General features: G+C 36.4%; 5 protein-coding genes and 3 long non-coding RNA genes across 8 annotated transcripts; 4 read left to right on the top strand and 4 right to left on the bottom strand.

The window, feature by feature from the left end:
• Positions 1 to 9,666: 9,666 nt before the first annotated feature.
• Positions 9,667 to 10,402, bottom strand: LOC144359954 (uncharacterized). Its single transcript, XR_014931291.1, has 2 exons — positions 10,351 to 10,402; positions 9,667 to 9,856 (listed from the first exon to the last, which is right to left on the bottom strand). It is a non-coding gene; the product is annotated as an uncharacterized LOC144359954 (long non-coding RNA).
• Positions 10,403 to 45,157: 34,755 nt separating this feature from the next.
• On the top strand, positions 45,158 to 49,475 carry LOC144351343 (uncharacterized). The gene is made up of 2 exons (XR_013420429.1): positions 45,158 to 45,245; positions 49,239 to 49,475. It is a non-coding gene; the product is annotated as an uncharacterized LOC144351343 (long non-coding RNA).
• Positions 49,476 to 75,869: 26,394 nt separating this feature from the next.
• LOC102808483 (cell adhesion molecule 2-like) lies at positions 75,870 to 78,047 on the top strand. The gene has a single exon (XM_006824491.3). It carries the CDS (start codon positions 75,891 to 75,893, stop codon positions 76,770 to 76,772), a length of 882 nt encoding a protein of 293 aa, XP_006824554.1. The 5' UTR covers positions 75,870 to 75,890; the 3' UTR covers positions 76,773 to 78,047.
• Positions 78,048 to 78,812: 765 nt separating this feature from the next.
• On the top strand, positions 78,813 to 83,690 carry LOC102808595 (uncharacterized). The gene is made up of 2 exons (XM_006824492.3): positions 78,813 to 79,043; positions 82,170 to 83,690. The coding sequence occupies exons 1-2, from the start codon at positions 78,813 to 78,815 to the stop codon at positions 83,688 to 83,690; spliced, it is 1,752 nt and encodes a 583-aa protein (XP_006824555.1).
• A 4,279-nt stretch (positions 83,691 to 87,969) lies between these two features.
• LOC102802085 (G kinase-anchoring protein 1-A-like) lies at positions 87,970 to 109,967 on the bottom strand. The gene is made up of 9 exons (XM_085506693.1): positions 109,747 to 109,967; positions 101,344 to 101,493; positions 100,852 to 100,929; positions 94,290 to 94,445; positions 93,624 to 93,734; positions 91,691 to 91,792; positions 91,258 to 91,321; positions 90,676 to 90,746; positions 87,970 to 88,564 (listed from the first exon to the last, which is right to left on the bottom strand). The coding sequence occupies exons 1-9, from the start codon at positions 109,921 to 109,923 to the stop codon at positions 88,448 to 88,450; spliced, it is 1,026 nt and encodes a 341-aa protein (XP_085362819.1). The 5' UTR covers positions 109,924 to 109,967; the 3' UTR covers positions 87,970 to 88,447.
• Positions 109,968 to 110,481: 514 nt separating this feature from the next.
• On the top strand, positions 110,482 to 115,606 carry LOC100370830 (potassium/sodium hyperpolarization-activated cyclic nucleotide-gated channel 2-like). The gene is made up of 7 exons (XM_078005480.1): positions 110,482 to 110,894; positions 111,415 to 111,841; positions 112,058 to 112,207; positions 113,188 to 113,406; positions 113,662 to 113,808; positions 114,266 to 114,515; positions 115,087 to 115,606. The coding sequence occupies exons 1-7, from the start codon at positions 110,482 to 110,484 to the stop codon at positions 115,530 to 115,532; spliced, it is 2,052 nt and encodes a 683-aa protein (XP_077861606.1). The 3' UTR covers positions 115,533 to 115,606.
• Positions 115,607 to 118,389: 2,783 nt separating this feature from the next.
• Positions 118,390 to 143,426, bottom strand: LOC100370982 (neuroplastin-like). Its single transcript, XM_085506878.1, has 6 exons — positions 143,247 to 143,426; positions 133,698 to 133,997; positions 120,235 to 120,531; positions 119,694 to 120,005; positions 118,794 to 118,923; positions 118,390 to 118,555 (listed from the first exon to the last, which is right to left on the bottom strand). Exons 1-6 carry the CDS (start codon positions 143,341 to 143,343, stop codon positions 118,489 to 118,491), a joined length of 1,203 nt encoding a protein of 400 aa, XP_085363004.1. The 5' UTR covers positions 143,344 to 143,426; the 3' UTR covers positions 118,390 to 118,488.
• LOC146734940 (uncharacterized) lies at positions 127,061 to 128,343 on the bottom strand. Its single transcript, XR_014931290.1, has 2 exons — positions 128,002 to 128,343; positions 127,061 to 127,507 (listed from the first exon to the last, which is right to left on the bottom strand). It is a non-coding gene; the product is annotated as an uncharacterized LOC146734940 (long non-coding RNA).
• Positions 143,427 to 144,179: the final 753 nt, after the last annotated feature.

The following is a 144,179-nucleotide window of genomic DNA, read 5'->3' as shown; positions in this document are numbered from 1 at the left end:
CAATCAGCCTTTATAAATTGAATTGTCCAATAAATACATGTGCATATGTGTGACATGATGTATATATGAAGTTTGAACATGACCATTTGTTGAAACTAAATTGTCATCAGTTGGCCATTTTCAATCTCATCTGAGGAACAAAATGATGTGTATCAATGTCCCATACTTGTACCAGGCTTGAACAAAACATCCATACATAACAAAAAACTGGTTCTGGATTGGCAGAAATACTTGATTTTAAGAATTTTCAACATTAAATGGTCGTTGGCCATCTTGAATCTGATCATACAAACATGGGACCCATGGGCACTGACGTCCTTTGGACTTCAAAGTTGTATTGTCAGGATAATTTGAAGTGTTTGACATGTTAATTATTAAATGTTTATTGTTACAGTAATAAATGCAACAGCATTCAAAGGTATCTGAGATTTCTTGAGTATAACAAATCTAATCTAGCAGTTCCATAAATTTGATTGTGATTCAGTTTGCAGCATCTTAAGGTGTCGTATTGTGTTCACACGGCACATTCCATTGTGCAAGAGCCGGTGTGACAATGGCGTTTAGGATCTGGTTTAAAACTGTAACCATCTTCCCAACCTCGAAACATTATCCAAATTACATTTTCCCTTCACAGCGAGTCGTCATTGATTTCAACGGCACTTTTTACAGTGAAGAAACAAACATGTTCATAAAAATACAAACATTTTATTACAATACGATTTACATACCATTTGAATTTACGGTACAAAAATGGGTAGGGTCTGTAGGATAACGGTTGAAGGCAAGATCGTACGCAAACTCTCCATACAAAGCTATTTCCGCCATGGTTTCATCATAATTTGACCTGAACAACTTTCTTTGACCTACAGGTCACGTCTTTCGTTAACCAATAAAAATGCTGTGTCATACAGTCGAAGTTTTCAGATTATTGCGAGGTGAAATACTGATTTCGACAAAAAACAATCATTTATGACGTTTTTCCCTAAAAGCTGTTGATTCGCAATTTTGGAAAGGTAAACTGAGGGTGATGGAAGTATTCACAACTTTCACGGTCGCCAACAAGTCAAGTCGAAGAATAGTTTGCTCGTTCACGATAGTCTCAATAGACAAGATCATTCAGAAAATGAAAACGATGATCAGTGACCATGTTTTACGACTTGACGATAACATTTTTGCCGTTACTACTACTACTCTAAAGAAATATGGATTATTTCAGTATTGCAACATCGGCGTTCATCCCTAGTAAATAACAGAATAGAAAACGTGCGAACTATGTACGTTCGCCCGCCGTGCACTCTGAAATTAATGCGAGTTTTCTCGTAAAAGCTGGAACCAAACTACCGTACCAATCATGATTTTTATGCAATGAAATACACTTTTTACATGCATATTTTAATAAATGTCAGCGACTCTCGGTAAAAAACACCCTGGGCCTATACTGGGGGATGCCCTCAACTCGTTAAATGTCCAAAAACAGAGGGGTGGGCTTATAATCGGGGAGGGGCTTATACTCGGGGAACTACGGTAAATAACTTGCAAAATTTATTTTCTATATTCTTGATATGTATTAATACTGAAAGTTTTTGTTGTTCTGAATGTTTTGTTTTGTTATTGTTATTTTTGGACTTTACTCAAGTTTTCATTGGTACGTTCCAAATAAAAAAATTCTATCTAACAAGCCATGCATGGCACAGTCCCAGTTAGTTATCAAATTTAAGATAAGGATATAATACAATAATAATAATAATATAATATATAATAATAATTTATTCCAATGTCAGGGCCTCCGCCCAACACACCAATCATTATCAGTGTTCTCCACGCATTCATTTTAGTAGGGCGGGACGCCGTTGTAAAATCATACGCCGCCAGGCTAAATATTGCACTGCCAGGGTAAAATTCGTCAGCGCCATGATAAAATGACCAAATATAATCACGCAAAAGTATAAATTCGAAGTGTTTTAATACATTAGTGAGAGGTCACATTTTACGTGAACAAAAACATGCACTAAGAAGGAAAAGCAAGCCGGAGTCGAAACAGGGTGTATCATGGACATGGTACAACATACGCTGCGATAATTGAGTAATCGACATCATTTTGGGGCACTTTGCGAAACTTCCTACACAGCAATGCTGACATCAAGTGTGTGTTGACCAAAGTTTGACCCCCAAGTCACACGCTGAACTGGCGCGTTACCTTAGCAACCTTTCATGGTCCGCTCGTCCATCTAGTAAAATTACCAGCAGTATATCCGGCAGTACTGTAATAACACAACTTGTATGTTTTGGCTTTGAATATTTCAACATCATTTACTTAGTGTGCTGCTTTTCTAATAACACAAACATGTTTTAACTCACAAATACCATAAACGCAATGAGTTAACTGAAAGGCAAAGTCGTTTTATGAAGAAAAAAAACAAAAACACCACGTCAATGCAGGATTATGTGGGCAAGGTTAGATTTATAGAACGTACATGATCGCAACTTTATTTAAGTGTAATAAACATAAGTGAAATGTATAGATGAGTCATTAAACTTCGAAAGTTATGACGTTTACTCTTGGAATTGGTGATAAATACATGCATAATATCATAAAATGACAGAAAAGAAATGTCAGCGTCACTTCTCGTCTGACAGGGCACGGCACGTCTGTTTGGTTTGCGAAAGACTTCTTTTATTTAACACAAATCAAAGGTGTTATTGTCAAACTGAATTGGTATATCTAAGAAACAAATGATTACCGAACTTGTACAAAAATCGAAGTACAATTTGTACGACTTTACATTAGTCAGTATTTTACCGAATCGCGTGTGAACTAAATGCACACAAGCAAAAAATGATACTTTGTATGTCATACTGTATCATTCTAAATAACTATGTTGCAATGTGACTGCGTCATTTTTTTGTATAATCAAAATGACATTGGACATTAAAAAAATTACATAGTTTTATTTTTTTATTAAAAATGTAAAACGTTCGCCCAAATTCAAATACTATAGTCTACAGACAAAGCTATCGAAGTTAATGAGCTGCTTGCGTTAATATAAAGCTAACCTGCGTTAACGAGGTATTGGCACAGTCCTAACGCAATCTTAATATGGCGTTAACGTAAGTCAACTCGTTAGGTAAGCAATAGTCGGGGCAATTAATTTGTTTTTGTAGTTTAAATATCGATTTTTGCCATGAAAAATTGCCTTGAGGTTGCCGAGATTTACGCCAGGGAAACGTCCCAGATTGCATCTGAAGGCATCTAAATTTCAATACTTTTTCCGGGGCAGGCCCTCCGGACCCTCCCTCGCGGCTACACACCTTCGGCACTTGCATTTGGCAGGCTTTTCCCGCCAGGCTAAATTTTCAACCAGTGGAGAACACTGATTATAATATAAAAATTAAAACAAATATGTACATCACTGTTCGTTCATAATTGACAGAAAGTTGTCACGGATTTTTAAAGAGTTATGCACATATAATGAAAGTTTATATTGTGTTTCCGGGTTTAATGATTTTAATAGACCAACACATTTTTTGTTGGTTGGATAGACTCTGAAACGACGAGGAATCCAGTCAGCTCTACAATGCTCATACAATGGACAAAATAGAATAACATAGTTGAACTCTGGTGACCTTGCCCTTTGTTATATAAAATAATTCATTTATCATAGTTTGTTTCAATATAAATATGCATTGTCATAATTAATTTTGAATACAAACAAGTTTTGAGGTTGAAACAACAGTGGGGAATCAGTCTACCGAATGTCCATAAAAGATGTAAATATCTTACAAAAACATTGGTGCCTTATTTGTTTAATTATTTTAAGGGACATAATTTCCAGCTTTATTCAAAGTAATTCAGATTTTTTAGTATAAAAACAAATACCTCATCACAGAAAAAAAGTGCTGCATTTAGACGTGAATAGATTCATAAAACATACAAGATAACAGAAAATCTTAGCAGGCTTTTGTCCAAGTATTTTGTACAGGTGTCTGTCAAAAATTAATGATTCACTGAGACAAATATGAACTGCTTTATTATATTCATTTTGACTACTGTATTATTTGAAAAGTCAAAAAACGTCCTCTATGAAAAACTATCATGTTGCAAGCTCTGCTTTGTATGCAAATCAACTTAAATAGTTAGTTGGTGTCCAGTGGAGGGAGAAATCAACAGTACTGTTGCCTCCTGAGAATCTACATCTTCAAACACTGCAATCTTCGAAGTGCGTTTTTATTAAACTAGTATTATAAAAGCTCTATCATTCTGTTCTAATAGCTGAATCAAATTCCTGTGAATTTTCATTTGTCGAATGAACTGTCAAATACAGAATACATATTTTTGTGTACAATTTTGTTTTCAAAATGAGAATGCAATGTTTTGCTTTTTATGGGTTTTTTTGATTTGATAACTTTGGACTAAACAGATTTTCTATTAGCTTCAGATCTTGATCAAAGTTTGGCACCCAATTCACAGGAGTGCTTATTTTGTTTTTCTGACATCTTGTTTTCTGTAAAGATTTTATTGGTAGGTTTGCAAATGTGTATCAGACTGTGCAATCTCTCCATGAGTTGGTTTTAAAACCCAGTATGGGATTCTGAGATACATTACCAAGGATATTATTACAAGATAAATCATTTGCTTCATTGAACACATACAACAATGCATATTTCCACTGAGATCAGTGACCTTTGAATGTGTATCACCAGTGGTGACTAGTCAGTCAAGTAGAAACAATAAAAATATTTTATCAGATTTTCTCATTTTTTGCATGTTATTTTCATATCGGACATCTGTCGTTCATACTCAGGGAAGACTTTATACTAATGAATAAGGTGACCAAGTTTGGAATAGAATTAGTAAAGTTATTGTGCACACAATAACAATTATTAACAACAACGACAACGCCGTACAGAAAATTTTCCCTTAATATACCTTTCCCTTCCATCTTTGATGATACGGGCAAGGTAAAAATGGCCACCAGTTGGCCATTTTAAATACATCTATATGTCTATAACATGATGTAAAACGAATATATAAAATTTGAACATAAGCAGTCAAAGCAAAATATGGCGACTGTTTTTCTCGCTTGAACTTCAAAGCATCATGGGATATGGGCATGCGCATCACGGTTTAATAGTTTTTTTTACCTAACTATGCAGTTACCAAACTATGTCAAAAGGCCTGTTAGAGTAGAATCACAATACAGAACAGTGGGTGGAAGTATAAACGCAGATATTTTATCATATTTTTATGAATATAATTAATTTATTTATTTATTTATTTTGATACTTGGAAGTACAACTGGAATGTACCATTCACATAATATGACCATGGTTCATTATAGTCATATATTTCAAGGCAATGATGAGCACCTAATTATGTTTAACAGCATCTCAGTTATACATTATGAGCTGAACTACAAAGTCTTAATCAAAGAAAACTTAGAAAGAACTCCCGTATGCTGAGAGTATTAGAGACACAGAAAAAATTAATTCAAAATTACTTGTATTTGAGATATTGATGGAAAAGCTGAAAAATAATTATGCAATCCGAAAATTAAAATGTACAGATTTGAGTGTGAAACTAATAAGGTCTGCGCAATGTCACATCTATGTACCAAGTTTCATTTAAATGTGATCAGAACCAAAAAAATATGAATCATTATGCTAATTAGAGAATTAATATGAACAGATTTCAATCCAAAACTGATCATATTTGTACATTGTCCTAGAGCATATATGTACAAAGTTTCAATGAAATGTGATGATTAGTACCTGAGATATCAGTGTGAAAGTTGAATATTGATTAATTATGCAAATTAGGTGATTAATATGCATAAATATATACCAACAACTAATTGGCTTTCAGCATAGTTTAGATTCATTGAAATGTGATGATTAGTGAAAAAGCTGAAAATTAAATTATTATGTAAATTAGGTAATTAATATGCACAATTTTTGACCCAAAAACTAATCAGGTCTCTGCATAGTTCTGGAGGACCTATGTACACAGTTTCATTGAAATGTGATGATTAGTACTTGAGATATATGTGAAAATTTGAAAATTAACTAATAATGCAAATTAGGTGATTAATATGTACTGATATTACCTTAAAAACAATCAGGTCTGTGCAGTGTCCTATGACATCTATGTACCAAGTTTCATTGAAATGTGATGATTAGTACCTGAGATATCAGTGTGAAAGTTGAAAATTGATTAATTATGCAAATTAGGTGATTAATATGCATAAATATATACCAACAACTAATTGGCTTTCAGCATAGTTTAGATTCATTTAAACGTGATGATTAGTGAAAAAGGTGAAAATTAAATTATTATGTAAATTAGGTAATTAATATGCACAATTATTGACCCCAAAACTAATCAGGTCTCTGCATAGTTCTAGAGGACCCATGTACAAAGTTTCATTGAAATGTGACGATTAGTACTTGAGATATATGTGAAAATTCGAAAATTAACTAATAATGCAAATTAGATGATTAATATGTACTGATATTACCAACAACTGATTGGCTTTCAGCATAGTTTAGATTCATTTAAACGTGATGATTAGTGAAAAAGGTGAAAATTAAATTATTATGTAAATTAGGTAATTAATATGCACAATTATTGACCCCAAAAACAATCAGGTCTGTGCAGTGTCCTATGACATCTATGTACCAAGTTTCATTGAAATGTGATAAGTAGTTGAGTATCAGTGGCAAAGCCGAAAATTTACTAATCATTATGCAAATTAGGTAATTAAATTGCACAGATTTTCACCCAAAACTAAAACCTGGCATTAGTTCAGATCATCTATGAACCAAGTTTCATCAAAATCCAATGAGTGGTTCTTTAGATATCAGTGGAACAGTCATGGAAAAGCTAAAAATTAGCTAATTATCATGCAAATTAGGTAATTATTATGCACAGATTTTCACCAAAAACTAATCAAGTCTGCGCATAAGTTCAGAGCATCTATGCACCTCGTTTCATCAAAATTCAATGAGTGGTTCTTTAGATATCTACCAAAACCTAATCAAATTTATGCATTGGCCCAGAGCATCTACCATAATCCTTCTATCAAATTGACTGCTCTATTAATTGGACCACCTAATTTTGTCTGCAAAAATATTTTTTGTTTTTCCTCTTCTAGTCCGGCCACTCACAGGAAATGGGGCATTCAAATTGCTATCATCCCAGCAAATGTTTCTTGCAATGAATAACAATAAAAAAAGTTTACTATGTTTGTCTTCCTGTGCATTAATCTCTTATTTCACCCCTCTTTTACCCACAAAGAAACAATGAAGTCTTCCAGACAGGGCGTTGACTGTGTGAGCTTGGATAAACCCAAGTGCGTCTCTGTGGGGTCAAACTGGTGTCATATGCTAATCACTTTCACTGTTACGTGCAGCATGATTTATGATTACCAACAAAAACAAAATTAATGTAAATGAACTAGTAACCACAATTTTCCTACCACTGGGCCTATAGTAATTTGATAGCGGCACACTAACATCTTTTAAACAATCATGTAACATAATCAATCATTCAGCTTGTCTGTTGAAAGGCATTTAGTGTTTACTGCAAATTTGCTAATGAGGAGATAAGTGGAGAGGCGTTTATTTTAAACATGCTAATGGAAGATAAAGCGTAGACGCGTTTGAACTCAGACAGTGCATCTTTGGAAGTCAAACTTGTCTGTCTAATGTACGTACCAAGTACCATACACGACTGAGACCCCGTTCCTCAATGAGATTATGGTCAAAACATATGATTGAGCAACCCTAACTCAATAAATAAAAATATATGAATACTTATATATACATAAGTGATTTGTGGTCAATTAAAGCAGTTTGACAGGCAATTTATGGAATATGCTGCCAGCCAGTAATGACAGACAACTTGTGGAATATGCTGCCAGCCAGTAATGACAGACAACTTGTGGAATATGCTGCCAGCCAGTAATGACAGACAACTTGTGGAATATGCTGCCAGCCAGAAATGAGACAACTTGTGGAATATGCTGCCAGCCAGTAATGACAGACAACTTGTGGAATATGCTGCCAGCCAGTAATGACAGACAACTTATAGAATATATTCTGTCAGACACTATTGACAGTCAACTTGTGGAATATTCTGCCAGTCACTATTGATAGACAACTTATGGAATATTCTGCCAGCCACTAATGACAGACAACTTATAGAATATGCTGCCAGACACTATTGATAGACAACTTATGGAATATGCTGCCAGCCACTAATGAAAGACAACTTATGGAATATGCTGCCAGCCACTATTGACAGACAACTTGTGGAATATGCTGCCAGCCAGTAATGACAGACAACTTGTGGAATATGCTGCCAGCCACTAATGATAGACAACTTATGGAATATGCTGCCAGCCACTAATGAAAGACAACTTATGGAATATGCTGCCAGCCACTATTGACAGACAACTTGTGGAATATGCTGCCAGCCAGTAATGACAGACAACTTGTGGAATATGCTGCCAGCCACTAATGATAGACAACTTATGGAATATGCTGCCAGCCACTAATGAAAGACAACTTATATATATATGCTGCCAGCCACTAATGAAAGACAACTTATGGAATATGCTGCCAGCCAGTAATGACAGACAACTTGTGGAATATGCTGCCAGCCACTAATGAAAGACAACTTATGGAATATGCTGCCAGCCACTATTGACAGACAACTTGTGGAATATGCTGCCAGCCAGTAATGACAGACAACTTGTGGAATATGCTGCCAGCCACTAATGATAGACAACTTATGGAATATGCTGCCAGCCACTAATGAAAGACAACTTATGGAATATGCTGCCAGCCACTAATGAAAGACAACTTATGGAATATGCTGCCAGCCACTAATGAAAGACAACTTATGGAATATGCTGCCAGCCAGTAATGACAGACAACTTGTGGAATATGCTGCCAGCCACTAATGAAAGACAACTTATGGAATATGCTGCCAGCCAGTAATGACAGACAACTTATGGAATATGCTGCCAGCCAGTAATGACAGACAACTTGTGGAATATGCTGCCAGCCAGTAATGACAGACAACTTGTGGAATATGCTGCCAGCCAGTAATGACAGACAACTTATAGAAGTCACTTATTGGTCACTGAACCAATGTATTACACCATTGATATTTTAAAAACAGTTGAGCCCAAAAAACAACCGATTTACACTGAAACTTCTATAAGCACACAAATTCAGTCGAGAGACACTCATGAAACCAGAATGTAAAAAAACTGTGAGGAATTGTATTTCAAAAACATATTCATAGTGTATATAATTACAGAATACTGAAAATATTGTGGTTCTTTTAACAGTTCGTATATCAATCTGATTAAAATCTGATGTAGTGTACGGGCTTTAATTATTTTGGCCAGAAACTTATTTTAATTTTATTTTTTATTATATTTGTTATTAATGCCTTTTTATTTTATTATTTTACTTTGATTTTGATTTTTTTTAATTCCGCCCTACCTACATCTGATCCGACGCCTATATAAGTCCTGTTCAAATCTCGCGTAAGTAACAGCCAATCACAGCCCCCCTTTTATACAGGCTGTCAGTTGCTTACTTTTCAGTGTATACGGGCAAGCTTTCTGACTGTACATTATATTTTGCCCACTTGAATAAACCATTAATAGAAAATTGCTAGTATATTTTTATTTACAGAAGAAATTTTACAATTTTTGTCATTACATTGAATATTTTTTTCACTTCCAACAAATGTGTACACTTCCAGATACATCTTCGCCAGCCAAGGTTCGTTCATTCAGTCAGTCATCGCTTCAATTTTACATCAAACACTGAGCATAATTATCTAGAATGGAAGCAAAAAAATGAGTAAATCGTAATGATTAGAACACTGTTAACAGCTATAGTAAACAATGCAAACTGATTTTAAATTGTATAACAGTTACCGGCCCACGGAATCGATGCAGAAAATTGGAGCAAAAAATATTTCTTGATCAATTGCGATGTGTTCCAAATAAAAAATATTTTATTCCAGTCCAAATCAGCTCAATTACTTTAATAAAGAGTTATTGTATAATGTACAAAATGTTGATACAATTTGATGAATATTTACAGCTACGGCTTCAATACCGTAGACGATTTTGGCCCGATCGTCAACAAAACATCACCCGTCTCCAGGGCAAGCGACTGGAAAAAGACACCGGTGTTCTGTCGAACCGGTGGAAACAAAATCGTCACTCCCAGAATAACTACGCAAAATAACGATCTAAACTCGAAGCATTTGAGCCACAATATTAACATAAAAATGACTTTCGTTGCATTTGACAATAATAAACTTACCGAAAAGCCGTGTTATTCTCGATCGCTAATTATAACGTCAGTATAATCCGCCATTTTATTTGAGTGTGTTTGCCACCTGACTCTGCCCGGTGACATCATCATGTGCGCTATAGAAGGAGGTCTGTGATTCGTTAACTAAAATCGCCGATAGTGGGTCTCGTTGAAATCTCGTTACGTAGGCATTGGATCAGATGTATGTAGGGCGGAATTAAAAAAAAACACGAAATCAAAATCAAAGTAAAATGATAATAAAATAAAAAGGCATTAATAACAAAAGTAATAAAAAATAAAATTAAAATAAGTTTATAGCCAAAATAATTAAAGCCTGTACACTACATCAGATTTTAATCAGATTGTTCGTATATATACATGACCATACTACTGCTCTGTGAAAAATTTGAGACAACCAGAATACAAGTAAGCGAATGAATGAGTAATAAGCTTTGCAACTACGTTTTAACAAAAATATTAGCCAAAGATAGAGGTGAACGCAATGCATGTGCACTGTCAATGTAAGCACTATCATTTAATTTTAATAATAATAATTTTTGGTAGATCAACTTCTCATGAAAAAAATTTTCATCAACTCTTATCAAAGCAGCTAAACAACAAAAATCAAGTCAAAATGGTTCAGTGTTTTTCAAGAAGAAGTCATCTACATCCAGGCACAGGACGAAGTGCCATCCCTAAATCTCAGTGGACCTTCAGTCTGTTGAGCTGAGAAATGATACTGTGGTGTTCATATTGTAAACCAACACAATTGCAATCGCTGAAATATCCCATTTTTTTTTTCATTCTAAAAGAATCAATTCCAAATGTGTCAAATGTGTTCCATCAGTATGATTGAATCATCCAACCCATGTCTGCTGAAGGCAAAATGCAGTTGGGAAAAACCGATCAAATGTCACCGTGCAATCGAATAATAAAATTACCCAACAGAGCACTTACTGTTCTTTTTCAACTGTTAAGCTATTTGCACATGTACGTCAATTTGCATGTTCTTACGTCTCTCTATTCTCTGCCATTGGTCTCACGCAAGAGTACATATCCAATGGGAAGATTAACAACAATGTTTTTTGAAAGCTTTTAAATTCAGTACCTCCATTAAAGCTTGTAGCTGTTTTCACTAACCTATTAAAATGAATTGTGAAAAACTATAAAATCAAATTGTTATGTATATTAACCTTTTCATCACCAGACTTTCTCGCCCAAATTTTTCTGCACTTGATTCTTATATTCTCCTACATTTCTGGAAATGAACCCGAATTTTGGAACCAAAAGACAAAATTTGAGTCAATTTTCAGTTTTTAAATTTGCCCATTGTTGTCCCAATCTTCTGAAGCAAAGTGCAGAATATAAACATGACTATTTTTGTGATAAAAAGGTTAAAGACATAATCAATGTCTAACATGCCCTATTCTACTGATAACAAATTATTTTATCCTTGGACCACCCATAAACTAACAATCACAAATATCTCCCCTCAATAACAAATAGGAGACTCCTGATATTCTTATTGTCTTTGATATCTTATATGTGTACAGTAATTTATATAGCAAGCATTATATAACCACAGAATAATAAACACCATAAACACCATAAAATATCTAAACTCATAGTTGCTGTCGACATAGGAAGTAAAGTAAGCAAATAACACCGAATAAACGGCAAGGTAAAGACTATGTCTAATTATAGTAAATACGTACTGCGTGCGTGACTCGAACCGGCGCTCGCGTACGGCACCTAATCGCCTAGCTTCACGCCACTACACGTCTTCCCCTCGGCCACCGGGCATCCCCAAAAAAGGATGCTTAATAACCGAGCTTATTACGTGCAGAGAACGTGAAACCCGTCCACGCGATACGCGCCACACAGCATGGCCAGAATGCGGCAAAGGCCTTCAGATCTGGCTGTAGTAGGATGGTGAAAGTAACGGTACAGCATTTTAACAGTGAATAAGTACTGAGAAATAATTTTTAAACTCATAGTTGCTGTCGACATAGGAAGTAAAGTAAGCAAATAACACCGAATAAACGGCAAGGTAAAGACTATGTCTAATTATAGTAAATACGTACTGCGTGCGTGACTCGAACCGGCGCTCGCGTACGGCACCTAATCGCCTAGCTTCACGCCACTACACGTCTTCCCCTCGGCCACCGGGCATCCCCAAAAAAGGATGCTTAATAACCGAGCTTATTACGTGCAGAGAACGTGAAACCCGTCCACGCGATACGCGCCACACAGCATGGCCCTATTAATTCGCGCACCCATTTTATTTTCGAACGCTAATTTTTAAATGTATCCTTTTAATTCGCGGCGTTCAAAAACATGTTTAAAATTGTATCCTATTAATTCACGGGCCAGAATAAAGTGGATAACTCAGAATATATTGCATGAAGACATTAAAAATGTACTTTTAGTTTTCATGTTATCAGTACTTGGTGTAGCCGCAATCGCAGACAATCTCCGTCATCACAGCCTTTCAGTTAGCAAGCAGTTTAGACTCGGTCAAGATTTGACCTGAAAAAAATCATTCCCGACGACACTACAGATGTTGGGCAAGAGAATTACTTAGTCGATAAATAACCATCGGTCAGCACATCGATTACGAATTTCCGTGATGGAAAGCTTAGTACAGGGCTTTTCGTCGCTGGTCCACAGGGTTGCATCGACCATATGTCCGCCATTTTGGAAAGTGATTTTATTCTATGACATCATTTAAGTGGTGCATAAATTGACGTCTTTGATTGGTCGGGCGATTGACCTAGTGTCACATTTTCATTATAGATGAAAGTGCTTGACAAAAAAAAACAATCATGTAAACAATGAACACATGGCTACAAAAATGCAATCAACGGGGCAGAAGACCACCTTATCCGAAGCAACACTGAAATAGCAGAAATCATTGCCGATCTACTTTTAGACGACCATGACGAAGATGGTGATTGGTTTGACAGCTTCACTGCCGACAACTGTGTCTGCCTAGAAAAATTTCAAGTGTAACATGGTGCGTGGTCCTTGACGCAGTGCGTGTCCTGTGCCCGACTATACGCCATGAATGTCACTAGCCTCAGAGGCACAAAAACAACGTCCTGTAATCGTGTTCATTGGAAAACAAAACAAATCACTAATAAATATATGAAAACAGCTCTATTTTGAATCGATCTAAAAGTACTCTTTTAATTTGCGCACCAAAAACCAATAATTTCCGTTTTTACGCTATTAATTCGCGCCTTCGAAAAAATTATTATATTTACTACCGCGAATTCATCAAGTTTTTACGGTACTGGTAATGTGGGACCAAGTGCCGGAGTGATTTTCTTATATCATGTCAAGCAAATGTTACAAATGAATTCAACTGAAATCAGCAGATTTAATGCTACATTGCGTTTGCTGGAAACTAATCATGTTGATTAGGAAATTGGTTAGAGTCAAGCGACCTGTTTGCTACTCTCCTCATTACCATTTCAATGATTGTGTGGACTTTGACACAGTGCCGGCAGACCGGAAAGTGTGCACGGCCTTTGCATTGTGCAAACATAAGTGTTAATTGGCTGCATTCTTTCCATTCTTTCTTTTACGCAACAAACCGCAAACATGCATTCGAACCCTGACTAATTAAACAGATTATAATAGATGTGTATTTTATATCTGCAGCCCGCACAGGTTCACGTGCACAGGCGGCGACGAATAAATGAACATACATCTGTTGCACGTACTGTCAAACACGCTAGTTTTGAATTTTATTATTATTAGTCATAGTTTTATTATTATTAAAGTTATTAGTATTAGTACAAATTTTAACACATTACATTAATACTTTTATACTTTATATTATTATATTATATATTAACATAATATTTTCTCTTTCTTTATTATTTCATTATTATTATTATACTTTGTTATACTTTTATTGCTACTGTACTGATAGAAATACTGTACATTTTGCACAGATAAATAAGCCACAGGTTGTAAACAACGGGGACATCACTTTTGATTCAATGCTTGAGCAGCATTATGCTGAAAATGGTAATTGTGGAGATTTGAATGATTGGATCACTAATGATGAAATTATCAAAGCAGTGAAATCACTGAAAAATGGGAAAGCTACTGGTCCAGACGGAATTCCTGCCGAATTTTTTAAATGTTCTGTAAATCATTTATTACCACTTATGAGTGAATTATTTAACAATGTTTTTGAAACGGGGAAATTTCCTGAAGGATGGTCACGTGGAGTAATTATTCCACTTTTGAAAAAAGGTTCAAAATCTGATCCCAATAACTATAGGGGAATCACATTATTGGATGTCTTCGGGAAAATATTCTGTAGCATACTAAACAACAGACTTTATGAATGGGCAGAGGATACTGGGGCCATCTCTGGAGTGCAGGCAGGATTTCGTAAAGGTTTTTGTACTGTCGACAACATATTGGTCTTGTATGCAATCGTTCAAAATTATCTTAAAAAAAAGAGAGGAAAATTTTACTGTATATTTGTTGATTTTGCCAGAGCTTTTGACTCTGTTGACCATAGCCGACTTTTTATCAAATTACACAATATTGGTATATCGGGTAAAATGTTAACCATTGTCAAGTCAATGTACAGTGATGTCAAATCGTGCATCAGACTTGATGGTGGGATTTCTGATTACTTTCCTTGTACTATTGGTGTTAGACAGGGCAGTGTATTGAGTCCTGTTCTTTTTTCTTTGTTTATAGATGAATTATATAATATGATTGGGAATGTGGGATACAGGGGGTTCAGCTAACGCAAGAAATGTTTGATTTATTTGCTTTATTGTATGCCGATGATGTAGTCATATTTGCTGATTCAATTGTGGGATTGCAGCGGCTGATTAATATTTTAGAACGCTTTTGTATTAAATGGAAAATAACTGTAAATAAAAAGAAAACTAAAATTGTAGTGTTTCGGAAAGGTGGCCATAACTCAACTAAAGAAAGATGGTTTATGAATGATGAACCAATTGAAACTGTAAATTCCTACAAATATCTTGGGTTATTGCTGTCATGTAGAAACAGCTGGTCTAAAGCTGTTGCAAATTTGGCCGCACAAGCACGCAAAACAATGTTTTCTTTATTTAGTTTTGAGTATAAAGTTGGTATACTTAATTATGATGTTTATTTCAGACTATTCGATGCTTTAATTTTACCAATTCTTTTGTACGGGGCAGAAATTTGGGGGTTTAAGCAATATATTCAGGCTGAAAGAGTACAGTTGAAATTTTGTAAACATTTTCTTGGGGTTGGTGACAAAACATGTACTGAAGCCGTACTTGGGGAATGTGGGCAGTTACCTATTTTTGTAAACTCCTTGTTAAAATGTATAAAATACTGGTTACGAATCACAGAACTTCCTGAAGGGAGGGTTGTAAAGCATGCTTACAGACTAATGTATAAAATAGATGAAAATGGAAGGACATCATGGGCCACTGAAATTAAAAATATACTTCATATGTACGGCTTTGGTATGGTTTGGATATCCCAGGGCGTGGGGGATGTAAACCTGTTCTTGGTACAGTTCAAGCAGCGGGTAATTGATATTCATAGGCAGGATTGGTACAGTGAAATATGTTGCACTGCCAAACTAAGGTCATATTGTAATTTTAAAACCATGCTTGAACCAGAAAGATATCTTTTTGTAGTCACAGAGGCTAAACACAGACATGCTCTAGCACGTATTCGCTGTTCTAGTCATAGATTGCGCATTGAAGAGGGGCGCTATACAGGGTTGGAAATTGATGAAAGAATATGCGAGTTTTGTTTATCTAATGTAGAGGACGAATACCATTTTGTTCTTATTTGCCCATTATTTCACTCTATGCGAAAACAGTTAATTCCTGAGTATTTTTGGCATCTTCCCAATCCAGAAAAATATTACAGTCTAATGCGCTCAAAATCAGGAAAGGTACTACGTAATCTTGGTAAATTTCTACATAAAGCATTCAACCTTAGAAGGGAGTTTTCGTTACTATCGGTATAATAATTTTGTTATATATATATATATATATATATGTATTTTACAATTTCTGTACATTCTCCAGTGCTTGTGTATTCTTTTGTTTTTTTGTTATGTATAGTCATATGGGCCTGTGGCCCAAAAGACAATAAACAATTTAGATTTAGAAATACTGTACATTGTATTTCTAAAGATGCAATAAATATTATTATTATTATAACATGGTGTTAAATCATGAAAAATTTCCTGCAAAAGACAAAAAATAAGTTGTGAACAAGATAGTCATACAAGATAGTCTTTTTTTTTACCAGGGCCGGATCGTCTAGAAATCATCCCTCGGTACCTACGCGTTTACAATTATCCGTTTTTACTAGTCGTTTTTTTTTTTTAAGACATTTCAGTTTCAGATTATTTTGTTATGGTTGTTCTGTATAACTATATCGTCATTTCAACCGATTTCGGTTGGGAAACTACTTATTTTTAACTTGCGCACTACCTCTGTTGCGCGATCGGACTAATTTGTGTATGAAGGTACGCAGGGCTGTAATGGGGGACATCAACCGAACGCGTCCCCGTACACACAGCACTGTACGCAGGGCTACGAACTAAGTATGAACGATTACAAACTACCATTATTATAACTACACAAAACCTTATTTAATATTAAAACATATTTAATATTACAAACATGGACCATATGTTGGATATACTGTGACAGCTGATAAAAAACAGACAATCATTACATCCCTTGAGAGCAATCTAAAATCAATGTTCAAAAATCATTTTAAAGAGACACTATATAATGATAACAAAGATAAAAATCGCAAAAATAAATTAAGAACTTATAGAATGATAAAACATAATTTCGATTTTGAAAAATATCTGGAAGATGTTAAAAACCCATCGCACAGATCTGCTCTAACTAAGCTAAGGATCAGTGCGCACACATTGCAGATTGAGGCAGGAAGATACATCAACCAAACAGTAGAAGAGAGAAAATGCCACTACTGTCAGGAAAAACAAATAGAAGATGAAAGCCATTTTCTATTAAAATGTTCTCTTTATGCTGATTTAAGAAACAAGTTCCTCCATACCACAAAGGTCATTACAACAATTGACAAATCTGATATTGAAAACACTGTAGACATTCTAAAAACAAAAGATAAACAATCACTAATTCATTTGGCAAAATATATCTTTGAGCGCTTCAATTTAAGAAATGACACTCATAAACAAAAAATACAAGCTGCTCTATAATTAATATAACTTATTAAAATACCTTTTCTGTTTTGTTTTTTTCTAACCATTTCTTGTTTTTATTTGATTTTATTATGTTTTCACTTTGTCTTCATTTGTATTTTTCGTCTTGCCATTCTATATGTATTTGAAACTTAATTGTATTTTAAAAATCCAGATCCTGAACAGGATATGATTTCAATAAAGGCATTACTTACACAAATAGATGGCCAGGCCCCCGAGACAATTAGCTCATAATAACAACGATATCTACGGCATTTTTATATTGCCTCTATAGTGAATACACAAAGTTAATGTTCTGCAAATTAACACTTGCCTGTATGTTGAGATGCATTACAAGCTTGAGACTGGATGCAGTAATGTTTGTCTTGATCGGAGGCTGCCATTTTGAAATCTCCCGGGAAAATATTTACGCCTAGTGATCAGTCCATGAAAATGTAGTCCTTTAATATCGGAATTGGCATTTACGTCCACAAAGCATAGTAAAACATTGTAATTTTACCGTATTTAGATCAACCAACTACTTTATGAAGTATTTAAACACTTTTGAATCATTCTCCAGGTCGATCAATGTAGCACATACGGTGACCACTTTCCCGGATGTCGAAGATACGGCGGCGTTTCGCATGCGCACGCATGTCGTTTTGGGTTGTAACGTGAACTTGCACTCGTGATATTGTGTTTTTGAGTGTACCAATCGACGTAACAAAAATTAAATTCCCTTCTGTCGTCTATCAGCAAACTGACATGTTTGTATTTTCCGCCATGACAAAGCAGGAGTATTTTTGCACCCCAGTTGTGCTACTTCCGGGAAAGTGGTCTATGGGTATGTCACCGTCTGTGATCGACCTGGAGAATGATTCAAAAGTGTTCAAATACTTCATAAAGTACTAGTAGTTGGTTGATTAGATCAACCAACTACTAAATATGGTAAAGTTACAATGTTTTACTGTGCTTTGTACTTTCCCTGGGGAAAGTGGTCTATGTAGTTATCACGGCCTGTTGTTACCGCAGGAGGGCGCATGACCCTCGTGCAATGCAGGATGACGGATGACGTCTTGGTTCCTTGGGAAGTATCAGCTGGCTGGTAACAGGACGCTCACGGAGGATGCCGACCTGAAGCCAATGGGATGGGCCTTGTATCTGAACACCTTGGGCCATCATTTTCAGCAAAAACTATTCTCGTAAGACAGAGAGGTCTTAGCAATTTACTTTCAACATATATTCCCTAATGTTACTTTAAACTGGAAATCATTTGTATTGCCGAGAAGCTGAGGTCGGCACTACATGCTATAATAATGGTGCTTAATGGAAAGCTTACAAATGTGGAATTCTCCCGGATTCATAGGCTTCAATACTCGTTCACTTAAGGGGTACTTAAAATTGACCGGAGAAACTCTCTTTCCCAGAGTTCCTTGCGTTAGAGAAGTCTAGTTTGGTGCGGACTGTTCGAGGCAGACTGTTGAGTAATTACAAATCGGCTGACAAATACATAAATAATGTCAGAAGAACGACTTTCTTCTCCTTTCGTGGATGTATCCGAGCGGGAAAGAATCAGGAGAGCTGGAAGACTGCTTTCTATCGCCCAAAATTTGATTAATAATCAGAGCGAAGAATCTGATGCGCTATGCCAGTGCCATTGCCATTGACAACGATGCCCAATCCCAATCAAGAGCTGCAAACCCTTTTCTCGATTCCACGAAGTAGCAAAAGACAACAATCATGACCTGCTTTTGGTAAAAGAAAAATGGCCAAACGATTTTTTGTAAAGAAGAAGTTCCCGTTCATGTGACATGGACGCACAAGTTTTGCTGTATATGAGAAAGACGAGCTGAGATTAGCTGGACTGGGAATAACAAATTTGCAGTTCAAAAGGGATGGTGACTTCAATTATCTGAAAGATGTTTTAATGCAATCATTTCCGAAATTGAAAGAACTCGGAGCTCGACGACTGGGAAGATTTTAAACTTAATTCCAGTTCCATCAAGTGGATATACAGTCACCTATTTGCGAGATGAATCTTTTCTAAGGCAGGCTGTGGCGTACATAAAGCCTCTGCAAAAGAACCTTGAAACAAGCCGGTGTCCAGTGGAAGTAAGTTACTATATTAATATAAAATGTTTATGTGCAGAAATTGCAGATATGTTTCCCAATAACTTGATTAAATTGTTAACTTTGTCCTAACAAACATACTTCGAAAATATACAAAAGTACATTTTCATAAATCAAATTTTATCAATCCAAATTGATGTTAAAATCTAGAAATGGTATTGTGTATGGAGTCCGGTCAAACTCTGGTGGCAGCCATGTTTGTTTTTATTATTAGAAGACGCTTATGTGTGTAATCATCCCATATTTGGATTTCACATTTTCTAATATGGTAGGATGAAAATACCCAGTAAAATCCCGCAAAATTACGGCACGCTGTAACGTATGGCATTACGGTGACAGATGTATAATAATTAATATTAATGTTATAGTTCAACACTATCAGTGACACATTTTGTGTATGTTGGCAGCCACACTGCTGTACCCACAGTCAGCTGGCGCAAACGTGATAATAAAATAAATACGATATTTACTATATGGGGGCCGGGGTATATGAAACTGAAATTGTCATCTAAGCGTTAGGCCGTCGCTGATTGGCTGCTGAGCTGGAATGCCAATTTTTAGTTTTAAATACCCCCAGGAAAGTGTTCTAGGTTCTTCGCGTAATTAGGTTTTCGTATGCAAGGGATTTTTCCACACAAAAACGACAAATTAGGCTGAATTTTGTGAAAGATTGGTATTTTTGTCCTGATTTGTAGGAATCTGAAAAACGCGTTTCACAACTTGTCTCTTATTTAGTTTTATGCGTCATTCAAGATGGCGGCCCCCATATAGTAAATATCATATTTATTTAATTATCACGTGTGCGCCAGCTGACTGTGGCTGTACCCTGTAAAAGCATGGTGTAAATTTGGTTGAGCTGTTGAGCCAATCACAATTTAATGTTTGAATTTTAATGAAAGCAGGTGATCTTTATTTACAAAGTTTATAAGCAAAGCCCCAGTTTTGTGCCTTTGACTATATGTTTGGTGTCCGAACCAAATTTTCAGAGGTTAAGGAATGTTGTCTATTTTTACTGCACAACTAATTGAAAATGACAATATGTGTATGTGGACTTAATATTTTTAAATTCTGCCTTTGTGTAACATGTACTGCCCTCAAAGTTGCTACTATTTTGGTATGGTCACTAACTGTTTTTACTCAGGGTATCATATTGTTTAATAACATATGTTGTAAACCTAGCTAGCTGTTCAGGTGAATGAACTTATAAATAGTAGTAAAAGAGTATAAATATATTGTTAATTATAATGCTAAAGTATGTAGTGAATAAAATTAATGTGTCTGCCAACTTGAAAATGGTAAGGCGCTGCTTGCCAACCCTTCACACATGTACATGTACATGTACTTAAATTGTTCATACATGTAGTTCGTCATTTCAGTATCTCTCGTTGTATTCTCATGTATTTCACTAAGGGAACTGCTCGATGATACAGGCTGCTCATGTCAAATTCAGAATTTGATAAGGTCATACATTCACCATGTTCATACAAAACTTGAATTAAATAAAGCACTCCTCTAATGAACAAGTTTCACCAGACCAGCATATAATTGGAACCTTTTCTGTATAAAATTGATAAATTTTCTCCGATAGATAGATTACTTGAAACTAAAACATCTATTCTTATAATCATGAGTACATGTATTTGTGTGGGTTGTATAAATATTTCTGATTGAAGAGTTAAGGTGACGCGGGAAGTGACAAACTTGCACCCCTTTATAATAATGGTATAGTCTGTCATATTGAAATCTGGCACTAAAGTTAAAAAGTCATACAGCTGAACTGTTGGTTGGTTTGCAATGTATGTTTACGAAACATTATGGCTCTTAGTGTAAATTATTCCAGTCAGGTACCAAAACTCTGTCTTGGGAGGAAGATGTCAGTAACAAAACTATTAAGGATGCAGTAGAGTTATCATGCTCTAAAAAGTAAAAATTGTTTTCATGAGGAAAAGTTTTTTGAAGCATAGCAAATTATATATTTTCTTGAAGCCCTTGTTCCCGGCTTTTTGAAAAAAATGATCTGAGGACGCACAACTCATTTGAATGACCTCTATGGCGTCAGATTTCTTCTGCCTGAAAACGCCAAAAAACTAAACATTTGTCACGTTGCGCTAATTTGGGACATTAGAAGCATCAGATGGACTGATTTTTACAACAAAACACATAACATGGAGTCACTTAGTAGCCTTGCAGTATTAAAATCTAAAACTATAAAGTTTTGGGCCCATATTCGTCATCCAAAAAGAAGCAAGTTGTTACAGTACACAACGGCCCCGCATAACGTTGAACAGTTAGAGAGATAAATGACGTCATCTCATTATATATTCAAATCGTATTTATTTGCGAAGCGTAGTCTGTAAAACAAACACTTGCCTAGTAATCGGAAAAAGAAGTCGACATGCCTAAACGCCTAAACGCCAACCTCTAGTGCTAGTTAACTCAACAACCTCTGATATTATGTCTTGTTCTAGCTGACACTCGGCTTCCACCGTAACTTCAGAAACAGCGTTCTTGTACAGACCCTTGTGGATGGGTGGCCCAGTGGCATATAAGACCATAGGCGCTCGGAACGTTTCCTGGATAATAAAAAATGACCTAAAGTGGGATCGGCATAGTTAGTCAGTCGCCGGTAAATGCGCATGCACAGTTCCAAACATATACGCATGCTCGGGCCTCTGCTTCAAAATATCCGCGTAGATGGGTTGATTCATATTGCTCGGGTGTTTCGATTTTCACAGAATTTAACCCGTTTTAGTTTGAATAAAGGTAATATAAGTCGATCGATAGTTTTTACCGATATCATGCTTGAGTTATGTGAAGCGGATCGAAATATAATTTGAAAAATCGTGTTATTTTCGGGAAGTTTCAATGTCATGGTGTCAACGCTTTCCTACCTTGTGTTAATATATGAGTAGTAGGGGAATTTACCGGCAACTGACTAACTATGCCGATCCCACTTTAGATCATTTTTTATTATCCAGGAAACGTTCCGAGCGCCTGTGTATAAAACACCAAACCTCGCCGACCTCTCCCAACTGCTCGCCCGTACAATACAAATTTTCGGTTGATATTAAATTATCTGCCCGACTTTTTGGAAGATGAAAATTGATCATGTTTTGTTGATGAAGTTTTTACCCTCTTTGTTTGAATACTCAAACGCGAAGTGTGAACCCCATTGTTCTGTCGGTAGGTAAGGGATTGGTCAGTTACTTCAGCCTAGAGGGGGGGGGGGGGGTCCGGCAGATTCCATTTTGCCAGCTGTAAATCTCAGTTGACCCACCCCTATCAAAAAAAAAACCACAGGTACCATACTTTTTTTGTGCCCAGGGGTTTATTAAGAGCAGGCCCCTGGCCATGTGGCCGCCTACAAGCCCAAAATCGGCCGTCAACGGTGTCTACTTTCTGCCCCGACTGCCAATGCTAGTCTCGTTGCCGCAAGCCTTCTTATTTATTTGTTGGCTTGTTACAGGGTGATGGCCTGCTATTAAATACATTTGTGAAACCCCTGTGTGCCTTGTATGTATACTTTCGATGTAATTTATAAGAGTATATTACCGTATTTACCCGGGTAAGAGCCCATGCCGGAGTTAACCTGGGGGGGATTCGTTCTTCTTGTCAAAAAAATAATGTAATAAAAATAACAAAAACCTATTTTTTGTTCGTTGTAGTAATAGTTGACTTTTTTGCAGTCTGTTGTGATTTCAAGAATTCTTGAAAAATAAATGTCAATTGCGTAAAATGAGGAGTAAGCGAGCGAAATGGCTGCGACAGCAAAGTGGGTAATTTTGTAGGCTGCCTTCAGGGCAGCGCATTCACCACTTTTTACGCAATTTACATTTATTTTTCAGGATTTTTGATCAGAATCATAACAGTCAGCAAGTCAACAAAAATGTATATTAAAGCAGAAACGGTAGTTCTCTTTTTGAAATATGTCGTGGCTTAAAAAAGGGTTGTTTCATTAGAGTTTCCTTCGAAACCATTCAAGCAAATCTGACAGTATATGGAGAGTCGAGAAGCATGTGTCGCGCAAGTTCAGCTTTAGCATCATTGACAATGAAACCAATGCCGCAATATTGTAGCAAACCATGTACCTGGGAGAGTGGTTGAAGTGGTCACACAGTTTTAGCTTCATAAAATATTTGGTAGCAGCTTGCGAATCCATAACTGGGGCCAGCAATTTTGCAATGTCACGCCGAAGACTGCCAAATTTTTTACCATCTTTCATCACAGCTATTGCATTTCTGTCATGAGAATTATTCTTCTGTTCTGGAGAAAACAATTCTTCCTATTTTAAGCCCACCAGTCAAATCGCAGGAATTTGGTGAATGATAACTTTGACCATGATTGATGAGCGTCTAGTCTGATAAGAAAGCAATGTTAACTTGACCTCTATGATGAAACACTAGTAGTGGTGTATTATTCTTAGCCAATCAGTAAAGCAGATGCTTAAAGGTCAAAGATGATTGACAGACTGTAAACAAAAGCACCGTGTGCCATTTTTCTTTGCGTGCGTGCGTCTGTGCGTGAGTCCGGACCTGTATCTTAGAAATGCCTGGACCAATCACAATCAAACTTCACACATACATCATACATGATATCATACATATGCATGTCAATTTCAAGATGGCCGAATGACGGCCATTTTTGTACTAAAAATCATCAAAAATCAAGCATTTCCCCGGCTGTTTACAGATGGATTTTGTTCAAACCTTGTATATACGTTGGACATTATAGGACCTTGATGAACATCATTTTGTTTTACGATCTGATTCAAGATGGCCGAATGGCGGCCATTTTTGTGCTTAAAAATCAAGCATTTCTCGGCTGTTTACAGATGGATTTTGTTCAAACTTGATATATACATTAGACATTATGCGACCTTGATGCAAATAATTTTGTTTTTCAGATAACATTCAAAATGGCCGACTGGCGGCCATTTTGTTTTAATGAATGGGCTTCTAGACCCATATTCCCAACTTGTTTTGACTGATTATGTTCAAATTTTAAATATTCATTATACATCATGTAATAGATAGACAGATATATTGGTTTGACGATCCTATTCAAAATGGCCGAATGGTTGTCATTTTTGTGCTAAAAAATCATCAAATATCAAGCATTTCTGGATGGATTTCGTTCAAACTTGGTACATACATTAGACATTACGGGTTCCTGATGCACGTCATTTTATTTTTCAGATCAAATTCAAAATGGCTGTCCGGTAGCCATTTTATTTTAATGAATGGGTTTCCAGACCCATATGTCTGACTTCTTTTGACTGATTATGTTCAAATTTTTAATATTCATTATACATCATGTCACAGATATACGGATATATTGGTTTGACGATCCTTTTCAAAGTGGCCTAATGGTGGCTATTTTTGTGCTAAAGAACTTGTTTTATTTTTTAGATCGGATTCTGAATGGCTGACTCGTGGCCATTTTGTTTTAATGAATGGGCTTTTAGAGCCATATCTCTGACATGCTTTGACTGACTATGTTCAAATTTCATATATTCATTATACATACATGTATATTCATAATGGCAATATGTCTCAATACTCGTTTGACAATCAGATACAAAAGTCAATCATTTAAATGTTAAACAATCATCATATTTCTGACATGGTTATATTCCAGCTATATTACTATAAACAAAACTTTATGTCTTAAATTTGATAACTAACGGGGACTGTGCCATGCATGGCTTGTTACTATGTAAATTATTATTGATCTTGTATAACTGTTGATCCGGTATTTGTCAAAACTGGAAATAATTTTATGCAGTTTAACCCCTGACATTTTAGTTCATTTTGGGTTCACGCTATTGGGCGTGTTTGTCAGCGGGAAAATCCTAATTAAATTTTTATTATTTCTGGGTTTTTTTGTCACATTACGGTATAAGCAATAAAATGTAGTTAGATTTTTATTATTTCTCGAGAGTGATTTTTAACTGCCTTATTTGTTAGGAATTGTTTATCTTCAATTTAGTGGACACACATTGAAAATGAATGGAGATAGCAATATAACCGATGATGTCATAGTGGTTGGACACGCATCGAAGTGAAGTCAATTGATAATGAGCATATCTAACAATAGAATTTCCCTACTGTTCTTCGAGTAACCATGATTTACAACTGAACCAATGGGGGCTCTCATGTCATAACTTGTTTGTCCTTCAATTTCTTGCTGTTTGTTTAATGATGTATATTTTTATTAATTTCAGTTCACTGCTAAAGTTGATGTTTTATTAGGCGTTTTCCATGGCTCAAAATCTGAAGCTGAAATTTAGAGATCTTTAATATTTTGCAATGGTAATGCTAAAATGGCCTTTGAGATGTTGTCTAATGATGATGAACAACAGTATTCTCGTGAGTTTTTGCCTCTCAAATTATTTGACTTTGGTCTGTATGTGCATGCAGCAGTATATTCAAAATACACAATCAAATAGTGTGGACAATTCAGGAAAAAGATGTTGCCAATGTAGCAGATACTTTGTGTGGACTTGTATTAAAGAGAATTTTTCACTTGCCACCTCAAAAATTTAGTACCCAGTCATTTACTGGGCTGATATAAAAACATTAGATGCAAAGTATTATTGTAAGACTCGAAAAATTCTATAAATAATAGACCAGTGAATCTGTCTGAATCTAGTACTGTGGGTTGGCCTTTCGTATGGGTCAGTCTGCGCATAAAGAGTTCCCATAGTAATGTACAGAAGTTATGTCATGTCCATACTATCAATTCTGTTAAGTTAAATGCATGAATACTTCAATATTAAATATTGGGTCCTTTTTTAATTTGATTCAGTTGCTACCAATTTGTGAAATTCCATTGCAAATTAATAATGCAATTGGGTGATAAATGCTCAAAATATTCTTCAACACAATATTTCACAAATTAATTTTTCATATAATTCAGTGTTCTCCCCAGGCCAAAACAGCATCACGGCCCGCGACGCTGTCATTTACCCTTGCGACACAAGTATAAGCGAGGTGTTAAAGTTTTGTCCACTAAAAATACACCAGTCAACAGCATGAATAATATAAATTTCACCGTCTTATCGACTATGGTATCATATCGCCATATGTCATCTCAAGAAAACCAACGCTCGATGCTGTCATTTTTTTCATCAAGTCCTATTCAAGAAAAACAAAAATCACCATGTACTAACAACGAAAACGTGCCCCCAGCAAGACCAGTAAAAGATTCAAAGAGAAGGAAGACTGGAATTGATATTACATGGCTTGAAAGTTATGACTGGTTGCGTCAAACTCCAGACGGAAAAGGTAAATAATGTTAGTGTTAGATGCGTATGTGACTTGGAACGATCTCGCCACATGAAAACATGGCCATGTGACCCATCAATTCAACCTTCAAGCACGATGAAACTCTTGTTTGCAATTTGATTGTCGATTTTTTCTGTTTTTTTATGTATATATACGTGATTATCTATATTCTTTAAAAACATTTGTTATTTTTTGCATTTCTGGAAATTAAAAAAGTCAATGTGTCGAGTCACTGCGGGCCGCCATGATATTTAGGATGTTGACATTTCACCGTGGTTCGTGGATTAGAAGATTCCGCACTGAGACTTGTTTCATTTAGAGTTGTGTTTGTATTTTTTAGGATTGTTGTGTTTCCTTTGTGGAAAACATGATGGGGATGGATGTTTGGACTAAAACGCCATGCACTACGTTGGAAAAGTACAATTTAGAAAGATTGGCATTCACTGGATCTTTGAGGTGTATGTACTGGATCTGTAAAAACGAAATCGCACATACAACGAAATTCAAGAACCTGGTTGAACTAGTTCAATCACTTGGATGAACATACTTCGAGCATTTGAACAAGGTTGCTACCCGATTGAAAGAAAGGAATCCAATTCTGATGGGTATTCACTGCGTTGCACATAGACTGAATTTGGCTGCAGCCCAAGGAATGGATGGAATTAAGTATCTGAAGCGACTATCAAATATTCTACAGCAGTTATACTGCTTTTACCAAAATTCAACAGTGTGAATGTCTGGATTGAAAGAAATAGAGGTAAGTGAATAATTACAACAAGTGTCTTTGAATTATTAAGTTAGTAATATCATAGTTTATAGTGTACATCTGTATAAAGTGAAGTCTGTTGTACATGCATGGGAATTTTTTTTACCTTGCCCGTACCATCAAAGATGGAAGGGAAAGGTATATTAAGGGAAAAATTTCTGTCCGGCGTTGTCGTCGTCGTCGTTGTCGTTAATAATGTTATTGTGTGCACAATAACTTTACTAATTCTATTCCAAACTTTATCAAACTTGGTCACCTTATTCATCAGTATAAAGTCTTCCCTGGGTATGAAGAACAGATGTCCTGTATGAAAATATCACGCAAAAATTGAGAAAATCTGATAAAATATTTTCTACTTGACTGATCACTGGTGATACACATTCAAAGGTCACTGATCCCAGTGTGAATGTGCATTGCTGTATGTGTTCAATGAAGCAAATCATTTATCTTGTAATAATACCCTTGGTAATGTATATATATGCTAGACTAGATTTCAATGCAAACTCATGGAGTTGTTGCACAGTCTGATACAGATTTGCAAACCTACCAATAAAATCTTAACAGAAAACAAGATGTCAGATAATCAATATAAGCACTCCTATGAAGTGGGTGCCAAACTTTTGGTCAAGATCTGAAGCCGATAGAAAATTATGTCTGTTTAGTCTCATCCACATTTTGAGAGGAAAATTATACTCAAAAATATGTATTCTGTATTTGTTGAAGTATATAAATTTTGAGAATCAAAATTCGCAGCAATTTGCCTCAGCTATTAGGATGTAATTTTATAATACTAATTTGAAAACACACTTCAAAGAAATAAAGTGTTAAGGGATATTCCCACTTTGTACTTAATTAGAATACAAAAGACAGAAAATAAAATAAAAGTATTTATAGTAGTGATTTCCATCTCAATACATCAAATCAGTAATAATTAAACATCAGTTGTACTTCTGTATTATTATTATTTCAGATAATTAATTCAGATATTTTAGTATAAAAACAAATGCCTCAACTCAGAAAAAAGTGCTGCATTTAGACATGTATTGAATTGTACAACATGCAAGATAACAGAAAATCTTAGTTGGATTTTGTACAGGTATCTCTGTTAAAAACTAATGATTTATTGAGACAAATATGAACTGTCTCATTATATTCATTGTACCATGACAGTATTATTTGAAAAGTAAAAAGCGCCCTCTCAGGGTAACTATCATGTTGCAAGCTCTGCTTTGTATGCAAATCAACTTCAGCCTTGAAGTATGTACCATGTTTCAAAAATAGTTAGTTGGTGTCCAGAGAGAGAAGTCAACAGCACTGTTACCTCCTGAGTATTTATATCTTTGCAGTGTATATTCTGTGTATTTTCAGAATACTATTACTTAACAGTGTCTGAGCCTTCAGTCAGCTCATAGTCAGAGATATATATGACATACAAGTATTATCCATTTTTTCAGTCTATTAATTTTACTGTATTGTAACCTTGTTGGTTATGTTTCTCAAGATTGTTTACTGCTTATAATCTTCAGTCAGTTCAGAATAAATTTATTCAGGTTAAATCAAATCAGTAATAATTGAACATCAATTGTACTTTTGTGTTAATATTATTCAAAGTAATTCAGATATTTTAGTTTAAAAACTAGTTTAGTATAAAAACAAAAGCCTCGTCTCAAAAAAAGAAGTGCTGCGTTAAGACGTGAACAGAATCGTAAAAACATGCAAGATAAAAGGAAAAAGAAATCTAAATTAGATGAATCATATAATGATTTTAGTGTCAATGAAGAAATCAAAAGTCATGGAAAAAATTATCTGAATACAGACTTAGTTGCATTTTTACCTTGCCCGTACCATCAAAGATGGAAGGGAAAGGTATATTAAGGGAAAAAATTTGTCCGGCGTTGTCGTCGTCATCGTCGTTGTTGTTGTCGTCGTCGTCGTCGTTAATAATTGTTATTGTGTGCATAATAACTTTACTAATTCTATTCCAAACTTTATCAAACTTGGTCACCTTATTCATCAGTATAAAGTCTTCCCTGAGTTTGAAAAACAGATGTCCTGTATGAAAATATCATGCAAAAATTGAGAAAATCTGATAAAATATTTTGACTGTTTCTACTTGACTGATCACTAGTGATACACATCAAAGTTCACTGATGCAACTGCTCATGGGTTAGCCACATTTCTCAAAGTATATAACTTCATTGCATCCATCCATATGCTGAGTGATATTCTGCCTCACCTTACAAGATTATCTTTGGTATTCCAGGTATGCTCATAAATTATTAATGATTACTAATACACTTTTACATTCAAGTATGATATTGCACCAACTTTATTTTTCTGACAACTATTTTATTTGCAGACGACAGATGTGAACTTTTTATTGAACCAGTATTACACAGTACTATAATGGCTATCAATCACCTGAAACATGCAACAACTTGAAGCAAGGTTTACTAATGACTTATCAATACACAGTATCAATGTTACACAACACTTAAAAGAATCATTTAAGAACCAGGTACATTGTATGCCACTTATGTTTTATTAATATTATGCAATTATTAAACTAAATGTTTTATATGTCTAGTGCTATAATAAATACATAATGATGTTTTTAGAGATTTATGACAAGTACATTGATAACATCACCACCAATTTGAAAGAAAGATTTCCTGAGGTGGAGCTTCTTCAAGCATTCAGTGTATTTGATCCCAGCACTTTGGATGAGGCGGATGGCACTATGGATGACACAGTGCAGCAACAGCAACTTCAGGTATGGAATGGGATATATCCTGACTTCCATAATTGCATTAAGTTTATGTGCCAGTATAAGCTTCATCAAAACATCTCCACTGACTTGTACAATATTTACTATTTTTACGAGACACTATGTGAACACGATAAAGGGATTATATCAAATACAGATGATGTAATGAGTGAGTGGGATGTTTTAAAGCAACAGATGCTTGGCATGAAAGATGACAAACATATTGATGTTGTAAAGAAGATAGTGAGATTATATCAGGTTGTATATCCAAACCTATATAAGCTGGCATGTATTGCCCTTATCTTGCCAATGAGCACTAAAGGTGAGTTTTTTAGTCCCCGTTCGGACGCAGTCCGAAAACGGGGACTTATGTTTTGCCCTGTGTGCGTTCGTCTGTCCGTGCGTCCTTGCGTCCGTGATCACCTGTATCTCGAACATGCATGGACCGATTAAGTTCAAACTTCACTCATACATCACACATTATATGGGACATATGCACATGCATTTTTTTCATGATCCGATTAACGATAGCCGAATAGCGGCCATTTTAAGGCCGAAAATGCATCAAAATCGCACATTTTCACCATTCCAGACCCGGATCTCAGTTATGCATGGACGGATTTTGTTCAAATTTGGTACATACATTAAACATAATAGGACCTTGATGCACGTCTTTTTTTTTTGGATCGGGTTCGAAATGGCCGACTGGCGGCCATTTTGTTTTAAAGAATTCAGTTCTGGATCTGTATCTGAGACATGCTTGGATTGATCGAGTTCAAACTTCACACACACAAGGTACATCATGTCACAAATATATATGTGCATTTGTTTCATGATCTCATTAACGATAGCCAAATGGCGGCCGCTTTAAGGCCGAAAATGCATTGAAATCGCACATTTTCACCATTCCGGACCCGGATCTCAGTTATGCATGGACGGATTTCATTCAAATTTGGTACATACATTAAACATAATAGGACCTTGATGCACGTCATTTTTTTTCGGATCAAGTTCGAAATAGCCGACTGGCGGCCATTTTGTTTTAAAGAATTCAGTTCTGGATCCGTATCCGAGACATGTCTGGATTGATCAAGTTCAAACTTCACACACACAAGGTACATCATGTCACAAATATTTATGTGCATTTGTTTCATGATCTCATTAACGATAGCCAAATGGGGGCCGCTTTAAGGCCGAAAATGCATTGCAATCGCACATTTTCACCATTCTGGACCCGTATCTCAGTTATGCATGGATGGATTTTGTTCAAATTTAGTACATACATTAAACATAATAGGACCTTGATGCACGTCTTTTTTTTTCGGATCAAGTTCGAAATGGCCGACTGGCGGCCATTTTGTTAAAGAATTCAGTTCTGGATTCGTATCCAAGACATGTCTGGATTGATCAAGTTCAAACTTCACACACACATGGTACATCATGTCACAAATAGATATGTGCATTTGTTTCATGATCTGCTTAACAATAGCGGAATGATGGCCATTTTAAGGCCGAAAATGCATCAAAATCACGTATTTTCACAATTCCAGAACCGGATCTCAGTCATGCATGGATGGATTTTGTTCAGATTTTGCACAATGTGTTGTACATATGCAGGTGCATTTCGGTCATGATCTGCTTTGAATGTATATGTCACTCAAATATGAACGGAACGGCGACGTGTCATTGACAATGACTTGTTACATTTGTTTTGTCATCACTGAATATTATTCATCATCTCACAACTATTCTCCATTTTTTATTCTATGTGACTATTACAAAACATTTGTAATTGTATGTTAACGCACTGAAATGTGCACTCTTTGTCTCCCACTCCTTTGACCTTTATCAGTCAGCTAGCTAACTTCCACCCTTGATTATGTAACTCGTATTTACTTTATAGATCATTCCCCAGTTTATGCTATTTTAGTTAGTATCCCACGAACCATCATGTGTTTACATTTTGCCATCTTAGCCAATCACGTTAGTGCATCCACGGCGTCCCTTAGTCTTGGCTACTCTCATCGCATCATTCAGTTCCTGCTTTCATACAGTGAGCATCGTTCAAGTTTCCTCCCACCCTCCCATCATTACAGTTTGCTTCAACATTTTGTATTTTGTTTTTTCCTCTGTGCTTATTTCATGTTTTGGTTATTTATCAAGAAATACAGCTGGGGGGGGGGGGATTGTCACACAGGGAATCCATACTCTGTTTGGGCAACACATCGCACTTGCCCCGAGATGAGTTGAAAGTTACAATTCGCGGCAGGACATAGGCCTCAATGACGCCTACACACAGAATACCCTTAGGTTGGCGCCCTCACTCAAGTACCACGTCGTCCTTGCCATGATGTTGGTCAAAGGCGACCAATATCATGGAATAGACGGCTAAGACGCTTGTACGCTGAGGCTCTCGATCCCCCTACTTTTTCTCGCATATCAGTCTCTTGTGTCATTTCTAGTGCATTAAACAAAATTAATATTTTACTTAGTAATACCCTTTTATTTTTTTCCTTCAGATTGTGAGAGAGGTTTCTCTGCATTGAATAGAATCAAGACTACACTTAGAAATAGGCTGAATGAAACCACATTGAAGCATCTTGTATTTATAGCACTAGAGGGACCACCAGCTACTATGTTTGATTTTGATAAGGCAGCAGATTCATTTAAACTAATAAAGAATAACTTGTATATAATGTATAATATGAATTAAGTGTACTTAAAATAAAATTGAAAAACAAGAATCATACGTCTTGCATTGTGTTAACATTTTGGAAGTGTGAGCAATTTATGTAAATTAGTATGCTAATTAATATGTTAATTTATGCAAATTATCCTGCAACTCGGCCACAAATCCTGGAGAGAACACTGATATTCTTCACTAAAAATAATATTTTTCATTTGACAAGCTATTTTTAGCTTGAGTCACAGAACACAGTCTGGAATGGAGTCTCATGGAGTTGGTTCCGTTCGTCAACCCGTCTGTGTGTCTGTGTCATATGACTGTCATGTCCTGATTTCAAGAAATTTTTTGGACAACTTGTGTAGCCTTGTGTGCAGTGACTCTGCCTTTCTGGGGGGATTTGTGCACATTTAGGAGATTTTGGTCAAAATAGACTGAAAATACTTTATTCTTCAATTTGTAGATTTCATTCAAACTTGGAATATAGATTTATATGACACATCAAAATACAGTTATGTACTTTAAACACATTTGTTGGTTTTAGGGGTTAAATGCTTGTTCTAGTTGATTCAAACACTATGTACATGAATGGGTGCCCTGACATATAGATGTCTGTTTGTCTATTAAAAATTTATATAATCAACTTCTTGCTTGAAACATTACCTCTAATTTTCTATGAGACACTTTGGCTGGATCTCTCTCACATTACCTCTAATTTTCTATGAGACACTTTGGCTGCATCTCTCTCACATTACCTCTAATTTTGTATGAGACACTTTGGCTGGATCTCTCTCACATTACCTCTAATTTTGTATGAGACACTTTGGCTGGATCTCTCTCACATTACCTCTAATTTTGTATGAGACACTTTGGCTGGATCTCTCTCACATTACCTCTAATTTTCTATGAGACACTTTGGCTGCATCTCTCTCACATTACCTCTAATTTTGTATGAGACACTTTGGCTGGATCTCTCTCACATTACCTCTAATTTTGTATGAGACACTTTGGCTGGATCTCTCTCACATTACCTCTAATTTTGTATGAGACACTTTGGCTGGATCTCTCTCACATTACCTCTAATTTTGTATGAGACACTTTGGCTGGATCTCTCTCACATTACCTCTAATTTTGTATGAGACACTTTGGCTGCATCTCTCTCACATTACCTCTAATTTTGTATGAGACACTTTGGCTGGATCTCTCTCACATTACCTCTAATTTTGTATGAGACACTTTGGCTGGATCTCTCTCACATTACCTCTAATTTTGTATGAGACACTTTGGCTGGATCTCTCTCACATTACCTCTAATTTTGTATGAGACACTTTGGCTGGATCTCTCTCACATTACCTCTAATTTTGTATGAGACACTTTGGCTGGATCTCTCTCACATTACCTCTAATTTTGTATGAGACACTTTGGCTGGATCTCTCTCACATTACCTCTAATTTTGTATGAGACACTTTGGCTGCATCTCTCTCACATTACCTCTAATTTTGTATGAGACACTTTGGCTGCATCTCTCTCACATTACCTCTAATTTTGTATGAGACACTTTGGCTGGATCTCTCTCACATTACCTCTAATTTTGTATGAGACACTTTGGCTGGATCTCTCTCACATTACCTCTAATTTTGTATGAGACACTTTGGCTGGATCTCTCTCACATTACCTCTAATTTTGTATGAGACACTTTGGCTGCATCTCTCTCACATTACCTCTAATTTTGTATGAGACACTTTGGCTGGATCTCTCTCACATTACCTCTAATTTTGTATGAGACACTTTGGCTGGATCTCTCTCACATTACCTCTAATTTTGTATGAGACACTTTGGCTGCATCTCTCTCACATTACCTCTAATTTTGTATGAGACACTTTGGCTGGATCTCTCTCACATTACCTCTAATTTTGTATGAGACACTTTGGCTGGATCTCTCTCACATTACCTCTAATTTTGTATGAGACACTTTGGCTGCATCTCTCTCACATTACCTCTAATTTTGTATGAGACACTTTGGCTGCATCTCTCTCACATTACCTCTAATTTTGTATGAGACACTTTGGCTGGATCTCTCTCACATTACCTCTAATTTTGTATGAGACACTTTGGCTGGATCTCTCTCACATTACCTCTAATTTTGTATGAGACACTTTGGCTGGATCTCTCTCACATTACCTCTAATTTTGTATGAGACACTTTGGCTGCATCTCTCTCACATTACCTCTAATTTTGTATGAGACACTTTGGCTGGATCTCTCTCACATTACCTCTAATTTTGTATGAGACACTTTGGCTGGATCTCTCTCACATTACCTCTAATTTTGTATGAGACACTTTGGCTGGATCTCTCTCACATTACCTCTAATTTTGTATGAGACACTTTGGCTGGATCTCTCTCACATTACCTCTAATTTTGTATGAGACACTTTGGCTGGATCTCTCTCACATTACCTCTAATTTTGTATGAGACACTTTGGCTGCATCTCTCTCACATTACCTCTAATTTTGTATGAGACACTTTGGCTGCATCTCTCTCACATTACCTCTAATTTTGTATGAGACACTTTGGCTGCATCTCTCTCACATTACCTCTAATTTTGTATGAGACACTTTGGCTGGATCTCTCTCACATTACCTCTAATTTTGTATGAGACACTTTGGCTGGATCTCTCTCACATTACCTCTAATTTTGTATGAGACACTTTGGCTGCATCTCTCTCACATTACCTCTAATTTTGTATGAGACACTTTGGCTGCATCTCTCTCACATTACCTCTAATTTTGTATGAGACACTTTGGCTGGATCTCTCTCACATTACCTCTAATTTTGTATGAGACACTTTGGCTGGATCTCTCTCACATTACCTCTAATTTTGTATGAGACACTTTGGCTGCATCTCTCTCACATTACCTCTAATTTTGTATGAGACACTTTGGCTGGATCTCTCTCACATTACCTCTAATTTTGTATGAGACACTTTGGCTGGATCTCTCTCACATTACCTCTAATTTTGTATGAGACACTTTGGCTGCATCTCTCTCACATTACCTCTAATTTTGTATGAGACACTTTGGCTGCATCTCTCTCACATTACCTCTAATTTTGTATGAGACACTTTGGCTGGATCTCTCTCACATTACCTCTAATTTTGTATGAGACACTTTGGCTGGATCTCTCTCACATTACCTCTAATTTTGTATGAGACACTTTGGCTGGATCTCTCTCACATTACCTCTAATTTTCTATGAGACACTTTGGCTGGATCTCTCTCACATTACCTCTAATTTTGTATGAGACACTTTGGCTGGATCTCTCTCACATTACCTCTAATTTTCTATGAGACACTTTGGCTGGATCTCTCTCACATTACCTCTAATTTTCTATGAGACACTTTGGCTGGATCTCTCTCACATTACCTCTAATTTTCTATGAGACACTTTGGCTGGATCTCTCTCACATTACCTCTAATTTTCTATGAGACACTTTGGCTGCATCTCTCTCACATTACCTCTAATTTTGTATGAGACACTTTGGCTGGATCTCTCTCACATTACCTCTAATTTTGTATGAGACACTTTGGCTGGATCTCTCTCACATTACCTCTAATTTTGTATGAGACACTTTGGCTGGATCTCTCTCACATTACCTCTAATTTTCTATGAGACACTTTGGCTGGATCTCTCTCACATTACCTCTAATTTTCTATGAGACACTTTGGCTGGATCTCTCTCACATTACCTCTAATTTTCTATGAGACACTTTGGCTGGATCTCTCTCACATTACCTCTAATTTTCTATGAGACACTTTGGCTGCATCTCTCTCACATTACCTCTAATTTTCTATGAGACACTTTGGCTGGATCTCTCTCACATTACCTCTAATTTTCTATGAGACACTTTGGCTGGATCTCTCTCACATTACCTCTAATTTTGTATGAGACACTTTGGCTGCATCTCTCTCACATTACCTCTAATTTTGTATGAGACACTTTGGCTGCATCTCTCTCACATTACCTCTAATTTTCTATGAGACACTTTGGCTGGATCTCTCTCACATTACCTCTAATTTTGTATGAGACACTTTGGCTGCATCTCTCTCACATTACCTCTAATTTTCTATGAGACACTTTGGCTGGATCTCTCTCACATTACCTCTAATTTTCTATGAGACACTTTGGCTGGATCTCTCTCACATTACCTCTAATTTTCTATGAGACACTTTGGCTGGATCTCTCTCACATTACCTCTAATTTTCTATGAGACACTTTGGCTGCATCTCTCTCACATTACCTCTAATTTTCTATGAGACACTTTGGCTGGATCTCTCTCACATTACCTCTAATTTTCTATGAGACACTTTGGCTGCATCTCTCTCACATTACCTCTAATTTTCTATGAGACACTTTGGCTGGATCTCTCTCACATTACCTCTAATTTTCTATGAGACACTTTGGCTGGATCTCTCTCACATTACCTCTAATTTTGTATGAGACACTTTGGCTGCATCTCTCTCACATTACCTCTAATTTTGTATGAGACACTTTGGCTGGATCTCTCTCACATTACCTCTAATTTTCTATGAGACACTTTGGCTGGATCTCTCTCACATTACCTCTAATTTTCTATGAGACACTTTGGCTGCATCTCTCTCACATTACCTCTAATTTTCTATGAGACACTTTGGCTGGATCTCTCTCACATTACCTCTAATTTTCTATGAGACACTTTGGCTGGATCTCTCTCACATTACCTCTAATTTTGTATGAGACACTTTGGCTGCATCTCTCTCACATTACCTCTAATTTTGTATGAGACACTTTGGCTGCATCTCTCTCACATTACCTCTAATTTTCTATGAGACACTTTGGCTGGATCTCTCTCACATTACCTCTAATTTTGTATGAGACACTTTGGCTGCATCTCTCTCACATTACCTCTAATTTTGTATGAGACACTTTGGCTGGATCTCTCTCACATTACCTCTAATTTTCTATGAGACACTTTGGCTGCATCTCTCTCACATTACCTCTAATTTTCTATGAGACACTTTGGCTGGATCTCTCTCACATTACCTCTAATTTTGTATGAGACACTTTGGCTGCATCTCTCTCACATTACCTCTAATTTTGTATGAGACACTTTGGCTGGATCTCTCTCACATTACCTCTAATTTTCTATGAGACACTTTGGCTGGATCTCTCTCACATTACCTCTAATTTTGTATGAGACACTTTGGCTGGATCTCTCTCACATTACCTCTAATTTTCTATGAGACACTTTGGCTGGATCTCTCTCACATTACCTCTAATTTTCTATGAGACACTTTGGCTGGATCTCTCTCACATTACCTCTAATTTTGTATGAGACACTTTGGCTGCATCTCTCTCACATTACCTCTAATTTTGTATGAGACACTTTGGCTGGATCTCTCTCACATTACCTCTAATTTTCTATGAGACACTTTGGCTGGATCTCTCTCACATTACCTCTAATTTTCTATGAGACACTTTGGCTGGATCTCTCTCACATTACCTCTAATTTTCTATGAGACACTTTGGCTGGATCTCTCTCACATTACCTCTAATTTTCTATGAGACACTTTGGCTGCATCTCTCTCACATTACCTCTAATTTTCTATGAGACACTTTGGCTGGATCTCTCTCACATTACCTCTAATTTTCTATGAGACACTTTGGCTGGATCTCTCTCACATTACCTCTAATTTTGTATGAGACACTTTGGCTGCATCTCTCTCACATTACCTCTAATTTTGTATGAGACACTTTGGCTGGATCTCTCTCACATTACCTCTAATTTTGTATGAGACACTTTGGCTGGATCTCTCTCACATTACCTCTAATTTTGTATGAGACACTTTGGCTGGATCTCTCTCACATTACCTCTAATTTTGTATGAGACACTTTGGCTGCATCTCTCTCACATTACCTCTAATTTTGTATGAGACACTTTGGCTGCATCTCTCTCACATTACCTCTAATTTTGTATGAGACACTTTGGCTGCATCTCTCTCACATTACCTCTAATTTTGTATGAGACACTTTGGCTGCATCTCTCTCACATTACCTCTAATTTTGTATGAGACACTTTGGCTGCATCTCTCTCACATTACCTCTAATTTTGTATGAGACACTTTGGCTGCATCTCTCTCACATTACCTCTAATTTTCTATGAGACACTTTGGCTGGATCTCTCTCACATTACCTCTAATTTTGTATGAGACACTTTGGCTGGATCTCTCTCACATTACCTCTAATTTTGTATGAGACACTTTGGCTGCATCTCTCTCACATTACCTCTAATTTTGTATGAGACACTTTGGCTGCATCTCTCTCACATTACCTCTAATTTTGTATGAGACACTTTGGCTGCATCTCTCTCACATTACCTCTAATTTTGTATGAGACACTTTGGCTGCATCTCTCTCACATTACCTCTAATTTTCTATGAGACACTTTGGCTGGATCTCTCTCACATTACCTCTAATTTTCTATGAGACACTTTGGCTGCATCTCTCTCACATTACCTCTAATTTTCTATGAGACACTTTGGCTGGATCTCTCTCACATTACCTCTAATTTTCTATGAGACACTTTGGCTGCATCTCTCTCACATTACCTCTAATTTTCTATGAGACACTTTGGCTGGATCTCTCTCACATTACCTCTAATTTTCTATGAGACACTTTGGCTGCATCTCTCTCACATTACCTCTAATTTTCTATGAGACACTTTGGCTGGATCTCTCTCACATTACCTCTAATTTTCTATGAGACACTTTGGCTGGATCTCTCTCACATTACCTCTAATTTTGTATGAGACACTTTGGCTGCATCTCTCTCACATTACCTCTAATTTTGTATGAGACACTTTGGCTGGATCTCTCTCACATTACCTCTAATTTTCTATGAGACACTTTGGCTGGATCTCTCTCACATTACCTCTAATTTTGTATGAGACACTTTGGCTGGATCTCTCTCACATTACCTCTAATTTTGTATGAGACACTTTGGCTGGATCTCTCTCACATTACCTCTAATTTTCTATGAGACACTTTGGCTGGATCTCTCTCACATTACCTCTAATTTTGTATGAGACACTTTGGCTGGATCTCTCTCACATTACCTCTAATTTTCTATGAGACACTTTGGCTGGATCTCTCTCACATTACCTCTAATTTTGTATGAGACACTTTGGCTGGATCTCTCTCACATTACCTCTAATTTTCTATGAGACACTTTGGCTGGATCTCTCTCACATTACCTCTAATTTTGTATGAGACACTTTGGCTGCATCTCTCTCACATTACCTCTAATTTTCTATGAGACACTTTGGCTGGATCTCTCTCACATTACCTCTAATTTTGTATGAGACACTTTGGCTGGATCTCTCTCACATTACCTCTAATTTTCTATGAGACACTTTGGCTGGATCTCTCTCACATTACCTCTAATTTTGTATGAGACACTTTGGCTGGATCTCTCTCACATTACCTCTAATTTTCTATGAGACACTTTGGCTGGATCTCTCTCACATTACCTCTAATTTTGTATGAGACACTTTGGCTGCATCTCTCTCACATTACCTCTAATTTTGTATGAGACACTTTGGCTGCATCTCTCTCACATTACCTCTAATTTTGTATGAGACACTTTGGCTGGATCTCTCTCACATTACCTCTAATTTTGTATGAGACACTTTGGCTGCATCTCTCTCACATTACCTCTAATTTTGTATGAGACACTTTGGCTGGATCTCTCTCACATTACCTCTAATTTTGTATGAGACACTTTGGCTGCATCTCTCTCACATTACCTCTAATTTTGTATGAGACACTTTGGCTGGATCTCTCTCACATTACCTCTAATTTTGTATGAGACACTTTGGCTGCATCTCTCTCACATTACCTCTAATTTTCTATGAGACACTTTGGCTGGATCTCTCTCACATTACCTCTAATTTTGTATGAGACACTTTGGCTGGATCTCTCTCACATTACCTCTAATTTTGTATGAGACACTTTGGCTGGATCTCTCTCACATTACCTCTAATTTTCTATGAGACACTTTGGCTGGATCTCTCTCACATTACCTCTAATTTTGTATGAGACACTTTGGCTGCATCTCTCTCACATTACCTCTAATTTTGTATGAGACACTTTGGCTGCATCTCTCTCACATTACCTCTAATTTTGTATGAGACACTTTGGCTGGATCTCTCTCACATTACCTCTAATTTTGTATGAGACACTTTGGCTGCATCTCTCTCACATTACCTCTAATTTTGTATGAGACACTTTGGCTGGATCTCTCTCACATTACCTCTAATTTTGTATGAGACACTTTGGCTGGATCTCTCTCACATTACCTCTAATTTTCTATGAGACACTTTGGCTGGATCTCTCTCACATTACCTCTAATTTTGTATGAGACACTTTGGCTGGATCTCTCTCACATTACCTCTAATTTTGTATGAGACACTTTGGCTGGATCTCTCTCACATTACCTCTAATTTTGTATGAGACACTTTGGCTGGATCTCTCTCACATTACCTCTAATTTTGTATGAGACACTTTGGCTGCATCTCTCTCACATTACCTCTAATTTTGTATGAGACACTTTGGCTGGATCTCTCTCACATTACCTCTAATTTTCTATGAGACACTTTGGCTGCATCTCTCTCACATTACCTCTAATTTTCTATGAGACACTTTGGCTGGATCTCTCTCACATTACCTCTAATTTTCTATGAGACACTTTGGCTGGATCTCTCTCACATTACCTCTAATTTTCTATGAGACACTTTGGCTGGATCTCTCTCACATTACCTCTAATTTTCTATGAGACACTTTGGCTGGATCTCTCTCACATTACCTCTAATTTTCTATGAGACACTTTGGCTGGATCTCTCTCACATTACCTCTAATTTTCTATGAGACACTTTGGCTGGATCTCTCTCACATTACCTCTAATTTTCTATGAGACACTTTGGCTGGATCTCTCTCACATTACCTCTAATTTTCTATGAGACACTTTGGCTGGATCTCTCTCACATTACCTCTAATTTTGTATGAGACACTTTGGCTGGATCTCTCTCACATTACCTCTAATTTTCTATGAGACACTTTGGCTGGATCTCTCTCACATTACCTCTAATTTTCTATGAGACACTTTGGCTGGATCTCTCTCACATTACCTCTAATTTTCTATGAGACACTTTGGCTGGATCTCTCTCACATTACCTCTAATTTTCTATGAGACACTTTGGCTGGATCTCTCTCACATTACCTCTAATTTTCTATGAGACACTTTGGCTGGATCTCTCTCACATTACCTCTAATTTTCTATGAGACACTTTGGCTGGATCTCTCTCACATTACCTCTAATTTTGTATGAGACACTTTGGCTGGATCTCTCTCACATTACCTCTAATTTTGTATGAGACACTTTGGCTGGATCTCTCTCACATTACCTCTAATTTTCTATGAGACACTTTGGCTGGATCTCTCTCACATTACCTCTAATTTTGTATGAGACACTTTGGCTGGATCTCTCTCACATTACCTCTAATTTTGTATGAGACACTTTGGCTGGATCTCTCTCACATTACCTCTAATTTTCTATGAGACACTTTGGCTGCATCTCTCTCACATTACCTCTAATTTTGTATGAGACACTTTGGCTGGATCTCTCTCACATTACCTCTAATTTTCTATGAGACACTTTGGCTGGATCTCTCTCACATTACCTCTAATTTTCTATGAGACACTTTGGCTGGATCTCTCTCACATTACCTCTAATTTTCTATGAGACACTTTGGCTGGATCTCTCTCACATTACCTCTAATTTTCTATGAGACACTTTGGCTGGATCTCTCTCACATTACCTCTAATTTTCTATGAGACACTTTGGCTGGATCTCTCTCACATTACCTCTAATTTTCTATGAGACACTTTGGCTGGATCTCTCTCACATTACCTCTAATTTTCTATGAGACACTTTGGCTGGATCTCTCTCACATTACCTCTAATTTTCTATGAGACACTTTGGCTGGATCTCTCTCACATTACCTCTAATTTTGTATGAGACACTTTGGCTGGATCTCTCTCACATTACCTCTAATTTTCTATGAGACACTTTGGCTGGATCTCTCTCACATTACCTCTAATTTTCTATGAGACACTTTGGCTGGATCTCTCTCACATTACCTCTAATTTTCTATGAGACACTTTGGCTGGATCTCTCTCACATTACCTCTAATTTTCTATGAGACACTTTGGCTGGATCTCTCTCACATTACCTCTAATTTTCTATGAGACACTTTGGCTGGATCTCTCTCACATTACCTCTAATTTTGTATGAGACACTTTGGCTGCATCTCTCTCACATTACCTCTAATTTTCTATGAGACACTTTGGCTGGATCTCTCTCACATTACCTCTAATTTTCTATGAGACACTTTGGCTGGATCTCTCTCACATTACCTCTAATTTTCTATGAGACACTTTGGCTGGATCTCTCTCACATTACCTCTAATTTTGTATGAGACACTTTGGCTGCATCTCTCTCACATTACCTCTAATTTTCTATGAGACACTTTGGCTGGATCTCTCTCACATTCATTCATTTATAACTCTAAAGCTTTATAATTTGATTGGTTATAAATTAAAGAATAAAAAAAATAGGAAAGTGTCATCGTTACATACCTTGTCCAAAACTTCATGCAGCCCTCTCACATTTTAAAGTTACCTGATTTTTAGCATTTTTGTCTGCAAATCTGCCATTGCAGAAGCTAATCTTGTATGGTCCTTTCATATGCATACCATGATGGAGTATGTGTTGTCATGTCAATGACTTGTTCTATGCCTGAAATTGCATGGCATATTGGTGGTACATTTTTTATCTCAATGCTGATTATTCAATATTACAATTTGCAGCTTTGTCAGCATCTACAGATCCTGGTCATATGGCACCATCAGTATGTTCCAGGCCTACAGCCACCACCACCACAACCAGTTGTGTCAATACAGACTTTCATGGATAACAAGCTCCATCAACAAGTTGTATGTCTGTTGCCAGCACTAGTAACGCAAGCATTCAAAGTCAGACTGCATCAACTATTGGTAATGTGACTGATCTTTCCAAATTGAATGATACTTCAAAAGAAATGGAAATTCAGAAAAAACTGCGTTTCTTCAGAGAGCAGATAAACTTTAATGATGCCAGACCACTGAGACTATATTTGGATCGTACTCATTTGCTGCAGAGTAACATTTCATTCTTTAAACGCAAAAATATTTCCATACTAAGACCAATGTATGTGGTATTTGAGGAGGAAGAAGGCATTGATTCTGGAGGACCATTACGAGAAAATTTTTCTCTATTGTTTGAAGAGTTTGTGTCTGCTAAATTAGATTTATTCATAAAAACAGCCTCAGGATATTTGCTACCAACCAACAGCAAAAGAAATATTTATGGTGGATTGTACGAGATAGTGGGCATGGCTATTGCTACTGCTGCAATGAATGATGTTCCAATTGTACTTCCATTATACCCAGCTATCATTTTTAAAATATTTGATGAAGACCCCAGTGTTATTATGCAGCATCTCTGTTTAACAGATGTACCTGACACCTATGCAAGAATGTTTATAAAGAAGGTAAAAAAATGTCAACATTTAATAGTAAACCTGGCTCCCTACTGGAAACAGGCAGAGATGTATAATTGATGTTCATTTTTTGTTTAAGCAGAAATTACTGACTGACAGCCAAAAATTTATTACATTCAAACACACTCATTATTTCTGAATTGGCTCAACATTGAATAAAGATTGAATTGACAATGCCAAAAAGTAACCTAATTTTATTTGAAATTCAGCTACTATTGCATTATGTGTTTTTCTATTTGTTTATTTCAGATGTTAGAGTGTACAACAGATGAGAGCTTAACCGAGTTGCTGAATGACGAATCTGAACCTACACACTAATTGATTTGTGTGGTTGGGATAATACCACTTTAATCACAGTAAGTTTCATAGTTATACTTTTGCTGATAATATGAAGTTATTACTGCAAAGTATGCATTTGAAATGCGTTTGTTCATTTTGTGATCACATCTTCAGTTCTCTGATTGAAATGTGCATTGCTTTACAGTGGAGCTTGTTTGATGATTCAAACAAATATGCTCAGCCCATTACAGTACATTGCCAGCAACAACTGATAGCATATGAGCACTATTTAGCAAAATGTTCACCTACATAACTGTATCACTGCTAGTGATCCTGGCACTCTTCTGTGTGATATTCATGGAAGCTCAACACATTTTTAGTCCCCTTCAGACGATGTTCGAAAATGGAGACTTGTGGATTGATCTGATTCATTCGGTTGTATCCAGCAGTATCTTGCATGTGATTCGTTAAGTTCACACATTTTCACAATTCCAGAACCAAATCTCTGTCATGTCTGGATGAATTTGGTTTAAAGGTTGTACATACAGTAAACACAATGGGAGCTTGAGCACACAATTTTTTTAGCTCCGCTTTCGACTTTGTTGAGCGGAGCTTATCATATGAGTGATTGTCCGTCGTCCGTGTCAATGTTTTACTTTTTCGACTTCTTCTTGAAAACTACAAGCCTGAATGCTTCGATACTTGGTGTATATGTATCTTGGGTAGACCTCTCTCAGTTTTGTTCATTTCATGATCATATCTTCAATTCTCTAATTTTGATGAATATTTTTGTCATTTTTGGTAAAATGTGATATTTTTGACTTCTTGTTAAAAACCGCAAGTCCAATTGCTTTGATACTACATACAGTACAGTTCTCGCGGAAGCTTTGGCTTTTGTGGCATCATTGTCGCACACGCATGGCTTTATTGTCGCCTCCGCATCGCATCATTGTGGCATCAGCTTCGCGTCATTGAAAATTGAAGCTGTGTTCGCCGCTCTTATTTTGTGGCATCATCGTGGCCTCAGCTTCGCAGTCTCATGGCATCAACATGACATCAGCTTCAAAGTATTGTGACATGAGTTTGACCTCATTATTTTCACATGGAAAGGCAGTAGAGAAAAACACATGTACAGAAGTTCGATATGTAATCGATTTGAAATTCAAAGCGGTAAGGGGAATAAAATATGACCAAGAGTAAAATGACATTTTAAAAAGATATCTTGTTTAATTATTTAATGTTGCGAGTATTGGGTACCAAAAACTATGTGAAGTACATTGCAATCTGCAAGGTGACGTGTGTCATATTGACTGCAAGGAAAAACGGGATAAATTTAAATCACACGATGCAATCGTCGTTCGGAAACAACACAATATGCTATACGAAATGAAACTGTTCTTGTTATAAAATACAAAGTTCCAAAACAAATGCGTACATTTCCAACTATGATTGGATGGTTGTGGTGGCGTCGGTCTGGTAAAATTTTACATCCAATTTTCAAAATTAAGTCACGATCAGTGACCTGAGCTCGATCTTTACGTACTTTAAAAGTATTCTCACAAAAAAATATTTTCGAATAAAACGAGCCACAGGCCTGGTAAAAAATCGAATAACACTTGACGTGCAGAAATAATTTATTGGGCTTCAGAAAAAAAGTGTTCATTTAGTTGTAGCCGTAAATATTTGGTGACCAGTCGATGAACAATTTGAAACTCATTATACACAATACTGAATATCATCGACCCCAATCTGGTTTACCTTATTTCCCAACTTGCAAAACTGATTTGTATCTCAGTCCACTTTTTCTTTTTTTCTTTTTTTTGAACTGAGGTCAATCTGGTTTACCTTATTTCCCAACTTGCAAAACTGATTTGTATCTCAGTCCACTTTTTCTTTTTTTCTTTTTTTGAACTGAGGTCAAAACCCAGCCGTTTGTCAAAATACACCGATGTTTTTCAGTGAATGATTGTGAAGCCTGTCACAGCACAGTGAATCGACGCCGGAGATTGGACAGTACGACGACCCTTCAATTAGCATCAAATATGCTTTGTTATAACATCATTGATTTGCTGAAAGTCACAGAACCATATTTGTCCGTATTATCAACGGGACTTTGCGAGAGAACCACACCCACATTTTCAACCATTTTTAGCGCGGAAGTTGCCAACAAATGTTGAAAAACTCGTGAATTTTATAGATTTGAATAAAATAAAGCTAGCGATTGGTAAGACTGGTTAATAATATATCCCCGATGCTCTTCGAATTTTTTTAATTTTATTTCAAGGCGAGAAATGGATAATTGAAGTTCCATCGATTTCAAGGCGACTGTTTCACTGCGACAACTCTACGCTGTGTTGTAGTTTCACGAAGTATAAAAAATATATATAATAAATAGTACATGTTTAATTATTTGGTTTTACAGCCCGCAAATTACGGAACATGATCCCCATGAATTATGATAAATAAATGTTGATTGTGTTGAATAATGGACGTCGGGACCGTTTGGAGAAACCAACGGGGATCGATATTCCAAACAAATTACTGGGACACGGTCGGTAGACATTTCAAACAAATGAAATTATTAACGAAAGACGAGATTTTTCCAGATATTTACGAACATACTGTCACAACAAATATATGCAAAATTGACAAATACACAAAGAGATATTAGGTTTTATTTTAGCCTTAGAAATATTTTCTTTCACTCAGTCCATGCGTGGGACTTCTATTTAGCTTCATGGTCCTTGGGCTTGTGTTCTCCTTGGGGGAAATAACAATAATTATACAAATCGTAAACTCAACACAGTCAGGAAAAGAAACCCGGACAACCATGTCATACTTCTGTTGAAATACATTTTGTAGCAGTGCCTCACGTCAGAATATTGTTTAAAATAAAATAGTCAATCCCAGCCAAATCTAGGTCAAAAGGTCAGATTGCGTGCATAAAATTATAGATAGTTAAAACAAAAAGTATTTGAACTTTTGACGGTTGTTTAACATCTATGCACGGTTACTAAACTAGTAACCGTGATCTATGAAAACCAGAAAATTGTTAGTAGTCCGAATTTTTATTTTTTTTATATTGTGTTATTTTTATTATATTGTGTTCTGTGCTTCTGTATTTTATTAAGACTTGTATTTTACCATTGTCGTTTTTTCTATTAAATGCTAACTGTTCCTCTTACAAGCGTGTGGCGTGTTACAAATGTCATTTTTGGTAAAAAGTGATATTTTCGACTTCTTGTTAAAAATCAACAATCATTTATGGTGAAAAATTATATTTTTAAATTCTTGTTGAAAACAGTAAGTCCCATTGCATTGATACTATGCATATTGTTCATTTTCTAATGATATCTTCTGTTCTTTAATTGTAATGTGCACTGCTAACAGCGAGGCGATCTCAGCCGAGAGGCTGCTTGTTTGTGGATCAATTTCAAAATGGCGGCCTGATGGCTATTTTGCAGTGCAGAATGCAGTTAAGGATCCTCATATCCGTGATGGTTGGACCAATCAAGTTCAAACTTCACATGTACATAAGATTTTATATTAGACAAACAGACTTTCACCATGAGATCAAAAATGACTTCTCATCTGTTTTTTTTTTTATCAAATTTAAACTAATATAGTTTACTTGATTCTGTTGAGGCCACCAATGATATTGGATGTAATATGTCATGGAGAGTGTGATAAAAATATGTTCTTACAAATATGAAACTATTAACAAATTTTATCCTGAAATGTATACTTCAACACTGGTTGACAAGATTTTGTAAAAGGAATTTCTTCTGCTGGGTCTCAATTCAAGTATCATACTTAGGGTTACTTTTCACAGTGAATGTTTTATACATGTGCTACTAATAGAGCAAGTGTGGTATTTTGATATACATTATTTACTATGAAGGTGTATTTTCAACAAAACCAAGGTATACATTATGCATGTGAATCAGTGTAAAAAACCCTTCACTAACATCTTGCTGGTGAAATATGATGAATTGTCATCATTTTGGTCTGCTTCTGTACCCGTGTTTGATTTAATTGGGTATTAATTATAAGATTTGTTATATTTTTAGCTGAACAATTGTCACGAATTGGCCTGCAAAACATCTCGTGCAACGAATGGCAGCCAGAATATGGAAACATGCTCTGCAAGCAAAGACGACTAACCTACCTGAAACTGCAAGATCCGATGCAGTAAATTCGAGGCGTGGTCTTCCTAAAGGTGGAGGGAAGAAATAGAAAAAATTGTAAAAACACAACCCAACTGATTTTACTATATATATATAATAAATGACATCACTGTTAACATCTATCATGCGTATTATATACATTCTACTTCTTGTGTTATTAATGGCAAATATTAAGGCTACTACATGGAACATACGAGGTGGTCGTGATGCCTATAAACGTTACCAAGTATTTAATTTTCTGAAATCTAATTATTCAAGTCATGTTTATTTTTTACAAGAGACGCACACAAATGCTTGCGATGAGGCTGCATGGCAAGTAGTGTGGAGAGGTCAGTGCTTCTTTTCCCACGGTAACAACCACTCTTCAGGTGTGGCAATTGTATTCAAACCCGGGTCAAAGGTCAATGTTTTCTCCATTCACAATGTTGTAGAAGGTCATTTGCTACATGCACACATCGAGCTGGACAATTTTCCTGTACATCTGGTGAATGTTTATGCACCCACAGATGGACTAGAAAGGTTGGAATGTTTTCAAAAACTAAAATCCCTGTTAAATGATATAAACAGCGATACTTGTATTGTGGGTGGTGACTTTAATTGCACCATTAATCCAAGTTTGGATAGACAAAATAGCACAGAGCTACATTTACCTTCTTCCAGGTTTCTTTCTCATGTCGCTAGACGCTTTAAAGTCGTCGACACATGGCGCCATGTCAACGCCGACAATAAACAGTTTACTTGGAGTTGAGGTACTACGTACATGCTCACGGCTTGATATCTTCTTGGTACCAAAGTCGTGTGCTTCTCGTATTAAACAATGCACTATTCAACCACATTTCAACTTCTCAGATCATCAACCCGTCACACTCACTTTATCTATACACAGTATATCAAACCGGAATCCAGTGTGGTCTTTTAATGTCAGCCTCCTTGAAGACGAGGAATATTGCTCTATAATTAATGATTATTGGTTGTCATGGCAACAACAAAAATCACGCTTTGAATTTATCCAGATGTGGTGGGATGTCGGAAAACGCAACATACAACAGCTTACCAAACAGTATACAGCAAAACTCAGTAAAAACTATCACACCATTAAACGGGATATCTGTAATACAATAGAGCAGTTAGAAGTGGCAACCCTGTGGTTGAGAGACAGCTATCTGAAAAGCGCGACATGCTCGAAAACCTTGTGAAAACTGAAGCGAGAGGCGCAGTCATACGAGCACAGCATCACTTATTAAATGAAAATGATGCACCAACATCATACTTTTTTGAACTTGAAAAACATAAAGGTCGCAGAAAGGTCATATCTCAGTAACAACAGCCCGACGGAACAATAGCTGACTCACCGAGCTCTATGTGTCGCCTTGTGCGTGAGTTTAATAGAGAACTTTTCTCACCTGATTCTGTTTCTTTAGACTGTCAGAATATTCTATTAAGAGATCTTCCTCAGTTGTCTGTTGACCAAAAAGAGAAATGTGACTCAGATCTCGCCTTTGATGAACTTTCTAAGGCAGTTAAACTCCTGTCACATGGTAAAACGCCTGGAATCGACGGATTACCATGTGAGTTTTACAAACAATTTTGGATGTTGCTGGGCAATGATCTGTACGACGTTTTCAGTGTCTCTCTTCAAGATGATGTGTTACCGTTGTCTTGTCGGAGGGCAGTTATTTCCTTGTTGCCCAAAAACGGAAATAACAATTTATTAAGTAACTGGAGGCTGGTGAGCCTCCTTTGCACGGATTACAAAATCTTTACAAAAGCACTTGATATACGGCTTCGTGATGCACTCGGTGAAATAATTCATATTGATCAATCATATTGTATTCCGCGAAGACGCATCTTTGATAATATAAGTCTAGTCCGGGATATTATTTCATATTCCAACATTAATAATGTACCACTTGCTATAGTCGCTTTGGACCAGCAGAAAGCGTTCGACCGGGTGCATCACGATTTTTTAATCAAAACACTGCAGGCGTTCGGTTTTGGGGTAGCCTTTATTAAACATATTAAATTGATTTATTCTGGAGCACAAAGTCTCATTAGAGTTAACTCAACACTCACAAATCCTGTCAATTTTCTAAGTGGGATACGACAGGGCGACTCACTCAGTGGTCAGTTGTATTCTATTGTTTTTGAGACACTCTTGAACAAAATACGCAAAGAGAGTGGTATGCAGGGTTTTAAGACCCACAACTCAAATAATAACCCGGTACATTTAACAGCATATGCTGACGATGCCAGCTTTTTTATCACACACAACGACGATTTTCTGAAATTAAGCAAATGGATACAAATATATAAAGAGGCATCAAACTCTAGAATTAATCTTAATAAGTCGAATGGTCTCTGGGCAGGAGGTTGGAAAACACGGACTGATAAACCATTATCCATTACGTGGAACAATGAGGGGCTAAAGGTGCTTGGCACGTTTCTTGGGAATAGCGATGCATACATGGCACAGAATTGGGATGGCATTACAGATAAAGTGAAATCTAAACTTGAATGGTGGGGAAGGTTTTCACCTAAGATGTCCTACCGAGGTAGAACTCTCATTATTAATCAAATCATTGTATCTAAAATTTTATATCGCTTCATACCACTCTCGCCACCCAAACAAATAGTTGATGAAATACAAAATCTTTTTCTGAACTTTCTATGGTGCGGACGGCATTGGATCAAGAAAAATATAGTGTACTTACCTGTGTCTGAGGGAGGTCAGGGTCTCATCGATCTTCACACTCGCATAAATTGTTTTAGACTGCAATATATACAGAGATATATGTATTCTGGGCTCCATCATCCTTGCTTTCTTCTCACAGACAACTTTCTGCAACAAAGTAATAATATGAAATATGACAAACAAATATTTATTACCAGTACTTCTTGCCCGAGAATGAGTAATAATTCCAGTGTATATTACCGTGAATTGATGGACGTTTGGCATTCACTTCCCACTAAACGAAGAGGATCGCCGACCACATATAACGATGTTATCAATGAACCGCTATTTCATAATCCCTTACTGTTACACTATTTACAAAACAGACCATTGGACATGCTTCACATTCATGAAGCTGGTATAACAAAAATAGGTCATTTATTAAAGAACAACACTTGGATGGACATAGATACACTTTACAACATTATTAATATACACTCTAAACGTGTGCTTGAAATTACTCTTAATGTCATCATGAGGGCAATACCACTAACCTGGAAACGGGTAATTACTAACGGCCCCAGTGAAGAACCACGTGACGTCAACTACCCTATTGATATTGTCTATATGGATGACGACCATGATATTTTATTGAATTACTCCCTCTATAAAATAGAGCGTGGTACGTTATACACGTTTTTAACCCAACTCAATCACCTTAAATTGGTGAACGAGCAAAATCAAACTGTCTGGCATGACTTGTTATCATTTTCTCCAGACATTACAATCGTTTTCACTAAACATTGGACGATCAGATTGTGGTAAATGTTGATACATCAGAGCAAGTACCTAATGAAATTGCTACTGATTTTATCACTACTAATCAAAACATTATAACTGTAGCATAAACATTTTTGATACAATGTATACCTGTCCGAATCCAAGGCGCCATTCTCTCTTTTATTGTTTGCGCAAGACATTTTGTTTTTTAAATTTCACGCCGATTAATACTAGGCTATCGCAGTTTATAAAATTCAATATGCTGTAAAATATTGCCAGTCAAGCATGTTCTGTTACCATGTTTTCGTCCGTGCTTCCCAGCTGAAACATCACCGCTAGTAATAAGTTTAGTGCATATATTATTCGTAGTACTTTTTGACACCCTAGTTTGTTGTGCAAATTGACTACACGACAGCCAATTTAAGTAAAGTTCAACAATTTTCTGTCGTACACTAAATTGTGTGTCGAATTATGAGACTGCATTTTGTCACCAAATTACATGTACTCCCGACTTTCCCGCGTTATATGCTCTGGGTGTCTGGACACACTACTGGGACACACACAAACGTAACATTTTATGTAAATGAGTTGAGTACAGACAGTTATACATTGTATCAAAAATGTTTATGCTACAGTTATGTTTTGATTAGTAGTGATAAAATCAGTGGCAATTTCATTAGGTACTTGCTCTGATGTATCAACATTTACCACAATCTGATTGTCCAATGTTTAGTGAAAACGATTGTAAAACTAATTTTGACAATAGCTACTTATCGCCAATATTGGCGATCTACAGTGGCGTTTTCTACAAAAAAAATGCTGCTTATCCCACTGATGGATTTTTGCTAAAGTCCCGTTTCAGAGACTCCGACACGTGCCCTTTCTGCAATGAACTTGATAACCTCGTCCACGTATTTCTCGAATGTAGTAGACTGGGTCCAATACATCAAGCTCTCAACCGGGTAATCCAACTACTAATGGATACAGAAAATAACCTCCCACTGGAATGGTTCATCTTTGGTCCGCCAAAACCAAGATACGACAAATACTGCCATAGATTGCTTCCTGGTCACAACTGCAAAGATGTCGATCCACGTTACAAGATATAATAAACTGAAAGGACTTCATCCAACGGATGCGTTAATGTGTTTTAAAACACGTATCAGAAATCGCGTGAAGAGTGAGTTTGAATACCATCTACTCAGTCACTCAATCCAGTCATTCATCAACGCTTTCTGCATTAATGACGCTATCGCCACAGTGACGGATGAACAGCTACAGATATCAGATGCAATCACATAGGAAACCACCTGTACCGACGGATGACCTGAAAGGAAAACAAAAACGCGTATTAATAATAAACTAACTTTATTTTACCAAATAACTAATGGGCCACACTATGTATGTGTGCGCCACCTCGTGAATTTACTTCGGATTAATTGCATTGTTATTAACTTGATTGTTACTCTAATGTATCGTATATTTTATATCACAACTTTATATTTAATGTTTATACTTTTATCATTATATTGATTAATATTTTTCATATCGTTGTTTATGGTAACCCTTTTTAATAATAGATGACCTGTATATTTTTATATTGAGGAATAAAAATCAGAAATGTATGTATGTATGTACATTGTATGTGCGTACACGTCACTGAGCAGAGCTCCTGCAAAAATTGCATATTTCTCCGTTTTCATAATCGTGTGAGCTGAAACCTGTTAACTACTTCGTTTGTGAATACCTTGTGAAGTTACTGGTAGGTCTACCGTCGTTATCGGACATTATTTTACCTGCTAATCTTCGTTTTTCTGTTCGTGGGCCTTTTCAGGCCCGCGACTACTTGAATCCAATATGGCGGCCGCCATGGTTAGATCTCAACGGAGCAACCCATTTGATGGACTAACACGGAACCATGGAATAAAGTGTGAATCACTTATTGGCATGAATATTGAAGACTATGTACTAGCAATAAAAAAATATCGCTGCTGCCTCCCGAGTTAACGGCAGCGTTATCGTTTTCCTTGACTCTGTTAAATCTGTTGAAAAAGTGTGTACAGATGGTATCGGAAATTCCCATATTTATACAGAGTCGCTAGTTAAACCAGCCACAAAAGTTGTGTTGCCCGGAGTCCCCCCTTTTATCCCAAACGATATTCTCGAGGCAGAACTATCCCGTTACGGACGTATCATCAGCAATATTCGCACCATAGCCCTTGGTTGTAAACAACCTGAACTAAGACATGTCAAATCTTTCCGCCGACAAGTTTTCATGCTAAGCCAAGTAAATAAACTAGACAACGTGATTAATATTGCATACGAGGAACAATTATAACGCATTTATTTAACTACTGATGAAGTCGTGTGTTATAAGTGTCACAAGAAAGGCCATATTCGACGCAACTGCAGGGACGTTGGCACAGATCTAGAAGCAGTACCTACACACGAATTGGTGACGTCATAAAATACATGACCTTCAATCGGGGTCGTTTCCTCGGTATATACGAATTGGTATATACAAATTACAATAAAGATACTTAAGACATTACACATAAGGTAAAACAAATCACGTGACAATATAATGATAATAACGGTAATAAATCCTAGCTTAACAGTTGAAGAGAACGCTCATATAGTCAGTCGGGTGACGCCGAGGGTCACGAACTGTGTTGCAAAATGGCCGTGTGGTTGAAACTGGGTCATGGCGTGACGGGTGAGGAAGACATCATTAAACACTCAAAATCACAATAAAACGGGGAAGTGGTTGCATATTACGGCGTAGCTACCATGGGAAATAAAAAAACGCCCAATACAAACGACATGGGTTCGAATCACACTAGATACACACTCACCAGAACCGAAGCAATCAGAAACCAGCAATCGTTTTGGCTTTTCCGTTCAACTCATCGGAACACTAGAGTAGTTAGAAAAATGAACACCACTTAACGACCAACGTCGTGGCGTGGTACACAAGCGTGCCATCAAAATAAAACAAAATTAGCTTGAAAAGACAGTGGGTTCGAGTCCCGCTCAGAGCTACCGTAAAAACGTAAATCAAATAAACTGAAATCTCTCAAACCGTAAACAAGTAAACAAAGAACGTCGCAAAAAATAATAAACCTCACAAAACTGCACCATACAAAACTGAATGAATAAATAATAAAATAACTAACGTCTTAAACTGGACGACGCGCAATTTGTTCAACAGTTTCCAGATTGTGACAAGAGATAAACAAGACCCAAGTCAAGGTAAGTTTTGTTAAAGTGTCGATGGCGTTCCCTATATTACGAAAACAATTCAGGCAACAGACGAATATCTTCTGTGGTGTTGTTGAATTTATACCGTGTCTGCGGAATTGTTGATTGAGGGTTCGAAGCCAGCAGTTAACGTTTTGTTAGAAAGTTTCACAATTAAATCAAATATCCAATGATACCAGTATATTTATTTCATTATTTTAACAACTTGCAATGGTGGAAGTTGGTCAAACACGAGTTCTTACACCTAAATAAGTATCAAATATTTGTCGACACATTTATTCTCTCAACCTTGTAGAGGTGGAAATTAATTAAACAACAGGTATTTACTCACAAATATAATGGTCAATATTTGTCCATACATTCATTCTGTCAATTTAAGAACTAGTAATTGTTGGAATTAATCAAATGAGAGTTGTCTACACCAAAATAAGTTTCAAATACTTGTCCATACATTTATTCTCTCAATTTAACAACTTGTAATGGTGTAAAATAATTAAACGAGAGTTGTCTACACCAAAATAAGTCTAAAATATTTGTCCGCACATTTATTCTCTCAATTTAACAACTTGTAATGGTGTAAAATAATTAAACGAGAGCTGTCTACACCAAAATAAGTCTAAAATATTTGTCCGCACATTTATTCTCTCAATTTAACAACTTGTAATGGTGTAAAATAATTAAACGAGAGCTGTCTACACCAAAATAAGTCTAAAATATTTGTCCGCACATTTATTCTCTCAATTTAACAACTTGTAATTGTGGGAATTAATCAAACGAGAGCTGTCTACACCAAAATAAGTCTAAAATATTTGTCCGCACACTTATTCTCTCAACCTTGTAGAGGTGGAAATTAATTAAACAACAGGTATTTACTCACAAATATAATGGTCAATATTTGTCCATACATTCATTCTGTCAATTTAAGAACTTGTAATTGTTGGAATTAATCAAATGAGAGTTGTCTACACCAAAATAAGTTTCAAATACTTGTCCATACATTTATTCTCTCAATTTAACAACTTGTAATGGTGTAAAATTATTAAATGAGAGTTGTCTACACCAAAATCAGTCTAAAATATTTGTCCATACATTTATTCTCTCAATTTAACAACTTGTAATGGTGTAAAATAATTAAACGAGAGCTGTCTACACCAAAATAAGTCTAAAATATTTGTCCGCACATTTAGTCTCTCAATTTAACAACATGTAATTGTGGGAATTAATCAAACGAGAGATGTCTACACAAAAATAAGTCTAAAATATTTGTCCGCACATTTATTCTCTCAATTTAACAACTTTTAATTGTGGGAATTAATCAAACGAGAGCTGTCTACACCAAAATAAGTCTAAAATATTTGTCTGCACACTTATTCTCTCAATTTAACAACTTGTAATGGTGTAAAACAATTAAACGAGAGCTGCCTACACCAAAATAAGTCTAAAATATTTGTCCACACATTTATTCTCTCAATTTAACAACTTGTAATGGTGTAAAATAATTAAACGAGAGCTGTCTACACCAAAATAAGTCTAAAATATTTGTCCGCACATTTATTCTTTCAATTTAACAACCTGTAATTGTGGGAATTAATCAAACGTGAGTTGTTTACATCAAACTAAGTATTAAATATTTGTTGAGACATTTATTCTCTCAATTTAACAACTTGTAATGGTGTAAAATAATTAAACGAGAGCTGTCTACACCAAAATAAGTCTAAAATATTTGTCCGCACATTTATTCTCTCAATTTAACAACTTGTAATTGTGGGAATTAATCAAACGAGAGCTGTCTACACCAAAATAAGTCTAAAATATTTGTCCGCACACTTATTCTCTCAACCTTGTAGAGGTGGAAATTAATTAAACAACAGGTATTTACTCACAAATATAATGGTCAATATTTGTCCATACATTCATTCTGTCAATTTAAGAACTTGTAATTGTTGGAATTAATCAAATGAGAGTTGTCTACACCAAAATAAGTTTCAAATACTTGTCCATACATTTATTCTCTCAATTTAACAACTTGTAATGGTGTAAAATTATTAAATGAGAGTTGTCTACACCAAAATCAGTCTAAAATATTTGTCCATACATTTATTCTCTCAATTTAACAACTTGTAATGGTGTAAAATAATTAAACGAGAGCTGTCTACACCAAAATAAGTCTAAAATATTTGTCCGCACATTTAGTCTCTCAATTTAACAACATGTAATTGTGGGAATTAATCAAACGAGAGATGTCTACACAAAAATAAGTCTAAAATATTTGTCTGCACACTTATTCTCTCAATTTAACAACTTGTAATGGTGTAAAACAATTAAACGAGAGCTGCCTACACCAAAATAAGTCTAAAATATTTGTCCACACATTTATTCTCTCAATTTAACAACTTGTAATGGTGTAAAATAATTAAACGAGAGCTGTCTACACCAAAATAAGTCTAAAATATTTGTCCGCACATTTATTCTTTCAATTTAACAACCTGTAATTGTGGGAATTAATCAAACGTGAGTTGTTTACATCAAACTAAGTATTAAATATTTGTTGAGACATTTATTCTCTCAATTTAACAACTTGTAATGGTGTAAAATAATTAAACGAGAGTTGTCTACACCAAAATTAATCTCAAATATTTGTCCACACATTTATTGTCACAATTTAACCACTTGTTAATAGTGGAAATTACTTAAACGCGACTTGTTTAATCAGTTGACATCAATGCAACTTACTCGCAGACAGTGCACAACAGAGTATCATTGTTGAGCAATTATAAACAGGAACGTGTCTTGGCATTAGGGTAAGGGTCGGGTCAGGTATGGGCAACGGAATTATTAACAGGAACGTGTCTTGGCATTAGGGTTAGGGTCGGGTCAGGTATGGGCAACGCAAATGGCAAACACCCAATTGGCAAGATGTACACTAACGGGTTATGGCATGCATATAGTTTACACAAGTAAAAACACAAAATTGGCAATTTTTTGGACAATTGTAACTCAATAATAGAAATATGTTGTATTTCTATATATATACACACTATATAGTCTTATCAAATGCAAATACATCCAGTCAATCCATTGTGGTCTTGTGGGTCAGTTCTCTACATAGTGACCAGGAGGACCTGGGTTCAATTCATCTTTTTTTCGCAAACACCATTTGGCAATAAAGCTAAATATGACAACAAATTATTTAATTTGCATGACTACCCACATAGCTCAGTTGATTTGTACTATGTCAGCAATGTGAGCGATCGCTGGTTCGAATCCAGTATGTTTAGTTAGATAAACAGCGGATTCAAAAACTCAAGTCAGGAAAACAGAACACAAGAATACTACCCCACGTGGAAGCCAGCCGAAGTCGTCGAAGAACGAACACAGTCGAAGAACGAACACAGTTGACAGCTGTAGGTCACGTGCAACAACAGACACGAGGAGCATGGCTGCTCTCCAAATGGGTCCCTTCTTTTGTATTGACCCCCTAAGGATTGCTAATCCCCCTTTCTAACTCTTCCCCCAAAAATAATATATCGCCCCTTTTAAAATGTAATGACCCACAAATTAATGAATATTCATGAGCACAGAAACTGCTACGTCATGAATAAATTAGCATAATTTTAAAAAAATTTGCATAAAGTGTAGGTACTCCTTCTGGAGCTCTGCCGATACTGCCACTAATGACGCCACGTGCGCCGGAAAAAACAATGCAAATGAAGGTGCTAAAAATAACACCACTGCTGAAGACGGTGAAACTATGGCAACGGTTACTAAAACAGACGAACATGATGTTCGTGACGACGACACAGGTAAATTTAATAAAATGCAAATCGAGCCTACTACTGATGAAGAAACATTACAAACACCGACTCCCTTTTCAATGCCTTCCGGTTTCTCTTGTTCTTTCTCCTGTACTAAAAATACAGACGCCGACACCACAGTGACTGCACCTCAAACGACGACTGGGACAATGCCAATAACGACAAAAAGAACTGTTAGAAAAGTGAAAATACGGAAAACTCCCGTTTTCACACTGCCGTCCGCGATCTCTTGTAGCTCTTTCTCCTTTTCCAAGGGGTTAGAGGGAGCGTCCAGTGCACCAGCTGATATATTCCACAAGAAAAATCAGACATCTGCCAATTGTGCCGAGGAAGTAGACGACATGGAGTCTATTGCGTCAGACGTCTCGAACTTATCACAGATTATACAAGATGACTATTCTAAGGAAACTGACAATCTGCTATCTAATGAATCTCTTATGTTGTTCGTGGAAGAATCGGTTAACTCCAAAAGAAGTTCTGCCCTGATCTCAGATTGCTTATAAGATCACTAACAAATCTACGCAAAAACACTGACATAAAAAGCAAGGACAAAATACGAATCCAACGATTAACTTCAAAGCTAGGAAAATACTTTATGAAGACTACTCAGCCAAGACAAAAAGATGCATATGACGCCGAAACTCACCATACCCCAATTGATGAAAAACTGGATGTTCAAAATAGAATAACTGACACTTAATATGCACATCCCATGAACGCGATTGACTACACAATTAATGCTTTCATAATTCGATTTTTTTTGTGTGTTGTTCATTGGTACTATAACTATAACCAGTGTTGCTCAATTTAAATTATTTTATTTTTAAATAGCAAGATATGAAATGTAAAGCTTTTTTTTTTTATAATCGAGAATAAACAAAAACCATGTATGTATGTGTGATAGGTATTTTTGATGGTTAACAACCTTTCACTTAGGTAACCGGGATTCGGTTGTTTCCACGCTAGGCTGACAAAAGACACACACAAGCTTCGTTCATGTTCCCAAAACGATTCTCTGCCAAGTCCCTCGTTTTCACTCGAGACAGCATTAAATCACTCTTTATTTCTTGTCACTCCTTAACCAATTACAATCAGTATAAGAGACTCCAAGGCCTTGCCTTCCAACAAACAACCAATCACATGAAAGTTTTACACATCATAATCAATTAATTACTCGTCAAGCTGTCTAGAGAAAACATTTCTATACATTGTCAACACTAACTAATATTGATGGGGTAATAATCTCGCACTAACATTCCACCAAGATACTACCTTTTTTAAACTCGCAAACAACATTGGTTTAGAATTACAGCTACTGTCTTGTATCTTAAAAACTGCAGAGTCATAAGATGTTTTTGGTTGATTTCGACCAGCTCGCCATCTGGTCTTGTCATTAACCTTTATCAGTATATGTCATGACAACCACTGTCAAACTGACTGAAATATAAATCATGATATATGTATGTATGTGCGTACACGTCACTGAGAAGAGCTCCTGCAAAAATCGTTTCTTTCGCGCTTTTGCTGCACCTTTGGATTTATGTTTTTGGAGTTTACAGATCATTTATTGACGTATTATAGTCGTGTTTTATCTTGTGGACCTTTTCAGGTCCGCGAACAGCTGATTTCCAATATTGCGGCCGCCATGTTGTCTTCTGATAATGGTGATAACCTGTTTACTGGATTAACACCTAATCACGGGATCAAATGCGAATCTCTTTATGGTGTGGACATTGAAGCTTATGTACAGGCAATTGCAAACACGCTTGCACCACAAAATATTATTGCTGCAGCTCGAGTAAGTAGCAGAGTTGTTGTTTTTCTTGACACTGTGAAAGCAGTTGAAAAGGTGTGCTCTACTGGTTTTGCTATTAGGCATTCTAGTGTATATGTGGAGCCCCTGGTGAAGCCAGCAACAAAAGTTGTGTTATCGGGAGTTCCTCCGTTTCTCCCGAATGATTTACTGAAAACTGAACTGTCACATTATGGTCGCACTGTTAGTGCTATCAGGTCAATCCCTTTGGGCTGCAAACAACCGACATTGAAACATGTTAAATCTTTTCGCCGACACGTATTCATGATCTGCAATGATGTTGAACTCGATGGCGTAATCAATGTGCCATGTGGGGACAGATCTACCGTATATATTTATCAACTGATGATGTTACATGTTATAAATGCAACAAAAAAAGGCCACATTAAACAAAATTGTAAAGACAACTCAAGAACAAAACAAACTTCAACAGTTGACAGCCAGATTGCAGTGGAAAGTAATGAAAACGCAAATGAATCACAAGATACTCTTAAGGACAATGTTGTAATACCCATGGATCATTTAGTGGATATTGAAGAAAATAAAAACCAGTCACAATGTAACAATGTAAATCAATCACTAGAAATGAACACTATTGAAATTGAAAACAACTCGATTGCCACACTTCCAGGGAAAGACAAAAGACTTGACGTGTGCATAGACGATTGTAATGCTAATGAAGATACTAAAAATAACGCCAATACTGACAACATAACTGTACCCATGGTAACTGCAACAGGTGTGCCGATTAGTGAAACTGATATTGCTGAGACTGATAACTCCACACTAACTGGAACAACTAACGACAAAGAGATGGTAGAAGCCTGCCCTTAGTTCTCAATGCCGCCGGGATTTAAATGTTCATTTACTGTCACCAGTGACGCAAATGAGCATACACGTACAACTAAACAAGGTATTGTACCAGTTAGAATTGCAACAAAGGCAAAGGTACGAACGCCACCCGTGTTTTCACTACCCAGTACCATTTCATGCTCTTCATTCGCATTTTCTGACATCACAAAACGTACATCCAACGTTTCGGAAGTTTTTAATACAAAAAACACTGTTCCTGCCGATATTTCAGACGATGGAGATAACATAGAATCTATGTCTTCTGATATATCAAACGTATCCTACATTACAAATGATGAAAATACAATTGAAAATGAAAGGCTATTATCAACCGAATCACTAAGGAATTTCCTAGAAGACTCCTTCAACTCGAAACGAATTATTGAACACGCAATTGAATTTTGCCCTTACTTGAAACTTCTAATTAGATCGCTAACATGTCTACGCAAAAGTACGGAAACTAGCAGTAAGAATTCAACGAATTACATCAAAGCTTAACAAACATTATATCGAGACATGTAAAAGTCTGGGAAAACAGAGAGCAGAAAGCACCAATGAAGAAATTCAAAAAACATTACACTAGACGTGGAAAAAATTTTAAAACATAGTTGAACTCTGGTGACCTTGCCCTTTGTTATAAATATAATTCCCTTTATCATAGTTTGTTTCAATATAAATATGCATTGTCATAATTAATTTTGAATACAAACAAGTTTTGGGGTTGAAACAACAGTGGGGAATCAGGCTACCGAATGTCCTTAAAAGATGTAAATATCTTACAAAAACATTGGTGCCTTATTTGTTTAATTATTTTAAGGGACATAATTTCCAGCTTTATTCAAAGTAACTCAGATATTTTAGTATAAAATTAAATGTCTCATTGCAAAAAAAAAGTGCTGCATTTAGATGTGAATAGATTCATAAAACATGCAAGGTAACAGAAAATTTTAGCTGGCTTTAGTCCAAGTATTTTGTACAGGTGTCTGTCAAAAATTAATGATTCATTGAGACAAATATGAACTGCCTCATTGTGTGACTACTGTATTATATGAAAAGTAAAAAAACACCCTTTATGAATAGCTATCATGTTGCAAGCTCTGCTTTGTATGCAAATCAACTTAAATAGTTAGTGTCCAGTGGAGGGAGAAGTCAACAGTACTGTTGCCTCCTGAGAATCTACATCTTCAAACACTGCAATCTTTGAAGTGCGTGTTTAAACTAGTATTATAAAAACTCTATCTTTCTGTTCTAATAGCTGAAACATATTCCTGTGAGTTTTCATTTGTCGAATGAACTGTTTGTCAAATACAGAATACATATATTTTAGAACAATTTTCTTTTTAAAATGTGGATGAAATGTTTTGTTTTTAATGTATTTTTTATGTATTGTTTTTGATTTGATAACTTTGAACTAAACAGATTTTCTATTAGCTTCAGATCTTGATCAAAGTTAGGCACCCAGTTCATAGGAGTGCTTATATTGATTTTCTGACATCTTGTTTTCTGTAAAGATTTTATTGGTAGGTTTGCAAATGTGTATCAGACTGTGCAATCTCTCCATGAGTTGGTTTTGAAACCCAGTATGGGATTCTGAGATACATTACCAAGGATATTATTACAAGATAAATCATTTGCTTCATTGAACACATACAACAATGCATATTTCCACTGAGATCAGTGACCTTTGATGTGTATCACCAGTGATCAGTCAAGTAGAAACAGTCAAAATATTTTATCAGATTTTCTCAATTTTTGCATGATATTGTCATACAGGAATCTGTTCAAACTCAGGGAAGACTTTATACTGATGAATAAGGTGACCAAGTTTGATAAAGTTTGGAATAGAATTAGTAAAGTTATTATGCACACAATAACAATTATTAACAACGACGATGACAACGACGGACAAAATTTTTCCCTTAATATACCTTTCCCTTCCATCTTTGATGGTACGGGCAAGGTAATAAAAATGAACAGTAATGAACTGAAAACGAAATTAAATGACTGATTGATTACTACTCTGTTATTATATACGTTATGTATTATAAGTTATATATATTTGAAATCATATATATATCATTTACATATCACGCTCGAGACATTGTACATATATATTATTTGTATTTTTCATTTCAATTGCATTGTACATTATCAATTATAGTTTGTCCTTACCTGTACTGGTTGTAAACCACTTATTCGTTAACAATTAATTATTTGTTTACTTATGTATTACCATTACTATGCAATAGTTATGTAAATATTTCATAGTACCAGATTTTATAACTCGAGAATAAATACAATATCATGTATGTATGTATGTATGTTGTTTCCTCAGGACGTGCCTATATACATCGAGCTCTGCAAAAACTGCTATTTTTTACCTTGGTTCAAGCTAAGTGCTCACTAGTTTTGATTTTATATCCTTTGTAAATAGTTTATAGTGCTACTTGGTGTCTTTTTGGTCGTTTTTGGCATAAATCTGCCGTGTTTCTGTTGGTTTTTAGATTTTGTGTTTTGTGTCACTCGCCAGGGGCTTGCCAAGATGGCCGCCGCCTTGGCGAGTGCACGTGTCAATCCTTTTGTTGGGTTGACACGTAAGCATAGTGTCAAGTGTCTATGTTGAAAGTTTTTCTGGATTGGTTGGCTCTGAAAATGTAGTGGCTGCCTCTCGAGCGAATGGTCGCGTTGTTGTGTTTTTTAACTCGCTTGACTGTGCGGAGTCTGTTTGTGTAACTGGGTGCAGCATTGAGAACCAGTTCCTTACTGTTCAACCACTGGTTAAACCTGTCACAAAAGTCGTGTTATCTGGTGTTCCTCCTTTCATACCAGACTACTTGTTGCAAGAGCAATTGTCAAGGTATGGAAAAGTAGTCAGTAATGTCAATATAATTCCACTTGGCTGTAAAAACCCGAGCTTGAGGCATGTGAAAAGTTTTCACAGGCAGGTATATATGTTGTGTGATCATGATAAACTTGAAGGTGTGATAAATGTAATGTTTGAAGAACGAATGTACCGTGTTTATTTGTCTACGGGCGAAATCATTTGTTACAAATGTCATAGAAAAGGTCATATTCAGCGCAACTGCAGTGAAAATTGAAAATTCGCATTTTGTCGATCAAAACAATGCACCAAGCAGTGTTTCACCCGATGAAAACAATCAAACTGAAAATTCACAATATGACGATCAAAATAATCAAACTGAAAATTCGCAAACTGAAACTCAAAATGATAATAATAGTACGGATCTCAACTTAAACCAAACCGATGATACTACCACAAATGAAATGCAAACTGATAATGCTATTGATAACGAAAACAATTTAAACGATACTGTTGAAAAAGAATTAATTGATACTGATAATTTAAATGAATGTACTGTAACTGAGGTTCAAACTGATGGCACGCGTGCTGTTAATTGTAATGCTAATGAGTCAAATAAGGTTAATGAAAGCGATGATGATTTTTCACGCACGTCAGATATTGTAATAGATGAGGAGAGGGTACGAACCCCTCACTCTAAGCCACCTCTTTCAGGAAACTTTACATTCTTTCTTTCCCCTCCTCAGGATTTTGTCGGGTTTTCTGTATCTGATAATTTGCCGGGTTCTGGAGATGGTGACGTATTTGATAAAGGTCGAATCGAGTCACCTGGTGATAGAGATGATAATGAGTCAATCATGTCAGATATGTCTGACTTGTCTGCAGTCAGCTGTATCATGGAGCTAAAAAATCTTTTTTTTAGCTCCATGGCTGTATGGAAGAAACGACTTCTGAAACAAAAGAGAAAAAAATATCAAGTGTAGCACTGGCACGTTTTGTAAAGGACACGTTTAACTCCAGAAAACATATAGAGCAAGCAACTGCCTTTTGTCCGGACCTTGGATTACTTGCGCGATCTATAACAAATATCGTAAAAACCCCAGCTTCTCCGCTTCCGAAAAGATACGGCTACAGCGCATGACTAGTCGTATCTGGAATCATGTAAAACAGACCGAGGGTACTAGTGCACGCGATGTAATAAACGAACCCTCTTGTTTAAAGCAGGAGATAATGTATAAGCGGCGAGGTATTTCCTCGCAATCTGATCTTGATTCAATTGACTGAATTATTTGTTTTAATTATGTCTCACAATAAGGTTTATAATTCACACTCCGTGAATAAGCGTCACTTGCTTGGTTACTGTTCTAGTACAGAATCTGTTTCTCACTCTGGTCAGGTTGTATCATTATCATCTGAACTCACACCCAATATGCGATGTAATGTCACAAAGAGGCAAACAATAAAAGAAAGAAATATATTCTTTGTTCTCTACATTGTGGAACGTCATTTGTTTAACTTATTTTTAATGTCCAGCGGTTTACGGTTTCACCGCGTTTTTACCTCCAATTTATCAGCTATCTTAATGAACTCAGACTTTCATTTTCCACACGCACCTGCAACTCGCGTGATCGTGATAGGCTTTGTCTGGTGCTGCTTACCTTTGTTTTGTCTACACGTTTGTATTGTCTTAAAGTATGAACTCACGCTATCATTTGATTTTGAGTTGCCTGCTACTATTGATTGCTTCTTTTAGCCAAGTCATGTCAGATTTTTCTGCTCTTATCTGGAATGTTCGAGGATGTCGTGACACCTTGAAAAAATACCAAATTTTCGAATTTTTAAAAATCAATCATCAGAGTGACTTTTATTTTTTTTACAAGAAACGCATAGTGTTTCATCAGACGAAGCAGTATGGCAACTTGTCTGGAGAGCCCCCATTCTATTTTCGCACGGAGATTCACACTCCGCCGGTATCGCAATTTTGTTGAATCCTAATAAAAGTATGATGTTTTACATGTCAATGATGCCATCCCTGGACGGCTTTTGCATGCCCACATTAATGTAAATGGTTCTCCTGTACATCTTATCAACATTTATGCTCCAACAGACAGTACTGAAAGAGCAGAGTTCTTTCAAAGGCTTAAAAATGTATTAAATGGCTTAAATGATGATCCCGTAATCTTAGGCGGGGATTTCAATTGTACGATCAATCCCGATATGGATAGATGCGATAGTCGGGAGCTTCACTTGCCTTCATCTAGGCTATTACAATCAATTGTACGTTCCTTTAAACTTGTTGATGCATGGCGCTTTCATAACAGTACGACTAGACAATACACATGGTCCAGAAATACTAGTAAATCGCGAATTGATACATTTTACATATCAAAGTCAAGTACATCGCGCATTATTTCTACAACAATTGAACCACAAGGCAATATATCTGATCATTCCTTGGTAAAATTACGTTTATCCTCCAAACACCGTAATCCGGTGTGGTGTTTAGGACGAGGATTATTGTGGCATTGTGCGTAACTACTGGGAAAAATTGCGCCATGCAAAGCCGCGATTTATGTCTTTACAATCATGGTGGGATGTTGGGAAATTGAATCTCAAAGAACTTACTAAGCAATATAGTAGTAAAATAAGTAGTTCGTATAAGCAACAGAAATATACATTGTGTAAAGAAATTAAAAATATTAAAGAATTATTACACAACAACCCGAATCTCAATGATGTGCTCAATGATAAAAAATGTTTGCTTGATAAATTGCTAGCAAATGAAGCTAGAGGCGCTGCTGTCAGGTCACGTCATAACATTCTTAATGAGTGACGCTCCGTCGTCATTTTTCTTTGATATCGAAAAACATAAGGGTAATAAGAAAATCATGTCACACTTGGAGCGGTCGGACGGCACCGTAACTACACAGCAGTGTGAAATGCGCCAAATGGCTAGAGAGTTTTACAGTGATTTATTTTCACCCAATCCAATATCTGTTCAATGTCAAAATGAACTTCTAGCTGATCTTCCTCAGGAAACAACGGGTTGCTAAAAAAATTGGCGTCCAGTAAGTTTACTGTGCGCTGATTATAAAATACTCACAAAAGCACTTTCTTTTCGTCTAAAACCTGTTCTTGGTGGTATAGTACATGTTGACCAGAGTTATTCAATACCTGGAAGACAAATATATGATAATATCAACTTGGTTCGTGACGTCATCACATATGCAAACGAAAATAACATCACTCTTGGCATCCTCTCTCTTGATCAAGAGAAGGCGTTTGACAGAGTGCATCATGGGTACTTATTAAACACGCTTGAAGCCTTTGGGTTCGGTCAACAGTTCATTAAATACATTAGTCTCATATACACTCACACACAGAGTATTGTCCGTGTTAATAACTCTCTTTCTTGCCCGGTACAGTTCAAGCGTGGCATCCGTCAAGGATGCTCACTGTCCGGACAATTATATTCAATAGCAATTGAGCCGTTGTTGCACAAAATTCGAACCCGTAGTGGTATTCATGGTATGCGAGTCGATGGTTCGCAAGAAAAAAATACGAACCTCACTGCATATGCTGACGACGTCAGTTTTTGTCTAACACATAACTCTGATTTTTCAAAGTTACAGGAATGGCTCTCTATATACGAGGGCGCTAGTAACTCCCGCATAAACTTTTCCAAGTCAAAGGGATTATGGGTAGGTGCATGGAAAGTTAGAGAAGATTCTCCTTTAAACATCGAATGGAGAAATGACGGTCTCAAGATCCTTGGTACATTTATTGGCAACACTCCGGGGTACATGGATAATAACTGGTCGGGTATTATAGATGACGTAGAAACAAAACTGGGACATTGGTCAAAGTATGCACCTGCCATGTCCTATAGAGGGCGTACTCTTGTTATTAACAGTCTTGTTGCTTCCAAGTTTATTCCTAGGTTGGTGTGTCACTGTCCGCCTAAACATATTATTGTTTCTGTCCAAAAATTGTTTCTCGACTTCCTTTGGCAGGGACGGCACTGGCTACCTGCAGAAGTGGTCTACCTACCCCCCAGCGAGGGTGGACGGGGCTTGATTCACCTGCCATCACGGATTGAGTCTTTCCGTCTGCAGTATATCCAGCGATACTTGTACTTTAACAATAGTCATCCTTGCTTTCTCTTTACGGACTATTTTCTCAAGAAATTTCATAAGCTGAAATATAATAAACAGTTATTTATCATTGATTTGCCACAAGGTATGTTACACCTGCCTACATTTTATCAAGATTTACTGAAAACTTGGTCCTCTATCACTTTTATTCGTAAAAATTTACCATCTAACTTTCAAAGTGTATGCGACGAGCCTTTGTTCTATAACAAATCTATACTGCATCCGATTCAAAATGTACCACTCAAACTCGCACACTTTATTGAATCTGGTATCACAAAAATCGGTGACCTTTTACACAATAACATCTGGAGGTCTGTTGAATCCATGCATGTGAATGTAGGTATTTATTCTAAACGCTTGCTTTCCATCGCTCTTGACGTTATATACAGTGCAATACCGATAGCTTTTAAAGACACAATAAATCGCGGGTATATTCAAGATGCAGAATTAGTCACGCCCAAGTATTCTCTTGAGCTCTTGCATCGAGACGATGAGAATTATATTCTACTTAACTGTCCTCTGTACAAACTAGAGAAAGGCAGAATTTATAAGTTCTTGGTCCTGTCTAAAAAACTCGACAAGGACCCTTCTCTGCCTGGAACACTTTGGTGTGATTTACTGTCTCTCCATGGAGAAAGATCTAATTTCAGAGATTGCTATATTTCCCCTCTAAGAAAAAAAGACGGGGACCTGCAGTGGAGGCTCCTCTACGGTGCGTACCCTACTGGTGGTTTTTTGTCGAAATCGGGCTTGCGGGACAATGACCTCTTCCCTTTCTGTAATGAGAAAGACGATCTTGTCCATATATTTTTAGAGTGTGAAAGGCTGGAACAACTCTTACAAATGGTAAAAAATATGTTGTCAAATTTATTTGATTATGAACAAATCTCCTTAGCCAATTTTGTACTTGGTCCGCCAAGGCGAAAAGCTATAACAAAAGAACATGGTCTATTATGTTTTATCTTGGCAACACTCAAAGCAGCCATTCATGTTACCCGTGTCAAAAAAATGAAAGACCTACCTGAAACTGATGTCGTACAGTGCTTCAAGCATAGACTGAAAGGAAGAATAAGAGCTGAATACAAGTACCATCTCCTTTGTAACTCTCTCAAAGTATTCATCGCCCAGTGGTGCACCAATGTCCTAGCTACCATTGATCAAGATGAACTTATAATATCGCCAATTTTGACTTAAATGGACAATAATTTTCAGCTGGTTTTTTAGAATGTTTTAATATATGTAATAAACAATGAGATTATTTTCATAATAAAATCAGACATTTGATTTGTTCTCGAAATCGTTTTTCTGTATATATTCGATTATAATTTTACTCACCGTTTGTATATTTTGCTATATTTACTCGAATGACTAATGTTTACCTGTACTGTTAATTTATACCTCGTTTTTTTATATCGATATTTTGTACACGTTATATTCGATTATGTTTTATACTTACTGATATATGATTTCGTTTGTATTTAAACTAGACAATGTTATTTGATTTTTTTAACCGAGAATAAAATATTCAAGTGTGTGTGTGTGTGTGTGTGTGTGTGTGTGTGTGTGTGTGCGCGTGCGCGTGCGCGTGTGTGCGTGCGCGCTTGTGTGTGTGCGTGTGTGTGTGTGTGTGTGTGTGTGTGCGTGCGTGCGTGCGTGCGTGCGTACGTGAGTGTGCGCGTGCGCGCGTGTGTGTGTGTGTTCCACTGATATATAAAGAACCATACATCGGTTTTTGATGAAACATGGTACATAGATACTCAAGGACTATGCAGAGTTTGATTGTTTTGGGATAAATATGTGTGCATATTAATTACCAAATTTGCATAATTAATCAATTTTCAACTTTCACACTGATATCTCAGATACTAATCCTCACATTTCAATGAAACTTTGTACATAGATGCTCTAGGACAATGTACAAATATGATCAGTTTTGGGTTAAAATCTGTTCATATTAATTCTCTAATTAGCATAACAATAATTTAATGAAACTTGGTACACAGATGGTCTGTTACATTGCGCAGACCTTATTAATTTTACACTCAAATCTGATTTGCATAATTAGTTTTCAGCTTTTGAATTAATTTTTACTGTCTCTAATACTCTCAGCATACAGGAGTTCTTTCTAAGCTTTCTTTGATTTGATTTTCTAAATTGTATTTATCATTTGCAGATGACCAGGATGCAATAAATTTGGTTTGGTTTGCCACAGGGGCACCTACAACTATGGAGAGCAGACCATCTATTATGAAAATAAAGGTCAATACATCAAAGGAGGAGACCTCTCCAATTGGAATTACATGAAATGGTACCTTAATTTTGCCATGTACATATTTAGAATATGAAGATTTCAAGTTTAATGTCCTGGAACGCATTCGCTTAAGGAATGAAACATTTTGGCATGGCTTAGTCTTTTGAACTTCTTGGGTTATGACAGATTTTACTGTTTGGTGCAAATGAGTGGGATAGATGTCACTGTTCAGGTGCATGAGGGGTGGGATAGATGTCACTTCAGGTGCAAGTGGGTTGGCATACATGTAGATGTCACTGTTAAGGTGCAAGTGGGGTGGGATAGATGTCACTGTTCAGGTGCAAGTGGGTGGGATAGATGTCACTTCAGGTGCAAGTGGGGTGGGATAGATGTCACTGTTCAGGTGCAAGTGGGTTGGCATAGATGTCAATGTTCAAGTGCATGTGGGGTGGAATAGATGTCACTGTTCAGGTGCAAGTGGGTTGGCATAGATGTCAATGTTCAGGTGCAAGTGTTTAGGATAGATGTCAATGTTCAGGTGCATGTGGGGTGGGATAGATGTCACTTAACTTAAGAACCTAATGTTCTAACTTCAAAATGCACGTCTTAACTTACGACTCTAATGTCATAACTTCAAAATGCACGTCTTAACTTACGATCCTAATGTCCTAACTTCAAAATGCACGTCTTAACTTACGACCCTAATGTTCTAACTTCAAAATGCACGTCTTAACTTACGACCCTAATGTCCTAACTTCAAAATGCACGTCTTAACTTACGACCCTAATGTCATAACTTCAAAATGCACGTCTTAACTTACGACTCTAATGTCATAACTTCAAAATGCACGTCTTAACTTACGATCCTAATGTCCTAACTTCAAAATGCACGTCTTAACTTACGACCCTAATGTCCTAACTTCAAAATGCACGTCTTAACTTACGACCCTAATGTCCTAACTTCAAAATGCACGTCTTAACTTAAGAACCTAATGTCCTAACTTCAAACTGCACGTCTTAACCTACGACCCTAATGTCCTAACTTCAAAATGCACGTCTTAACTTACGACCCTAATGTCCTAACTTCAAAATGCACGTCTTAACTTACGACCCTAATGTCCTAACTTCAAAATGCACGTCTTAACTTACGATCCTAATGTTCTAACTTCAAAATGCACGTCTTAACTTACGACCCTAATGTCTTAACTTCAAAATGCACGTCTTAACTTAAGAACCTAATGTCCTAACTTCAAAATGCACGTCTTAACTTACGACCCTAATGTCCTAACTTCAAAATGCACGTCTTAACTTACGACCCTAATGTCCTAACTTCAAAATACACGTCTTAACTTAAGAACCTAATGTCCTAACTTCAAAATGCACGTCTTAACTTACGACCCTAATGTCCTAACTTCAAAATGCACGTCTTAACTTACGACCCTAATGTCCTTACTTCAAAATGCACGTCTTAACTTAAGAACCTAATGTCCTAACTTCAAAATGCACGTCTTAACTTACGACCTTAATGTCCTAACTTCAAAATGCACGTCTTAACTTAAGAACCTAATGTCCTAACTTCAAAATGCACGTCTTAACTTACGACCCTAATGTCCTAACTTCAAAATGCACGTCTTAACTTACGACCCTAATGTCCTAACTTCAAAATGCACGTCTTAACTTACGACCCTAATGTCCTAACTTCAAAATGCTCGTCTTAACTTACGATCCTAATGTCCTAACTTCAAAATGCACGTCTTAACTTACGACCCTAATGTCCTAACTTCAAAATGCTCGTCTTAACTTACGATCCTAATGTCCTAACTTCAAAATGCACGTCTTAATTACGACCCTAATGTCCTAACTTCAAAATTCACGTCTTAACTTAAGAACCCAATGTCCTAACTTCAAAATACACGTCTTAATTTTGGCGTTAATTACGCTCGATGTATGGTGCCCATTCATTTAATCTAGTATTGGACAAATTTGATATAGTATTAGTCTTGGATTGGTCATGTTAGATCCATGATTGAGTATTGAACACTTTGATTGTGTATAGAGTTGGCCATGTTTAGCTCACGATTGGTCACATTGAATTAGGATTGGTCATACATGGTCTATTATTGTTCACATTTAGTCTAATCTCGGTCACAATTGCTCCAATATTGGCCATAATTGAATCAAAGCGGGAGGGTCGTCACCTGCTCACGCGCGGGAATTGAGTCCCAAGCGACGATAACAACACACCTAAAAACGCAAAGGTTCATGGGTAGACGCTTGTTTGTAAACAGGGTCTATCACTTTTGGTTTAGAATTGGTAATATAATTGGATACAGTGGTTATGCATTGGATAAACCATATTGAGTCCAACATTGGTAACATTCGGCTCAAATACCGTTTTATTGGTCATATTGTTGTTTAAAATGAATATAAATTTATAAACATATTTGCCTTAGAGTTTCAATACAAGCACGAACAATTTAAAAACATTTAAACATTATTATAACTAATATGACAGCATCTCACAAATACGCTCTAGTGATCCATGATTTCATTTCAGAATTGAATTCTACATTAAATGATTTTCATTTGATATAATACATGATGCATTTGAAGTCTGAAATTTCATACTTGAATATTTCAACTAAAGTTGATGATTATGTCATTATTTTAGTAAATAGTAGAAATTACCGATGTTTTCATATTTTATTTTCATTTCTCACTTGAAAACTTTATGAAACTCATTTATTTTGGATTTGTGTCAAATACCATTTTGTTATTAAATCTTAATTATAAATTGAGGCCCCGGTGGACCACATGTATTACTTTTGGTAAAAATTACGGTCCGGGAGACTAGATCTCTAAAAAGAAACAAATTTACAAGTAAAACACACTAGTTTAAATTGCCCAATTTAATCGTTTGTAGGTTTCCATTAGTGACCCCCGGGGAAGATAAATCTGGGCATGTCATCGACGTCGTCTTTAAAAAAGGAATAACTTTTGTTTTTTTCGTTCTGCATTTGCCAGCGAATAAAAATAAGATTGTTGCCAACTATTAACAAGACACATTAGACGACAATGTACTTACATTAGCTTATACAATATATATACAGTATTTTGATCATGTTTGACGACGTGTACATAATATAATACCACAGTCACTTTCCTAGTAGAGTGACATAAATTTTATTTTGAAAAATTTACAAAAAATAAATAATCATTTACAGTTTGTATAACAAAATGGATTTGAGTTAAATCATTGCCATATTGACAGTGACGTCATTAGGACTATTACCAGGGTCACTGTCTGTGTATTCAGACTATCATAACACCAATGTCAATGATAAGATATACGTCTTTGTGACGTAACAAGAAAGCTTGTGCTCAAAATGTTCACAATATTTGATATATTATATATTAATGTATATTTTTCATGGGCAACTTTTCTGTGATCTTCTCAGACATTTTAGACAATGTATAAATTTGGTTAAGTAAAACATTTAGTTTCGCAACAATAAATAAGTACATTGTACACAGCAGACATGTGTTGCAGCTATTGACATACGAGACATCATTATATTAGGAACATTAAATAATTATAAACTTATTGAAACTCAAATCCCAATTTTAGTATTATTAGTATAGCCACGATGCATGTATGCACGTAATACGCTAATATTGTTCTCATTATAGGTGACCTGTTGGTGTGTAAAGGCGTGTATTTTTCACTGTTCACTGCCGCCTTATGTGTTACTACTTAGGAATCAGGGATGTGTTTTATCAGTTTTAGGCTTACTGTACGCCTATTCTCTGTATCATAGACAACCATTGACCGAGTGTATGGTTGTTATAGAAACGGTGTTTCTAAAGATCAGATTTCACTGGGCAAACTAGCATCTCGGGAAGACTTCTTTGAGCATACGTATAAGCATTCACATACAGGAGACTATTGTGAGTTAACAATAGTCTTTACATGTCGTGCTAATCTTTACAACTACCGACGTCTGAACTGAGTCACTGTAGTTCCGCGTTCCAGTGGATCTCATTAAAGACATCCTCATACCAGTGGAAGAAATCAGGTTGTATTTTAAGTCGTCACAAGTTTTTTCTTCTCAGCAACTATGTCGCATGTGTACTGTGTTATCATATTGATGTTAACTAAGTGTGTCTTGGCAACTCCTCCACGCGAAACTTCACCGGCATGTCTCACTGGTGGAATCAACTTTGATTCAAGACCAAACCAAATCGGCGATCCTGCGATAGTGTCGTGCCTGTCTCGTGGAGGTGATCCTTTCCCTAGTCTTACGTGGCGAAGGAATGGTGTCGTCGTCGCCTCGCAGTATACCGAAGATTCGCGGTTAAAGACGGCACAAAGCGATATCAGCTGGGAGCTAACATCGGAAGACGACAACGCCATGTACGAATGCACTCTAACCCACCCGGAACTAACACAGCCACGTTCATGTTCACTTCAACAAGCAATCAGAGTTCGTTATTCGCCTATTGTTACAGTCAATCCACCAAGTTTGGTGATCGCTACAGGTAACATGGCTGTTTTCATATGTTACGCACATGGTAGCCCCAGCCTGAGCTTCTTACAACAATGGAACTTCGATGGATCCCTAACAGTTCCTGACAGTGATCGATATTCCTCTTCGACAATGACTGATGGAGGAATTCTGCTACAGATTAAAAACATCATGGAAAGTGACTATGCTGTCGAAATAACCTGTAAAGCTGTGAACACAAAGGGCACAACGCGGACACAGGTCCTGATTCTACCACCGCCACCTCCGAGTCCTTCAACCATAACCACAACCCCACAAAAAACAACTACAACCTTGTTACATCACGTTACCATCACCACGAAGCCTGAAGAGACAGAAGGCACTCATGTCAATACCGGTTACAGTACAGCTTGTTTTACATCTATTATGAACAGTATTGTATTATTTACGTCATGTTTCACAGCCACCACACACACTGCATTTTATACTCTGTAACGCTTACAAATATTGCCATGGTCAATTACGAAGTATGCTAGTATATTTAAAAAGACAATAGCATTTTTGAATTATAAAATAATAGTACAAAGACTTGCTTCAGTGGAGGCAATTAACAGATTTCTCAATTACGACGTCATAAAATTCAAGTAGTTCCGTATTTTCATTTATTTACAGTATGAACACACTGATCACCCTGATGATACCCGGTCCGGTATCTGTGTCGGTGGGTGGGTGGGTTGTAGGTGTTTTAGATCGCTTCACGTTTTGCCAGATCACTGGAAATTACCCCACCTTCTTTCAATTTAGTTTCAATTCTAAATCAGTGAAACCCGCGATATACAGTTCGATTATTTTATAGGAGAACAGTGATTTTAATGCACCCTACCCCCACATGTGTCGTCGGAAATAAACAATGTATTTTACCCGTGTTGTATTCGTCGCTATGAGTCCCACATCAAACACGACGCGGTGCGACTATTGTAAACACCGATTTGTACCTTGATTCCAGTTCCGAATTCGGATTTCCAATCCTTGAATTTTACCTATAGATATTGTCAAATCAGTTATCTCCCGGATCTCAAAAACATATGGATGATAAATTTGATTTTTTAAATTGACCTATTCAGAAATGTTCACATAATATTTCAAATAGGTCGAAAAAACAATCTTCAAATCTCGAGTTCCCGATAAAATACACATCTGCCTGCTATCAAAATATACTGATAATTGAAATTTCCGCACTCATTTTATGGTCCGTGACTGTGGTAAGTACCAGTGTTCATTTCCACAGTTTGGTGCATATCGTTGGAGCTATTATATTGCTTCACTGCATATTCGAATTGAACAGAAAGTGCACACACCTTTGAAACAAATCAACCGACTGTGAAACATTTCAATATACTCTGTAATATACAATTATTAAAACATGATACCATGAAGTTACAAGCAACATCATTCATATGTCAGTCTTGACTAAACTGCGTATCAGAGCACATGCCCCCCTGTGTAAATGGTCAAATTGGATATAAAGAACATTTTAAAGAAATTATTTTACTATTAGAACAGATAGTTTTAAAAATATAGTACTATCTGTCTCATTGTGAGGAGGGGTAAAAAAGCAAAAAATGCATTTGTAATATTTAATTCATGCATTTGCATTATTTTTTTTTATTTCAACTATGAATCATATATTTTGTGTGTTTTACCTATATTGTATTAACATCAATATCCTAATACATGAATACGTTATCAATAAACATTACTACTACTATGTATCGTTGACCTCCATGTTTGTCTCTACACGTGGTCATGTGACTGGTTTTCAGGTTAATATTTGACCAGATATTTTCTCACCTTCGTACTCGACGTGATCGGTACCACAACTAAGTGTATATATGGAACCTATGGATTAGTTTGTAAGTCTGTCACAAACGCCTAATTGGATGAGACGTAGATATTCCAACGTTATAACGATCACAGGTACGTGTATCGCTGGCAGTTGTAGGTTGTATACAGGGACTGTGGCGGTATGGCGGGCATCGGAATCATCTTATATCGATTAGAGTCTAGTCACGTGGCTTAATATAACAAATGTTATATGTGAAATAGACGTTCAGACTGATTGAATTCTTATTTCAAATTGAACATTATCAAGAAGTGAATATATGCGTAGCCTTCAAACATTGTGACGATCATGATGTTTTGAGTTTATAATTAACTTGAATGTCAATGTATAGCGCCCTCTATCACATTGATTTGATGGCACCCAGAAGGTGATGATTCATTCAAATCATAGAGTATAAAAAAGAAGGATATAATCCGTAAAAATGACATTTTAAAAACATCAGCTTACCCATTTCTTATAATAATTGGTGTACAAAAATGTTTTGTTGTTATCAGAAGGTAATCAATTCAAACTAAATCTACAGAAGATCTAACCAGGTTCAAACAAAACAATTATTGAAGATTGTCTCAGTTGTATAAATCCTATAAAGTCCATGATTTAATTTTAATTTACGTTTTGATAGATGTGACATCATGGAGGCTGATCAGAATCAAACAGTGTTGTATAGGATCAAACACTGGTGCATTATGGGAAGTAACGTCACTAAGTTCATAGCGATATGTACCATAGTACTAATAATGATAGCAGCATATATACCTACAAGTCGAAGAATGCGTTCTGATAAGGTAGTATTGCCACAGACGTTCCAAACAGAGACTCATAACAGTAACATGGGAAAGTTACCACGGCAACCGGACCCGCAGGTATGATATATTTTTCAATAGGGCACCACCGTAGTAATTCACACAAATAAAAAAAAAATAGGATAGGCGATATGATTCCATCTAAATCGACTGTGAACGCACCGGAAATAAAGGCGCGTGCATTTCGTTTTTGCATTTTTTTGTTTGCAAAATAGACTTTACACCGCAGTTTAATTTCTTGTCTTGTGGGGAGAAGAAATAAGTTTGAGGGCAGTCAAATGTGTCAAGTTCTTGCCTGATAGTGAGCGAGACTGCTGCTTTGCTATAATATGCATTCAAAACCGACCCAATCCAAATATAAGAACATTAAAAAACGAAACCACTGGTTTGTACACGTGGCTGTCATTTGTGTGTGTGTGTGTGTGCGTGCGTGTGGTGTGTGTGTGTGTGTGCGTGTGTGTGTGTGTGTGTGTGTGTGTGTGTGTGTGTGTGTGTGCGTGTGTGTGCGTGCTAGTGGAGGTGTTTTCCTGACACTCGGTGTTAATGAGTCATAGGCAAAGATCGCGTCAGCCCTCAGGGTCAATACTAAAGTGTACACTAATTCACTGATGTAGAATTTTTGACTAATTCGAAGGGATGCAGGAGTATTCTAAACAACGTACATGTGTTTGTTGTTCTGACCTCGCCCTTTACCCGTAAATGCACCCATTGAATTAAAGGGGAACCGCCCAATCCCATGGATTGCAACAAAGAATCATGGGACACTATTGTTTATGTTGTTTACAATGTTAATCTATCTTTTGTTATCCATTGTCATTTTAATCCAGAAAGTAAATTTGTTGTGAAATTAGGCTTAACTGGAAGGTGCCCCTTTAATAATTCTGACTCCCTCTAACCGTCAATGCAAAATCGTGTTTTTAACCTCCTCAATATTTTGGCCGAGCCTGGTGGACGGTTGCACTACGGTGATATAATAGACCATTCTATGGCGACAGAAAGTAAATGGTAAGACTTTAATGATTGACATCAATCGTTGCCAAATTTCACATTCGAGAAACTATTGGAGCAAATTATATCTAAATTGAGTAAATAATGCATTCAGCATAATTAAGCTTTTGTTTTTGTTTTTTGTTGGGGGTGAATTACTTTACATTCATAGGTATTGAAGTGGTCTGCTGGTAAGGGACGACGTCAAAAGATCGATGTCGGATAAAACACTTAATTCCTTTAGTTTTTTTCAAAACCCCCTCACCCCCACTGAAACTTAATTGATAAATATTGGACATGGCGCCAGACTATATTCGCCATTAAATACAAATGGATAATCGGACAATAGTATGGCATAGCAGTTGGTTGTCGGGTGGATGTAAACAGATTTTACAAATGCACCTCATTTGACACACATATTTACACTCGGACCAAACCATTTTCTCGTCTTCGATGTTTTTTTTTTTTTTCATTTTCTGTTATTTCTGTCCATGATTGGATAGAAACCATTTCTGCAAGCTATGGAAGATGACAATTAATGAGGAAAAGTCAAACGTGTTGATCATTAACAAGAAAGTTAACAAAAACAAAGATTGGCAGATTGGGAACTCAAAGATAAAAGAAGCTTCTGAGTATAAATATGTGGGTTATTGGATTACACGTAACTTGTCAGATCATACACAATGTACAAAAATGTCTGAAAAGTTTAACAAGTTATTCCCCATTATGAAATCAATTCTTGGTAACCATGGCAATGTAAATAGAGTAGATTATGGTATATCCCTGTGGAACCACATTATTAGACCTGCCTTAGAGTATGCCTGTGAGTTACTAATATTTAGTTCAACAGATATGGAAAAATTAGAAAGAATTCAACGTACAGTGGGAAAGTTTATTTTAGGAGCATGTCGATACACAGCAAATGAAGCCGTTCTAGGGGACCTGGGGTGGATAACTATGAAAAGTAGAGTCAGTTTATTAAAACTGAATTATTACAAGAGATTGTGTTTAATGGAATCAACCAGATGGTCAAACATTATTTTTAATAAACTAACAGCAGTTAAAGAGAATAATCTGATTAAGACCTGGCCATGGCTAAATAGCATTGAAGATATAGAAAGAAATATAAAGATAAACAAAAGTCAATTCACTGAAAGAAATATTAAAAATTTGATTGTAAAAAGTGACGAGATTCAATGGAAACAAAAAATGGCAGAGAAATCAAGTCTCGTTCATTATAGAAAATTTAAAACAAATTTAAAATATTGTGAGAAATATTTAAATTCTTTATCCAACTTCAAGGGCACCCAATTAAACTTCAAGGCAAGATCCTGCACTCTTGGTTTGGCATATGAGAAAAGGAAATGGGCAAACTTGGATAATAATGATTGTATCTGTCCATGTTGCAAAAAGGAACCTGAAACACTGGAGCATTTCATATTACATTGTGAATGTTTCTCAGCACAGAGAAAAACTCTAATGGAAGGGATTGAAATGCTCCTATGTAACAAAAATGATATAAATTTACATAAAGACTTCATAGCAAACAAAGAAGTGCTATGTTTAATCCTGGGTGACAGTACAAGGCAGTATAATTCAGTCCTGTGTGACGAAATTGATACTTTTACAAAAAAATTCTTAGTTGATGCCATGGACAGTAGAAAGAGGTATACAGATAATATTTAATATTTTTCCAGTGTACTTCTTATATTTTAGTTTTCTTATTTTTTGTTGTTGTTGCTACTTTTAGATGTTTTTTTTTGTTGTTGTTATATTTTGTTATCTTAGTTCATGTAACTTAATTTCTTTTTGTCTATCAAAAGTTTTTTTTTTTCATTAGTCTTTGAGTGAAATGTATTTTTTTTTTTGGTGCAGCTCCTAGTTTACATAGTGAGCCCCTGTTACAAAAGGGAAGCAATAAATAAATAAATAAATAGAAAAAAACGAACTGCAAATACTTCAGGATTGTTTTTGACTTCATTAAAAAATAAAATCGTTTTTGTAGGATGGAAACTATTTGAGGTCAAAACCCTCACCCCCAAACTAAAGCAAATAAGTTTTTTTTATCCGACATCGATCTTTTGACGTCGTCCCTAACATAATCCAATTCCTTCCGATGAGAAATTGTTTGGCCAGATCGCCCTCTCTGTACTGTAGTTCCCACTATAATTTACACTGTTTGTTTGTTCGCTATTCCAGGAACGACTAATTGGTGGATTTGATGATCATATTCAGGAACTGAAAATTATGGCAGAATACAATGCAAATGAGACAATTGTAGATAATGATGTAACAAGGTTTACCGAAAACAATGAATTTTGTTCATTGGAAGAATATCCTGAATATTTTATGTTAAGTAATGAAGCAGTTCAGTTTCTGACGAAAGACGGACACCATGAGATATACTTGGCAGCGTGCCAGCCAACCACTTTATATGTATACGGTATGAGCTTAAAAAACACCATGGTCCGATGTCGACCCTGGGTGGACATGCAAGCACGGGTGTTAGGACCAGACTTACAGTTTTACCCCGGCGCCAAGGCATATACACTAATGTTTAACAATGTTAGAGTCAGGTGGGCCGGCAAGGACAAATTTGAGTTATTAATACCACCTTTACAGCTGGGAGTTTACTATTTAGAAATATTACTTGTACATGGTGAAAATGCCCATCGTGTTATGTATGGAGATATGATCAACACTAGAGGTGCTCGTTGTGTGGACACTGGTATTGCTGAAACGCCAGTTCCTCTTATTGTTAATGACAATAGTACGTGTCCATTTTATAAATCCGACTCCACTCCTTTATGTAAATCAGGAAATGTTACAGGGAGATGGGTGAGTACGCCACCAGACGGCTGTGATGGTAAAGTCTGCGACGGCAACATTGATGTACTAGCAAGTTCTGGCCGCGTATGGGCGCCCTACGACTGTCATTATAAAATATTTACCCCTGGGGAGTTTAACAAATGTTTTCGGGACAAAGTAATTTTAGTTGTGGGAGATTCGATAACACAGGAAATAGCAAATGAAATAATTCAGTTGTACATGTACAAAGACAATAAACTACCCATTCCCTGGGACATGACACAGCAGGAGATGGAAATGCGACGATCAGTGACCACATTCTGGCGTTCGATCAACAAGCAGCACACTATGGTTGGTTATAGTATTTTGATGGCAAGTCCGCTTGGATGTGGGATTGACTGCGTCAATAAACACACTGAAAGTGAATTGCACGATATCCTTTTGCAGCACGGAAAAGTAGATTTACTGATTACTTCAACCGGTGTTCATGAAGTGGCTCCACTTGATCGCCTTCACCCAAAGCATAAAGATGTGTTTGTAGGATATGAAAACGCCTTACCAACTTTTATTGAAAAAATCCAGACTTTGGTCAAAGACAGTGGTCAGATAGTGTGGATCACGTCACCAGATGGCAGTGATCTCGCGAGATGTAGTTATCATGCAAAACCACGCCTCGAGAAAATAAATAACATTACAAAACGTTTTGTTGGCGATTATCTCCATAGTAACAAGAGCTCATTACCCATTCATCTCATAGACTTTTTCAGCGTGTCTGAAAACTGCCAGTGTGGAAATTTGCATAAAGGTCTGCGATTCATGAATTATGAAAACCAGCAAAATGCAATGAAATCTTACAATGGGTTTGTATCCAGAATGCTGCTACATATGTATATGACACTGCTATGTAATTAGCCTCCTCACCGCAAACTGACATGTTATCGTCGTAAAACCATGTAGGATTTGACGACAACAGGTTGTCGATGTGCAGAATACATTCTGGTATGTACAGTGGCGGTGACACAGGGGTCAGAGGGGGGCGGTCGCCCCTCAAAAAAAATCAAGCTGAAACCCTTTTTGTCAGCAAAATTTGCCCATCAAAATGCAGGAAATAGCGTTTCAGAGAGTCTAGATTTCAAATTTATTTTTAAGGGGGAGTATACCCATGTATTAGTATGCGTGATGGAGTGGTGAGCACATCTCCGCCCTTCCATGCAAAATGTCGTGCCATCGACTTTGATGTATGTACTCTATATCAACACGGATACAAATTATGTCAAGCAAGCCTTACAAAATACGGGTTTTCAGATGTGTATTGTCTAATAAACACACAATACGGAAACAGAGTAATTAGATATATCAACACCGAGGGCAGTGTTTCCAGCCTGTGACGGATGGATGAATAATACCCAACACTAATGGTACTATTGAATATGTATTGTTAGTATCATTAACTCATTCAAAACAAATAACCCCCGATTAAGTTAATACGAGTAATGGTTCGGGAAATCATGTTCACGATATACTGTATACTGAATCGCACTGGTTAATACTGAATTATACTGCTTTCAACTTCGTAACTAAAAGCGTGGTGGTCGTCTCGCAGCGCGTGTTCGAATTCAAAAATGCAGAGAACGGACCACAACACACATACGTTATTAATTATGCAACAAATTCTGAAAATGTCTATCAACTCCAATTCTTTGACTTAACGAGTTTCAGAGAATGAGTGTTATTTATATAAACATCTCAGTGAAGTGGTGACCAGACACAATTGTAAAAGTTGTCCTAAGTATTTTTGTTTAAATAAAATATCTTTTGGTTTACCAAAAACAATTCGTTTTCGTTTCATTGCTATTAAGCTGATGAATGATAAGACTTCGTATATAAAACATTTGCAAGTATTAATGGGCTGAACCGATGTCTGCGAATCGCTTACATTGGTTTGATATATGAGTGAATAAATCAGTTTTATCATACACAAGTTTCCTATGAATATAGACCAGGAATAAATTTCAGGATTGCTATGCACACTATATCAAATGTCATACACAGGATTGCTATGCTCACTATATCAGGGGTCATACACAGGATTGCTATGCTCACTATATCAAATGTCATACACAGGATTGTTATGCACACTATATCAGGGGTCATACACAGGATTGCTATGCTCACTATATCAGGGGTCATACACAGGATTGCTATGTACACTATATCTAGGGTCATACACAGGATTGCTATGCTCACAATATCTAGGGTCATATACAGGATTGCTATGTACACTATATCAGAGGTCAAACACAGGATTGCTATGCACACTATATCAGGGGCCATACACAGGATTGCTATGTACACTATATCAGAGGTCAAACACAAGATTGCTATGCACACTATATCAGGGGTCATACACAGGATTGCTATGTACACTATATCAGAGGTCAAACACAGGATTGCTATGCACACTATATCAGGGGTCATACACAGGATTGCTATGTACACTATATCAGAGGTCAAACACAGGATTGCTATGCACACTATATCAGGGGTCATACACAGGATTGCTATGTACACTATATCAGAGGTCAAACACAGGATTGCTATGCACACTATATCAAAGGTCATACACAGGATTGATATGCACACTATATCAAAGGTCATACACAGGATTGATATGCACACTATATCAGGAGTCATACACAGAATTGCTTTGCACACTATCAAAGGTCATACACAGGACTGCTATGTACATTATATTTGGGGTTATATACAGGATTGCTATGCACACTATATCAAAGGTCATACACAGGATTGATATGCACAGTATATCAAAGGTCATACACAGGATTGCTATGCACACTATATCAAAGGTCATACACAGGATTGCTATGCACACTATATCAAAGGTCATACACAGGATTGCTATGCACACTATATCAGGAGTCATACACAGGATTGCTATGCACACTATATCAAAGGTCATACACAGGACTGCTATGTACATTATATCTGGGGTTATATACAGGATTGCTATGCACACTATATCAGGAGTAAAACACAGGATTGTTATGCACACTATATCAAAGGTCATACACAGGATTGCTATGCACACTATATCAAAGGTCATACACAGGATTGATATGCACACTATATCAAAGGTCATACACAGGATTGCTATGCACACTATATCAAAGGTCATACACAGGATTGATATGCACACTATATCAAAGGTCATACACAGGATTGCTATGCACACTATATCAGGAGTCATACACAGGATTGCTTTGCACACTATATCAAAGGTCATACACAGGACTGCTATGTACATTATATCTGGGGTTATATACAGGATTGCTATGCACACTATATCAGGAGTAAAACACAGGATTGTTATGCACACTATATCAAAGGTCATACACAGGATTGCTATGCACACTATATCAAAGGTTATACACAGGATTGCTATGCACACTATATCAGGGGTCATACACAGGATTGCTTTGCACACTATATCAAATGTCATACACAGGATTACTTTGCACACTATCAAATGTCATACACAGGATTGCTATGCACACTATATCAGAGGTCATACACAGGATTGCTATGTACAATATATATCAGGGGTCATACACAGGATTGCTATGCACACTATATCAGGAGTCATACACAGGATTGCTTTGCACACTATATCAAAAGTCATACACAGGATTGCTATGCACACTATATCAGAGGTCATACACAGGATTGCTATGTACAATATATATCAGGGGTCATACACAGGATTGCTATGCACACTATATCAAAGGTCATACACAGGATTTCTATGCACACGATACCGAAGGTCATACACAGGATTGCTATGCACACTATATCAGAGGTCATACACAGGAATGCTATGCACACTATATCAGAGGTCATACACAGGATTGCTATGCACACTATATCAAAGGTCATACACAGGATTTCTATGCACACTATATCAGAGGTCATACACAGGATTGATATGCAAACTATATCAAAGGTCACACACAGGATTGCTATGCACACTATATCAGAGGTCATACACAAGATTGCTATGCACACTAAATCAAAGGTCATACACAGGATTGCTATGCACACAATATCATACACAGGATTGTTATGCACACTATATCAGAGGTCATACACAGGATTGCTATGCACACAATTTCTTAGGTCATACATAGGATTGCTATGCACACTATATCAAAGGTCACACACAGGATTGCTATGCACACTATATCAGGAGGAAAACACAGGATTGTTATGCACACTATATCAGAGGTCATACACAGGATTGCTATGCACACTATATCAGAGGTCAAACACAGGATTGCTATGCACACTTTATCAGAGGTCATACACAGGATTGCTATGCATACTATATCAGAGGTCATACACAGGATTGCTATGCACACTATATCAGAGATCATACACAGGATTGCTATGCACACTATATCAGGAGTAAAACACAGGATTGTTATGCACGCTATATCAAAGGTCATACACAGGATTGCTATGCACACTATATCAGAGGTCATACACAGGATTGCTATGCACACTATATCAAGAGTAAAACACGGGATTGTTATGCACGCTATATCAAAGGTCATACACAGGATTGCTATGCACACTATATCAGAGGTCATACACAGGATTGCTATGCACACTATATCAGGAGTAAAACACAGGATTGTTATGCACGCTATATCAAAGGTCATACACAGGATTGCTATGCACACTATATCAGAGGTCATACACAGGATTGCTATGCACACTATATCAGGAGTAAAACACAGGATTGTTATGCACGCTATATCAAAGGTCATACACAGGATTGCTATGCACACTATATCAGAGGTCATACACAGGATTGCTATGCACACTATATCAGGAGTAAAACACAGGATTGTTATGCACGCTATATCAAAGGTCATACACAGGATTGTTATGCACACTATATCAAAGGACATACACAGGATTGTTATGCACGCTATATCAGGAGTCAAACACAGGATTGCTACGCACACTATATCAAAGGTCATACACAGGATTGCTATGCACACTTTATCAGAGGTCATACACAGGATTGCTATGCACACTATATCAGAGGTCATACACAGGATTGCTATGCACACTATATCAGAAGTCATACTCTACTTTCGTAACCAAATTTGTTCTTCAGTGTTTTATTGCATTCCAATTCCCAGATACATGATATATTATTTTGAAATCTGACATGCGAAACAAGTGTTATACTGCATTGTGGATAATATGCAAGGCCTAATGCCGGTAGGTTGATTTCTAAAATAAAGATTCATTGCTGGTTTTTAGAAGTTGGAAAATACAATGTTGTAAATATCTCAAACAAGAAAAGCACCTGATTGAGGGCAAGAAACAAACAAGTGAGCAAAATACTTTCATTAGAATTATTTAGGAAAATGAAAAACATACTGTTCAACAAACATGATGTAGTTTAACATCAGTTCTTTAGCAGATAAATACATATCTCAATCTACATAGCTTGCTAACAAAAATAAAATACTCAATTAGGAATGTGCAGTTAAAAACATTTTTCTGTAGATTTTCTATCCACCCCTAGTAACCAACTATTCAAAACTCAACTACAAATGCAACACTGCTTTTTATGTCTATTTCTTTTTATCTTGGTGGTGGTGATGAGATGAATACTGGTATTTCTGTAATTCGGTTTTCAAATTGCTAACTTTAGACCTTTCTTGCTCTAGAGATGCTGTTAGTTCAGAAACCTGTGAAAGACACAATGGGATCAATGGTTTGAGGGAAGAAACATATTTTTGTCCCAGCTTAGTCATGTGCAAAAATGGTAAATGGTCACATGTCCACCATATCAAATCTAATCAGGAAATCAAATCATACGCATTGTTTACTGTAACATTATATATCTGAAACAGCAAACATTAGAATACAACCATGTTCAAAAGTGTTGGGATGTGTTTGAATGTTGAATTTGGAAAATGTGTGTCACTTTTAACATCACATTCAAAAACTTTCTTTTGTTTACATCTTACTCAGCAATAATGCAGTACTCGACTAAAATAAAAATCAGATCACTGAATTCAAACAACGACACAGGCATAAATACATTTTTCTGACATTAATATCTCACTAAATTATCACAAAACACCAGAAAAGATGTATGATCATATGGTTATCACCAGAATACATATACCGTACTCGACCACGTTAGCGCCCAGGGGCCTCAACTCAGAAAATCACGATTTTTTAGGGGTGGGCGCTTACCCGAGCACCCCCCTCGAAAAAGAGTGCAAATGAAAAATTTGATTCATCAAGTGACAGATTACGTCTTTGAGGGAAATCAAATTACGAAATTAGTTGAGTCGTCATTGATTTTCACAATGAAGAAACAGAAATGATCACAACAAATATGCACATTTTATTAAAATATTAATTACATACCACCAGAATTTACGAAATTAAAAACATTTGAGTCTGTAGGAACACAGTCAAAGTCAAATTGTCACATTATCTCCACTGACGAAGGTGTTGGATCGTACGCAAACTCTCGATGAAAATCACTTTCCACCATGATGCATTTGCAGTTGGTTATTAACCAATCACAATGTTGTGTTGTACTGACGCAATTCTTCGGAAATTCCCGAAGACTTTCCGGTAACGCAATGCGGAAGTGAATTATCGATGTCGAAGTACGATCTCTTGGAATTGATTTCAGCGAATAAACAACATAGTTTTTCCAAAAAACTAGTAACTAGCCATTTTTGAGAGGTAAACTGTATATGGCATGAAATATTTACCGCATTTTACTTGTATTAACAGGTCATTGTCGAAGCGTAGTTTACGCATGGTTACTGTGTTCTACGCATTCACAACTTGTTCACAGCGATCGATATCCACGCTGTATCATATAAAAAACGATTACCAAGATTCGTTACGCAAGACTAAGTTTTGAATTAGTTGCATTTTGAAGGGGTGGGCGTTTTGCCGAATGTGACCCCAAATATAAAAATTGTGCAAAAGTGGGGGGTGGGCGCTTGCCCGGGCATGGGCGCTAACGCGGTCGAGTACGGTATATATATACCGTTATATAATATTCCATAGTATTTGTCCTTGTTCAAACATAGGAAAATAAGAGTGACATAGAAGCCATATCAGTACATGTCAAAGACGAGTAGTCATGTGGCTCATATTTTCACTAGATCAACAACAAAAAATACAAGAGAATAATATTATCACATTCACAAGGCAAGTTGTTGGTTTCTTTTTATTTGTTTTTGTCTGACAGTCATGACAGACAACATGTATCTGAAGATTGGACGTGAATTGGAAGTACAGCGACAACTCAATGGGATGTTAATATTAGGTTTTGATTGAAAATCTTGTTTGCAACCAAATGTCTTCATGTTATAATGTTCTGTCACCACGTTTTGAAGCAAGAAACCATATTACTGTTCTATTACTGGATCTCTGTTAAAATAGTTCCCACTTGAACTAATGACAGAAGCAGGATTCAATAATGTAGAACAACCAGAATATAAAAGCCATATTTACTGTTCAACAGGGAATAACTTGGCTTGTGCATATGATAATACAAACTATATACCCAGGCAATACAGGTTTGTATTAATTTTTATAATGTGACAATTGATATGCCCACTGTACTGTTTTTGTGATATTCTCGTAATAACTTGATTTTAAATATCTGTAAGCCAATTTACTAATTTAACAAATTGGACTTTTGATGGTTTGTTGAAAAGTTTGGAGAGATAGAGAAACAAATAAAAGGATGAATGAAAACAAGGTGGATATTATTAATCTTGTGATATACCGCCTATCTGTGTACACAATTTAAATGGTTTACCTGTTGTATATATTCATCTTTGTCATTATTCAGTTCATCTACTTGTTTTAATATTACAGCCTTTTCTTTCACTGCAATAAAAGAGGATTGTGATAAAATCATATGTTGGTGATAAGTGATGAGTGAATGAGAACTGCATGCACATTATTACACACTGATAGAACAATAATCAGTTACGTAATATATTTACTGACAAGAAATGATATCAAAATTGCTTGGGTAATAAGTTATGCTTTCTGTCGATACAGAAGACACAGAAAATACAGAGCTATAAATACTTTTTCCTACATCAGAATATTATTTCCAGCATTGGTCACTAGAGGGAGCCTATGTTTTATTTTGGGAATACTATACTGGGCTTTTGCATTATTGTTTTTATATAAGTTGTTGTTTATGTGCCCTTAAACTTGATCAGTCCTGTCCAGTGTGGGTGTGTGTGTGTGGCCTGTACAACCCAGTGAAAAGCTAATATGAATTTGATGGACCCGGGAAAGATTTTTTCGTAATTTGGCCTCAGTCTCAAATCGCAGTGCAAAATGCAGAGATTAGGGCCACATTAAAATAACAAAAGACTGTACTTACTTTCACCCTGTGCTAGTATAAGACAAAGCTGCTTATTTCTTTTCTTTACTGTTTGAAGTTCATCCTAAAAAATCAAATTATATGACCATCATTAAAGATATAATCTCCTCAGTATGCCTAGAAGTATATGTTGTACAACTACTACTATGTAATGGCATGTACTATATGTGTATGTATTTTCCATTCATTCCTGGTCCTGGAAAGTGTAATCCACTTTTGAAAGGCACTCAGAAAAACTTATTTACTTGATTGAGCGTTGAATTTCGAGACAAATTCCCCCAAACTGTATATCTACACAATTCATTTTGTCTTCTAATTATTTCATTATTAAATAACTCATTGTCCAATGACACCTTTATTTACCGTTTATATTGGCTTTTGGTGGAGGCTTTCAGCAGGTGATGTTATAAAATAGTGAACAAAAAATGTTTACCTTTAGTTTTGTGACAATTTCACTTAGTTTTGAAATTTCTTCATCTTTTTTAGATAAAATATCTTCAAACTGGACTTTACGTATACTTTCAGCAGCAAACCTCTGTCATTGAATCATGTAATACAAAACAGTCACTCCATTAATTTTCACTGGGTTTAAATTATGCTGTTTAGCATTTCAGGCATATTCATTGGGTTTTAAATTTACAGTTTTATCATTTAGATAATGTGTTCTATGCTAAATTTTACATATTCACTGAGTTTTAATTTAGCGCATTTTTATTAAAACCCAGTGAATAATTAACCCTTTTACAGTATGTCAAAAAGGATATGCAAACACATACATGACATATATTTCATATATCAAGCCTGTTCCATGTGATACAGTATGTCAAAAAGGATATGCAAACACATACATGACATATATTTCATATATCAAGCCTGTTCCATATGATACAGTATGTCAAAAAGGATATGCAAACACATACATGACATATATTTCATATATCAAGCCTGTTCCATGTGATACAGTATGTCAAAAAGGATATGCAAACACATACATGACATATATTTCATATATCAAGCCTGTTCCATGTGATACAGTATGTCAAAAAGGATATGCAAACACATACATGACATATATTTCATATATCAAGCCTGTTACATGTGATACAGTATGTCAAAAAGGATATGCAAACACATACATGACATATATTTCATATATCAAGCCTGTTCCATGTGATACAGTATGTCAAAAAGGATATGCAAACACATACATGACATATATTTCATATATCAAGCCTGTTCCATGTGATACAGTATGTCAAAAAGGATATGCAAACACATACATGACATATATTTCATATATCAAGCCTGTTCCATGTGATACAGTATGTCAAAAAGGATATGCAAACACATACATGACATATATTTCATATATCAAGCCTGTTCCATGTGATACAGTAAAAGATTTAAAAAACAACTTAAGATAGTTTGTTACCATTAATAAAAATACTCAGAAATTCTTGAAATCTAGCAGAAGGGGTTGGGTTAATTTTGAATATGAGTATAAGTTATCTAGGGAACAATGTGTTTACATGAATTACTATGGAAAATGTTCCAAAATGGCTGCTTTTCTTGTAAACGCATCCTTCTTTCTCCATAAAAATGTTAAATATGAATGACATGCATGTATGTGCATCATAAAACAACAATTTTTTTTAATGATCTACTGTGATCAATTGTAATTGTAGCGCACTATCTTAACAATAGTAAACATTAACATTTCTGTTGTATCCCTGTAATTTCAGATATTCACCTAAGTTATGTTAAAGTCACATATAAATTCTTTATTTTTACTAATTCTTCCAACCATAACTCAAGAGAAGCTGCTGATAAAGTTACTTACAAAGTTAGCAAAACCCTAAAACTATGAATATATTGATTTCATGGGAAATCATCAAAAACATTTAGTGAAAACTTGTCGGTAAACTGTATTCAAAAAACGACCTTTCTGTATAGAAACGAGATACAACATTTTACGATACTGATGTTTATACATGTATGGAAAAAAAATCTGCCAAGCGAAGACATTGGATAAATAAGATCTCCAATTAATCACTGTGATATCGGATATATCAAATTTGTGTAGTAATTTTTGTTTGTCCCTGCTCACCAAAGGCTTAGAACATGTGTAAATTACTTCACTCATTCAATATAGTAATTTTTGTTTGTCCCTGCTCACAAAAGGCTTAGAACATGTGTAAATTACTTCACTCATTCAATATAGTAATTTTTGTTTGTCCCTGCTCACAAAAGGCTTAGAACATGTGTAAATTACTTCACTCATTCAATAAATTAGATATCACACAGCCACTCACTGGAGATTTTTTAAATATCAAGAGACATTACTTCTGATATTATTTGTAACTTACGTCGTTTACTTTTCTAAATCTATCTCTTTCTTCTTTAAGTACTAGTTTTTCAACGTCTTTTTCTACTTTTTCAAAGAACTTCTCATCCTCTACAACTGGTGATTTCCTTGGCTGTATGGCAGATGAAAATCGGTAGGTGAGAGACATAATTTTTCTGAAAGAGTGACTCCCTGTATAACCCTTAAAGTGTCAAAGTCAACATGAGGCACCATCCACAAAATAGTTACATTTACTCTGCTTTTTTACACATAAAATGTTGCAAATATTTCAAATCAAAAGCTAAAATAATGTCACATTTTGGTGCAAAATTAAAATTGAATTCAGTATAAAGTATAGAAAATGTGAACGAATTCACCCAAATTTAAGCTACTCAAAAGATTAGGTGAGGACTGCGAAAGGATACAACTATATGAAGAGTCACAAATGAATCCAAAATGATGTCACATAATAAAGGGAAAGGCAAGATTATATATTTATCATATTTGTGTGCGATATTTAAAATATCATTATTTCAGTTTGTAAAATCCCAGATAAGTTGTACAATTATTATACCATTGAACCAGCTGGCAAACTGACAGATATATAAAGGTATAAAATGATACAAGACTGTAAATATATATTTCTTAGTTTAACAAGTTACATGTATCTTATATGTGTGCATGTTACCTTTGTAGACTGAGGGATATCTTCTAGTCCCATACCACCATGTAACTGTTGAAGAGTCAGTGTCTGTGATTTATCCTTCTGGGAATGTTTCCTTCGCTCTTTGTGGTTTTGTTTGGGTTGGTTATCACCATCTCCAGACATGTCATTATGACAACACTACGAAAAAACATTAATGAATAAGCTGTAGTTTCTGTTTAGTAAACAAATACTGGTTGGTTATAGATATTATGTTGCTTGTATGGGTTATTCAGCATGGATGTCACTACACACTCACTCACTGACTAAACAGTTCAATAACTGTAACTAACCATGGCTGACTAATGACTATCACTATACCACAGCTGACAAATTATTGTCACTATATCATAGATTGCTAAATGACTATCATTATGCTATAGATGCCACTATACCATGGCTGACTAATGACTAACACAACATCATAGCTGACTAATGACTGTCACTATACCATAGCTTGCTAATGACTGTCACACTATACCATGGCCAAATAATGACTGTCATTATGCCATTGCCTGCAAATGATTGTCACTATACCATGGCTGACTAATGACTGTCACTATAATAATAATAATAATAATATACTTTATTTTGAGTACTAGCTCATATAAACATAACCAAAGTTACAGAAAAATAAGAATAAATACCAAGAAAATGTACATAATAAATATGTTAAAAAACATAGCTCAGCCAAGTACTCAAAAGCGTACTACCGGTATATTTCATTACATCTGGGCTATAAATAGCTGTAATTATTGCATTCTTACTTTTATAATTCTTAAAAAGAAGTTCTCCATTTCTTTTCTCCAAAGAGCTTCAAAAGTAGTGACACGATTATGTACAAGGGTTTGAGTCATACAAATATCCCTCTTGCCAAGCTTCAGTAAAATTCTAAATGCATTATTATATGCAACACGAACTCGATTAATCTGCCCTTTAGTATGTATAGACCACAAATGGGAGCAGTACATAGTCATACAGTAACTCTGAAACAATTTAATTTTTATTTTTGAAGAGCAGTAAGCAAATCTTCGAATAAGCCAGTTTGCTCTAGCGTAAAAACTTTTCATTTGTCTAATAATATCATCACTATCATCTCCAAGTTTATTAATGACCACACCCAAATAGATGTGCTTGTCGACAAATCGCACTGCAACACCATTCAAAAATAGGCATGGAATTTGTCTAATTCTACAACGAGGAGGTACCATAGAAATACATACAGACTTTTTAGGAATACAAATAATACTGTTTGATACAGAGTAAATACAGCAAATAGCAACTAGTCTTTTAAGACCTTTAACTGACGGACAAAGTAATACAATGTCATCAGCATAAAATAGGTGATTCATACACTGCCCACTTTACAAAACAACCAATTTTCTCAAGACATTAGATCTTTACTCAGTTTGTCCATATATACTACAAAAAGACGAGGAGATAATATTCCCCCTTGTCTGACACCATTTAAAGCAGGGAAAGACATAGACATAGATAGTCCCCATCTCACAGAGAATTCATGGTTTCTAAACCAGAATACAAGTACTCGGACTAGAAACACAGGCATATTCCTGCCAAGAAGCTTACGAAACAGGATCCATTGATTAATCCTATCGAAAGCTTTAGAAGCATCTAAAAAGCAGAGGAAAACAGGACTGCTATGAGTTTTATAAAAATTTACAATCTCTTTCAATACAAAAATACACATATCAGTAGAGTGACTCTGTTTGAAACCAAACTGATGATCAGTAGTTGTAAGAAAAGTTTCACATCGAGACAAAATAATCAGTTCATACACTTTAGAGAGAACTTCTATTTTCACGCCATAACAGGAAAGCATCGCGTGCTATAGTATGATACTCCTTCACATTATCATTCCAACCAGGCACACACCTTCCTGTTTTTTTTGCATTGAGGGGAATACAGTCCTTGGCCGCCTTACATAGAAATTTTGTGATATCATTGTATAAATTATCAATGGTATTTAAATGCGTGGTGTTCTTACAATCAGTGTCCCTACAAACAAGAGCATCGGCAGAAATATCAATTGAAGCACCTGTGCGTTAAAATGGCGTATTCAGTAAGCGAATCGTCACTTACACCATACCAGTCAACACAGCTGGAATTAATATAATGAGTAAATGCAAAATCAAAACGTTGGCAACATTCCAGATCACATTAAGTGGAAAATGATCCGAACCTAGAATATCATGTAAAATATTAATATCTGTAATAGTTTTGTGAGCGGCAGGTGTAGCAACGCAGTGGTCAATCCAAGATGTTGTATGATGGGCTTCACTGTAATATGTAAAATTACAGTCACCAGTAACTAATATTTGCAAATCTGACCAAACAAACTCATTATCATCACAATAGTTGCATACTTCATTACCAAAAGTAGAGTGGATATCTACAATCATAACACAATTTCTACTTGCCTCGTCCACAATAGCTCTAAGTTTACATAAATATTCAACATACTCGTGAAAATTATTGTCGCATTCGGTTGGCATATATACATTGACAATTGTTAATTTTCTATCTGAATTGCCAATTTCCAGACCAATAAGTCTGCTATCACTATAACGTTTAATTTTGACATTGCCCAAAGTTTTTCACCATAATATCGCAACTCCACCATAGGGCCGACTAAGCCTTATGCCACACTCTTCATTCATAGCAGTTTCACCCATTGTATTAAAATCATTACTAACATTTGATAACATACAAAGTTCTGATTTTGTGAGCCAATGCTCCTGCAATAAACAAACATCACTTCGATCACAGATATCCTTTACCGATTGAATTGAAGATTTAACTCCTTGGCAGTTATAGGAAGTTATTCTCAGCTTCATGTTGATTTTTGATTTCACGATGGATAAAATCTTCGAATCAATATGCCATTAGGCCAGTTATCTGCGTTCAACAAAGTTTTGCTAGTGGCAAAACACATTGTCAGCTTGCACGAGGTGTACGTATCAAATTTTGTTTTAAGCATGGTGACTTTCACGTCATTAATCCCCAGGGATCGCATAAAAGACAACATATCTTCGTTAGTAGTACTTGGGTGAAGACGACTAACGAATAGTTCTATAAGAGAAGTAATTCTAACTGCTCTAAGGCTACTTGTAACTTCATTCTTAGTTCCAGTAATTATTCCTCGATTGCAATAGCGAAGTTTATGTTTAACAACAGTAAATCCATTGTCACTGAAGACCGATGATATGCGAAAGGCAGGTGGTTTAGCTCTTTGATTGGCCAACTAATGACTGTCATTATGCCATTGCCCGCAAATGATTGTCACTTTACCATGGCTGACTAATGACTGTCACTATACCATAGTTTGCTATTGATTGTCACTATACCATGGTGGACTAATGACTGTCACTATACCATAGCTTGCCAATAGTTATCACTATACCATGGCTGACTAATGACTGTCACTATACCGAAGCTTTCTAATGATTGTCACTATACCATGGCTGACTAATGACTGTCACTATGCCATTGCTTGCTAATGATTGTCACTATACCATGGCTGATTAATGACTGTCACTATGCCATAGCTTGCTAATGATTGTCACTATACCATGGCTGATTAATGACTGTCACTATGCCATTGCTTGCTAATGATTGTCACTATACCATAGCTGATTAATGACTGTCACTATGCCATAGCTTGCTAATGATTGCCACTATACCATGGCTGACTAATGACTGTCACTATGCCATTGCTTGCAAATGAGTGTCACTATACCATGGCCGACTAATGACTGTTACTATACCATAGCTTGCTAATGATTGTCACTATACCATGGCTGACTAATGATTGTCACTATACCATGACAGACTAATGACTTTCACTATACCATAGCTTGTTAATGATTGTCACTATACCATGGCTGACTAATGACTGTCACTATGCCATTGCTTGCTAATGATTGTCACTATACCATGGCTTACTTATGATTGTCACTATACCATGGCTGACTAATGATTGTCACTATACCATGGCTGACTAATGACTGTCACTATACCATAGCTTGCTAATGATTGTCACTATACCATGACTGACTAATGACTGTCACTATACCATAGCTTGCTAATGATTGTCACTATACCGTGGCTGACCAATGACTGTCACTATGCCATTGCTTGCTGAAGTATGTCATTATGCCATTGCCTGTAAATGATTGTCACTACACCATGGCTGACTAATGACTGTCACTATACCATGGCTGACTAATGACTGTCACTATACCATAGCTTGCTAATGATTGTCACTATACTATGGCTGACTAGTGATTGTCACTATACCATGGCTGACTAATGATTGTCACTATTCCATGGTTGACTAATGACTGTCACTATGCCATTGTTTGCAAATGATTTTCACTATACCATAGCTAACTAATGACTATCATTGTGCCATAGCTGACTAATGACTGTCACTATACCATAGCTTGCTAATGATTGTCATACTATACAATGGCCAACTAATGACTGTCATTATGCCATTGCCTGCAAATGATTGCCACTATACCATACCTTGCTAATGATTGTCACTATACCATGGATGAGTAATGATTGCCACTATACCATGGCTGACTAATGACTGTCACTATACCATAGCTTGCTAATGATTGTCACTATACTATGGCTGACTAGTGATTGTCACTATACCATGGCTGACTAATGATTGTCACTATTCCATGGTTGACTAATGACTGTCACTATGCCATTGTTTGCAAATGATTTTCACTATACCATAGCTAACTAATGTCTATCATTGTGCCATAGCTGACTAATGACTGTCACTATACCATAGCTTGCTAATGATTGTCACACTATACAATGGCCAACTAATGACTGTCATTATGCCATTGCCTGCAAATGATTGCCACTATACCATACCTTGCTAATGATTGTCACTATACCATGGATGAGTAATGATTGCCACTATACCATGGATGAGTAATGATTGCCACTATACCATGGTTGACTAATGACTGTCACTATGACATAGCTTGTTAATGATTGTCACTATACCATGGCTGATTAATGACTCATTACAACATGACTAATTATTTCAATGAGTCATACCTTCCCATCTTTTGCAATATTAAAAAGAGGTTCAAAATTGAGCTTGTTACCACTATATGACCTGAATGACCTGAATTCATTCTTTTATTGAATAACTACTTGACTCCATGTCATGATGTCATGTGTATGACCCGTAATTCACTAGATTGATGAATCACTCATATGTGTAATTTTGAGTTTTTGATTTCTCCAATGTTTATTGTGTAAAATCATGAAGCTATTGTCCCATGGCACCATGAAATAACATGTAAAATCATGAAGCTATTGTCCCATGGCACCATGAAATAACATGTAAAATCATGAAGCTATTGTCCCATGGCACCATGAAATAACATGTAAAATCATGAAGCTATTGTCCCATGGCACCATGAAATAACATGTAAAATCATGAAGCTATTGTCCCATGGCACCATGAAATAACATGTAAAATCATGAAGCTATTGTCCCATGGCACCATGAAATAACATGTAAAATCATGAAGCTATTGTCCCATGGCACCATGAAATAACATGTAAAATCATGAAGCTATTGTCCCATGGCACCATGAAATAACATGTAAAATCATGAAGCTATTGTCCCATGGCACCATGAAATAACATTCTTTTGTGTATTACAGTGGCATATTTTGTGAAACTTAATATTTTTCAACAATTGATATGTTTAGAACAGTTTTACATTTTTTCGCCACTTTTTAAACCCAGATTTTTTAAGTAATTGAGTACAACAAAAACGTACCTCATCGTTTCACAATATAAAATGTTATCAGTCTAGGACACCAGCCTACAATTTAAGATTTATCTCTGCCAAAGAAACCTGTGTTAAAATCGTTATATTAGTGCAAAAATGACCACTATCTTCGAAAATACAACCATCTCAAAAAATAAGCTAGTGACCCCCCCCCCCCCCGAGGGGTCGGACTTAAAGAATGATCTGGTACGTATGTCTGTGAAAGAAAACGTGTTAAAAGGGGTTTTTTTTTAAAGAAAAGCATGTTAATGCGCGTTACGCGTTTAGGGTTACCATTTCAGTCAAAATAGACAAAAAGGGTGTCTTTTCCGGTACTGCCAACGTGATAAGGGTGGTTATTTTTTAAATGAGATTATCATTTTTTTTTCATTGCTTTAAGGAATTCAATGATTGCAAAAATGAGGAAAACGACGCTCAATCACGGGCGATCAATAGCAAATATCGCGAGTTCAAGGTGCGCGATCTTTTAGCTTTCTAATAGTGAAAAGGGTATGAAATTTTGACCTTTTAAAAGTGTTTAGGGTCATTTTGAAAACCCCTTTCACAGACATGGGTTCCAGGTATTTCCACAAGTCGGACCCCCGGGGTGACCCCCAACTTTTTAAGTCAATATCTTTATATTGCTAGAAGTATAATTTATTGGAAAATGAATAAATTCTGGGTATTTGAAATCATTAGTAGAGTTAAGAGTACTCACAGATGCTTGTTTTTCAAAATCTATCTTGCTTTGCAGTATAGCTTTTTCCAAATCTTTTTCAAACTGATCTGAAACAAACTGACAAAGGAAACAATTTAAATTGCAGCTACCATTACAATGATTCAATTCAAGTTATATTACATGCAAACATGTTTTTATCAAACATATACCAATATACATTTTTTGTATAAACCCATACATACACAATCTACACAAATAAGGGGCAACCCATTCGATGAAAAACAAATGTGAGCTGAAATCCAGGAACAACAAAATTTCACAGGCTCAATAGCAGAAAAAAAATTTGTTCTCTCAACAGAAGTTCATGAAAATCCTTATATTGAGGGAAAAATTATATTACGATATATTCTCAGGAAAAAAAATCCATCCCACAATAGTGAGTGAAAATAGTATGCAATTAACAAATTTGCCACAGCGCCCTCCCAAGATTTCAAAAGGATCACCTCTATTTTTTTTAAATTTAAGTACTACCTCTTTGTCTTTCTCTGACCATTGCTTCCATTGTCTTCCATTCTCGCCAACAGTTTTACCACTTTCAGTTTTAGTACTGCGTGCTGGATTTGGTGCAATAGTACAAGCCTGAGTCTTAGAAGGAATCTTTGAAAAGGCAAGGTCTCTCAACTATCAAGTATAAATGAAACAACAATTGTACTATGAAAGATTGATGTTGATTTTGAGAAAGATGGTGCATTTTATCTCAGATATAGACAAATTTCAGAAAGTAATTTATCATGCTATGTATGTAGATGAGGTCTGTTATTATATTACACTTAGTACATTGCTAATCAAATCTAATTTGCAAACAAGCGTGTGAACCCCACCCTTAAAATTGTAAAAACATATTGCAGGAAATATATTTGCATGGAATTATAGAAAAGGTTAAATTTCTAATGCTGAACTTAACAAGCCAGGACTAGTCTCTGTCATGCTATAGCAAGAGAACTGAAATAAAAATGTATGTATGGGAGTTGCATATTAGATCCAGTCATTTTAATGGAATAATTGTGACATTAACAATGAAAATGTTTGATGTACTGTATAATGTATAAGTTTTAATGTTTTGTAAGCACTGTTAGCAGTCAAAGGTATTGCTCCAATAAGAATTTAGAAAGCTATGTTAGAAAGCAAAATATTTATTGATGTGTCAATGTCAACATGTATTCAGTTTATTACCAAGGCAGTGAAAAACAGCCGCATGCCGAAATATCCATACATACCAATGTGGCAAGGTTTACATGTATGTGGTAAACATTGAGTGTGACATGTTTTTGTGGAATGTTGATTAACGGTGCATTTTAAAAAGTTACATAACAAAAATAAATGTTTGGTAACAGGGTTACAAATACATGGGTGCACATTGCACTGTGCATGTTGAGGTTCAGCTTGTGCATAAGATGTAGGCCTAAAACATTATGTATATGCTTTGCATGTAGACAATTTTAAAAATTTAATCAAAGAAAGCTTAGAAAGAACTCCCATGCGCTGAGAGTATTGGAGACACATTAAATATAATTCGAAATTACTTAGCTGAAAACTAATTATGCAAATCAGAAAATTAATATGACCAGATTTGAGTGTAAAACTAATGAGGTCTGCGCAATGTAACAGAAAATCTATGTCTCCAAGTTTAATTGAAATGTGATTAGAACCAAAAAATTATGAATTATTATGCTTATTAGGGAATTAATATGAACAGATTTTTACCCCAAACTAATTAGGTTTGTACATTGTCCTAGAGCATCTTTATACTAAGTTTCATTGAAATGGAATAATTAGCACCGTGAAAACTCCAAAATTTCGACCCCTCTAAAAATTCGATCGCCTATTTATTTGCCGGGTTTCGGTGTTTTATTTACCTCCAAATTTTCGATTCCACTAAAAATTGCCGACTCATTCTTATTCGAAAATTGCGACCAGTTTTAGTTTTCCCACAAACGAAAAAAAAAACCATGTGAGCGTTCAAACGGGACCTTCCTCGAAGGCATGAATCCGGGTTTCTGATTGACTGAGAGATTTTTATTTTATTGGTAACGAAAATATATTCTAAATAAACGAAGTTTGAAATAAAAACGAACACAAAAATCTCGGCATGCTGCGTTTCTGAATTGTTGATTATTACTGTACTCAGTAGTGATTATAATAATGTACACAAAATAAATTTGTTGAATGGTTATGAAATACAAATAAAAGTCAACTTAGTTTCATCGTAAGCGAATGATTCCGGTCTCGTATAAACGTTTGATGCTGTAGGATATCCGCCATGTTCTCTCAGGTCAAATAGGTCAAATCGCTAATTAACCAATCAAAAAGCTGGATGATGCCAACGTGTTCAAATTACCATAGCTTATTTAAATATGTTAATGTTATTGAACGCAATGCGGAAGAGATTGGTGTTGTAGTACGATGTTTTGGCTTGGATTTTGATGCGAAAACGGCATGATTTTTTTTAAATAAAAAAATTAGTTGTTTTTAAAAAATAAACTGGTCATCTGAAGAATAATTTAATTAACATTGTTCACAGTGATAACAGCTCATTCTCGAAAGGAAGCTTACCCGCTCACGCTAGTCACGATAAAAATCATACACGTGTACTCTTGAATAGACAAACGTCAATGACTACGGTAAAACTTAGACTCTATTTTAGCCGGCAGGATTGATTGAAATGTCCGAAAAATGACGCCAAAATAAACCTTATTTTTTAATCCAAGGGCAAATTTACGGCAGAATTTGGTCCCTCAAATAAGGGACACGTGAGCTTTGATTCTAACCGGATACATTGCACTGGGTCGGGGAGATAGTTTGCTAAACTTCCATGCATCTTTTGTCCAATGGGTACCTGTACTTCGAACATTCGCAAGTTTTTCTAGGTAGTGCGAGACAGCTTTGTCTTTTGACCTATTAGTTTTGTGCTGACCTCTTCTCCGCGTCTTGATGTTTTGTTTTGCTTGTCATAATACTCACTGATTGATGACTTTGTTTAGATTTTGAGTTACAACTCGGCCACGACCTTTGCTTTTACCGTGAAACATGAGGAAGTTTACGTCAATTGACGGACATTGCATTTTTTAAAAACTAATGAAGCACACTGTCTATCATCCCCATTTTTTCATTTGCTGATTTCTATTCTGAAAAATTCGACCGTCCGAAAATGCACCTTAATTTTGACTCTAAAAACACGTCACATATCTAACACCAATTATTTAAAACCGGTCGAAATTTTGGAGTTTTTACGGTACTTTAGATATCAGTGTGAAAGCTTAAAATTGGTTAATTATGCAAATTAGGTAATTAATATGTACAGATTTTAACCCACAATTATTCAGGTCTGTCTATTGTCCTACAGCATCCATGTACATTCATTGATATGTGATGTATAGTACCTGAGATATCAGTGTGAAAGTTGGTTAATTATGCAAATTAGGTGATTAATATGCACAAATATTTACCGGAAACTAATTGGGTCTGCATGATTCTAGATTCATTGAAATGTGATGATTAGTACTTTAGATATCAGTAGAAAAGCTGAAAATTAATTATGCAAATTAGGTAATTAATATGCACAATTATTTACCCTAAAACTAATCAGGTCTCTGCATAGTCCTAAAGGATCTATGTACCAAGTTTCATTGAAATGCGATGATTAGTACTTGAGATACTCGTGGAAAAGCTGAAAATTAACTAATTATGCAAATTAGGTGATTAATATGCACAAATATTTATCGAAAACAATCAATCTCTGCATAGTCCTTGAGTATGTAAGTACCAAGTTTCATTGAAATGTAATGCTAACTACTTATATCAAATGCTGAAAATTAATTAATTATGCAAATTAGGTAATTAATATGTACTGATATTACCATAAAAACTATCAGGTCTGTGCAGTGTCGTATGACATCTATGTACCAAGTTTCATTGAAATGTGATGATTAGTACTTGAGATATCAGTGGAAAAACCGAAAATTGACTAATCATTATGCAAATTAGGTAATTAGTATCCACGGATTATTACCAAAAACTAATCAAAACCTAGCATTAGTTCAGAGCATCTATGTACCAAGTTTCATCAAAATCCAATGAGTGGTTGTTTAGATATCAGTGGAACAGTCATGGAACCACTAAAAAATAGCTAATTATCATGCAAATTAGGTAATTAATATGCACGGATTTTTACCAAAAATTAATCAAATCTGCGCATATGTTCAGAGCATCTATGTACCAAGTTTCATCAAAATCCAATGAGTGGTTCTTTAGATATCAGTGGAACAGTCATAGAACAGCTAAAAATTAGCTAATTATCATGCAAATTAGGTAATTAACGAGCATGGATTTTTACCAAAACCTAATCAAATCTGCGCATTGGCCCAGAGCATCTATGCACCAAGTTTCATCAAAAACCGATGTATGGTTCTTGAGATAGCAGTGGAACAGTCGGACACACATACACACACACACACATACACACATACACACATACACACACACATACAGACACACTAACTGCAAAGACTCCCATTTTGTGCTTCGCACATGGGAGTCAAAAAAAAAATTAAAAACTTGAGTCAAAATATGAGCCTCCTGACCGCACCAGTCACTTATCCACGACTGCAGATATAGCAAAGATACTATGGTTTGCGTAAAAAGGGTGAGTTTCGTGATTTCGACATCAAATATGCCTTTGCTTCATTATTTGCTGAGAGACGGCCGCTTAGGTATGTGCTCTGTAACTTACAGCACGTGAACCCTAAAACGTTAGGTAATCAAACAAAAATGACTTAGTACTAAAGTCCATAAAGTACGTTCAATGTCTGCATTTTTTTCGTAGCATAAAAACGATTTGCCCCCTTTCGCTTATTGTGACACCCTTAAATCAACTGATTTCCATTCCCCTCAAGAGTCAAAATGGTATGTGCCTCCATTTTACGCCACGACTGGAAAAGTCTTTTTTGCTTGACGTGTTCAATTTGCCTTCAATTACGTTTCAGTGGCTGTCACTGTCGTATTCTGAGTCTTGCCGATAACATTTTGGTTCAAATCCACAGAGCTATCGCCGAAAATTCAAGAAATCTTTCATTTCTTTGTCAACTAACATGCCGGAAATCAAATTAGCATAACAATGCGAAGGTTTTTGCCATTTTATTTGACCACTTTTCACACCAGTGCCACACCACATACAACTAAAACATTTAAACCTTTGTTGGGAAATTCATGTGTAAATTGCGTTTTTAAGTCGCGTACCATAAATTGCGTTTTACAGTCCCTTAAGTTTGTTCCGAAGACTGCAGTCGCACCAGAGATAACCAGACATTGATTCGTTTCAAAAACGTTCGTCGTTAAATTCACGTTTAAAAACGTTTTTGATCTTTGTGAATTGATGATAAGCCAACAGACAAGGTAGATTGGCCCGACTTTCTGTCAATCGGCACGCAAGGGAGATAAGACTCGATTTTCATAGACGCAGGTCGTTTAGATCGGACGGTTACATTTGTTTCAGATTCGTTGTTGTTTTGGGTGAATATAGAACATGTTCAAGCCCAAAATTGTAGCAATAATGATCACGTCGCTGTACGTTAAAACACACTCTCGAACTTGACAACATTCACTTACGGACCACTAAGATTGATGATTCGATTGCTGACCGGGATAGCTGCACTTAGTGATCATTTCTATGCAATATAAAATCATATCGATGCTGTGGGCGGCGAAGGCTGACAGATTGCTTTGGTTCTGTGGCCGACTCTCATGACACAGACAACTGACATTAGCTGACTTTTTTTTACTATTCTGACGTGTTCTGGGCTGTATATAACAGTTAAACACTGACAAGTAGGTTGGTACTAGCATGGAGCTAGCTGCATGGTACTAGTAAACAGCCCGGGACATAGTCAATATAGGAGTCTGAATCAGAAAATAGCGTCATCATACAGTATTTCATTAATGAACGACGTTCACATAACAATCTTATGCTTACAAATCATCCCATAATTATTGACAAGTTGTTACTAGCTTATACTAAAACAAACCGGTGTTTTCGGTTGTTGCCACGGTAGGCACCAAGTTCGCCAAAAAAAAAACCACTCAGTCTTTAGAAGTTACTTTATTTTATTGCTGGGACGTATTCTGCTGTTAAATTGATTATTTCCAACCGTTTTGCAGTAGTATTTTCTAGATTGAAGGCAGCATTTACAGTTCACTCAAAGTTCAAAGTTACATAGGGATTACGTTGATACAGTGTAACAATGACGGCGCCGGTGATCTCTTACCAGTGTGCAAGGTAGCAAAAATAAAAAGCATGATCATTGAACACGGCTATAATTACAAAACTGCTAGGAGGTAATAAATTTGGGGCGAAAGTATTCAAAAATCAGTTTTTTGCTGTTGCAATGACAGTGCTGGGCCAGGATTTTTTTCCAATTAGTGACAGTACGACCTACCTGTCAAGTATGAACTAAATCAGCAAAGCCAAAAAAATCACAGAGGAGTTAAAAGCCGTTGCTGATGAAAAGCCCCCCCCCCTTTGAGGTCAATTTTCTCGGTAATAAAAATAGACATAAGAAAAACAAACAGTATATTTACCTACACCCAAGCTAAGTATAATGAGCTACGGTGGACCAGAATTTGTGTTCAGATTTTACAACCTAACTACAATGAAGGTGTGATTTCCCGCCAATTGTGAACCAAATCGGCTCAGCCAAAAAAAATCACAGAAGAGTTAAAAAGCCATTTTTGGTGAACAGTTACCCCAAATTTGGGGTAAAATTTCTCTGTAATGAAAAACGATATCAAAAATTCAAATAGTAACTTTGTGCCCACACTCAAGCTCAGTAGAATGAGCTATGTTAGTGGTGTTTTATCCCAAATTTGTAGGAGATACATTTGGCGCAAAGCTATACAAAAACAATTTGGGGCTGCTGCTATGGCAACGGTGGGCCAAATTTTTTTAAAAGATTTTTTCCAATAACTAGGGTGAAGGTGTGACCTGCCTGCCAATTTTGAGCGAAATCAGCTAGCCAAAAAAAATCACAGAAGAAATAATACGTGAAAACACTGGAAATCACACACACATACAAACAAAAGTAATTATGAGGGCAATCCTAGCGGAGCGGATCGCCAATATGTTATTTAGTGTACTAACAAATTCCCACTTCCGGTCCAATTAGAATTAAAATACACCACGAATATTCACTTTTAAGATTTTTGATAAGTGTTGTAGCATTGTACTTTAATATTTCAGCTTCATCGTCCTGTACTTCATTTAGTAATTCGAACTTCCCTGATTATGTAAAATCCGAGAGATTCTCGTTTTCGATATCGAAACCGCCTTGGCTTAATTATTTGCTGACAAGTTGACAATCCCTAATAGTGCTAAATCGCCAGTTGTGAACTTTATCAGGATTCCCGAATGAAGTTACGATACACATCATTCTAGCAAGGAAAAATATTGATTCCTGTTATATAATAAAATATGAAATAATTAATATTTCATTTTTATATCTCTTTATTTATTAAAATATGTACACATTATATCTAATTGGGGTGGGTATTGCCAAGCAAGTGTATAAAATTATAAACAAATATTTTCGTAAATAACACTGACCGCGAAATACACCTTTGAGAAGTATTACTGATGGAATATTTTATATTGTAATTTCATTCAATTTCAATTAGTTGTATTGCAATGCATTAGTAATAATGTAAATATATATATACATTCCTTTATTTCATTGTTGAGACTGAGTTATACAGTTTGTTACGTACTACAATTTATCTATATTAAAAAAAACGGTTACAGGGATTATTAATTTCAATAAACAATATTCAACTATCCTTTGCAACACCAATAAGATCATAATGGTAATGTTCATTGGTCTTTGAAACTCGAGGCATTATCAGAGCATGGGTCTTATTTTGGAACTCCTGCTAGGATGGTATTCCCAGAATAGTGCCAGTTGTTAAAGGAACATAAAACTTTAATTCTCAACAAGGATGAAAGGACCAGTTACTGAGACAAAGCCTTGCTCCCCGCGAAACCCAATTACCGCGAAAGCCACTCACCGCGAAGCTACTAGTGTTTATATAAATATATATAATTTTAGGGGAGGTGCAAAAATATTCTCACTACTATTTTGAAATTGGCATTGTATATTCACCAGTAGAATTGTGATTTTTTTTTAATTTTTCCAAAAAATTCCAAATCAAATAAAAACAGGATTTTAGGGTCAGAATCCTGTATCAAATCCTGTTTTCACAAAAGTAACAACTGTGCACTTAATCAGTGTATATTTGTTTAGAGAAATGAAATAAAAAACGCTATACCACAGTCCTTTTTTCTGATACTAGTAGGTCTGAGGCTATGCCTACCTATTGGAGTTTAGTTTGGCGAGAGGGAAAACACTAAAGTGTGAACAATAGCGTTGTCTTTTTTACCTCCAAGGTCTAATGAAATTTCATAAGTCTTGTTCTTGAAATTAGTACCTTCAGAATACCGAAGTTCAGGTTAAAGTCATATGTTATGCCATAGTCTGTTCATAATTAGCCCAGTGTGTGCTTCATTGTAGTGTAGGAAAGTTGTCCCTCACACAATACTGTGCAAGAACCAGATGTAGTACATCGTACACATCTACATCCGCCATGACTCCTTCGAAGCTTTGGCCTTGAAGCAAATTGAGAATGAACTATCGACACTATTTATTATTCATGGGTTGACTAAACTACGTCACTGGCGTCACACGCCAAGGCCAGCGTCTCTCGGCGAACGAGACACTGCTGTACACCGCACTCATTACTAGTAGTTGAGATTTAACACATGCATGTTGTGGGGCACGCCGGGTACATGATTTGGATACACAGGTCAGACTTGGCGTTTTACTGGTTTACCTGGGCATTCTCTGCATTTATTTGTTGATTCTTCTTCTTCTTTCTGGCACGTTTCTTGGCACCAGCGCTTTTCGTTTGCTTCCCTTCATCCTTTTTCGTCTGAGTCTGAAGTTCTTGGTCAGAATCGTCATCTTCAACATGCAGCACAGCAAATCGGGATGCAGTCAATGACGCCATATTGGATTGTAAGTTGCGCCCTCCGACGAAAAAAGAGAAAATGTTTTCACAAACAAAACTCCTAACGATAATTTCCAGAGTAATTTCGGCGCAAAGCATGAAATAAAGTGAATAAAGGATGTACCATGATTGTTAATTCATTCACATTCAAAAATGCCTATGTACGTATGTATATATATATACAACGCACTGGAGTGTCACACTGTGCTATAAAATCACTTCCAAGTATTTTAAACTAAATATTTCATGATCAGCATCAAGTGTACTAAAATGCCAATACTGAAAATAATCACCTACTCTGTTGTTTTGCTGTTACATTGTGTATTGTTTTATGAAATTGGAGTTGAGACACGTTTTTTTCGAGTACGAGATCTCGCGTTATTTCAGAATATCATTGTTCGATTCCGATTGTCATCTATTTCGATTGTCGCAGCCAAGGAAGACTTTCGAGCGCGGCTGCGATATGCGTCGTTTGTCGCCATCGAGGCGCTCCAAGTAACTAGGATTTTTTTATTTTAGAATCGGAATATGTTGTTTTTGAAGTTATAAGTGTGACCGATGGATAATATAAAGGACAGTAAAGGAAGTTCGTCGCCTGGTTCGTACTGGCGTAAGAAGATGAAGACACGCCCACTAGATGAAACTGACACAAATAGTATTAGTAATGTCCCGCTTGCGTCGAAGGAAGCGCTTAGAAACCAGAATGTAAATGAAAAACGTGTCAAAGCTATCGTGTCACAAATGGGTCTTCTCGGGACGCCTAGGAAGACGGATTCTCCCGAAGACGATGACGGCACCTGTACCGATGATGAGAACACAACTTTCATTGGGAAACACATAACGCTATTATTTGGTCCATCCGATAACAAAATCTCAATGAAAGTATTTGGCAATAAAAAGGGGTTAATGAAAGAAAGAAAGCGTCTTCGCGAGCAAGGACATTGGATCGTGCATCCGTTCAGTTCGTTTAGGTACATATAAGTTGTGGATCGTATTTTTTAAATTGACCGTTTACTGGTTAATCAGACTGGTTTCAGACGGAAGTTGTTCTCTCATGATGAACGTGCAACTTAATTTTTAAACGAAACATTTTTTTAATAGTGCATCTCCATATTCAAAAATGTTCATGGTCTTTCAAGGATCCTGTAATAGTCACACCTAAGTAATTGTACGAATTAGTTTCTTTAAATTTTAATTTGATCTAATGGCCAGTTTATATCAGTTTTTGTTGTCTTCTACCAAAGTACATTATTTATGATTTGATTGATTAAAACTTAATTACCAATTTGCTGCAATTTTAGCTGCATGGAATTATCTGTTTAGTAGTGTGTGTCATTTCGACAATGGAAAGGGGGTCGTAACATCTTTTGACGAGAATCACCACAGAACGTGGCTGACTTACCAGCAGACTTTTGTATTGATTTTATGCATTAAATTATGTTTATTGTTACTGTCCAACAGATATATAAGTATTATTCTCCTTTCTTACAGATTTTGCTGGGATTTCATAATGCTGATCTGCTTAATGCTGAACCTCATAATTCTTCCCGTGGTGATAGCGTTCTTCAACAACGATCTGAGCACACATTGGATTGTATTCAATTGTACATCGGACACCTTCTTTATGATCGATATAATACTCAACTTTCGCACGGGTATCCCTGTTCCCGGCACAGCAGAACAAGTTATCCTAAAACCAATGAAAATCGCCAAACAGTACGCAAAAACGTGGTTTCTGATAGATCTGATTTCATCGTTGCCAATGGACTACGTGTTCCTTATTTCCGGGCACGCCTCTGACTCCGACATGTACCGAGCGACGAGGGCGCTTCGAATTTTACGACTCACCAAATTACTAAGCCTGTTACGTTTATTGAGAATTTCCAGACTTATTAGATACGTCAAGCAATGGGAAGAGGCGAGTAAAGCATACACAGGGTTGAAAGGCCTCAGTTGTCGCGCGTTTGAATTTTGTGTAAATTCACAATTAGTGATTATCTAGAAGCCTTGTATTTCCGTAAGGGTAGGGTTGTAGATTTAGGATATACCATGACCGCTACCCTAATCCCACAACTCTAACCTTTAAACTATCATAACTCCTGACTTAAAGACTCGTTTTATTTATTTATTTTAGTGGATCAACGTAGCGAGTGCGGTTATACGTATATTTAATCTCATATGGGTCATGTTGTTAGTTGGACATTGGAATGGGTGTTTGCAATTTTTGGTTCCTATGTTGCAAGAGTTTCCTGAGGATTCTTGGGTGACCATCAACAACCTCACGGTAGGTGTCATTGATTGAGAAAACCAACCCACTGAAATATACTTTGCCTAATAGTGTTGCACCTTTTTTATTTGTCGCGCCCTCTAGCGGCAAACCGCTTTTGTGACGTAAAAAAGACGTAGATGGATGGAAGCATTGCCGTTCAAAACCATAATTCTGTTTAGTTATAGAGTCTCAAACAATATTAAACAACATGTTAATTGAAGGTCAATACAAGCACAACGCTCGCCTTTTCATGGTGCAAATGCAAACATGCGAGTCCGTTGATATTCGGCAAAAAGGATATTGGTACACCCACAAGCACAATATCACGTGTGCAAGTTTACGTTACAACCCAAAACGGTATTAGCGCGCATGCGAAACGCCGTATCTTTGAGTTCCGGGAAAGTGGTCTGCGAACGGTTTTCACCAAACTCATACAGAAGCGCTTCGTCGCTGGACTCATATAAAAGATGTATTACAAGTTGGGTCGATGAGATGAGGTGGGTGTGGATCAGCGGGCTATTAGCCAGCCACCTGTCTGGCACTCCATATTTTAGACAGATACATAATTTCTACAAACCTGTCTAATTTTCATTGAAAATTACACGTAAATTACAAAATAACCATAAAGAAGAAACAACAAATAGATTAGTAAGTCTACAGACTACAGACTAGCAACTGCTATTTTCTATTTTGATAAAGTTTTTAGCAGACACTTTCTATTTTACGGCTTTTTTACCGACCGTTCGTAGAGGTGAAGACAGTATAGAGCGCTAAAACACCGAATGACGATCGAGTGTAACTGTTTTATGGCAAAGACTCTGGAGTATAGCAGTATTTACCGAGTCGCACAAAGTAAACAGAGTGAGGCGTGTACACCGTGACCTGAAATGAACATGTAACTGACGCAAACATACAGACAGAATTACGCGTAACCGTTGGTTTGATACATAATGTAATATTTTATGATAATATTAATATGTCATAAATAATTTCAGAATGCCGACTGGAGTGAGCAGTACACATGGGCGGTGTTTAAAGCTATGTCACATATGTTGTGTATTGGTTATGGTAGATACCCGCCAAGTGGTACAGTAGATGTATGGTTAACCATGCTAAGTATGATATCTGGCGCTACGTGCTACGCACTATTCATTGGGCATGCAGCAAACCTTATCCAATCTATTGACTGTTCTGCAAGGGTCTACAGAGAGAAGGTAACAACTTATATTTGTTGAAAAAAACATACACATTTAACAAAGGAAAACAGCAATACTAACATCATCTCGGAGAATATGACAATAGCTTAAAACAAAAATTAAGAAGGTTTCTATAGATCAACCCCTTATATATATAAAGTTAATTACACGCCACTTTGCGACACATTGTCACTATCTACAATGTATCATTGACTTTTTATGTGCAACTTGAAAATTGAAGTGTGCATACTGTATGAATATTCACTATTTCAGTACAAACAAGTTGAGGAGTATATGGCGTTTCGTAAATTACCCAGAGATCTGCGCGAACGTGTTGCTGATTATTACGATCATCGTTACCAAGGTAAATTTTTCGACGAGGATGCCATATTGGATGAGTTGTCACGGAAACTGCGTGAGGTGAGTATTATTTGAATTCACGTCATATACTGGGACACTACTAGACAAACAAGCATCGTAAAATAATATAAGCGTACGTCATAAGGTATTGGTACATTTTTTTCTATATTCAATAACGTGGTTTTCATGGGTTCTCAACAATAGAAAACGACAACAACTTAACTGACAACAAATAATTTCTCGTGTATTGAAAACCTAATGTTTCTAACCACTAAAATGCTACTCAAAAAATTAACAATGTCGATCCTGAAGTAATGTTGAGTTTGTCGATATACTGAAGGATGAATACTAAATGAATACTAAACTAACAAATATACCAAATGCAATACATTACCCTGTTTTGATTGCCTGAAAGCAAATAGAGAGATTATATTTTACCAACATTTCAGTTGCACGAATACGATCCTTGAGACGTTTTCAAACTTATAAATGATTAGTGACTGGTGTTTTATTCTAGGATGTGGTAAATTACAACTGTCGTGACTTAGTGGCATCTGTCCCGTTCTTTAGAGATTCTGATGCCAACTTTGTGACTCGCGTTGTGACCAAACTCAAATTTGAAGTCTTCCAACCTGGCGATGTAATCATTAAAAACTATACATTTGGTGACAAAATGTACTTTGTACAGCAAGGTACTGTGGAAATTCTATCCCCACATGACGAGGAGCGAATAATAACTACTTTGACTGAAGGCTCTTATTTTGGAGGTAAGTATGCTATATAAACTGTCATTACGTACACACATACTACTCTATGTACAACACAATACGATAGACTTCCCGCTGGTGATCTCTTTCCCAAAATGTCGATAGCGTCGATGGCTACACGACAAATAACATGTTTTTGTAAACGTGTACGCAGCAACTTACAAGGTTTCTATAAGTCGCGACGAAAAGTATGCTAATTTGATTGATTTGATATTTGATTGATTTTTAGTTGTCAATCAATAACATTTTTTTTTTTGAGATTCACTATATTTTGTTGAACGACTACAATTATAACCAAACAGTTATTGCTACAGTCGCGCTCCGTCGCCAGAGGATGCGAATGATATGGGTATTTTTTTCTTAAATGCGATGTTTTTTGCTGACGATTCGCCACGTCGATGTGAATTCCACACCGATGTTTCTCGTGCCTGTCAAGTTATCGTTTAAATTTAAAAGGGGTGAAAGTTTTAGAAGATTAACATGTAAGCGTTGCATTGGATAAGATTTCGCAGAAAACTCGTATGTGCTACTTGCACGTGAATACCCTTATGTATTTTTGTTTACCTTTCAGAAATATGTCTCTTAACGCGTGAGCGACGAGTGGCCACGGTGAGAGCAGAAACGTATTGCCATATATTCTCCCTGTCCGTAGACAATTTCAACGAAGTCCTTGAGGAATATCCAGCCATGCGTAAAACTCTGGAAAAAGTCGCTGCCGATAGATTGACTAAGTTAGGGAAAGATACTAGTGCTGTGGGTACGTGCTCCTGCCAATGTGGGTCGTCCAATGCTGCTAAAACAAACAATTCATCTGGTAAAACTGCGTCGACAGGTGGTAATTCACATGCCGCTAGTCGCGTTCAAAAAACGAATACTGTAGATACAGAAAATAATGGAATGACACAAATCGAAATTTATGAAGAATCATCCAATGGAATGCCACGAAACAACGAAACAATTAATAACCCCCAAACCAACATCCAAACGGAATCATCAAATAATGTAATTGTTGTGTGAAATCCGGCACCATGTGTGAAGTTCGTTTATAGTGTTTTAATGGGAGTAGTTATCATTAAATCTAGTAAACTACAGCCTTTCAGATTTCTTTTCAATTCAAATAATATACATCTAATACTACAGCTTCTCGTGAAGGAGCTTTCCATTGCAATATGCAATATGGAAGATATGTTACCGGTAAAAATGACCAAATTTTATGATTTATCGTAAAATTGAAATGTTTTACAGCATACTGTAGAATATTTGTTCAATGAAAATAAAAACGCCCACGCATGCGCAATGATTGCTATTGTACGTACGTACAAGAATTTAATCGAAAAACCACGATATGCTACAAGAACAACCCGCTTAGCTCTGATAATTCATAATATAATGTATTCATCAAGATACAGAATCAAACAGCATTACAATAGCACACTCGTCCATATTGCATCTTTAATGGAAGCTGCATCCTATGAAACAGTTTTATTTATACTATAATCTGTCTTTTGTCTCCCATCACCAAGTTCAGGATAAGACTCTGGGTTTTTGCTTAGTTTTGGTAATTTTTCTTTTCAGAGGGTTTCCAAAGATTTATACAAACCTGGTATTAAACCTGAGCTGAAATTATATTGAAAAATTCGAAACCTTTTTAAAATATTAAATATGTTTGAATATACAAGTTTGTGTTACCATGGAAACTTAAAATTATACTTTCACAACCCCAACAAATTTTCACAGAAGTTACTTTTCTCAGATTGAACACTTGGTGGTGTCCTATTAAATATTGTGTGGGATGTTATGAAATATATACAAGACACAGCAAAATGTAAAATTATCTACCAATATCAAGACAAACTGAAGCGTACAAGTAGAAGAGTGGGCCAATGATGTGGCAACTAAGATCATAGTGAACTACATGTTGCTTTCAACCACAAACCACTTGCTTAGCTCATTGGAATGGATTAAGTCAACATGCATTCTCATAGCTTCTTGACTAGACAAGTTCCAAACCAGGGTGTTGCTGCTCGTTGAGCAACAGAGTTCTGAAAAACAGTCCTCTTAATAAGTGGGTTTGTTGAAAACAAATATGACCAGTAGAAGAGTGCTGTATGGAACAAAGAATTAGTACTTTCCCTGTAAACTGGCTTTGTTTGGAGGCAAGAAAGCATACTTTTCTAGTAACCATCTGTTATCGAAGATAATACTCTTTTTTGCTCATCATAGAGCCTCACTCATACTTTAAAATAAAATCAATACATCTGTTTAATATAACAATTTATTAGTGACACTTACAATTTAAAAAGTTCACCCCTCATCTTTTTAACCAGAGCCCTCTGTTACATGACAACTAACACTTCAATAATCTGTCCTTGAATCATCCAGCCACATTATGAAGTAATGATGGTTATCAGAGCATCTGGTTCACTGTATTATTCAGTAAATCAAGGTCTAACAGAACTCTCACTCACTCAAAACTAACCATTATCCCTTAATCGGTGAATAAAAAGACACATTAAAATTTTATATTGAAATTCACAATGTACATTTGCTTGAATTTAATTTCTACAAGTGACATGATAAACGTTTCTTCTAACAAAACCTGAAAGGGATTCAATATGATAGAGAAACTACAGCCAAAAACAAATCAAGACAAACAGAACCCTGCCAGTAACTATACACCAGACTGTCTGGAGACAATCCTTTAGTGCAAACCAAAACAATATTAGTTACTTGGAAAATTGTCAAATTTGTCAGTATGGTGCATCATATCTGGAACCAAGTCAAGTATACTATTCTGCAAATGATGTAGGATAACAAATATATTTCAATTGAATCAAGATGGCAAAATTTCTTTCATACACTCGTATACTAAAAAATGGAAGTTGAAAATATAGAATGTAAAAACAATCAGCACAACTAATGTTAATCCTATAACAATCACATACTATACTATATTTATTAGTGTAAAAAACAACACATTGAGAAAACCAGTCAAAAACAAATGTTATGATAAACAAAAATTGTAACGTCAAATTTTAAAAATTGGTTGTGAAGAAGCAGCACCTATGATAGTCAATGTTCATTTTACGCATGTCAAATTGCTGTTGGCTAATTTAAATGGCCAATGTGTATTATTAAAGCAACAAAAATACCACATTATTGTCATCTTTATCACAGAACGGATGTCATAAGACGAGACAAAATAAACGTTACAATAAAATTACTGAGAAATTTACATATAATACAAATCCTCAGGTCAGAATATGTACAGAGACGCTGCCAACACACATCTACCATCTTGACTCACAAAAAGTTTCATACAATGTTGATATTTTGTGAATTGATTAACGACTGCATAGATAGTGTGAAGACATGCATATCATAACTATACATAAGGATAAAGAGATAACTCAAAATTTACACATAAAAAGTAAACCATCATATTGTGGAAACATTTTTGAACAAAAATCACTTTTCATAAAAAAACAACATAAGAATAAATTGTAAATCAATCAGAAAAAAAAATGTACATTTCTTGAAGACGATAACTTACTGTAAATGTATTAATTATTCACTGGCTTTTAATTTGGCTAATTAGTAAAATGTGCTAAATTAAATCCATGTGAACATGTCAAGTAACATTAGGACTCATTGTAAACTTAAACCTAGCAAATATGCTCACAATACCGAAACAGTGAAATTAAAATGCCAGTGAAAAACAATGGTTTTAACAGTACATAGTTGGAAGTGTTTATGCGTTATCAATAACTGCAAATGTGATGCACAGTATAAACTGAAGATGAATGCACGAGATAATCAGTATCTCCGTTTGAACATTTATGGTAACATCAATATATAATTCAGATTTCAGCTATAAACACAGATGTGAAATTAAAAATAAAACACATTTTAGTCAGTCATCCTAACAATTAGTACAACAAACACAGTGAAAAGTTGTGAATAGTGTTGATGTTTAGGAGTTAATATTGCGTAGTCTGATATCAGCTTCTTTGCTTGAATTATCATTCAGTTTCTTTGAACTGTCAACAAAAAAACACAGAAAAAACTGTACATTGAAAATGTGACCAATCAATAAATCATGTTCAATTTCGAAGCAGGCGAATCACAAACATTCTGGAGTCTATTCAGCGGTAGCAAATTGGAGAAATTGACGCAGACAGCTGGGGTAATTTTTCTGATATTATAAACCTCAATTATGTGTTGAACAACAATTATGTGTTGAACAATTTAAACTACCAAACTAAGATTATTACTTACGGTAATTCATCATCATCTTCATCTTGAGCTTGTTTTCCTTTCTGTCGTTTTTCACAAATCAGAATAATTGCACATAATACAACAACTTCAATTAAAATACCAATAAATGGCCAAAGAGCAGCCAAACGATCTAAAGAGTTGGGGGAAAAATATAAAAATTAAACTAAACAAGACGAATAGTATGACAAACAAACAGGACACAAGACAATGAGTAATTGCATTACATACATGTAGTCCCCATTCAGAGTTCTCAAGTTCAAGAAATATAGAAAATTTGAATATGATCAGTCAGGCTCTGAAAGTCCGTTTGTTAAAACAAAACAGCCACCAAATTTTGAATATAATCCGAAAAACAAAACCTCATCTCCTAGTTTCCAGCTCTATGTTTGAACCAAACATCCAAAAATGCTTGATTTTGATAAATTGTAATCATTAAAATGGCCACCATTTGGCCATCTTTAAGTATCCAATGAAAATTTGAACATGATTGATCAAGACATGTCAAAGGTACATGTATGGTCTGGAACAGAATTTGTTAAAACAAAATGGCTGCCAGTCCGATCTGAGAAACAAATTGACATGCATCAAGGTCCCATAATGTCTGCTGTTTGCACCAAGTTTGAATAATATCCGTCCATAAACAAACAAGATCTGGCTTTGGAATGGCAGAAATGCTTGATTTTTATAACAAATTGACAGCAGTCAGCCATTTTGAAATGAATCATGAAACAAATTGAAGTCCAAATGTATCTCAAGATGTTTGATTATGTGTGTGAAGATTGAATGTGATCAGTCCAGGCATGTTCAAGATACACAGACAAACACACACAGGTTGTCCACAAGTGTCTGTTTTTGGACATCATTAAGAACAAGTAGCTGCTTTGACAATCAGTTAATTACCTTTAACTCGTAGCATACACTCTTCAGAGTCGTATGTGTAATCATTTGCTGCAGTACAATTGTATAAAGCTCTGTCCTCATGCTGAACACTCTTAATAATTAAAGTGGATATAATCATCTCTGGTTTGACTTCCACTGATATCCATACACGCCCTTTTTCAGTGCCATTTACAAGTTCCACTGTACCACTTTCTTCACTCTCTTTATACCAAACTACAGAAGGTACAGGATATCCTTGTATTTCACATTTGATGTGTGCAGTCTCACCTTCCTCTAGATTAACAGACTGCTCAAGCTCCACTGCTACAACAGCTGTAAATTAACAAGAAGATACTTATTAAAGGTGTCAATCAATACAAAATGTGCCCATTTTTTATGTCACTTGAGTAAGCAAGCCTCCATATGAGAAAAAGCAAAACTACTCCAACACTTTCTGGAGTAAATGGAATAAGGAAAGGAAAGGAAACATTTCACAGGAATATGAAGTAAATCAGATATGTTATGTGTACAATAAACTGGCTCAAAATGCTACAACACTAACCTTGGATTTCTACTGATTCCTTTTCAATTAAAGACTTTCCATCAAGTATATGTTCAATAAAACAACTGTAAACCCCGGCATCTGTCACCTCACTGTTTACGATTATCAGAGTGTTGTTTTCTTTGACCAATACATCGTTGTCTCCATCCTTATCCAAATCAGTCCCATTAATCTTAACACCATTCTTTTCCCATTCCACATCTCTTCCATTAGTGGCACAGTATATAGTTATATTTTCTGCTTTCTTAACTTCAATAATTGGATCTTCAGGTTTTGTGGTCATTCTAATATAAGGTGCTGTAATAAAAGCATATAGATGTAGTGGTGCATACCCACACACACACATATAGATGTAGTGGTGCATACCCACACACACACATATAGATGTAGTGGTGCATACCCACACACACACATATACATGTAGTGGTACATACCCACACACACATATGGATGTAGTGGTGCATACCCACACACACACATATACATGTAGTGGTGCATACTCACACACACACATATACATGTAGTGGTGCATACCCACACACATATACCATGTATGTATTGGGGTCTAAAAACTAACTCTGCGACGGGATTGTGCGACTCGCCGAATGTTGATTATTGCACTCTGCGACAGGGTCGCAGTGTCACTCTGCGAAGAGCACGATTCCTATTGGTTGGTGGGTCGAACAGCGCAAATTCCAATGGTCGATGTTCACTGCATGACTTATAAAAAATTAAGTTTTAAATGGTAAAAATGGTACGGTAAAAAAAACAAGACATGAAATGTCACAGTCCCCGTTATTTGATTATAAAGTAGTACAAGGAACATCTGCAAACAGGTGAATGAATATGTACTCTATGTGGGTACAACTCATCATAAAGTGATTTCCCATAATCTAGTTTTGTACTGACAACTAAAAACTTCCACTGACCCATGTTCAGAATCTCAGAGTACACAAGTGCAACAAAACTATTTGTCATACATGTATACTTGCTCAAGAAACTGCATTCATAAATCTGAGTGAACCTTGATGTACATGACTTCTTTGTTAATCAGGTCTTAGTATATTACCAGGACCTGGGTTTGTTTCAACATCACCACTGGGCATCAGAATCATTCTCATGTTGTCAAATACAATTTTTTATTAATACAGTAAGGTTTATTATTTAAAATGTATTCATTGTACATAGAACAACATCTGTTAATTTAAACAATTGTAAAAGCTATGTTTTCAGAGCAAGTACATGTAATAATTAAGGAAGCCAGTAAAGGTTGGTCTGCTCATAACCTTCAATGGAGAAGTAACAATAATTGTTTGAAGTCTTTTTAGTGCAGTGATATTATTGCATTTCATCATTATTAATGGGTATAAAATACTGTAAACCATTTAATTTTCACTTCTAGATATATTCAGGATTCTATGAAATTTCAATAAAGTCCCTGACACTCCATGTTGTAGGAACCCAGAAAAAATTGCCTTGCAAAATTGAAGCAGTTCACAGCACCACTGTAAAAAAAAAAAGTTTAAAATGAGTATTGTTAAAGATATACACATGTGGGTTCATAAGACATACCGGTATGTACCAATCTGAGCGGTTCTAGAGATTAGTATCACAAGATTTTCCTCTCCGTGATTCAATATCAGCCCTATGTATAACGCTGTGTTGATCAGGCGAACTAATTGACAATGGCCCTACAGGTATCGCTATGCAATCACAGTAGTTTTGTATTCTTCTTGCATTTCGACCATGGAAAAATATTTGTTTTTGAGAGTGGCCGAATTATTAAAAGAAAAACAGAAACTATTTTTTTTTAGTATAAATTCTAGTAACTGAAATGCAGGATTGGTAAAGAACAAGACAATAAGCAAGATTGATAAACCTTCAGCGAGCACTCCTGAAATTTCAGATCATTGGTACCATGTTTTTGGATACATTCAATAAAATTGGGTTATTTATTTGATGTAACGAAACATGCATTCACAGCAGACGGAAATTCGTTTGAGATGTTACTGGATTTTTGTATTCAGTTTTCCATTTCAACCACCATCATCACTTAGTAAGCTGAGATCATGCATAAATGCACAGTGTAGTGCCACCAGAAAACCAATTGCTTGAGAATATTTTGCACCATTACACCGTTTCAAATATTATATTAATTCACAAACAACAAAATAAAGATTTTCAATAACATATAAGTTTTCCCACAGTTTATGATTGTATGGCAATTACATGGCTTCACCAGTTTTACTCTGGAAGAAGTTGGAAACAGATAACAGGAAGGGGCTACATGGCTACATCTTTTTTTTTTGAATTTGAATCAAGCATGATTTTTAAATTTTTTTTTTTTTACAAATGTCTATTTCAGGGCAACAGAAACAAAAACAATAAATGTGTAGGTAGGCATTTTAACAATTGCACTATTAATATTGGATGAAAACGTCATTACCGATATAAATCATAATTCTGTTCAAATTAAAAATAAGATCACATTTAATTTAGTCAGTTTTCATAATTAAATACATAATAACATGTACTTATAAATTTGAATAAGGTTCAACGGCTTTTTCATTTAGTGCCAGTTTATACACCATAAAACTTCTGGTTTAGGTGTCACACTCAAAGAGTGAAAGGCCTTTGGTTTGGCATCGCGAAATGTTGGAATTGAATCCCCCCAAAAATTCAGTAAAGTTTACGAAAAGTAAAGTATTTTCTAAAAGAAGTTTTGAATAAATACAAACACGAATACATTGCTTAGTTGTTAGTACCGGTAGCAAATGATCACGGTAGCACAATCTGGTCATTCTGTGTTTCGCAAGTGAATAACTTACTTGTTTTCGAAGTATTGCAATTGTTTATTATTATTCAGTAATGATTATAATACGCACAAAAAAATAATTCGTTGAATTTTTATGAATTGGAAGTAATATTCAACTTAGTTTCATCGTAAACGAATGATTTCGGCCGAATGTAAATGCGATGCGATGCGATATCCGCCATGTTATTTCAGTACACGTGGTCATTTAAATATGTTAATGGCGGCTCAGTGACCTCGTGGTGAACGCAACATGGGATTCAACGATGTTGTAGCAAGATCTTTATGCTTTGATTTTGACGGGCAAAACGGCATGATTTTTTTTAAATCGAAAAATTAGTTGTTTTCAAAAAAATAAACTGAGCATTCAAAGAATAATTTAACATTGTTCACAGAAATAACAGCCCATTGTCGAAACGAAGCTTACCCATTCACGCTATTCACAATAAACATGATACTCTTGAATAGGTGTCAATGACTACGGTAAAATATAAATTAGACTCTTTTAGGCATCAGGAGTGAATGAAATATCCAAAACATTAAAAAAAAAAACTGCCGAAAAAACGGGCGATTTCACGGTCCGTTCACAGACTGTGGTCCGTTGCAGACTGCTCGACCGACCGTCCATACACGTGTTGCCACTGTACATCCGCCATGTTGAATCGCACAAGATCGCCAAAATCTTCATTGCAACTAACAGTTCAATGCTCACAACATAAAAAATACGAATATAATCATAGGCAACCTGCTATTATATAATGAATAAATTGATCGACACAGGGAAATCCCCCCCCCCCCCCCCGAGTTGTGAATATTTCGGAAATCGCTACATAAGCAAAAGACCGGAAAACGATTTACCGGTACTTGAAAACTATGTCCTCGTGAATTAATCGTTCGTGTACAATAATTTGACAGGGTATACAATTCACAAACTAGTTTCGTAGATTAGAGACAATTGTTTGCTTTTTTTGGTTTTTCACAAGAATATAAAGCTGGCAATCATCATAATATTCACGTCCGTACGTCACGAAATGTACACCAATCGTACCCCAATAAACTGGAAAACTTACCTTTGCAAACACGTCTCTTATGCCGCCTTCTTGAAGTTCTTGAAATCAAATAAAGTTACTAGTTCTTCTAGTAACGAGTGAATGAGACCACTGAGCCAAACAGAATACATGTATAAACAGTACTATAATAAATTGCACGCAATGGAGAAATCACGTGCCGTAATAACAGCAGCCTTACTCACAGATCTAATCTACTGTAAAATATTTTATTTCAGCTGGAATTATCATTCGCTGAAAAGACTTTTTCTGGGTGTTTTGTATTGAATTTATTTTCATTGATTTTTGACAAGTTGACTGTAAAATATAAGAAAAGGGTATATTCGCTGGATTTTATTTTAACTGAAACATTCCTTCAGCGAAAATAGCAAAAAAATGTTGCAAGCAAAAATAAAGTATTTTACAGTAATTAATTTATTCTGAGCATGCGCAGACGTTTTGTCAATGTTGCCGGGAGAGGCAATTTTTGATAAAATCGTGAAAAAGACCCACTTGGGATTTTCAGATCTGGAAAAAAAATTACGTGCATACTCGGAGGGGACATGTTCATCAACCTGCCAAGTTTCACTGATATCTGCTGTAGAATTTCTGAGAAAATGTTGGAGACGGAATTATGGACATAACCTGAATTAGTAGTCCCCTTTTCAGGCTGCGCCTGAACGGGGACTAAAAAGTGTCTAAACACTATGTACCGACGACATGCTGTTCGGTGATGGGCAAGCACATGGAAGACAAATTGTGGGACCAAACAAATGACACATGGTTTACGGTTTTTAGACACATCACACCGCTGGCTAGAAAAATTAAATAGTGTAACGTGCACGTTGGTTTTGACTGCCTATTTACGGTGTAACGTTATCGCCATCTTGGAGTTGTAAGGCTTCGTCCTGACGACTATGCTCATTAGCATAGGCGGCAGCTTCAAAGCGAGTGGAACGCGAAGTACTTTTCACGCGTTCTGCAACGAATGCTGAACGTCAGCTTTGACTTTGTTGAGAGCATCAGGGAAAATAATTTGCATGCAGTGAAAAAAAAAATCATTCACGATGTGCAACGTTTTGCCATGACAGCAGTTGTTTGCAATCGTCTGCCTTCATTTAGATCATAAACGGACTCCAAACTTGTGGTCTACGATCGATTAGCTGGTATTTTAACCAGGAATGAAATACTTTGTAACAGTCGTGAAAAGTAAACAAAAACGCCGTTGGTTTGTGGTATGAATGGAATTATTTTTGTATCATAATTTTCGAAGTCAGTATTACTGAAAATTATGGTTTATTTTTTTTTAAATGAACGCCAAATTTCGGTGGTCCATATTGATCTTAATGTAGCGGGAGGGGATTTTTTTTTATCTTGATTTTTCAATAATTGAAAATTTGTACCTTGATTCATCATCCCAGCTTTTCGAAATTTCGGAAAGACCAGCGCTCAAGCGCTAACACTACTACAGTTTCGTTAATATTTGCATAATGTTTCTAACATGTACATGTATATGTATACATTGTACTACCGGTAATACTCTGTTGTTGATGATTCTGATAGAACGGGTGACAAGCTTCCTGTCGCAAACAATGCATATTTATCTAACGTCCATTGTCAGCATTATTATCAGTCAAGACTTCGTCTGAGAAATCGTTTTATTTTCTAAGTCTATATTCTATTTTAATAACACCATCTTACTAACGCAATGCCGATGTTAAAAAAAACTTTGAATGAATTTTTTAGAGCCTTAACCTTATTACCAAAAGATAAAACACCTGGTAATGATGGCTTGTCAGCTGAATTTTATCTAACATTTTGGAACATATTAGTTCACATTTACTCAATAGCTTAAATTACTCTCTTAGAAAGGGACAGTTAACAGTCGCAAAGACAAGGGGTCATAATCCTGATTACTAAAAAAGGCAAAGATAAAACATTCCTTGAAAACTATAGACCAATCTCCCTCATTAATACCGATGTCAAGATAGCCTCTAAAGCAATTGCAAAACGCATTTATACCATCCTGCCAACTATCATTCACCCAGACCAATGTGCGTTTGTGAAGGACAGATTTATAGGTGATGCAATTCGCACAGTTTTTGATGTAATGTGGCTAACTAGACATCAAAATACACATGGCGTGTTAATATCACTGGACTTCAAAAAAGCTTTTGATTCTGTTGATCACAAATTTCTGATAAAAACATTGGAGGTATTTAATTTTGTTAATTCCTTTATAAATTGGGTAAAAACATTTTACAGTAGCATGTATGCAGACGACATAACCTGTGCAATTAAGCCCACCTCAATGATACCGCTCTTCAATACAGTTAACAAATTTGGAAAATGTTCAGGATTAAATCTAAATAAGGATAAAACTGAGGCACTTTTGTTGGGGTATGGTCACAGACCAAAAGAGAAAATAAACATTAAATAGTCAAATGGAATAACAATTTTGGGAGTTTTTTTACATATGCATCTGACATGTCTATTGAAAAAAAAATGTTCAAAGAAAATCAACAGTCTGAAGTCAGTATGCTCATTATGGTCTAGAAGAAAACCCTCAATAATTGGTAAAATACAGATCCTTAAAACCTTTGGTCTTTCCCAATTCATATATTTAGTATCAATGATTTCTGTGCCAAAATCAATTATAAAAAAAAAATCAATAGTATTATTTACAATTTTATTTGGAATGGAAAGGATAAAATTAAAAGAAACATCCTTATTTCAGATATTGAAAAGGGTGGATTAAATATGATTGAGGTGGACTCCTTTTTTAAAACAACAGATTATGTGGGTGAAACGGTTTGTTTCTGATAGCCAAGCCGAATGGAAGGATATATTGAAGGGACTATTGAAAAAGTTTGGGGACCATGTGTTTTTTTTGCAACTATGATGAATCAGAATCAATCTGATTAAAATCTGATGTAGTGTACGGGCTTTAACTATTTTGGCTATAAACTTATTTTAATTTTATTTTTTATTACTTTTGTTATTAATGCCTTTTTATTTTATTATTTTACTTTGATTTTGATTTTTTTTAATTCCGCCCTACCTACATCTGATCCGACGCCTACGCAAGTCCCGTTCAACTCTCGCGTAAGTAACAGCCAATCACAGGCCCCCTTTTATACAGGCTGTCGGTTGCTTACTTTTCAGTGTAGCGATACTCTACGGGCAATCTTTCTGTACATTATATTTTGCCCACTTGAATAAACCATTAATAGAAAATTGCTAGTATATTTTTATTTACAAAAGAAATTCCACAGCATTTTACAATGTTTGTCATTACATTGAATATTTTGTTCACTTCCAACAAATGTGTACACTTCCTGATACATCTTCGCCAGCCAAGGTTCGTTTATTCAGTCATCGCTTCAATTGTACATCAAACACTGAGCATAATTATCTAGAATGGAAGCAAAAAAATAAGTAAATCGTAATGATTAGAACACTGTAAACAGCTATAGTAAACAATGCAAATTTTAAATTGTATAACGGTAACCGGCCCACGGCATCGACGCAGAAAATTGGAGCAAAAAAATATTTCCTGATCAATTGCGATGTGTTCCAAATAAAAAAATATTTTATTCCAGTCCAAATCAGCTCAATTACTTTAATAAAGAGTTATTGTATAATGTACAAAATGTTGATACATTTTGATGAATATTTACAGCTACGGCTTCAATACCGTAGACGGTTTTGACCCGATCGTCAACAAAACATCACCCGTCTCCAGGGCAAGCGACTGGAAAAAGACACTGGTGTTCGGTCGAACCGGTGGAAACAAAATCGTCACTCCCAGAATAACTACGCAAAATAACGATCTAAACTCGAACCATTCGAGCCACAATATAAACATAAAAAAATGACTTTCGTTGCATTTGACAAAGATAAACTTACCGAAAAGCCGTGTTCTTCTCGGTCGCTAACGTCGGTATAATCCGCCATTTTATTTGAGTGTGTTTGCCACCTGACTCTGCCCCTGACGTCATCATGTGCGCTATAGAAGAAGGTTTGTGATTCGTTGACTAAAATCGTCGACAGTGGGTCTCGTTGAAATCTCGTTACATAGGAATCGGCTCAGATGTATGTAGGGCGGAATTTTAAAAAAATCACAAAATCAAAATCAAAGTAAAATAATAAAATAAAAAGGCATTAATAACAAAAGTAATAAAACATAAAATTAAAATAAGTTTATAGCCAAAATAATTAAAGCCCGTACACTACATCAGATTTTAATCAGATTGAATCAGAATTTGAAAATCAAATCCCACCCTTTTATTATGATATTATCCGGGAATGGTCATCTCTGACATCATACACTCCAAAAACAACATCTGAAATTGATAAACAAATATTATGGAACAATAGATTTTTAAAAATTGGCTTTCGTACAGTCTATCTGAAAAGTTTGGCAAGAAAAAAAGTATTAAGAATAATATACCTAATCGATTTCTATGGAAACTTTCATGACTGGCAATATTGGAAGATAAAAGGTATCACTTTGACAGAATACCATACTATTATACAAGGCCTAATCTCTGCAATACCAGATGACTGGAGAGAGAACATTCATGCTAATACCCATGAGTGGTGTGATTTTCAAAACAAAGTCAAATGGAATTCTAAGTATGTTGCAATTAATACACTGACGAGCAAAAAGGTGTACAATATAAAAAATATTATTATAGGTCTATGTGAACCGGAAAATATATTATTAAATCATTTTATTTTATTATTTAAAAAATATGTATATACATGTAAGGTTCAAAAGGTTCATCCAACAAAATACGTATATAAAAGTCGGATCAGGGAAAATAGAAATATTGAACTACAAATCGCAATAAACAAAAACAAAGAGCTTATCCATTATCAGAAATGGGAACCATTAACTAATTGGTTAGATAATGGGTAAATTTAGATGTTGTACCAGATCATTTTTTTCTTCTTTTTTTTCTTTTTTTCTCCTTTTAATTTCTTTTTCTTAGTTTTTTATTTTCCTTCCTTTTTCCGTTATGTTATGTAATATTTTGTGTTGTATGTCTATTATTGAAACGAAATAAAAATATTGTTTAAAAAAAAAAAAAAAAAAAAAAATCATCCCAGAAGGACAATGCCCCCAGCTCTGGCTGACGCCTACCTGAGACGAGGGCCAGTAGGAAGACCATTTTCCACGTCAAAAATTTCAGTGGTGCTGATCGGAGAGGCTCAAAGGGCGGTCTGCTTAGAGCGGATAACACAACCGACAAGTCCCAGTTCCTTCCCTTGTATGAGGTCTCGGCATCTGGAAAGCAGTAAATAGTCTCCTAATAACAGAACAATCGGCTAGTCTTGTTCCCGTATGTTCTCAATGGTGGGGGACAAGGCCGACCTGTAGCCAACAATCGATAGGACAAACCCACTTCGTCAAACAGGTGGACGAAGGAGCCTGCTACCTGGCCAATAGAGGGATGGTATGGATCAGTCTCCCTTCCGCTACACAAATCATTGTATGCTCGCAATGTAGGCCGCGTTGGTGGAATCCCTGTTCACCCTGGACGGGATGTTGGCAGCCCGCTCAGATGTGCGGGTCTACTGAGAGCCTCTATGCGTGTAAGTGATACCGACTGGGCTCGTTGGTAAGTCAAGAAGCACTACTGGTGTTTCGACTAGCATTTTTGACAGAGAAGGAAACTAGGCCTTGCTTGGCCAATTGGGTGCAACCCATGATAATATGCGAGTGTGCACCTGTCGAAGTTTTCTCCTGTGCCCGGTGAACTAGCGGGAAGGGAGAAAAGGCGTACACAACTAAGTGGGTCCATGGGGTTAGCAAAGCGACCCTGCCCCAGGCTCCTGGAGTTGGCAGGAGTGTTACGTACGTCAGAAGTTTGGCATTCCGGGGTGCAGCAAGCCGGTCTAACCTTGGATCATCCTACAGCCAAAACAGCCTGGGGTATCAGCCACTCCCCGTGTTCTGGAGACGGGGCCGCCCTGAAAGGGCGTCTGCCAGACTGTTTCTCACCCCTGGAAGGTGGTGTGCGGTTAGCTCCACATTGTATTGGTGCCTGCCAAAGGAGGATGTGCTCCCCTAGGACTGACAACGATGGGAAACACGTCCCCCCCCCCCTCCTTCTTGAAGGAGACCACCGCTGTGTTGCCTGTGCAGAGCAGGACTCTGCTGTCTCAAACTACGGGTAGAAAGCGTGGCAGTGCTAAGTACACTGCTTTCAGTTCGAGCCGGTTGATATGGTAGTCCCAAAACTAATGCGGGCCATATCCTTGGGCTTATTCGTCCAATAGATGCGCTCCACAACCTTGGGAGAGGCATCTGTTACCAGAGTCATACCTGTGGTGAGTGGTTCCAAGGGGGCCCCTTGTCCGAGGTTGGCCAGTGAGGACCACCAGGGCAGGGCTTCCTTCACTTGGTCCGAGATCAAAAACTCACCTATCCAGTTCCCATAAGAGAGCTCGGCGTTGTAACAAGTGTTATACCGGGCGGCTGCGTAGTGTGGCCTGAGGAACCACCCTTCGAACCGAGGTCATCATTTTGATGATCTGAATTAGTTCTCTGAGGTACACTGAGGGAACGCTGACTAGGCGTTCAACTATGCTGCATAGCGCTAAGACTTAGTGCGGGCTGATCTACCCTGTGTATGGCGCCTTTTCCCAGCAAACTGTTACTTCCTGCCTGATTGCTTCCCCTTGCGGGAGTCCCCTGGCAGTGCCCAATAGGGGAGACGGAGATTTCAGCAGTATCTCGTAACAGGATGTCACCAGCTGGAAAGGTCCAGGGATCAGTCACCCGCTGCCTCCGAACCGGGCTACACCGGCGCAATCTGTGTACGACAGGAATATGTGGCCATGGGTTCGGCAGTTGCAAGGGGGGTAGTGGTGCTCTCTTCTCCCATGAGGTGAGTTTCCCCAAGGCCTGAAGTAGTCACTAAGTTGCAGACGTAAGCGTCAAACACGCTTCCCTCACTGCCGGGGTAAACAACCGCTCGAGAAGTGTGAAGAGCCACCACCTGGCTCTTTCCTCCCTGGGGATGCGTCACTACTCTTCCCTCCCATGGAAGGGTAGGAGCGTTTGCCTCCTGGCTGACTCTGGCTAGCAGACGATGCCCTAGGGCGTTGTGTTTTCTGTGCTTGGGGTGCCCTCCGCTTACCCTTGGCAGGGCCAACAGGCTAGCGGATTTGATCTGAACCCTCTGGTTCATTGCACTCCGAAGCTCCGAGACTGCACCTACCATTCCCCGCACAAAGAGGGTGGAAGATGTCCAGTCTGCGTCACTGAGGTGGGTACGTACCCCTGACTCAGCTTGCCGGCGAAAACACGCACGTCTAAGGCCGCGTCTCGTTGCACAGTAGTGGCCCCGGCCAAGAGAGCCAGGTGACACACGTGGGGATGTCGCACGTAGTAAATGTGTCCCCTGGTCTAGGAGGCTGGTGCGTTCTGCCTCGGAGGTCTCAGATTCCTGTGTCATGGATCGTCTCATATTGAGCTGGCGAGAACGTGCATAGAACACTGCTGTCTCCCTTTACTCTGTTTGCCAAACAGAAATTCATGGTACCGGGGTCTGGGGAAGAAGCCTTGGGATCTGGTTGGGGGTATTTTGGTCTCATCCCACACTTTGGGGTCTGATCCCGAAACCACACCGACCAGGTAGCGTTTGGTCCAGCGGGAAGTGTTGCGCAAGATTTTACCCCACCTGGTAGCCTTAACCGAACCTCCTCCGTGGCTGACCAATGTCCGCCTATCAACAGCGTTTGCGCAGCGTGTATCACACTCGGCACTTGGACGGGCAGGGAGAGACAAGTCGACGGGGTTGCTTTGAATCCCGACGCCCGCGATCCTATAAGCGTTGAAGCAACTGTAAGTGGTCGCCTTAGGATCAGGGGTGGGGGTATTTACATCGTATCACTAGGATCGATGGAACTCCATATCACGCCAAAGGCGTGGCTCACCGAGACGTTACGGATGGAAGACTCTGAGGGACCGCCCGATGTACCAGCTGTATCCGACGCGAGCGAACTGTGTCTCCTTTTCACTTTAAATATGTGAGAGAGAGTGTGTTTGACTGTGCGTCTCATGACAGGGTCAGTTCCCTCTGGGGACGCCCGTGGGTCGGTAAGAAGCGAGTCAAAACCCACAGCAGAGACCTGACACAAGGGTAAATTCGTTACCATTGTACCTTTACCATGTGGCGAACCCTGGCAGGATGAAAGTAGGTGGGTGCAACGTGTGCCATGCCCTGAAAGCTCTGCCCCGAGATCGGAGGCTTGGCTGCCAGCACCCCTTTGGCATTTAGTGGCCGAGGCTCCAGAGGAAACACGATGCAATTAGCCTGAGCCTCGGCCTCACCCCGGAAGAGACGTGTTTGAATGCAAACGATGCTTTCGTGTTTCTTCCTGCTTGCCCACCGGGGGGGCTGCAGTGGAGACAGCTTGCTCTGATTGCGTCTGATCTACCTGGCCTGCCAGGGACGCAATTTGCCCCGACAGTCCTTCGACCAAAGCCCTCAACTCCGAGGCAAACACTGTGTGAGGAAGGATCCACAAAGGGACCCGCAACGGGCCCCATAGGAGGAAAAAACCTCCAGGGACACAGCCTCGCTGTAGTCGGTAAGATCGGGTAAACCAGCGATTTTGATGGCTCTGAAAAAATATCTCAGGCCCCAGAACTCCAGTGAAAAACGCATGCCTTCAAGACAAAGACCCCGAACCTTGCACGCAGCCACGGCAAAAAAGCATATCTGATGCAGGTTCTATGCTGGTAAATTCTGAATATAACCACTGCACAGTCGACTCGAAAAACGAGGAAACCAAAAAACGGCAGCGAGTCATGGAGCTGTCATATCTATTCATTTCTAAATACAGTAGTAAAAGGTGACGTAGCGCAATCACGTGATTAAGCTACGATGCCCAGGTTTTATTTCTTTGTTGTGAAAAATGATACACACAAAGGGGAAAACGACACGAGGGTAAAAATGACAAGAAAAACTTATCCTAGCAGCTACAATGTCGCATGCCGCCCAGCGGCAACAACCCAAGCTAGAAACCCGGACAGGAAAAAAGCAAGCAATCCAGGCAGAGCTAGCTAGATTTCATCTCCATTCGAGGCAGCGAAAAATCAGAGTGAGCCACCATAAGGCCTCGGTCACATGGTTCGTGACGTAAGGGAAAAGAATCTTGGGGTCATGGGGCTTCCCCTGACCTAAATTTTATCTCTCCATCATTGGCAGAATCGCTGATTAATGCCTACAGTTCAAAATAGTCATTTTGACTGACAGGAGTCTATAGTGGGTAATTGAATGTAGAGAATCGGCATGGACAAATAGCTACCAAGCATGATACACGTTTCATTGAAATAACCCTGCCCATCTCCAAGAAACAAGTTCAGACATGTCTACAGACTACAGTACAATGACCAAGTTTATCTAGTGTGTGGAGAGAGACTGGAACCAAGTCCACATTTACTTTAACATGTCATTTAAAAGCAGTTCACCTAGCAATTGTTATCAGATAACATCTGTGCAGTCAACAATCGTTAATAAATTGGAAACTTTATTGAATGACAAGGGTTCTGCGTAATAGATCCCCTTGACTTTAACAATACTTACGTTGATATACCTTTAAATGGGCAGAGAATGATCGACTATATTCAGAATCTTGACAAGTGTATGCAGCGGTATCACGTTCTATTTCCAAATCACTAATCTTTAAGACACTAACAGTCTTAGAATTATCATCTTCTGTTGTTGTTTTTATCGTAATGTAGTCCAAATTATCTTGTAAAACAACAGCGTCTTCTCCTGCTTTTGTTTTTTGCCAAACTATTTGCATATCAGCCATAATCGTACATACAAATTGAATATCATTTCCAGCAGCTACGGTGGCTTCCGTCGGCAAAATTGCTATGTCTGAAAAATAAACAGTTCGATAACAATGAGAACAAATAACTGCAAACTGCAAAGTCATCAGTGTGTCATGAAGCAGGATACAGAATCAAACGACTTTCAGCAAAAGGATGGTGCATACAGTTTTTAAGATACAACCAACTTTTAGCGGTGATCGACACCTTAGCGATCGACTGCAGTATGCACTCAAAAAGTCTAGAATGTTAAAGATACACTTAAAGTGTGACACCGTTTACACACTTCTTGTCACCAAGAGTACACTACACACTCAGTGGACACTTAGTATGCAATAATGATTTTTCAAATACGTCGCGACACTTCTACCACATAAAAGTCCATCAAAATCATGTTGAAATTATTCAATTGCTGATCCTGATCACAACACGTAAGCATGTCTCATCGAAACATCCCAGTCAAAAAGAATCTGCTGTCGTGGTTTAGACCCAACCAACCTGATACAACGACGGCCATGTTTAATTTATATTTTTACTGGGATATTTGTTTCTGAATATAATTGCTGTTTTAGATTGAATAGAGCTTTCATTGCTTTGCTTTTCAAGTCAATTTTGGGCTTGTATAAGGCAGCCCTGGCTAGCAAACCTCACTCCATGGGAATTTCGTTCAGATGTATAGAAACCATGATTCCGGTGCTTGAAGATGGGCGATTTTTTCTTTCCGTAATATTATTTTTTGAAAAAGGTGTATTTACAAACCGTAACTGCCATTATTTTCGTTTCTGACAATAACACATTTCTGTGCTGTTTTTTTAACTTAATACAGTCATGCTATGTGATTATTGTGGTAAATTTAATTTATCATCAGATTAAGGTTCATGAGTATGGAGTTCCATAGCATGTACAAACATAACAAAGCAAGGAGTTGACAAACACTCGAAGTCCGTGATGCACAAGAGAGCGATGTCAATTATCCAAGAATCGAAGGAAAACAGTCGTCAATACAAGTTTGTCACACAGCAGAACTACAATCGCCAAACTGCATTCAGAGCTGTGTATTGGTTGGCAAGAATGAATGAAGTGGCTCATATAACAAAATATAAATCACTACTGGAATTAATGCAACTATCTGGCTGTTCGTATCTCTCATCTTAATCAGGTATTTATATTTTTCATTGTTGCATTTTGTTTTGCAACTTTTAACTGGGTTTCTGGAAAACCACCATGCATGTTATTTATTTGGGGTTTTACAAAAATTATGATTTATTTTGTATGGTTTGCACATTAGTACAACTTACCTTAGTATTTTCTTGTAAGTGTTTTTGATTAAATGAGTATTCATTTTTAAAATAACTATATAAATATTTCTGGTAAATTTTTTTGGGGTAATATGCCAAATACATGTATCATTCAGAGCGAATGTTACATAAAATGTTAGCAACTATGACTGGTGATATTAGTGATATTCTTAGAAATACAGAGAAGTCCAGTGTTCAGCATCATGATGGATGAAACTACTGACATGCATTTTGTAGCCATTCTGAAGCAGCTAATATCATACATAAAATATATCAAGTTCACTGGAGAAACATGTGAAACAAGTATACTGTTTTAATCTTGCCAACCAATTGTTGAATTTGTTTTCAAATCTGTTTGTTCTTTGTATAGAGTTGCTACATTAAATATTTTCTTTTCTCTTCATTATTAGGTAAAAACTGCCTTTGTTAATACGGATGATCTTGCTGATGGAACAGCTGTCTCAATTACCAAAAGCACTGAAGAGTTATTTGAGAAAAAGTCCATATCTTTCAACAGCTGTGCAGGATTGGGATCATATGGAGCTGCTGTAATGGTGGAAAAGAAATGGAGTGTGTAAATGTATTTTTGTTTGTCATTAGAACCAACCATTGTCAAATTACTAAAAAATAGTTTTAAATCAGAGCTCTTAAACATGATTGGTAATTTTTTTACTTATACTTAGCCATGTTGAGAGTGAAAAACCCAGCAATGATCAACACACATTGTATTGCACACAGACTGGCCCTTGCATCTTCACAAGCAGTGAATAATATCCCATATTTGAACAAGTTCAGCAGCATACTGCAGCAGTTGTTTAACTTTTATCAAAACTCGCCTGTGAGAATGGCTGGACTACATGACATTCAGGCAAGTGCACATTCCAATATCGATCTATACAACATACATGTAGTATGTGTCTATAGTCATTCAATTATATTTAATATTAATTTGATTTATTTTTGTGTCTTTTACAGGAAATATTTTGAGATCCTCAGCTAAAACTGAAGGAAGCCAAAGCAGTGTGATGGCTATCAACGTGCAGTGTCAACCTTGAAGAGATGTTTACCAGCAGTTATTATGAGTTTGGAAAGAGAGGGGTCAGAGCGACATAATGCTACATCAGTCGGTTTGGCATCTTTCTTGAAGAAATACAAGTTTGTAGCCACTCTGTATATACAATGTACTGTGTGATATATTGCCTCACCTGACCAGATTATCACTACTCTTTCAGGTAAGTGTTTTATTTCCTCTGTAAACCAACAAAGTCTGTTGGTGGCTACTATCACTTGCCCAATTGCAATGAACAATTTAGAATTGTTATAACAAGTTTCCTCTCATTTATTTTCAGCGTGAGAATGTTGACCTGTCATTGATTAACCCTGTTGTATCAAGTACAATAACAACAAACAGACATTTGGCATATCATGAAGGTGACAATATTAAACATCTTGATGCAAATGGATATGATGAAACATTATCTGTGCATATTACTCCACCTACTGAAGTTGCAAAGACAGAATTAAAAACCCAGGTAAGTGTAAACATGATCTCGCACACTCCCATGTTTTTAGTCTGTTGTAATTACTAAAAATTAATAAGTGACTTTAGTTTTATATAAATTAAATTTTTTCTTTCATTCTATTTTCTAGATATACTATAAATATAATAAACAGTGTGCTATCAAATCATGAGGAAAGATACCCAGATGTGAAGTTAGTAAGCAGTTTCACAGTGTTTGATCCTAGTTTCATCACAACCAATTCATCAGGACATTATAGAAGATGCCAATCAAAAAGGGAAACTGGAGGTTAGTATAAATATATTTCATTATCATTGTTGACAAGTGTAGATATTTGGTGTTGCAAAACTGGTGATATGTTTTAAAGTGTTTTATTTGTTTAAATACATTTTATTTTCATGGCTACTGTGTGAACATTATGTTCTTGAAGAAGAAGTGGTTTTATTTGAGTGGGATCTATTCAAAGAGACAATGATGAGGAATAAGAACAAGCCATATCATGACATCCTCAAGATGCTCACTTCAGCCTACAAGCACTTGTTTCCCAACTTGAGCAATATGGCAGCAATGGTTCTCCCAGTATCAACTGTAGGTAAGTATCAACTGTATACTCATTACACTCAACCAATCAGTTACATAATAGTTTCATGGATAGATCAGACAGCATGAATTATTTATAACCTGTTTCTTTCTTCCTTATTTCAGATTGTGAAAGGGGTTTCTCCACAATGGCACAAGTCAAGACAGAATCCAGATACAAGCTATCAGAAAAGGTTTTGAACTGGCTGATGATGATCAAGGTAGAGGGTCCACCTATTTCTGAGTTCAACTTCACCAAAGTTGTAGAGAAACGGGCCAAATTGAAGACCAGGCGAATCTCGATTATTTAGAACTTAAATAGGATAAGACAGTTTGACTGATCAATTCTATAATTGTAGTGCTATACGTCTGCAGCTTATACACTACATGTTAATACTTTTGTAGTGGTAAAGAATAAATTTTCAACTTTTTATTTGAGTTTCTGCATGGTGTGTTTTGTTATATACTCCCCAATAACCAATAATTTGCTAATCCATGCAAATTGATGAAACCCCTGGGTAGAACACTGAGCAATATCTACTGACACAGTATCTACTGTCTAGCTAAGTTTTATAATTTACCCACAACACTGTACTATGAATAATAGTACATGTACAGATCTAAATCTAAGTTTTCCAATCACAGATACCTACAAATAATCAACACCGTAATAGTTATCCACATGGCTATCAGGACTGCATAGGTTTCACTGTACACTATATATTATTGGTAACTTAATCAATTTTTTAATTATATTTACCCAATAATAATAAAATTGCAATACATGTAGTTTTGATTAGAAGTCTGTGACTACTGAATTTCATTACAACTGTTTTTTGTCTATGAAATTAATAAATTAATAAGAGATTACAATTTATTTGGAGAATGAACAATTTCTCCCTCCAAAACCTCAAATTTATTCTAATAATCAAACATAATATTTTAATTTAAGCCTTACTCTTGAAACATTTCATTTTCAATCATTACTGACGCCTCAAGGGTTTTTATAGTTTTTGACGCCTATTCAAGAATACAAGGTTTATTTGTGACTAGTGTGAACTCAATTTTATATTACAAGCTGTTATCATGAAAAGTGTTGAATACATGGACTTCTTCTGCTTGGATTATCTTTTTCTAGTGCTGTTTTTCCACCAAAATTAAAGCCAAGAGATTGTATGCTCAGTCATTTGGAAATTCACAAATACGTTCAACTGGCACAATCCAGTTTTCTAATTGGTTAATAACCTGCTCGACCTATCGGGTCAAAGGATGTAGTAGTATTAGGTCAACTTGAGTATGGAAAAACCATGGCGAATATTGTTTTGTAACCAGTGTTTGCTTGTGACTAAAAAATTTGCTTTCAATAAAACTAAGTTGAATTTTACTTGCATTTCTTAACAAGCTAATAGATCAATTTTTTTACGTCAATATAATCACGATCGAGTAATAATCAATGTCTGTAACACCTTGAAAACAAGTTATTTGCCTGTAAAATAGTGTTACACTACTGTGAGCACTTACTACTAAGCACTACTACTTTCTATTTGAAACTTTTGAGTCAAGTATTTCACTCTCGCCTAATGCCTAAATTGGAATACTTATTGTACACTATATGTAATTTTCGGTGAATGTTTGCTTCTATTTGAGATGTGTTTCTAATAGAACAAATATAGTATATACCCTAAAGGCAATGTCATACACCCATAATGTATTTTACTGATATCAGTAACTTAACAAACACAAGGAGATGGGCTTGATGCAAATGGTCTCATCTTTTATTGTACATTTGTACTTTATCAGAAGTCCTTGACATCTGAAGTGACACGTTTATTAACAACCACCACATTTGCAGTATTAGCAAAATACCAGGGTCAGATCGCTTTTGCCAATGGCAAAACATTTCCATAGAATTTTTTTTTTAATTCAGTTTTGTGAGTAGCTACTTTCAAGACATAAAGAAGACTTGTCGCTAGATCACATATAGCATTTTTGGTTGATGGTTGGAATATGATCATATTACAAAATCAAAACTTGATGGGAAACAAATAACAATGTTGCGCTATGCAAATGTGACAGACTTAACTAATGTTATGTTTGAGTGAACATCAGACATTACATACATGTACCACCACAATGGTCTGACTCTGCAACAGTCATTATCCTAACTTCCATAATGGTTTACTACCACTGTGACATTACTGACCTTGTATATTAAATTGATAAACTGCTAAAAATTCATGTATAGTTGTATCACTCTTGATGCAAAAAGAGTTTTGTACCGGTAAGTGAATAATTATATGTATATGTATTATGTAATTACAATTAAAATTCATAACATTCACCAATATTCACCAAAATTAGAGAATTAAAGATATCATTACAAAATTAACAAATCTGAGAGAGGTTCACATGTAGTACCTATAATATATGTAATATCAAAGCAATTGGACTTGTGGTTTTTAACAAGAAGTCGAAAATATCACTTTTTACCAAAAATGACAAAAATATTCACCAAAATTAGAGAATTGAAGATATAATCATGAAATGAACAAATCTGAGAGAGGTCTACCCAAGGTACATATACACCAAGTATCAAAGCATTCAGGCTTGTAGTTTTCAAGAAGAAGTCGAAAAAGTAAAACATTGACACGGACGACAATCACTCATTTGATAAGCTTTGCTCGACAAAGTCGACAGCGGAGCTAAACAGGGTACTTGAAAATATCTGAATGTCACCATCTATTGGTAGACAAAAATATTGTTTAGCTGTGATGGAACGTGACCTGAATATCAGCTTTCCAAAATAGAATTAACATTTGTTCTTTAGGATGACCAACACATTTTGAGAACAGAATTTCCTAAAACTAAAGTATTTTTCGTGATTTTTACTATTCTACATTTTAAAGAATAAACTTGAAGTACCGGTACATACCCTAACTAGTTTTTGAATTATTAATCACAATTGTATGTATTTTGACTTTTTTTTAACAAAGTTGGGCTTAACTCTACAAAAAAATCACATGACAATTAAGCTTGGTATCATCTTAGTCATTCATTTGGTGAAATATTTCACTCACTTTAAGTATGAAAAATTTTAAAGTTCTTTTAGAATGTCCTCATTTGTTACTAATTAATTTCTTCAAAATACATAGATGTATATACCATAGGGACACGACAGCGACTGATTTAATTAATTTCTCCAAAATACATAGATGTATATACCATAGGGACATGACAGCGACTGATTTAATTCTGGACAATGTACTTTGGGTCAACACTTAATATTATCTTATGACGGATCTCTTATCAATAATCATATATGACAGTACTGGACTCAACCTTTATACAGATTATACATAAACCACTTTACTAGTGTATTAAGGTTTCTAAGACAGTGAGGTCGCAGTGACTTCCACACAATGTCATTCTCAAGAATGCTATTAAAATCATTACATCATTTAAATATTATAAGTAGGGTATTGAAAGGAACATGCAGCATTTGACTTTTTAGAGCAAAGTGTCGCTTTCAGTATTTTTATGACAACAAATCTACCATGAGGAGTCTAATGTTTTTCACCAAAAAACAAAATTTTGACAACCATAATTAATCTGACTAACTCATCCATCACAGAAATCTCACATCTATGTAACTGAAGGTACCGGTACACACAGTTTAGTGAGGTGAAAACAATGTTTTAAGTTCTCAAATAAATCGATATTCCACACTTGAATTTAAATGCAAGCTGATAATCTGGATTTACGAAGTATAGTTTTCTGCCATTCACTGTACACAGAACCAATGGTTACAAATCCACACAGCTAACAAGACTTCAATTTAGAAAATTCAATGAACCAAATTAGTTTTCTTGCATAATACACATATCAATTCGTACCCTGATGACTTCAATTAATTGTATTACATTCTACAATACAATACAATTAGATCACATTTATTTTGGGCCTATCCTATTTTGTACAGTACAAATTTGTTCGGGTCATACAAACAGAATGTCAGTGACATTCACAAAATGTTGTCTTTACAAATGCCATAGAATCCAGAAATAGTTAAAATTTGATGTTTACAGAATGGCCATACATTTGAATTTGTATTTCCTCAAAAACTAAATAATCAATGTACATGTACTTTTTTTTTTAAATTGTAAATATATGTAAATGTTAAAGGCGATATATGGTTGTAAAAGTAACCTAATATTTGTCAGATTATGGGATTTAACTACTTGTAGTTTTTAACATACAGAGAACTACAGATACAAAATACATTTTCTGTCATTAGTTAAAATATTTTCCATTGTACACCACAGACAGACTCTATGCCTAAAATACTGTAAAGGGGAAAATATTCCCTGGGTTCAATTTTTAGCAGATTTGACAAATTTAGCAAAAATCTAGCTAATAATTAAGTCCCATACAATAACCCCAAACCAATAACAATGTGAGAAAACCAGTAGACCATGGAACTATAAACCATTATAGTTCCACAGTAGATCAAGGACACATCCATCAATTGAAGACATATTTATAACATGGTGCAACCAAAACTAATCAACAAACCCAATCTGTTCAGTGAAGAAGATAATTACCGGGTATTCTGTTAAGATTGAAAATATACAGATTTTAGTCAATCAGAGTGAGTTTATGTTTAGGCATGGAAGGTAAAAAGAGAGGAGATAAGACGACTTTTAATCCGATTTATTTCTTTTGTTTCAAGCTGACTATTGTTTATATTTCATTTTTTTCGCAATAGTTTCGCCATTTTGTTACCATTTCGACACAAAGACATTTATTTATTAACACACAACATCCCCCAGAGGGGATGAAAAGGGTTACAAATCAGATACTAGTAAAATAAAAATAATAATAACACAACAAATACACTTATAAATACGTTGTGTGTGTGATCATATGGAAGGTGGTGCGATGTCAGAACCCTGGTGTGACCATGAACAGTTATTGTTGTGTCAGTTTTCTGATATGAGCATATAAATACATATTTTTCATTTCATTTTAACGATTTTTACAGTTATTGTCCGCGATTGAAATACTCAAATATGGAAAGATGCTGGGTTATGGTTATGTCAGGGTTTGCGCTAATGTCTCGGAAAGACGAGTCCCACTTACAAAATTTTAAGAGATTGAAATTTGACCCTGGATAACTTTATTAGAGATTGGACCCCAGCTTGCCTGAAAAACTGGGTCCCTCTTCAATAATTGAAGTCCGGGAAGCAAAATATGGGGTTAACGCAATCCCTGTTATGTTGCTTGATAGTTTTACTGGTGCAGCAAGATTTGTTGTCATGTTTGAATTGAGCCGACCCGAATATTAATTATTCACGTAATCGCATTACGGAATTGTTTACCAAGTAAAAATGAACAAGGGAGAACAATAGCGTCCTATCTCCTCTCTTTTTACCTTCCATGGTTTAGGCATTGTGACGGGTAGCACTAGTACTAGCTAATCAACGTGATTGGTTCAAAGCGTTAAATAAATCAAACCTTGGCCTAATATTTGATAATCCTGGCAATTCACAAATGATTCGTCTAGGTTGCTTTCGCGTTACAGTTTTATTATACCCTTTTCGGCCTCTCTACTCAAGCCTAAAGCTGGACGAAGTACTGTAAATAACAGTTGAGTATTTCGAGTCGAGACAAAGCTGGGCTTAAAATACCAACATAAAATACACATATGCGTCGCTTTACCAGAGTTTGAATATATATTGACGCTGATATATTGAAGTGCAACAACATTATAATAATGAAGACGTTCAAACATGCAAATACCGAACTCCATTGTAGGTCAGTCGTGACTGAATTTGTTATTTTCAACCAAAGGCAGAAAAATTACATCGCCATCGCTAAGAACTCCTATCCAGTGTTTCTTACCTTCTGCGTGTGACCACTGTATTGAAACAGCAATAATAAGTAACGGAAGTAGAACCCTCATGACTATCACTTGACTTGACTGTGGGGAGAAAAGCATAAATAATCACGAATTCAAAATCTAAGACCAAGCAGCTTTATGAGGCAATCTCGAGTGCATCAAAATGGCTGCTATCACGTGACTTCTGACGTCAGGTGATTAAATGACCTTTCACCGTTGTGTCGTCACCGGAAGCGCTGTCCCAGCACAAACCTGTGTCATATGTCGATTACACGGGACAGAACCATATTTTCTGGACGGGTTTCATGTTCTCTGCACGTAATAAGCTCGGTTATTAAGCATCCTTTTTTGGGGATGCCCGGTGGCCGAGGGGAAGACGTGTAGTGGCGTGAAGCTAGGCGATTAGGTGCCGTACGCGAGCGAGCGCCGGTTCGAGTCACGCACGCAGTACGTGTTTACTATAATTAGACATAGTCTTTACCTTGCCGTTTATTCGGTGTTATTTGCTTACTTTACTTCCTATGTCGACAGCAACTATGAGTTTAAAATTATTTCTCAGTACTTATTCAATGTGTCATATGTTGGCTGGTTCCCGCCTCAAGTGTCATGGCGTACCCGGCCACAAGAGGCCAGTAACTAGTAACGGTTCCGGCATTCTGATTGGTACATCACTTTCTCGTTGCTTGTTCCATTTCCCTTAGTTACCTGACGTCAGCGCTTACGCTCGTGGCCGTTCAGGGGTTTCCTTTTGCTTTCGAAAGTTGGGCGAATAAAAATAATTGTTTCTTTTGTTATAAATTAGCACAGAACATATCAAATCTGTAAATCTAAGCAGGCAGTATGTATGAGCATGGCTTTATTGTAGCATTACAGACACGTTTACGCAAAACGGAACTTGGAATGTTTTCAAATTACGTCACCCAGTCGCGTTCCTT

Source organism: Saccoglossus kowalevskii, chromosome 13 (assembly GCF_978046115.1).
Source record: "Saccoglossus kowalevskii chromosome 13, keSacKowa6.1, whole genome shotgun sequence".
Lineage (NCBI taxonomy): Eukaryota > Metazoa > Hemichordata > Enteropneusta > Harrimaniidae > Saccoglossus > Saccoglossus kowalevskii.
This window is presented reverse-complemented; position numbering and strand designations above follow the sequence as displayed.

What these genes read in the sequence shown, in the direction of transcription:
- LOC100370830 (XM_078005480.1), top strand. Translation starts at nt 110,482, where the DNA reads ATGGATAATATAAAGGACAGTAAAGGAAGTTCGTCGCCTGGTTCGTAC. An exon ending in ACGTCAAGCAATGGGAAGAG is followed by an intron (nt 111,842 to 112,057) that starts GCGAGTAAAGCA and finishes TATTTATTTTAG; the next exon opens with TGGATCAACGTAGCGAGTGC. An exon ending in TGACCATCAACAACCTCACG is followed by an intron (nt 112,208 to 113,187) that starts GTAGGTGTCATT and finishes AAATAATTTCAG; the next exon opens with AATGCCGACTGGAGTGAGCA.
- LOC102808483 (XM_006824491.3), top strand. Translation starts at nt 75,891, where the DNA reads ATGTCGCATGTGTACTGTGTTATCATATTGATGTTAACTAAGTGTGTC.
- LOC102808595 (XM_006824492.3), top strand. Translation starts at nt 78,813, where the DNA reads ATGGAGGCTGATCAGAATCAAACAGTGTTGTATAGGATCAAACACTGG. An exon ending in CACGGCAACCGGACCCGCAG is followed by an intron (nt 79,044 to 82,169) that starts GTATGATATATT and finishes TCGCTATTCCAG; the next exon opens with GAACGACTAATTGGTGGATT.
- LOC102802085 (XM_085506693.1), bottom strand. Translation starts at nt 109,923, where the DNA reads ATGGCGTCATTGACTGCATCCCGATTTGCTGTGCTGCATGTTGAAGAT. An exon ending in TAAATGCAGAGAATGCCCAG is followed by an intron (nt 101,494 to 109,746) that starts GTAAACCAGTAA and finishes TATACTTGATAG; the next exon opens with TTGAGAGACCTTGCCTTTTC. An exon ending in AAATTGTCACAAAACTAAAG is followed by an intron (nt 91,322 to 91,690) that starts GTAAACATTTTT and finishes TTGATTTTTTAG; the next exon opens with GATGAACTTCAAACAGTAAA.
- LOC100370982 (XM_085506878.1), bottom strand. Translation starts at nt 143,343, where the DNA reads ATGCTTTTCTCCCCACAGTCAAGTCAAGTGATAGTCATGAGGGTTCTA. An exon ending in GGAATCAGTAGAAATCCAAG is followed by an intron (nt 120,006 to 120,234) that starts GTTAGTGTTGTA and finishes GTTAATTTACAG; the next exon opens with CTGTTGTAGCAGTGGAGCTT. An exon ending in GAAGATGATGATGAATTACC is followed by an intron (nt 118,556 to 118,793) that starts GTAAGTAATAAT and finishes TTTTGTTGACAG; the next exon opens with TTCAAAGAAACTGAATGATA.